General features: G+C 35.1%; 9 protein-coding genes, 2 long non-coding RNA genes and 1 pseudogene across 13 annotated transcripts; 7 read left to right on the forward strand and 5 right to left on the reverse strand.

The window, feature by feature from the left end:
* Nucleotides 1-20,385: 20,385 nt before the first annotated feature.
* On the forward strand, nucleotides 20,386-23,703 carry LOC128208788 (uncharacterized). The gene is made up of 3 exons (XR_008256888.1): nucleotides 20,386-20,455; nucleotides 21,001-21,108; nucleotides 23,663-23,703. It is a non-coding gene; the product is annotated as an uncharacterized LOC128208788 (long non-coding RNA).
* An 18-nt stretch (nucleotides 23,704-23,721) lies between these two features.
* On the forward strand, nucleotides 23,722-30,152 carry LOC128208495 (uncharacterized). The gene is made up of 6 exons (XM_052912058.1): nucleotides 23,722-23,772; nucleotides 24,844-24,900; nucleotides 25,326-25,418; nucleotides 25,779-25,856; nucleotides 29,246-29,289; nucleotides 30,071-30,152. The coding sequence occupies exons 1-6, from the start codon at nucleotides 23,752-23,754 to the stop codon at nucleotides 30,150-30,152; spliced, it is 375 nt and encodes a 124-aa protein (XP_052768018.1). The 5' UTR covers nucleotides 23,722-23,751.
* Nucleotides 30,153-31,556: 1,404 nt separating this feature from the next.
* On the reverse strand, nucleotides 31,557-32,386 carry LOC128208789 (uncharacterized). The gene is made up of 3 exons (XR_008256889.1): nucleotides 32,321-32,386; nucleotides 31,847-31,941; nucleotides 31,557-31,649 (listed from the first exon to the last, which is right to left on the reverse strand). It is a non-coding gene; the product is annotated as an uncharacterized LOC128208789 (long non-coding RNA).
* A 16,932-nt stretch (nucleotides 32,387-49,318) lies between these two features.
* On the forward strand, nucleotides 49,319-53,465 carry LOC128208782 (uncharacterized). Its single transcript, XM_052912381.1, has 2 exons — nucleotides 49,319-49,766; nucleotides 51,015-53,465. The coding sequence occupies exons 1-2, from the start codon at nucleotides 49,429-49,431 to the stop codon at nucleotides 52,348-52,350; spliced, it is 1,674 nt and encodes a 557-aa protein (XP_052768341.1). The 5' UTR covers nucleotides 49,319-49,428; the 3' UTR covers nucleotides 52,351-53,465.
* Nucleotides 53,466-54,949: 1,484 nt separating this feature from the next.
* LOC128209069 (carnitine O-palmitoyltransferase 1, liver isoform-like) lies at nucleotides 54,950-69,888 on the reverse strand. Of its 2 annotated transcripts, XM_052912909.1 has the most exons (10): nucleotides 69,842-69,888; nucleotides 67,889-67,973; nucleotides 67,118-67,227; nucleotides 62,119-62,185; nucleotides 61,802-61,891; nucleotides 61,180-61,250; nucleotides 59,804-60,056; nucleotides 59,237-59,390; nucleotides 58,568-58,718; nucleotides 54,950-58,143 (listed from the first exon to the last, which is right to left on the reverse strand). In XM_052912909.1, exons 1-9 carry the CDS (start codon nucleotides 69,871-69,873, stop codon nucleotides 58,612-58,614), a joined length of 969 nt encoding a protein of 322 aa, XP_052768869.1. In that variant the 5' UTR covers nucleotides 69,874-69,888; the 3' UTR covers nucleotides 54,950-58,143; nucleotides 58,568-58,611. The 2 variants fall into 2 exon arrangements, with proteins under 2 accessions (XP_052768869.1, XP_052768868.1); XM_052912908.1 differs by having other exon boundaries at nucleotides 54,950-58,718.
* On the forward strand, nucleotides 63,559-66,357 carry LOC128209068 (uncharacterized). Of its 2 annotated transcripts, XM_052912906.1 has the most exons (3): nucleotides 63,559-63,640; nucleotides 64,238-64,392; nucleotides 64,626-66,357. In XM_052912906.1, the coding sequence occupies exons 2-3, from the start codon at nucleotides 64,334-64,336 to the stop codon at nucleotides 65,989-65,991; spliced, it is 1,425 nt and encodes a 474-aa protein (XP_052768866.1). In that variant the 5' UTR covers nucleotides 63,559-63,640; nucleotides 64,238-64,333; the 3' UTR covers nucleotides 65,992-66,357. The 2 variants fall into 2 exon arrangements, with proteins under 2 accessions (XP_052768866.1, XP_052768865.1); XM_052912905.1 differs by lacking the exon at nucleotides 63,559-63,640 and having other exon boundaries at nucleotides 63,790-64,392.
* A 3,453-nt stretch (nucleotides 69,889-73,341) lies between the features above and the next one.
* Nucleotides 73,342-77,527, forward strand: LOC128209070 (uncharacterized). Its single transcript, XM_052912910.1, has 2 exons — nucleotides 73,342-73,824; nucleotides 75,073-77,527. The coding sequence occupies exons 1-2, from the start codon at nucleotides 73,490-73,492 to the stop codon at nucleotides 76,406-76,408; spliced, it is 1,671 nt and encodes a 556-aa protein (XP_052768870.1). The 5' UTR covers nucleotides 73,342-73,489; the 3' UTR covers nucleotides 76,409-77,527.
* A 1,482-nt stretch (nucleotides 77,528-79,009) lies between these two features.
* On the reverse strand, nucleotides 79,010-115,482 carry LOC128209071 (carnitine O-palmitoyltransferase 1, liver isoform-like). Its single transcript, XM_052912911.1, has 18 exons — nucleotides 115,037-115,482; nucleotides 111,097-111,209; nucleotides 103,419-103,535; nucleotides 100,289-100,365; nucleotides 99,933-100,023; nucleotides 98,383-98,463; nucleotides 97,093-97,295; nucleotides 95,280-95,341; nucleotides 94,957-95,055; nucleotides 93,605-93,654; nucleotides 91,650-91,734; nucleotides 90,879-90,988; nucleotides 85,713-85,779; nucleotides 85,396-85,485; nucleotides 84,774-84,844; nucleotides 83,395-83,647; nucleotides 82,827-82,980; nucleotides 79,010-82,636 (listed from the first exon to the last, which is right to left on the reverse strand). Exons 1-18 carry the CDS (start codon nucleotides 115,358-115,360, stop codon nucleotides 82,530-82,532), a joined length of 2,154 nt encoding a protein of 717 aa, XP_052768871.1. The 5' UTR covers nucleotides 115,361-115,482; the 3' UTR covers nucleotides 79,010-82,529.
* LOC128209072 (uncharacterized) lies at nucleotides 87,647-90,119 on the forward strand. Its single transcript, XM_052912912.1, has 2 exons — nucleotides 87,647-88,155; nucleotides 88,390-90,119. The coding sequence occupies exons 1-2, from the start codon at nucleotides 88,097-88,099 to the stop codon at nucleotides 89,297-89,299; spliced, it is 969 nt and encodes a 322-aa protein (XP_052768872.1). The 5' UTR covers nucleotides 87,647-88,096; the 3' UTR covers nucleotides 89,300-90,119.
* Nucleotides 115,483-119,612: 4,130 nt separating the features above from the next.
* LOC128208251 (nuclear RNA export factor 1-like) lies at nucleotides 119,613-136,251 on the forward strand. The gene is made up of 22 exons (XM_052911736.1): nucleotides 119,613-119,705; nucleotides 120,629-120,709; nucleotides 121,678-121,846; nucleotides 122,475-122,560; nucleotides 122,803-122,885; nucleotides 123,216-123,299; nucleotides 123,712-123,816; nucleotides 124,602-124,673; nucleotides 125,331-125,489; nucleotides 126,385-126,492; nucleotides 126,711-126,820; nucleotides 128,548-128,584; nucleotides 129,001-129,069; nucleotides 129,613-129,776; nucleotides 130,409-130,473; nucleotides 131,100-131,212; nucleotides 132,424-132,466; nucleotides 132,777-132,849; nucleotides 133,395-133,452; nucleotides 133,707-133,864; nucleotides 134,723-134,783; nucleotides 135,308-136,251. Exons 1-22 carry the CDS (start codon nucleotides 119,654-119,656, stop codon nucleotides 135,344-135,346), a joined length of 1,989 nt encoding a protein of 662 aa, XP_052767696.1. The 5' UTR covers nucleotides 119,613-119,653; the 3' UTR covers nucleotides 135,347-136,251.
* Nucleotides 136,252-136,769: 518 nt separating this feature from the next.
* LOC128208496 (fibrinogen-like protein A) lies at nucleotides 136,770-137,882 on the reverse strand. Its single transcript, XM_052912059.1, has one exon. The coding sequence runs from the start codon at nucleotides 137,880-137,882 to the stop codon at nucleotides 137,265-137,267; it is 618 nt and encodes a 205-aa protein (XP_052768019.1). The 3' UTR covers nucleotides 136,770-137,264.
* Nucleotides 137,883-143,639: 5,757 nt separating this feature from the next.
* The window catches only part of LOC128210015 (techylectin-5A-like), a 1,254-nt pseudogene continuing 714 nt past the window's right edge, over nucleotides 143,640-144,179 (reverse strand).

Genomic DNA, 144,179 nt, shown 5'->3' on the forward strand with positions numbered 1-144,179 from the left:
GTACTTGGCATGTATGTGCATCTTACAGTCACACATTTTTAAGTGTTCATTTATGTAGGTCAAGGTCACAGGTCTATATACAATGTATATAGGTCAACAAATGAACAGGGAGGGGGGTCTAAGTGTATATTTCTTTTTTGTCGATCTAATTACAAAAGGACATAACTTCTTTACAACTGTGAATGAGTCACATCCTTTTGGAATTAGATCGACAATATATAGTGACAATGATAAAGACAATTTACCACTAGATGTTGCAGGATCAGTTTCAACACTAGTCTCGGTCTGAGAGTCAACTGCCACGGTCTCTATGGGATCAGGATCAACAACCGACTTGCTTGTCTCAGTTTCTATAGGATCAGGACCTTCAACTGTCTCGCTAGTCTTCGTCTGAGAATGTACTGCCTCACTAGTCTCAGTCTCGAAGGGAACAAGACCTGAATAAAATCACAGTTATGCATAAAAATCTGCACCTGAATGAGCATAAAAGTGCTGTAATAAAAGACATATGAAAGGTCTGGACCTTACGGTTTCAGAGAAGATTTTTTAAACCTTTCCTATGAAAAACTGACAAGCCCGAGAGCGGGGCCATTTTTGGCCAGGGGGTCATAATTTGAACAATCTTGGTAGAGGACCACTAGTTAATGCTACATACCAAATATGAAAGGTCTTGGCCTTACGGTTTCAGAGAAGAAGATTTTTGAAAGATTTCCCTATGAAAAACTGATAAGCCCCAGGGCGGGGCCATTTTTGGCCCGGGGGTCATTATTTGGGTAGAGGACCATTAGGTGATGCCACATACCAAAATTTAAAGCTCAAGGCATTGTGGTTTTGGAGAAGTTGTTAAATGAAAAATATAGTCATGTTGCAAAATATGGCCTCACAGCAAGGGAAAAAACTCAAGCTAGAAACTTTTAACAATAATTGTGTCCCCCTGTCTACTAATGCTTTTGATGAATTTTGGTTGCAAACGGACGAGTGATTTCAGAGTAGATGTCGTTTGTAAAATGTTGACGGACGCCGGACACCAGAGGCCAGAACCTCGAGCGATCACAGTAGCTCATCCTGAGCTTTGCTCAGGTGAGCTAAAACGCGTGACATGAAAAGTGTGACGGACAGACAGATGGACGGACAGACGGCTGGACAGACGGACTAAGACAGACGCCAGAGAAGTGATCGTTTAGTGTCACCTTCTGCCTACAGCAGGTGACACAAAAACCCTAGAACCATCAGTACTTCTGCCCCAGCTCCTGACACAACAAGGTTTTGTTATTATGGGCTATTACTCAATAATCGTCTTGAAGAGACAATTCAAAACTATAAGTCCCGTGCATGGAGGTCAACTCTCGTCTATTATTTCCCAAGACCATAAACATAATTCTGACAACAAAGCATCACAGAGTTATGGCTCTTGGTCAGATTAAAGCCCTTGTGATTGTAAACAGCTGTGTGAAGTTTCATTGCAGTAGCTTCAAGAACAAAGAAGTTATAGCCAAGGTTAAAGTTTTTCATGCCTACACCAACCATGACAATGACGACAACAACGACAATGCCAACTCCTATATACCCCTTCTCGAACTTGGTTTCTGGGGGTATAAAAATAAGCATCAACTACAGACCATGATCATCTATAACACCACATAAGGTAGTCCTTAGCTGAATGCGTTTCAATTAATGGTACTGACTAGATTAAAGATCACGGTGGCGATGACCTATTGATCGAGTTATTCAAGTTACGGTATTGAGCAGAAATGTTTGAGTGCACAGGCATTCTATATATCAGATAACTGTGACATTGACATTGATTTGGTCCCTAATTAAGTGTTGCCTTGGTGCCCGATAACATAACCTTCAAATTAAAGATAGCTACTGGTAGTATTTGAGATTGGTGACCCAACAATGTATTATACATTTTTTTATATATTCCATGAGAACTCTGAATAATTGTTGGGTCATAAAACAATTGACCCAACAATGTAATATATATATAACTTGCAAAACTCCAAGAATTGTTGGGTCATAATTTTTTAATCCATGGTTGCCCTAAGCTGAATAGTATTAAAGTTATTGAGCGGACAAGAATGGCTAACAGACAAAAAGACAATGTATTATACATTTTTTTATATATTCCATGAGAACTCTGAATAATTGTTGGGTCATAAAAAAATTAACCCAACAATGTAATATATATATAACTTGCAAAACCCTAAGAATTGTTGGGTCATAAATTTTTAATCCATGGTTGCCCTAAGCTGAATAGTATTAAAGTTATTGAGCGGACAAGAATGGCTGACAGACAAACAGACAGAGGGATGGACAAGCGGAAGATGCGCCATAACAAAATACAACCAAAGTTTCTTTGGGCATATAAAAAGAAATGATTAACAAGAGCTGTCACAGTCACATGACACATGCCCCAAAAGGACTGGGTCTAGCATGAAGGCACTTTTTCACAATTGTGCATGCAATAGGGGTTGGGAGTGCCCATTTACGCACTAATGTCAAAGGTGAAGGTTTGTGATTTTTTAAGATTTAACTTACTGACCTACTTTATGACCTGGCCCCACCCTTGATTGAACTTGATCAAGATATTATCAAGAAATAATCCTGAGCTAGTTTCAGGAAGATTGGGTAAAAAATGTGGCCCTTAAAGCCTAAATAGGATTTTTCAAAGATTTGACCTACTGACCTATTTTTTGACCTTGCCCCATCCATGACTGAACTCGATCAAGACATCATCAAGAAAAACATCCTGAGCAAGTTTTTGGCCCGAGGTCTGACCAAAACTGTCACTTTTGTTTTGGCTTAAAGGGATTCAAAAGAGTTCCTATCCAATTTTGTCTACTATATATGATCATTTTCATCAAGTTTTGCAAAAAAATTAATGACCCAACAGTTCTTAGGGTTTTGTAAGTAGTATATATTACATTGTTGTGTCAATTCCATTTGGTTAGCACTGCCTGATACTTCACTAGTCTTGGTCTGAGATTAAACTGTCTCACTAGTCTTGGCCTGTGAGTAAACTGTCTCAATGGTCATGGTCTCTATGGGAACAGGACTTGTATGAAAACAATTTATGACCCAACAGGTATTCATGTATAATATGTTGTTGTGGCTATAATATACAAATATACACGAAACACGGTGCGTGTATATTTGGCGACCCAACAGGGAAATTGCGACCCAATAAATGTGTTTAGGAATACAGGTTGCAATCACGTATTTGACCCTGCAGATACATTTAAAACAAACAATTATGTTGGGTCCTTATATGTTGGGTCTTTGACCCAATATTGAGGTATGCCCCAATAAATACACCGTGGACCCAATAATTCGGGTGTAAATATAAACAGGGCCCCAATATTTTAGAGGTTTTAAAACTATATATATATATATATATATATATATATATATATATATATATATATATATATATATATATATATATATGTAGTCGGTCAATAGCTATGAACAGCTGATGTTTTTCTCTGTTATGTCATACCGACTGAAAATAAAATTTGACTTGATTTGATTTGATTTGAAAGAAGAAATTGCTTGCTAAGGAAGTCATTGGTCATTACGGAAGTAAGTTTATGCTATTATGCAATATTCCGGGTTGCTAAGGTTAAGGTAGTTATTGGTTTTTAAGGAAGTTATTTGTTGCAATGGAAGTTATTGATTGATAGGCAAGTCATTGGTTGCTAAGGACGTCATTGGTGACTACCACTTTCCGTTTTCCTCGGCGGATTTTGGTCATCGCGGACACGACATCCAATTGATCATAATCCTCTTTCCTCGGCGTTTTCACTCATTCACCCACCGAGGCTGATCAGTGGACCGTATAATTACAATCGCCGCGTTACTCGGAGGTAAAACACCGCGAAAAAGAAACTTACTGTACTTTGAAAAATTAATTATCTAATAATTTAATACTGTTTTAACAGAAGCAATGTACTGTTGTCAGCTATGCACAAAACGCGGAGTTCCGTGATTAGGTCAATAAATTGATACGACCACCGGCGCTACCGGCAATAAAACCCTCCAGAGAAAACAATTAACTCGGTGCAACTCGGCGAACTTTAGCGAGGAAAAAGGTTGCGTACTCGGTGGAAATCCGCGATAAATTAAAAACGCCTCCGAGTCACCGAGGAAAGTGGTACATGTAGTTCCGCGTGGAGTATACTGTAGGTAGTAAATGGTTGCTCATGAAGTAATTTGTCGTTTGGATAGTCATTGGTTGCTAAAGAAGATATATTTGTTGCTAAAAAACTTATTGGTTGATAAGAAGTCATTAATTGCTATGATTTTAGGTATTTTTTAAGGTGGCAAAGGAAGTCCTTGGTTGCTTAGGAAGTCATTGTTAACTAAGATAATAAATGGATACACGGGAATTATCTAATGTATTCATTGGTATATATATATATATAGAGTTCACTGGTTAAAGTCAGGCCATTGTTTGCTGTGATTGAAAGTTTTTGCTTAGGTTATTATTTGTAACTTTTCATTGAATGCTAAGAAAGTCACTGATTGCTATGAATGTAAGAAGTTCCTTAGGATGTAATAATTGCTAGGGAAGTCATTGGTTGCTAAAGAAGTTTGTGGTCGCTAAGTAAATAGGTGGATTCCATGGAGGACATTGGTTGCTAATAAATAAAATGTAGGGATGCAAATGAATGGCAAAATTGATATTCGAATATTCGGTAATTTTTTCGAACGAATATTCGAAAATTCGATTACTAAAATACATCTTTAAAAAGTTGTAGTAAACATTTAAAATATTCTCTAAAGTGCCGGGGCAATTGAGCTCTACTTTGTCGTAACCACTACGCGTGGCGGACCCTGAATTTCACCAAATGAGCCTCTGAAATTCTTCATTTCAGAAAGACAAAAAGTAATTCTTTATGAACAAAGTAAAATAAACAAAAACTTTTAATTAATATTTCTCTGCCTTCATATGTGTAAACAACGTACCTAAATGGATTTTTGGTCAATTGGCGTTATGCGCCAATGGAGGGTCTCCGTAGGACGAGCAGCCTCGTTCTGGGGTTGACCTCTACTATATAAACTACGGAAAATCTAAACCAACTCGGGAACTAGTTTATTTCAGAAATTCTAAATTGGTAGAAGCAATTTACCTAAAATAATTGGATTTTTTCTGTCACTTGTCGTTCTCTGTCACTCCCCGTCTTTTAACAATAACTGTAAGAACACGGGGACTTTTTTATAGTACCCGACGATATGTCCCTAAATGACACATGACGCGTGTTTAGTGCATTGTCATCACATTCACACCTGGCATTATGGGCCAATCGCAAATGAAGAATGTGGACGAAAAGAATCGCTTTTATTAAAATGGCTTCTCAAAAGGTAATTGGTTTCCAAGGAGGTCAATTGTTGCTAGTGAAGAAAGTGGTTGCAGAAGAAGTCATTGGTTGCTAAAGGAGTCACTGGTTGCTTAGTAAGTGGTTGTTAAGGAAGTCATTGGTTACCAAGGATGTGAAGAAGGTAGCTGGTTCTTGGGAAGAAAGTCAAGGAAGAAAGGTAAGAAGTCATTGGTTGATAAGGAAATCATTAGTAGCGTAGTGAATAAGTTGTTAATATAAAGGCCAAGGATGTCATTCTTTGCTAAGGAAGTCGTTTGGTGCTTAAATGTAGGCAGTCACTATCTACTACATGAAGCCACAAACCAACAGTCAAGGGTCTTCGACTTGTGGTTTCAGAGAGGATTTTCGAAATATTTATTTATAAATATATATACATCCTGGGACCCCCACCACAGGTACAAAATTTGAACAATATTGGTAAAGGGCCACTTCATGAGACTAATACCAAACATGGGTCTGGGATTTGCGGTTTCAGAGAAAAAGATTTTAGAAAGTCTGGGACCCACGGACCTTGTGGGTTTAGAGAAGAAGTCTTTCAAAATGTTTACACTACAAGGGTATAGAAAACTTAAGATCCCCAGGTGGGCGGCCAGGTTTGGTCCCAGGAGCATTATTTGAACAATTTTGGTGAAGAGCCATTACATAAGCCATGCCATGATAAGGTTACATCCCAAATATTAATGGTCTTGGCAATGCGGTTTCCGAAAAGAATATTTAAAAAAGTAATACTAGATCAGTATAGAGAAACACTGGACAACCCGAAGGATATACTATGAACACTCTTGGTGGAGGGCTTCTTCATGAGACTACATACTAAATATTAGTGATGGGCAATCGGCTTGAATTTTCATATCCGATTAATTGGAGACCCTGATCGGTCGATTATCCGATTAATCGGCTGTAATCGGACAGTATCACAAAAGCATCATTTTCTACTGTATATATCAATAAGGACCTTAGTTTTCATGTGTATTTCATTTTAGAAAACAGGTATTACATCTGCCATATTGAATAATTCTAAAAAATATATAAAAAATAAATATTCCAAGGTTTATGAAGTAAGAGAACATTTCATGGTGAGGTTTACGTAAGTTGACTAATAAATTATTATATAAATAAAAAATAAATATATTATTACATTATTAAATAATATGTAAATTATTGTAAATAAAATAAGACATGGTTGACCATGGGGTTTGGTTGATAATTGCCCCAGTGCAAAGAATTATTGCCAGAGGGTACTTATTGTTTCACTGGGGCAATTTTCTACCTTGTATTTTCCTGTATGATACATATGTTTTGTCATTTTGTCAATGACTTATATAATTCAACAGGTTTTGAAAATTAAATTGAAAAAATGAGACATATCAAATTGGTATTGTGTCAGCAGGTCCCGTAAAATATAAATCAACATTTTAGAAAGTGCTAAGTTATTATATTTTAAACGTTTTGTTGCCAAAAGTGTTTCAATTTTACGTTTAAAAGTGATTTCAAGTGGTAGATCTTTTCCCGCTTATTGGGACGTCATTTGAAAAATATGATTCCGGTTATACTCGGGTCGTTCTATTTACCGAATGGGTAAGAACGGGTTACTGAAAGGTTTTCTTAAATGAAATGAAGTGTTTTTTAACAATTCTTGAATGAAATAATGAACTATTGGTGTAAATTATAAGGAATGAATTGCGGGGTTGATGTCATTATCGGGGATATGAACGCAATTGGGTCGGTCAAAGTACGCGTGGAGTCCTTAGGACTCCACACACATTGACCAACCCAATTGCGTTCATACCCCGATAATGACATCAACCCCGCAATTCATTCCTTAAATGTGAGCACAGCTGGGGTCGATCAAGCCTAGTTTCATAAGAATCTGGGCTTGAATGACCATAAACATTTCGCTGGAATAATTTGCACTTTTCTAGCAGCTGGAGGACCGTAAACCAGGGTAATCGAATATTTTGAGATCGAAGTCCCCATAACCGTCCGCCATCAGCCATCATAAAGCGATTTGAACGCAAAAAAAGACTAAATGAAAGTACTGTTAAAACTCAAAGTAGCGGTTACTTCCCTTAGCTCTAAGTTACTGCGCTATATAAAGTTGGAAATTAACTAGATTCAAGCAAACATTTTTTTTCGATCATTCGATTATTGAACAATGAGGTCGTCGATCGCTGAATTACGAATGTCTGCCGATAAAATCGATTATCGGCGATCATCGGCCCATCACTACTAAATATCAAAGGATTGTAATTTTACATACACGTGCATAGAAAACCTGAGACCCCTGTGACCACTTTTGACGCCACGGAAATAAATGAAACAATATTAGTGAAGTACCACTACATATGAGGCTCCATACCAAATATCAAGGGACCTTATGGTTTCAGATAAGAAGATTTTAAAATGTTGAAGACGGACGACGGACATAGGATGATCACAATAGCTCACCTTGAGCACATCGTGTTCAGATGAGCTAATCATCAACTGACAAGTAATTACATTAATTGTTGAGAAATTTAGGCGTGAGTCTCCATGTCGACTCAAACTGACAACCAACCACTAGATGATATGGGTATGTAGCACTCTTAACATGACAAAGATTGTAGTTGTATGATAACAAAGGTTATATTATAATAAATGCATTTTTTTTTCGATCACGCGCATCAACAATTTGGACTTCCTTGTTGATTTTAAAAATAATTTCATTTTTGGAAAATAGTGTGGGCGGATGACATATAAATTCAGTATAACATGAAGTTTTTAATTACACACTCGGGGCTGAATGAGTCAATGACCTTGATCTTGCCCATTCAGCGAGTGCTCCGTTAAGATTGTGAGTCATTTAAGCATAGTGCACAGACAGAATGTAACCCTGGTTAGAGGTACCCTGGTTCTTTACCGTGCACCATTGTATAGCACTGTCACACGGGATCCCCATTTAACGCCACTCCCGGAAGACGGTTCTCATTTTTTAGTAATGCGACGGGGAATCGAACCTGCGACCCCTGGATTGATAGTCAAGAGTGGTACCACTAGACCACGGATACGCCACTACCCGAGCAAAAAATCAGAAGCGGCCTCTTATTAAAGCGATAACAGACACGCCTGACAACAGGAACCAAGTGACAGCCAAGTGACAGCGGCGGAAATCGCCAATCATAGTCTCTGATGACAGAATTTAAAATACTTGTAATTCTTAGTTAAATTATTTCGCTATTTTTCTAAATAAAAATATAACAACACTAGACGTGGGACACATAAAAGGTACATTCGTGAGTATAATACATGTATTCTTCAGATAAAAATAGTAAGATTTAGTAACAGAAGTAATAAACGTAAATTTACTACAGAGTAGTACTAATTTCGTACCATTACGCGTGTCACCTTTTATTTTATGTTTTTCTATATTTATGCTCACATTATAAAATATTATTTAATTATAATATAAAAGAACAACCAATGAACCATGTGTGTGTGGCCAGATTTTATAGCATAATATATTTGAATATGAAGAGACATAACATATATACTTATGACAATATTTGCATTCGTTTAGATGAATAAAAATATATAGGGCTTTCATTTTTGTGTTTGTTTGTCGATAGTTAATAAAGTTATTCTTTAGGTATCACACACATTATTACAGCACTTGCTGTCATTTTAATATAATTAAACTTCGGCATTCCTCTTTTAAATGTAAACACGACGGATAGATTCCGCATCGATGCCGGATAGAACCCGCAAATGAAGAATGTGGACGAAAATAATCCGCTTTGCATCATCACCGAGAAAGTGGGTGCATTTCAAATTATTGTGAAATTCATCGCCAATGTCATTTATGTTACATGGAGTACATTTTTGGTCATTTCTTTGAATACCTAAGTGTTAAAGAGTATTCAGTTTCATTTCGTATGTAGTGTAAATATTTAAGATATTGAATATAAACAATTTATAATGAATATACTTGTTTTTGCTTATTTTTGCTTAGAATACTTCTATTTTCGCCAAAAAATAGTCTTAAAAATAGCCAGTCTTTAAAAAAGCTAAATAAATATCTTCTTAATATCGACTTAATTAGAAAATGATATATATCATTTTTTACTCCTATCAATTTTTTTTTGTCAATTTGGATTACCAAATATCAGCAACACAATCCGTTGCCTGAAGCCATAAGTTAATTTCAATACACAGGGACCGGAAAATAGGATCCCGGATGAGATCAGATAATTATGGTGAGAGACCGGAAAATAGTTTCGCCCCCTTTATAAACCATGTTATTTTGGCCAGGCCTGGTTTCAATATAAATATTCCCGGCTATTCCGAAAAAGTCCCGGGTCCCTGCAACGGCTGTCAGACTTTTCAACCCCAAGACTTTTCAACCCCTTTGTCATTTGTGAAATTAAAGACTTTTCAACCCCTTTGTCATTTCAACCCCTAAAAGTGCTCAGACTTTTCAACCCCACCTTAAACAAAGACTTTTCAACCCCTAATAAACGAAGACTTTTCAACCCCTAAACTTCTCACCTTTTTAAGAAAATAACTACAACAGTAAACAATTTATTTTAAAATTTCTTTTAAAAATCAAGAATATATTAAGACTAAAAATATAACAAACAAAAAATATGCAATACATACAAAATATACATACTTAAAACACATGATAATACAATAATTCATTAAATATTTACATTGAAATAAGTAAAAAAAATGCTCGACTGTCCATTTAGCTATTTAGTCAATTAGCCATAAATCTATCTTATCTCCCTAGGAAATCCTCACAATATATTATGTGCATGGTACTGCTCCATCAATTAATTGAAACAGCGTTTGTATTTCTTTTAGTTTTTTAAAACACTTTTTTTAAAACATTTTGTTTCATTCATTTTGTATTCATCAATAAAAAAGGCAATAAAATGAGTTGAACTTTAAATATGGTGATAATTAAAGAAGTCCAACTTCAACACAAATTATTTATTTATGAAACAACGTTTCGGCCATTCGGCCTTCATCAGGTTGTATGTATATAATGAACAGGAAATGACGTCAACATCAAATGACGTCAACGTTGATAACGTCAAAATATAGCATACATTTTTGCGCAAAATAATGTCTTATAGGATCTAAAGAGATACAATTATACTGGTAAAATGCAATTTAAATGCATAAACAAACATCAATAAACCAGTATAAACTATGCAACATTAAATAGGTTAAAACAGTTATAAACCAGATTAATTCTGTGATTTTTTTAATTCTGCAAGAAGATTTAAAATAATATTTTTGAATTCATACCATTAGGAATGACTGTGCCAAGAATATGCATCCATTTACTCTCCTTTAATAATCGTTTCCAATTGTTCTCAATTTTATCAATTGGCATAAAAGAAAAATCATTGATACTGTGGTCAGGAGCATTAAAATGTTCAGACACATTTGTATATGAATCTGGAAAATGCTTTATATCAAACTTATGACTGTTCATTCTCTGACTACATTTTTGTTGTGTCTGACCAACATATTGCTTTTTACATTTTTTGCAATTGATAACATATATAACACCTGTAGAAGAACAGGACAATTCATGATTTATCTTAAATTCTTTGCAAAATATGTACTTGAAAATTTGTCATTTTCAAAAATAGTACAACAATGTGAACATCTGGATCTATTACATTTAGTAACGAACCCGTTAGTGACAACATTTGTAAGTTTAGAATTCACAAGTATATCTTGAATATTTTTAGGCCGCTTATATGCAACAATTGGTTTGTAGTTAATGAGATCTTGGACAGCTTTACTTTTTGAATATCTGAGTAGTCCCCAATATTGGTTTATAATTTTACCAATGTTTGGTAATGATGGATTAAAAGTACACACAAAAGGAATAATGTCTTTTTCTGATGATTGAACATTTGGCTGCAAAGCGTCCCCTGCACTGATGGAAAATGTTTTCGAAACAGCTTCATCTATAACAGAAATTGGATAGTTTCGTTCTTCAAAATAGGTTTTTAGTTTATCACATTCCTCATGGAAACGGTCATCACTTGATGTTATTCTTCTATAGCGTTTAGCCTGGCTGTAGGGGATGCCGACCTTGCACTTTTTTGGATGACACGAAGAGTATTCTATGCATTGGTGGCAATTTGTTGATTTTTCAAAAACGCTTGTTTCCAAACAACCCTTTAAGTCTTTTTCGATATGGACATCCAAGAATGAAACACATGTTTTAGAGACATTATTTGTAAATTTAATATTTTTGTGGACTTTGTTGATATCGTGAAGAAAAGCCGTTAATTCATCTTCAGAATGTTCCCATATGAAGAAAATGTCATCAAGAAAACTCAACCATAGTAACGGTTTTTTGGAACAGTTTTTAAGAAAATCTTGTTCAAACTTTCCCATAAACAAAGATGCAAAGCACGGTGCCATTTTCGTGCCCATAGCTGTTCCTAAAATCTGTAGGTAGTTTGCATCGTTGAATTGAAAATTGTTCTTTGTTAATAAAAGTTTGATTAAGTTTGAGATGTCCTCAATATATCCAAGAGAGTTAGACTTGTCTTGTTCAAGGAAGGATCTGCATGCTGCTATACCATCATCATGTGGAATGTTAGTATAAAGAGAGCTGACGTCAAGTGTCACTAAAAATGCATCTTTTTTTAAAACGGATAAAGATCGTAATTTCTTGATGAAGTCTGTAGTGTCCTTTACAAAAGATGGCAAATTTTCCATGTGAGATTTTAAGACGCTGTCAACATATGAAGATATATTTTCTGTTAATGATTCGCATCCCGATACTATAGGTCGGCCCGGGTATCCGAGCGGTAAAGCATTGTTGACATCTTTGTGAATCTTCTTCATAATATTCAAATATCATGATTTAGCAGACAATGTTTAAGAAATACAAAAGTATACATTGAGTTCAAAGATGTTAAAAATGTATTATAAATTGAGTTTCAAATGCTTTCAAATTACATAAGTGTAACATAAGATTTTATTAACTTTTTTTATTTCTCGGTTTAAAAAAAATAAGGACATTCTATTATAAAGTGGTATATATGTAAAAAAAAATGCTATAAGCATTATATTGTCTTTTCATATATGCAATTAAAGAATGCAACGAATGGGCAACATAACACCTTTAATTGAGGTAATAGTAACTTGAAAGTGACAGTTAATTAAGGTTCTAATATCATGGCCATCATTCCAAACTGTGGCCAGCTTGATACATTTTGTGTATAATTTTCGGGATTTAAAATCAAACCAAAAATATATATTATTTATTTATACCCGCAAACTCTGAATTTTAAGATAATACATTATCAAGAATTAAAATCAAACTGTACTGAAATAGCAATATGGTACTACAAAAAAACTTCCACTGTTGACCTTTTTTAAAAGCAATGAAAGTTTTATAAATGTTCAAGTTTTTTTATTGGCATTCTACAGGCACAAAAAGGAGAATGTTGCGTAAATTCTTCTTTGCATTCATTTTCTTTTGCAATTATTCAAATTTGTTATTTAAAGAACACAATTATGGTAATAACATTGTACATAATATATGTGAATTCGCTGAGATATGTAATATCCTCAGAATAATACAACAATTGCATGTTCGGAGTAACCAGGCACCAAAATCTTACTTTACCGTACCATTGTTAATGTTCGGAATATTATTTTGAAAAAACCTAACCATCAAGTGCTTAGTAAATCAAGGCAAAGCCTTTGTAAATTTCATCCAATACTTTGGAGAAAAGTGTAACAAATAAGCCAAACAAATCTCTAATTGTATTTCAATAACAATTGGTTAAGTTTCTTGCAAAAACAATGAAACAGACAACACCTGGCTTACAAAAATAATTGGGGTTGAAAAGTCTTTGATATAGGGGTTGAAAAGTCTTCAATATGGCTATCAAAATATTTCAACTAGGGGTTGAAAAGTCTTTGATTTAGGGGTTGAAAAGTCCAAACAGGTAGGGGTTGAAAAGTCTAAGGGTTGAAAAATCTTCGTTTTGAGAAGGGGTTGAAAAATCTTGGGGTTGAAAAGTCCTGCTCCCCCTGCAACTACAACTGCCCAATCATACAAGATAACTCTATTCCGACTGACAAAAGCGGAAAATAGTATCGTCCCCTTTATAAAGCACTTCATAAGTCCCGACCATGGATATATATATATATTAACAGTCCCGGCTGTGATGGTCCAGGCCCATAGCATTTTATTGGTCCCGACCCGTGAGCAATAGTAATAGGCTGCTAGTCCGAAAAAGTCCCGGGTCCCGGCAAATACAACTGCCCACCATACAAGATAACTCTATTCCGACTGAGAAAAGCGGATTGCACGAGGAAAAAAAACGCTGAAGGTGAAACAGTTAGAATTTTGTAAACTGGTAAAGTATTTGTTTTTACAACATAACTACTTGATGTGTTGATATTTTCGCCCATAATTTGGTAGAAGTAAAGTGTTATAATCTTCACTACCGTAAATCATATATTATGAACTTGAAGTCATTCTTATGCACCAGTCAATTGTAACCACGGCCCCCCCAGGTCCGGGGAATAGCCGGGACTTTGACTTTCGGTCCAGCAAACCCCGGGTAAAATTCCCGCCCTGCGTGGACGAACTGATGGTTAAACCCCGGCCAAATGCCCCCGCACCCCGGAAACTATATAAGGCCCAATCTCCGCTAAATTTGGGGCTATGACAAAACCACCGCGGTCACCCAGTCCTGCAGGGGCACCTGGAAAGTAAAAACACGGCCTTTTTACCCAGCTATCCCTGGTATACCCCCAGACCTGGGGGGGCCGTGGTTACAATTGACTGGTGCATGATACAGTACTAGAATTCACAGATTCAGCATCGCACATTCCCCAATGTTGTTAGTTCTTAACTATAAGAATAACTTCTTGAGTTTTCCATCTAAAGTAAACTCTTCACAATAAATTATAATTTTGTTTTTATCAAAAATCACGAATTAATCATCGTGCCTAAAAGTCCTCTAGTCTAAAATAATAAACGTGTTATACTGGATTCTTAGACTAATCCCTAGCATCTAAACGAGTTTGTGCAAAAACAGGGGTTTTGAATAAAAAATGAAGTTGTATTAAGAGAAGTATTTTATGTTTGAAATAGATAATATAGGTGTAACATGCGACATCAAACAAGGCCAACAGATCCCTTCAGAGAAAAGCAAGCTCTACCTTGAAGGGGACCGCTGGTCTTTATATACAGTTAATTCTCATCCACACAGAGCCCGGGCCTTGCTAATTTGCATATTAACAACCAAGTAAACATACATACTATTAACGTACCTCCCTGTATAACGATATGTTATACTATGAACCCACATCCGCCTACAGCGGACCATTTCAAAGGTTTATATTCATATTTTACAATGTAAGTGCAAATATATTTTGCTCAAAACAAGCATTAAATGCATTAAAACACAGGATTTACCATTCCAATAAAACGAAACTATACTGACACAGACAACAATTACGCAAACCGTAACAACTCGGCCATCTCCGGAGAGCTTCGAGATAGACCTTGTAATTACGATGGTAACAATCATCGAGGTTAGTCGATTGTTGTAAACCTTTGAACCCCAGTCTTGCAGGTACCCTTCATGTTTATATCATTATGTTTTGACGGTAGAAAATGAAAAAAACCCATCAAACTCATAATAATTTGTTGGATATTTATTGTGTACGGAACAGAATAACATTTTCTCCCACCTCAGATAAGTAAATCCATTAATTTAACCATGCTAGAAATTCTTATCTTGCCCACGGGCGAAGATAAAATGCCCATATGGAACTTCTTTTAGTGGTCACCACATTGTAATTACCCCCCTTGTTTAAGACTGTCGTCTGTAGCGCATCATGGAAACCTTGTCTTGTGGCAATATTTAGAACGCTAGTTTATTATTTCTCGCTTCAAATGTCACCAGAAAACAGTTTTCACGCACCTTTCAAGAAATTATGCATCACTCTTCTTAGAACTATTTAAAGACCGATCAGACCATTAACACACTCTGAATCACTGCGCAAATATCTATGACAACCACAAATTATCGCATATCCGTACGCAATTATTTTCACTAAGCACAAAAGAGTTCCAGCAAAAAAATACATTTTAACTAAATTTGGTTTAACTGAGGTGGGAGAAAAAGCATCTACCATAGCCGCTCATGTAAGATAGGTTCATCTTGACCCTCGCGCATGTTGTTTTGCGGAAACGAGGTTTACCGAGTTTCCGCAAAACACCCTACGCTCGGGTCGGAATGAACCTATCTTACACTCTCAGTTAAATTGTATAATTATTTGGATTACTTGACCACAATGACAGCCCTCCCTTCCGGCTACCTAACAGCCCATCCTACCCATATTTGTGTGCAGGGGCGTAGCTTCATGTTTGCTTGTAGGCTGTGCCTTGTACATTTTTTAAAAATCACAAAATTTTAATATTCGAAAAATGCAATAAAAACTGATCACGTTAACTAATCAAACACATTGAACAGCTCAAAAAGTTTAATTTACGTTTACCATAGAACAATCAAGAAATTTCATTAATATTTAGTAGAATGTAAATTTATTGAACCAAACACTTTTATCAGGCTTTATTGCTTAAAAAAGGTTCCCCGTTGTGCTATTGACATGAAATCTAGCTTACAGGGCTAGTACAGAACACATTTTGCAAGCGTTTGTGAAATCCAACGCCCGCATATGTTTTGAAAAAATATGTGAAAAGATAGCGGCCCGGTTTACCTTAAAAGTAGAAGTCAAAGCTTTAAAATCCATAGTGTGTATAGTGGATGCTAAAGCCCGAAAATTAGAGTTTGAACTACGTGATTTTATTATAATCATTGCATATATATATGTGTATATATATATATATATATATATATATATATATATATATATATATATAATTTAGTGTGAGAAATGTGAATAGTCCATTGCTTTTTTCTTCCGTTTGTATATACTGACGGTGTTCAAAGGTCAATGTCACATCGGAAGCATTCTTCACACACTGTGACAGCTCTTGCTTAATCATTTTCTGTTTGTGAAATTGGTTCAGTGTGGTTAAAATTGGTCGGTTTTTAGAAGCCTTGATTTCTAGTACTGGTATGTGTTTTACAATATCAAGACATTAATAGCAATTTCATTTTTTTAACAGTTTTAATTTGTTTGAGTATCAGTTTTACTAATTTTGAAAATAAAATTGCTAATGACTCTTTTCAGAATGCTGCCACCATATCGTTCAAGATTGCAAACTGTGGGTCAACACAAAATCACTATTTGAAGAATAACCTTGGTGAAGTAGAGCTGCAGCTGTGGCCACTTTAACACAGATGAGGGTATGTCATACTTTTAGTCCCCAATCTGCTTTAAACATGAATGTTCTCATTCATGAATTATCCGATGCTGTAAAAATTCGCCTGATATCCGAATGTCACTGTCGTGTCAAGGTCATATTTGGAGGTCATTATATTTATACCCCCGACAAACAAAGTTTGAACGGGGTATATTGGAGTCACCCTGTGGTCGGTCAGTCAGTCGGTCGGTCCGTTGCAATTTACCTTGTCCGGAGCATAACTTAAAAACTACTGGATGGAATTGGATTAAACTTCACACAATGATAGAGCATAATGAGAGAAAGTGCAGTGTTCAATAACCATAACTCTATTTTTGCTTATTACTGAGTTATTGCCCTTGGTTACTTTTGTTTGTCCGGAGTATAACTTGAAAAGTACTGGATGGAATTCATTGGAACTTCATACAATGGTAAAGCACAATGAGAGGAAGTGTAGTATTCAAGAACCATAACTCTACTTTAGCTAATTTCTGAGTTATTGCCCTTTATTTGTTTTTTGCTTTCAATTATTTTTCCAGACATTAACTTGCAAACTTCTTGGTGGAATTTATTTAAACTTAATACAATGGTAAAGCACAATGAGAGGAAGTGCAGTGCACAAGAACCATAACTCTATTTCAGCCAGTTACAGAGTTACTGCCCTTTGTTACTTTTTCTTGTCTGGAGCATAACTTGAAAACTATTGGATGGAATTCAATAAAACTTCATGCAGTGATAGATCATAATGAGAGGGAGTGCAGTGTACAGGAACCGCAATTCTATTTCAGCTAATTGCAGAGTTACTGCCCTTTGTTACTTTTTCTCGTCCGGAGTATGACTTAAGACTAATGGATGGAATTTTATAAAAGTTCATACAGTGATAAATCATAATGAGAGAGAGTGCAGTGTACAGGAACTGCAATTCTATTTCAGCCAATTACAAAGTTACTGCCCTTTGTTACTTTTTCTTGTCCAGAGCATAACTTGAAGACTAATGGATGGAATTTTATAAAAGTTCATACAGTGATAAATCATAATGAGAGAGAGTGCAGTGTACAGGAACCGCAATTATATTATAGCCAATTACATAGTTACTACCCTTTGTTACTTTTTCTTGTCCGGAGCATGACTTGAAAACTATTGGATGGAATTTTATAAAACTTCATACAGTGATAGATCATAATGAGAGGAAGTGCAGTGTACAGGAACCGCAATTCTATTTCAGCTAATTACAGAGTTACTGCCCTTTGTTTCTTTTTCTTGTCCAGAGCATAACTTGAAAACTATTGGATGGAATTTAATAAAACTTCATACAGTGATTGATCATAATGAGAGGGAGTGCCGGGCATAGGAACTGCAATTCTATTTCAGCCAATTACAGAGTTACTGCCCTTTGTTACTTTTTCTTGTCTGGAGCATAACTTGAAAACTATCGGTTGGAATTTAATAAAACTTCATGCAGTGATAGATCATAATGAGAGGGAGTGCAGTGTACAGGAACCGCAATTCTATTTCAGCCAATTAAAGTTACTTGAAAACTACTAGATGGAACAGCATAAAACTTCATACAATGATAAATCATTATGAGAGGCGGCGTTCTGGGGTATTAATCACCTTCAGTGATAGCTCTAGTTGTTTTCAAAACTCTATACATGGTATTATTTCATTGCTGAAGCTTCAAAAATGAGAAAATAGGATAACAGGTCACTGTCAAGGGTCATCCAAACACAACATTGTTATTTGTTTACAGGAATGTGAAATGGTCAAAATTTATTCGTTGAAGTTTGAAAAATAGGACAGTAGGTCAAAAAGGGTTGAATCGAGTTTGACCCATGTAACTTGCATAATCTTGGTAGAGGACAACTATTTGATGCTCGTAACAAATTATGAAATGTCAAGCTGTGTAAGATGAGAAGATTTTTCGAGAAGTCAAAAAGAAACCTCATGGCATAGCGAGTTTTTTTTTAACCCAGAGGCATAATTTGATTTTCACAAGCAAAAGTGTAAGACACATGAACAATGGATAGCGCAACATCCCATAAAACTGCTATAAACTATGAGGATTTGTTAAAACTACAATATGAACAGCCATAAGCAACAATGTCTCTATTTCATCCAACAACAGATGGCTTTCAATATATGCATGAGGGGTAGTTTGTAAGCTTATTAACCAGGTTTTCACATAGTGAAACCTGGTTATTAGAATGACGGACGTCGTTGTTCAGGCAGCTGGCGGGCGGCCGGGCAGTGTCAAACTCACCTATGAAACTGAATAACTTTAGTAAGGGTAGACATATCTGGACCAAACTTTGTCTATAGAAAGAGTTTATGGGTACCTTTCATGGGATTGCGTTTGGGGTCCCTAGGGTCAAGGTTAAGGTCACTGTTACTAAAAATAGAACAACGGTTGAAACTGAATAACTTTAGTTAGGGATGACATATCTTGACTAAACTTGGTCTATAGGAAGAGTTTATGGAGACCTTGCATGGGATTGCGTTTGGGGTCCCTAGGGTCAAGGTCAAGGTCACTAATACTTAAAATAGAAAAACAGTTGGAACTGAATAACTTTAGTAAGGGTTGACATATCTTGACCAAACTTGGTCTATAGGAAGAGTTTGTGGATACTTTCTTGGGATTGTGTTTGGGGTCCCTAGGATCAAGGTCAAGGTCACTGTTACTAAAAATAGAAAAATGGTTGAAACTGAATAACTTTAGTCAGGATCCATATATCTTGACCAAACTAGGTATAAGGGAAGAGTTTATGGATACCTTTCATGGGATTGCATTTTGGGTCCCTAGGGTCAAGGTATAGGTCACTGTTACTAAAATTAGAAAAATAGTTGAAACTGAATTACTTTAGAGAGGGTCCACATATATTGACCAAACTTGGTATAAAGGAAGAGTTTATGGATACCTTTCATGCGATTGCGTTTGGGGTCCCTAGATTCAAGGTCAAGGTCAGTGTTACTAAAAATAGAAAAATGGTTGAAACTGAATAACTTACACGTTAGGGTTGACATATCTTGACCCAACTTGGTATAAAGGAAAAGTTTATGGATACCTTTCAATGGATTGCCTTTGGGGTCCCTACGGTCAAGGTCACTGTTACTAAAAATAGAAAAACAGACACAGGCTAAAGTTCTTCTGTCAATCATTAAAAAGCTGGTTTCATCCATGCAACGTTTATTGTTAATACTTGTACTGGAAACCCTGCCCATTCGGCAAGTGCTCTGTTAAGATTGTTAGTCATTTTAGGTTTTTGGAGCATAGTGCACAGACAAAATGTAACCCTGGTTAGATCTACCTTGGTTCTTAAACGTGCACAAGTGTATAGCCCTGACACAAGGGACACCCATTAAACGCATGCCGGACATAGATTGATCACAATAGCTCACCTTGTGCTAAGTTGACCTAAAAAATATAGATATTATTTGATTTGTGAAAAGCAATCAATATTTAAATCGCTGTTAATACTTGTTGAGGAAAACAAAAACAAATACCTTTATTTAGCTCATTGTAATAAGAGAATGCAAATAATTAGTTTTGGCATGTCATAAATGTGAATTGTAAGAAAAAAATGAAACTTGTAAAATTTGTTTGATGATAATTATGCTAAACTAGGTCAAGTAACAGGCTTCCTTAATATTTAAGCAAATGACTTGAACGAATGGGGAGGAGGTCCAACCCATCCAAACAGGATCACCTGTCCAAACAGGATCGGTAATTATAAAACAAAACAAAAACTCAATTTAGCACGTTCAAAAGCCAGTGAAATGGATTAGAACATTATGAATTGTTCAATATCACCATCTTCTAATGCAGTGTGGCGCCTGCTAAACATATATCTACTCAATTTGTGTACATTGTGTATGATCAATATTTTAATTCCAATTGATAATAATTTGAAAATAAACTCGAGATTGATTACTGTATATTTGTTTGGTAATAATGTGCTGATGTTGCTGCTAATGCTATAGGATAATGTTGCTGTGTACTCTGATAAAGATGATGATGATGATGATGATGATGATCAAACTTGGTGTAGGTCAGAATGAACGACGTAATTAGTGTAAGTATGGATAGGCTACCAGTAAAGTCAGAATATCTTTTGGGGAATTTTAGTACATAAAAAATATTTGTAGTATATGTTTTAAAAAATCCAGACTTTAATAGTAGTCGATGTACCGTTTTTGTACAGTTTATATTATTTTGAGTATCAGTTATACAATTTTTAAAAATAAAAAAGTGATCATACCTTCTTTCAGAATTTCAACAATGTCCTTAGACAATCGCGGACGTGGGTTGTGAAAAAGAATCCAAAATTTTTTTGGAGGGATAAGGAGGCCGTCATAGCCACAGTGACGAAGACAAGGGTATGTCATACTTTTAGTCATATGCTGTAAACATCTGCCTCAGTTACCACAATGTCATGTGTCAAGGTCATATTTGGAAGTCATTATAATTTGGCCATTATGAACATCAATACAATTGTCAATGTCTCAGTCCAAACTTTATCATAAATTGATTGAAAATATGTCCTACATTGGAAGATGTGTTGTTCATGCCACTTTTACCATGAAAATTGTCCCTTTATTATTTTGCTTTAAATCATCTGATAGTGGTTTTGCATGATAACACAAGAAAGTCAATGATTCAGCAGCTTCTTGGTGTATTATATTGATCTACAAGAATAGGAATTATTTTAAAAGCTATGAATAATCTTTCTGGATAATACTATTGTCATCATTGTTGTACTAAAATTCAAATGCATCATGCTTGTAGTAAACACAATTTCACACCCTATTGCATGAAATACATTTTTCTAAAAACATTTGGAAACTAAATTCACTATTCGGTATCAGTGTTGTTCATATTTTGAAAGAAAATATAGCAGTATCAATTAAAACATGCAGGATGATATAAACACAAACATGCACAAATGTAACTTATAATTATGCCCCCCTTCGAAGAAGAGGGGTATATTGCTTTGCACAGGCATGTCGGTATGTCCGTCGGTCCGTCAGTCGGTCCGTCGGTAGACCAAAGCTTGTCCGACTGATAACTCAACCATTCCTGGACGTATGGTCATCAAACTTGACATGAAGGTTGGCCTGACCAGTAGATGACCCCTATTGATTTAAGGGCTCATCGGGTCAAAGGTCAAGGTCACAGTGACCTGTAATGGTAAATCATTTTAAAGCTTGTCCGAGTGATAACTCAACAATGCCTAGACCTTTGGTCATCAAACTTGATATGGAAGTTGGGCCTGACCAGTAAATGACCCCTATTGTTTTTGGGGGTCATCGGGCCAAAGGTCATGTTCACAGTGACCTTTAATGGTAAAAGGTTGTCCGAGTGATAACTTGACAAAGTCAGCATCCATGGCCCTCATACTTGACATGGAGGTTGGGCCTGACCAGTAGATGACCCCTATGGCTTTGGAGGTCATTGGGCCAAAGGTCAAGGTCACAGTGATCTTGAATGGTAAAAGGTTGTTCTAGTGATAACTCGACATAGCCTGCACCCATGGCCCTCATACTTAACATGAAGGTTGGGCCTGTCCAGTAGATGACCCCTATTGATTTAAAGGCACATCGGGTCAAAGGTCAAGGTCAGTGTGACCTTTAATGTTAAATAATTTTAAAGCTTGTCCGAGTGATAACTCAACAATGTCTAGACCTGTAGTCATCAAACTTGATATGGATGTTGGGCCTGACCAATAGATGACCCCTATTGTTTTGGGGTGTCATCGGGCCAAAGGTCATGGTCACAGTGACCTTGAATGGTAAAAGGTTGTCGGAGTGATAACTTGACAATGCCTGCACCCATGGCCCTCATACTTGACATGGAGGTTGGGCCTGACCAGTAGATGACCCCTATTTTTTGGGGGATCATCGGGCCAAAGGTCAAAGTCACAGTGATCTTGAATGGTAAAAGGTTGTCTGTGTGATAACTCAACAATGCCTGCTCCTATGGCACTCATACTTGACATGGAGGTTGGGCCTGACCAGTAGATGACCCCTATTGTTTTGGGGGTCATCGGGCCAAAGGTCAAGGTCACAGTGATCTTGAATGGTAAAAGGTTGTCCGAATGATAACTCAACAATGCCTGCACCCATGGCCCTCAAACATGACTTGGAAGTTGAGCCTGACCAGTACATGACCCCTATTGATTTTAGGGGTCAAAGGTCAAGGTCACATTGACCTTGAAAGTAAACCCGACAATTCCTGGACCTATGGTCATAAAACTTGACATGAAGGGTGGGCCTGACCAGTATATGACCCCTCTTGACTTTTGGGGTCATCGGGCCAAGGTCAAGGTCACAGTAACACTTAACGCAAATAAATCAACAAATTTTCTCCCAGTGATATCTCAACAATGCCTGAACCTATGATCATCAAACTTGACATGGAAGTTGGGCCTGACCAGAAGATGACCCTTTTTGATTTTAGGAGTCATCGAGTCAAAGGTCAAGTTTACAGTGACCTTGAATGCGAAAATGTTTCGAGTGATAACTCGACAATGCCTGCACCCATGGCTCTCAAACTTGACTTGATGTTGCATCTGATCTGTACATGACCCCTTATGATTTTAGTGGTCATCGGGTCAAAGGTCAAGGTCATAGTGACCTTGAACGAACAAATCTTGTCTGTGTGATAACTTGTCAATGCCAGCATCCATGGCCCTCAGACTTGACATTTAGATTTTTTGTGACCAGCTGATGACTCCTAAAAGGTCATGGTCCTAACACACTCTTTCCTCACACTTTGAATGGTTATAATCTTAAAACTGTCTCAACGGCATCCAATGTCAGTGACAAACCAGCTGTCATTTCGGTCCATGCATATTTCATTCAATTGTCCATATAATCCTGACAACATGGCACTCAGGGGGGCATGATGTTTGACAAACATCTCTTGTTACAGATAGAGATGGAACAGGGTAGAACCCTGCAGGGCAACCTGGAGGCCCTGCTTAGGTGACCTCTGATCTAGCAGCAGAGCTCACCAAAAAAATGGAGGTTTTGGAAAAACTTGTGAGTATTAATTATGCCAAATGAAAATTTAAAACATAAATTAAAGCAAGTAATTTGGTATATACCCATATAGCAAATTCGTATGAAGTTGTACTTTGGGGTTGCACCTTGGAATTAGATGTTCAGTTGATAATTGTAAACCAGAAGTTCTATTCAGTGCAGATACATACAACTTTATATAAAAATTAAAGATGGTTAATAGGAAACATACCATTAATAAAAGGGTTGGGCTTAAGTCAAATTACAGAAATGAGGACAACAGGTTGGGCTATTGAACCTTACTGCAACTAAAGCTATGAAAAGTCTGCTTAGCTTGACTAATTGACCAATTAGGAGAGCTGTTCCAATTGCGATGGCGTCAGCATTTGCTTACCATTTTACCATATTGATATAAGATTTTGCATGTACAGGCATGCTGTCATATCATGCAAATGCATCATTTATGTGATTCAAACTTTAGACCTGTTTTCTCATCTATACAACCTCCTTAAATTATTAACTTAGATTACTCTACCTTACATAACCTTTTGGCATAGAATTCTGGTTATAGATTTGCATGATAGCAAACATAGGTTGGTATCTCAGCAACTACTTATGTATTGCATTCTGCATGCCTATTAGTTGTGCCCATTTATTCTTGACTTAAAAATTCTGGTTAAGGTTTTTTTATGTAAGCACATATAAGTCAATATAAGTCAATAAGAAGAACAACTAGTTGATGTAATGCATTGGAGCTTTAATCAAAAACCGTTTGATAACATGCATAGTGCAAACTTTGCCCCTTTATTATTTGACTTAATTCTCTATGCAATCTGTTACAGAGATCCATTTAGATAGTACATGTTTACGGGTCAGTAGAAGAAATGTAATGTTTGCAAGTATAAAATGTGAATAAAAATAAAATATATTATTATTCCTAAACAATAAATATAAGTTGCACATGCTTCATAATTGTATGTGTTTTAAAGCAAGTGCTTTTAAGATCAATATGACTGAGGGCAAGGGACATGGGCAAGTGATGGCATCTATACTGGTATTCATTTTATTACAAGAAAACATGTTGTTATCCAGGAGAAAGGTGCCACTGAAGTTGAAAACAGACTTCAGGAGTATGAGGAGGTAATAAAGGTAATAACCTTTTCAGGTTCAATTCATTGTTCATAGTCATATAAACAATTGTATACAATTAATTCTACCATACCATAAACAATAATTGAAATTTTTAATGAAATCTGAGAATATACACTTTTTCCCCGCAGATAATTAACTCCAGGTTCTACTTTAAAATGCTAAAAAAATAGCATGACTTATGCATATTTAATGTTTCAGCTTCTTAGATATATTTATTTGTCAATTTTCAGTTGATATAACTTTAAACAAAACAATTAAGCATGAAAAATAGTAATAACGTTGGTCAAACAGGTTATTTTAACTATTAGTTTACTATTAGGAACAAAAAACGAAAAGAAAACGCTGAGTAAATGCTTCAGTCATAGCAATATGTCATTAAAACATAATTTATATACACCTTATATATTGTACCTTTCTTCAAGGGACATATTATAACTCACACGTTGTGTTTAAACCTTGTACTGGAAACACTAAAACATGGATACTGGCAAATAATTCGGCCAATATGGAAACTAGTAAGTAAAAATTAATATACTTTTGAAGTATGACATTTCATTTGTTAGTTTGTAAACTTAATGAGATGGCATTGGTAGAAATTTATAAGAATGGCTGATGAGAAATAAGATTGGCCGTGGAATGTCACATGTGATAGTGCTGTAAAGTGATAGGCTTAAAGGCTAATGCATTAAGCATATGCTAATAACATACATGATAATGTTTTAAGAGTACACTCAAATTAATAAAAGATTTACTTCTTAAATTGCAAAAAAAAAAAATTATATTCACTTAAAATTCAATTTATATTGCCATGGTATGTTTCAGCAATCCTATTTGCAATAAGTAATATTTCTTTTTGGCAATTAATCTCATTGTAGACAGTGACAGAGAAACAAATGGCAATGTTGCCATTTGTCAGTAAGGAGGGGCTAAGCAAATACACAACGCCTCTACAGGTATACGCTCTGATTAAATCACCTTTATTAGTCATTCATTAGAGTTCTTGATATGTCAGCTTCAGTTATGCCACCAGAATGTCAAACACTTGTCTAGAAATCATGTTTCTTTTTTAAATAAAGCTTTAGTCATGTATAAGAATCAGTAGTCCATTCATTTTAACAAACGCTATATAAGTCCGATTTTACTATATATCCAATATATATATTCTACACAGTATATTTAATGGGTCTGAATCTATATAATATATTTAATCGATGAATCTACACAATAAAGTCAATGAGAGAATCTACAAAATTAAGTCAATGGGTCTAAGTCTTCACATTATAATCTACATGTATGGTCCTGAGTCTACACAATATAGTCAATTGGTCTGAGTCTACACAATATAGTCAAATGGTCCTAATCTACACACTATAGTCAAAGGTCAAAGACCACACACAGAAGTCAAAGGTCCAAGACCACACACAAAAGCCAATGGGTCCAAGTCTACACAATATTGCCAATGGTCCAAGTCTACACAATATAGGCAACGGTCCAAGTCTACACACTATAGTCAATAGTCCAAGTCTACACAATATAGTCAATAGTCCAAGTCTACACACTATAGTCAATGGTCCAAGTCAACACAATATAGGCAATAGTCCAAGTCTATACAATATAGTCTATGGTCCAAGTCTACACAATATAGGCAATGGTCCAAGTCTACACAATATAGTAGGGATGCAAACGAATGGCAACATTGATATTCGAATATTCGGTAATTCTTTCGAACGAATATTCGAATATTCGATTACAAAGATACATCTTTTAAAAGTTGTAATAAACTTTTATAATATTCTCTAAAGTAATAGCCGGGGCATTTTAGCTCTACTTTGTCGTTACAACTACGCGTGGCGGACCCTGAATTTCACCAAATGAGCCTCTGAAATTCTTCATTTCAGAAAGACAAAAAGTAATACTTAATGAACAAAGAAAAATAAACAAAAACTTTTTAATTAATATTCCTCTGCCTTCATATTTGTAAACAACGTGAACCTAGTTGGATTTCTGGTCAATAATGGCGTTATGCGCCAATGGAAAGTTTCCGTAGGACGAGCAACCTCGTTCTGGGATTGACCTCTACTATATAAACTACGGAAAAACTAAACCAACTTGGGAACTAGTTTATTTCAGAAATTCTTAATTGGTAGAAGCAAAAAATTGGATTTTTTTCTGTCACTTATCGTTTTCTGTCACTCCACGTGTTTTTCTAATAAGCAAGTTATTGCAAAAACACGGGGACTTTTTATAGTACCCGACGACATGTCTCCAAATGACACATGACGCGTGTTTAGTGTATTGTCATCACATTCACACCTCTGGCATTATGGGCCAATCGTTGTTTAAACAAGACAAACGAATCTTTAACACAACAACATAGTTGTAGGCAAAATATTTATTATTCTAATTATTCAACACAAAAAACATCGAATATTCGAATACCGATTTTGACATTCGAATACCAAACGTTTGATCGAATATTCGAATACTCGAATATTCGTTTGCATCCCTACAATATAGTCAATGATCCAAGTCTACACACTATAGTCAATAGTCCAAGTCAACACAATATAGGCAATAGTCCAAGTCTATACAATATAGTCAATAGTCCAAGTCAACACAATATAGTCAATAGTCCAAGTCTACACACTATAGTCAATAGTCCAAGTCTATACAATATAGTCAATAGTCCAAGTCTATACAATATAGTCAATAGTCCAAGTCTATACAATATAGTCAATAGTCCAAGTCTACACACTATAGTCAATGGTCCAAGTCTACACAATATAGTCAATAGTCCAAGTCTATACAATATAGTCAATAGTCCAAGTCTACACAATATAGTCAATAGTCCAAGTCTACACACTATAGTCAATGGTCCAAGTCTACACAATATAGTCAATAGTCCAAGTCTATACAATATAGTCAATAGTCCAAGTCTACACAATATAGTCAATAGTCCAAGTCTACACACTATAGTCAATGGTCCAAGTCTACACAATATAGTCAATAGTCCAAGTCTACACACTATAGTCAATGGTCCAAGTCTACACACTATAGTCAATGGTCCAAGTCTATACAATATAGTCAATAGTCCAAGTCTATACAATATAGTCAATAGTCCAAGTCTATACAATATAGTCAATAGTCCAAGTCTACACAATATAGTCAATAGTCCAAGTCTACACACTATAGTCAATGGTCCAAGTCTACACAATATAGTCAATAGTCCAAGTCTATACAATATAGTCAATAGTCCAAGTCAACACAATATAGTCAATAGTCCAAGTCTACACACTATAGTCAATGGTCCAAGTCTACACACTATAGGCAATGGTCCAAGTCTACACAATATAGGCAACGGTCCAAGTCTACACAATATAGGCAACGGTCCAAGTCTACACACTATAGTCAATAGTCCAAGTCAACACAATATAGGCAATGGTCCAAGTCTACACAATATAGGCAATGGTCCAAGTCTACACAATATAGTCTATGGTCCAAGTCTACACAATATAGTCAATGGTCCAATTCTATATAATTTAGGCAATGGTCCAAGTCTACACACTATAGTCAATGGTCCAAGTCAACACAATATAGGCAATAGTCCAAGTCTATACAATATAGTCTATGGTCCAAGTCTACACAATATAGGCAATGGTCCAAGTCTACACAATATAGTCAATGGTCCAAGTCAACACAATATAGTCTATGGTTCAAGTCTACACAATATAGTCAATGGTCCAAGTCTATACACTATAGTCAATGGTCCAAGTGGGCGTCGTAATCTGTTGAAAATTTTAATGAAATAAATATAACTTCAGCGTAGATTCTTATCTAGTGTCCGCAGAGTTTCGCGGAGTTAACCCCTCCGAGGAACGCCGAGTTCGTTATTCTTCGGTCGACTTATCACCCTCCGAGGGCCTTAAATTCAAACTCCGAGGAACGCGGACAGTCGATAAAATCATTGTGTTGGCCGCGATAGCAAAAATCCGCGGAGGGAAACGGAAAGTGGGTCTAACTCATTGAGTGTACTGTATAGTCAATAGTCCAAGTCTACACAATATAGTCAATAACATAATATCACCATGATTCTTAGCATTTTCCTGTAATACCAACATTTATACTGTTTTCACCGTTGTGAATAATTGGTACCTTCTTAAACAAAATATTTGTATTGCAAGTTTTGCTAGGACCATACCAGCAGTAAACACACCTCTTATTTTGTAAGCATATAGCTAGATCAGAATGATAAGGGTCTTTACTGAAAAAATCTTAAAATTCAGCATCTTATAAATTTAACTTTATAAAACTGTCTATTTTTCTATAAACTTTTTTTCTGCAGATTGACCAAACAGAGAAGCAACAAAGTACAACAATCAAGTGTCTGTAAGTATGTTTTGACTTAAATTGATATTGAATCTGTGTCTTTTTCATAGATATCTACCGTATTCCACTCTGCTAATGACTTATGCACAAGTCAATTGTAACTCGGCCCCCCAAGTCTGGGGAATAGTGAGGACTTTGAATTTCGGTCCAGCCAACCCCGGGTAAAATCCAATTAATTTTTCTGTTATCTTTCAGACCTCTTTTTAATTTAATCAAAAGTTGTTGAAACCAATTAAAGCATTACATTTTCTATAAAGGTGATTTTTACTACGTAACATTGGTTTTTTTTAAGTCAATTGTATAAAAGTTGTTTATATCATATATGCTATCAAATAAAACAACCAAAGACCGAAATTGATGACAAAATTCATTTTTTTTAATTATAACATGAATGGATGGGTTAGTACACACTAGTACATTGATGCCGTATACTCAAGATGTGCAAATTTTATGAATAAACGGGTCCAACAAGCCCCTATATTCAACATCCCGTACATTTACCGTACACTTTGGCTGTATGGGTTTTCAGTACATTCCCGTATATTAAACCATTTTCCGCAGTGTAAACAAACACTGTCACCTCCAAAAGTAAACTAAGCTTTTTTGTTATTATTTGGAAAAAAAATGAAATCATCATGGCAGATTCAAACATGGTCATAAATAGGAAAGCACTGCCTAATTTCCAAAACCAGTTTACAATGACATGTAACGGTAACTACACAGAAGTTTCAAAAGGACAAAAAAGTGATACATTTTTTCAAAATATCTTCATTTGTTTCAGGAGACGACAGCTTAAGACAGCAAAAAGGTCAATCTTCGTATCAAGGTATGACTCGAATGCACTTGATTTGTTGCCTTCTTAATCATATTTATTTAATCATCCAAATAAGTGGACTTTCTGAACATGTTTGAAATTATTTAAACAGCTTAAAAATATTTTATATGTTAAGAATATTGGTCAAATGAGATTTGCAACATTTTAATTTTACCATGATATAATGCATTATTTATTAAAAATACTTAAAACACTTAGCATTAGGTTGCATGATGTTGATTGTGATAGAGTATAGCAATACCCCGACACCCTTATTACACTGCATGGTATATCAGCGTTCGACACTAACGGGAGTCCGGTAGTCCGAGACTCCTACAATTCGGCTCGGACTACCGGATTTTCCGTCTAGGCAGTCCGTCGGACTCCTTCATTTCAAAATCCAATTTTACACAAATCGTATCCGAAGGTTAAAAGTATCCGAAAGCTCGTATCTTTATTTTGCGACTCGTCAAATCGTTATCATTTAGACGCTCTTTAAAGTAGTAACTGACGTCATAGACTGGTATTCATGTATCTTTTAAAGTTTGTAATATGGTAACTAAATTGATAAAACCCGTCAAACGGTGTTTACAAAAAATATTCCTCGTTGATTTTAGATGTAAACAATGTTTATGTCAACGGTAAAATGGGTTTCTCCACCGGCAGCGAAAATAAAAGAACTGAAAAAGAAAAAAAAACAAAGAGTTTGTAATTTATAGAGAAAGGAAATTCAGCAAGCATGGTTAAAACAATTGTCTTGGCTGATGTTTGAACTGACATTTGTATGAGTACCTGACTGTACAGTAGGGAGCTTTGTCACTGTGCGCTCTAACGTGCGATTGAAAGCCATCAAAAATCTTTTAAGGGCCATGATAATATTATAAGCTAAGAAAATGCAAAAAAAGGGAAATATATTTAAGTTAATCACCAGCTGACTGCTTGTTAATTCAGCTGAACAAAGCTACCTGTACGAAATTAACCGCCTGGTTGTGAGCAGGAAACCAGGCGTCAAAATCAGACTAAAACCAGTTGGTTTTAAAAAATTTAAATCTAGCACTCGTATGGATAACCAAGCGTCAAATTTAAAACCAAGCGTCAACCAAGCGGAAAAGAGGCGTCTATATGCGAACATTATGCAAATGAGCTGGTTTTAAATTCCAGCTGGTTTTTAAAAAACCAGGCGTCAAATAAACCAAGCGTCAAAAAACCAGGCGTCAAAAAACCAGGCGTCAAAAAATAACAGGCGTCAAAAAAATAACAGACGTCAAAAATTGGCATTACTTGAACACAACCCGTTTGAGTTAAGAACAATTTATAGTTCGGAAAACAGGACAATAAAACATTGTTTAATATATTTTCTTAATAAAGGCACAGCTGAAAATGTTATTTTTTTACACATTTTTACTATCACTTATTGTTTTAAGAGTTCATATTCTGTGTTTAATATGTTTTCGACAGAATGAACCTTGTTCCGTTATCGCCCCATTTAGTTCTGCTGCTGTTGGTGATTCTGCTTCATTCTTTCTGCACTATCTGGGAACGTAATCTGTTAAAATAAATTAAAATGTATTTATTCAAATGATGATTTCCGGATCTATAGCTATAATTACAAGAGGGATGTAATTGTTAGAAGATAATTCATAGTTTTAATTACCTCATGCCGACATGGATTTATATTTGTAAATCATAAAAAGAATAAAGTTTCAAAGGTGAAACTAAATGAAATAACAGTCAGCAACCCACCATTTTTAGCATGTTCTTTTAAGCTTTCCAACTTTCCCATCAAATCTTGTTGGTCACAGGATCCTCATCTTTGTCCCAGACACAATATTGGTCATCTATGGTAATTAAATAGGATCATTAGGCACACACATACACACCCAAATGATCATCAATAAATAAGTGAAGATCATGCTCAGGCTTAACACTGTATAAAGAAGAGTATATATAAAGTTAAATGCAGCTTATACTTTCATGTAATAGAAATCGTGCATATATCCATATGCTTAAACACATTGTATTTGTAACAATCACCAGGTTTCAAAACATCCCATTGGGACATTGTGTTAATGGAGGTTCAGGGAGCAATATACAGAATGATTAAATGCTGCCAGATAAATAATTGCAAAAACATTATACTTAATAACAAACCATTTTGTATTTATGTTCTTTTTACTGTGTAATAGTATTAAAGATACATGTTGAAACTGTTCTTACCTTTCAAATGATAAGGAAAAAGGTTTATCCACACAAAATATGAGCTCCAGAAACCGCCATATGTTTACATGATTCTTCTCCATACATTTGAATTTCCTACACAGTAGAATGTTTACTTGATGCTGATTGGCTTAGATAAAACCCTTCAGGAAGCTTTATTGCCTGACTTTTGAATGGACTGATAAGCCCAGGCTGTTATATACCTGGACTCATAGAGGGAGAAATTTGGAACTTTTAAGCAGTATAATGCTTACTGTTCTTCTAAATATAAATGTTTATTGCTATGAATTTATTATTTGCTACTTTTAACATAACAAAATAAATCTATAAATTTAGAAACATTACAACACAAAATATATATTATTATTAATAAATATTAATAATGATTTTTTTTTGTATGCGATCATTTATTCAAGCTTCATCATAGTAATTTGTCAAAGATAAGTTCTGAAATTAAGCAGAAACTAAAAATCATTCTCAATTTAAGTCAAATTAAAAAGAGTTTGAAATGCAGAATGTGGTTTTAATGTGAATGTTTACTTTGAAATGAATAATTTTCAAAAGAAATTCTAATGCATAAGCTTATATACAGTAGAGAACAGTATTTTTTCAATGATTTTCCAGTTTCATTTTTTATTCCCTTGTAATTTTATCACATTGGGAAACAATTATTAGACTTTAGTCACCTTGAGTGGCAATTTCTTTCTGTATTCCCGTGGAAAATTATAAAAAAATGAAACTTTAATGTACCATTAAAGATAATTCCATAGTTAAGTTTCTTGGAGGCTTTAATTTTTCCTAAGTTCCTTTTGATGCTTGGTTTGAAATTGACGCCTCAATACTTAGAGGCTGAAAAATTGTTACAGTTCCTTTTGACGCTTGGTTTGTAAATGACGCCTCCTTTACTGAGAAAAATGACGCCTGGTTTGGCAAGAATTTGACGTGTCCTGCTCTTGTCCAGTTGGTTTTACACACGTCGAGGCAAAAACCAGTTGGTTGACGCCTCTTTGACGCCCGTCAACCAGCTGGTTGACGCCTGATCATTTCGTACGGGTATCTTTGACAGGTAGTGCATTCTGTTTATGGATGCTGAACATTTATCAGGAATAAGGACAGTCTTACACAGACTATGTCACCATGTACCAAGCTTATATTGCAAAGTCTGTTAGCATTGCCACAACATATAAGGCATGTCAGTGTCTCATTGCACTGATTGCAGATGAATGTTCCAATTAAACAAAATTCAGTATTTGATAATGCCCCGTTCAATTCCCTTATATCTGATGGCTCCACAGTCGCTTCACAAGAGGCCAAGGTTCTATATGCTAGATCGTCAGTTCATGGCAATTTTTTCAAGTCATATTAGAATCTATAAGATAAATAGTCTCAGTCATGTTCATGTTATTTGAATAAAACAATTAAAAGATAACTTAAATGTGCTCTCAGAATACAAATCTCTAGTTTGCCTTTCAGAAATGAAATACCAAAGGCTCTGTGAAATCATTGAATAAATAATCATCAGTGCTCCAGCCAAATGACAATTTTGATGTGAATTAAATTAGCCTTTATGGGACACTTGCAAGGGCCAGTACTCAACTTTTTATGTAATGTGATGTTACTTCTTTCAATACTTAGAGTTTGTTACCTCAGCTGTTAACTTTAAGTTAGTGTCAAAAGTATGTACATTTATAACTCATTTCTGGACATTGACTGGCAAACAAAAGGGCACAGCAGGGTGTAGTAAAATGGCAACCGGGTACAGTGGGTACTTGAAAAGGGCAGCGGGTGTCCCAACCTGTTATTTAGGGCTAGCTGGAGCATTGAGTCAATAAATTTGAATAAATGTTCTAATTATCCTCGACTCCTTAATTTTATGCCGGACTCCTTGATTTTGGAATTAAGGAGTCCGGTGGACTCCTTCTCTAAAAGTCTTAGTGTCAAACACTGTATATCAGTGTAAAAAATACATTTGTTAAGTTACTTTATTTCAAACTCCTAGTTTTGGTCTACAATTGACCAATGATTTGTATCATTTGGTATGGCATATACGCACATGGTATATGTTATATATATTTCAGTGTCAAGGCCACTGCCAGTGGGGTAAAAAGAAAGAGGGTAAGATAATTTCATGATCAAGGTTACCGGCAATCACACTATTTTTGTCATGGTGTCAATATCATTTTGATACATGATATTTTAGCTTGTAAAATATGCTGAGATGTAAGTGTTTTAGTTTCATAAACTTAAAAAGATCATCCAATAATACACTTGTTCTTTTTTCAAATTTTCACTTTTTTCTTTTTTGCAACGGCCCCAGCCCAAGCCCCAGGCCCAGTAGAAATGGAAGAAACAGTAATTATCATAAACCAATAGCACAATAGCATATTCTGAATCCATATTCATTCAAAAGCCGATCAAATGCAAAAGTTGTTTACTATCATAAAGTTTTAAAGCAGTGTTTGGCCACAACATCATAAAAGCCTTCAAATCATAAATCATTTCAAAGTGGCCTGGAGTTACTGTATTTATCAAAAACCAATCGTACAGTACAGTCAGAAAATAGTTTCATTTAACAACCTGTGAAATGGATCAGAATATGTTAATTACTTTTTCACAATCACATCTTCTTATGCAATGTTAGGCCACAAAATAAAACAACAGGGCCATAATGGCCCAAAATCGCCCACCTGAGTATTAGTGTTTAACCTTTGTAATCAATATAGCTTGATATTATAATTTATATAAACAGATGATCAAAATTTCAAATTTTTAGCTTCCAATATAATAAAGTAGGTCAAAGGTCACCTGGCAATTTCAATATTGATATATGTTTTCAAGCTGTACACATGCTCGAAATTTCAAAACAGAGACTTCAAAAATAAGAAAGGTTAAAATGGTTCAATGGAGGTAATCCAAGACCAGCATTGGTATTTGTTTTAAAAACTGTATTCATGGTCAAAATGTTATTGCTGCACCTTAAAAAAAGAGAGTACTGGTAAAAAAGTAACAGTCAAGGTTATCGGAGGACAATATTGATATTTGTTTTCAAAACTCTACACATGGTCATATATAATTTCATTGCTGTAGCTTCAAAAATGAGAAAGTAACAGGTCACTGTCAAGGTCATTGAACCACATTGTTTTTTGTTTACAGGAATGTGAACATGGTCAAAATTGCTGTAGTTTCAAAAATAAGACAGTAGGTCAAAAAGGGTGGAAATGAATTTGAACCTTGTAATTTGCACAATCTTGTTAGAGGACAACTATATGATACTCTTAACAAAAGGTCAAGCTGTGTCAGATAAGATTTTTCAATCAGTCCAAAGGAAACCTCATGGCATAGCAAGTTTGATTCCAGAGGCATAATTTGATTTTCAAAAGCAATAGAGTAAGACACATGAACAACGGACAGCGCACCATCCAATAAAACTGCTATAAACTATGAGGATTTGATAAAACTACAATATGAACAGACATAAGCAGCAATGTCTCCATTTCCTTCCAACATAAGAAGCCTTGTCCATTCGGGGAGTGCTCCGTTAAGATTGTTAATCATTTAAGGTTTTTGGAGCATAGCGCACAGACAAAATGTAACCCTGGTTAGAGCTACCCTGGTTTTTTAAAGAGCACCAATGCCCCTTACTGAAGGCAATGAGTATATTTAATAATGCAATGGGTAATTGAACCTGTGACCCCTGGATTGATAGTCACGTGTGTTACCACTAGACCACAGATCTGCCGGACATAGTCTGATCACAAAAGCTCACTTCTGCACATTGTGCTTAAGTGATCTAAAAGATAGTGAAACATATATGAATTTGATTTGTGAAAAAAAGTTAATATTTAAATTGCTGTTGATACTTGTTGAGGAAAACAAAAACTAATACCTTTCTTAAGCTCATTGTAATGAGAAAATGCAAATAATTAGTTTTGGCATGTCATAAATGTGAATTATAAGAAATAAATGAAACTTGTAAAATTTGTTAGATGATGATAATGCTAAACTAGGTCAAGTAACATGTTTCCTTTATATTTAAGCCATTGACTGAAACAACATATCAAGAGCACCAAGCAGGATCACCTGTCAGAACAGGATCGGTAATTATAAAACAAAACAAAAACTTAAGCGAATTCAATTTAGCACGTTCAAAAGCCAGTGAAATGGATTAGAACATTTTGAGTTGTTCAATACCACCCTCTTCTAATGCAGTGTTAGTGGCACTTGCTAAACATATATGAACTCAATCTGTGAACAATGTGTATGATCAATATCTTAATACCATTTGATGATAATTTGGAAAAAAACAGCTGAAGATTGATTACAGTATATTTGTTTGGTAATCATATGCTGCTGTTGCTACAAATGCTACAGGATGCTGTTGCTGTGGACTCTGTTAAAGATGATGATGATGATGATGGTGGTGGTAGTGGTGTTGGTAGTGATGGTGGTGGTGGTGGTGATGATGATGATGGTAGTGGTAGTGGTGGTGGTGGTGGTGATGATGATGATGATGATGCTGATGATGATGATAGTGGTGGTGATGATGATGATGGTGGTGGTGGTGGTGATGATGATGATGATGATTTTCGAACTTGCTGTAGGTCATTGTCCTGGTGGTGGTGCTGATACGAATGGCATTCTCATCATATTTGATAATGGGATAATACTCTAGTTCATTTTTCAAATCATGTCAAATCAGATATAACATCGTATTCACAAACGTTTCTTTTTTTCCAAGATCCAGCTCCTGAGGCCCAGGCCCACAGAGACAGGAGCCAGACAGTCGAGGCTGCCGGTATTTATCACTTTATCACATCACTTTACCCCACAGTTGAAACCAATTGGCTTGATACTGGAGGGACGAGCCAAAATACTTTAGGCCGGAAGAATATCTAAACAGGTGGCATCGAAATGTTTGGCCACAATATAGAACAAGCTTGTGAAATGTATATGATCATAACTCGATCTGTGGACAATGATGATGATGATGATGATGATGATGGTTTCACACACCCTCAGTGATGAGGAAATTACTATCATTCACCCTCAGCTTTAAGCAGTGTAAATAAACGATTAAAACCATGATTTAAAGCTGTCAGATGCTGCTGAAGTCAACACTGTTAAATTTAAAAGCACATAATGTAGACATTTTCTTTAATGGTTAGACGTTAAAATCAATATTATTACTGCTACTGTCAAGCTGCATTTAGAAACTTGCAGTTAAATGTTGTTAATAGAATTAAGTTACTTGAGATAAATGCAGATAAAAGGCATATGAGAGACTGTTAATACTGTGTTTTGTTACTGTTTCGCTGCAGACATCACTTGGAGACTCGACGACTTTGAAGTCCACATAGATCCGGATTTGAAGTCCACACAGAACAGGATTTTGAAGTCCACACAGAGCAGGATTTTGAAGTACACATAGAGAAGGATTTTGAAGTTCACACAGAGCAGGATTTTGATCCACACAGAGCCCGAGGTATGCACATAGTATTGGTAAAATATGTACTTTCTGACAACAAATACAAATATAAAATTGAAAGAGTGAAATGTTGTTAATAGAATTATGTAACTTGAGATAAATGCTGATAAAAAGGCATATAAAGAAACTGACAATATTGTGTTTTGTTACTGTTTCGCTGACATCACTTGGAAACTCTTGAGGATTATGTTTTTCTTGATGTGAACACAGTCAGAGGTATGTACATAGTCATGGTAAAAATGGACAATATCCTGACTTGTCCAAACATTAAACGTAAAACATGATCATTGAAATTTATATGTCAACACAAGGTTTTATTTTCTCTTCTTAACTTAATGGTATTTAATTTTGCCGTTCTTTTAATGCTTCGGCATGGGCGTCAATTTGAGGAGTTATATAAATTGCCTACAATAAAATGGTCCTGTCGGATCAATAATTATGCCCCCCTTCGAAGAAGAGGGGTATATTGCTTTGCACATGTCGGTCGGTCCGTCGGTAGACCAAAGCTTGTCCGACTGATAACTCAACAATTCCTGAACGTATGGTCATCATACTTGACATGAAGGTTGGGCCTGACCATTAGATGACCCCTATTGATTTTAGGGCTCATCGGGTCAAAGGTCAAGGTCACAGTGACCTTTAATGGTAAAATAATTTTAAAGCTTGTCCCATTGATAACTCAACAATGCCTACATCTATGGTCATCAAACTTGATATGGAAGTTGGGCCTGACCAGTAGATGACCTCTATTGTTTTTGGGGGTCATTGGGCCAAAGGTCAAGGTCACAGTGATATTGAATGGTAAAAGGTTGTCCAAGTCAAAACTCTACAATGCCTGCACCCATGGCCCTCATACTGGACTTGGAGGTTGGGCCTGACCAGTAGATGACCCCTATTGTTTTAGGGGTCATCGGGCCAAAGGTCAAGGTCATAGTGACCTTGAATGGTAAAAGGTTGTCATGTGATAACTTGACAATGCCTGCACCCATGGCCCTCAAACTTAACTTGGAGGTTGGGCCTGACCAGTAGATGACCCCTATTGTTTTTAGGGGTCATTGGGCCAAAGGTCAAGGTCACAGTGACCTTGAATGATAAAAGGCTGTCTGAGTGATAACTTGACAATGCCTGCACCCATGGCCCTCAAACTTGACATGAAGTTGGGCCTGACCAGTAGATGACTCCTATTGATTTTAGGATGTCAAAGGTCAAGGTCACAGTGACCTTTAAAGCAAACTTGATAATTCCTGAACGTATGGTCATCAAACTTGACATGAAGGTTGGGCCTGACCAGTAGATGACCCCTCTTGACATTGGGGGTCATCGGGCCAAGATCAAGGTCACAGTAACCTTTAACACAAAAAGTTAACAAATCTTCTCCCAGTGATATCTCAACAATGCCTGAACCTATGATCATCAAACTTGACATAGAAGTTGGGCCTGACCAGAAGATGACCCTTATTGAATAGGAGTCATTGGCTTTAACGGTCAAGTTCACAGTGACTTTGAATGCGAAGATGTTTAGAGTGATAACTCGACAATGCCTGAATCCATGGCTCTCAAACTTGACTTGGAGTTGTGTCTGACCTCTAGACGACCCCTTATGATTTTAGGGGTCATCGGGTCAAAGGTCAAGGTCACAGTGACCTTGAGCGGAAAAAGCTTTGTCTGTGTGATAACTTGTCAATGCCTGCACCCATGGCCCTCAAACTTGACATTTAGATTTTTGGTGATCAGCTGATGACTCTTATGGATTTTGAGGTCATAGAGTTTGACTTTGAGGTCATGGTCATAACACACTCTATTCTCACACCATGAATGGTCATAATCTTAAAACTGCCTCAACAGCATCCAATGTCAGTGACAAATCAGCATCATTTGGGTCCTTGCATATTTCATTCAATTGTCCATATAATCCTGACAACATGGCGCTCAGGGGGGGCATAATGTTTGACAAACATCTCTTGTTTTAGGAGACTTTTTCCAGTCATCACTAAGTCAGACTGTGTATAAGAAAGATATTTCAGTCAAGTTTGATAACCTGCCATGTCATGTCCGTCACTCAAGAGTTATGACCCTTGAATTTGCAAAAAACACCACTCTCAAAATTGGTTTTACGTTCAACCACTTATAACCACTTGGTGTCCTAAAATGATGACTGGCATGTTTTGAGATAGTTGGTCCTCTTTTCAAACAATCATTAGATTGTGTATTAAATTTCAAGACTTGAAAACAAATTATTTTTTTCAGTTTTAAATGTTAATCACTTCACTGTCACTTGTGTGACATGTAACAGCAACTAATACAGTTCCTTGAGGTACACTAGTCTCCACAACAACATAGTGATACACTGAACATTGTGAGATACAGTGCCAAGAGCCATTGATGCCATGATTGCCGCCGTCATATAATAATCAAGCAGGCTGTCTTTGTGACAGCTCTTGTAATTATTTGCAACAAGGTACAGGTAACAGTCTGAGGTGCTAGTTTAGAACTAGGAATCTTGTGTCAGAACATTAAGTTCATAAAACCTCTCTGAAACAGTTGTATTGTTAATGATTCAATGTAAAAGTCCTTTTCTTTTTCAGAATGAATGACACGATAAGTGTAAGTATGGATAGACCACCAGTAAAGTCAGAATATCTTTTGTGGATTTTTTTGTTCATAAAAATATTCCTAGTATGTATTTTAGAAAGTCCACACATTAATAGCGATCTATGTACAGCTTTTTGTACAGTTTATACTATTTTGAGTATCAGTTATATGATTTTTAAAAATAAAAAAAGTGCTCATACCTTCTTTCAGAATGCTCACAATATCCTAAAAGAAAACACAAAGTGGGTGAACCAAGATCTCCCAATCAAAGAATTTTATTGGAATGAAAGAGCGGCTCTATAGTGAGCAGTTTAACCCAGACCAGGGTATGAGATATGCTGTAAAAATCACCCTGGCACCCCTTGTCACAATGTCAAGGTCATATTTGGAGGTCATTATATATTGGACATTATGAACATCATTGCAAAAGTAAGTGTCTCAGCCCAAACTTTATTATTAATTGGAAATCATGTCTCTCTATGCTGAAAGGGTTGTCGTTGATGCCATTTTTAGCATGAATTTTGTCCCTTTATTATTTTACTTCAAAGAAAATATGATAGTGGTTTTACATGATAGCACACGTTAGTCAATGATTCAGTAGCTACTTGGTGTATTGCATTGACACGTTAGACAATTAAGTATGATGACACTATCATGCATATAATGCAAGATATACTTTGACATTTCAGTACAACTTGATTGAAGATATTATTCTACAAGAATATGAATGACAGCAATTAATAATATTTCTGAAGAAGAACTTTTGACATCATTGTTGTACTCAATGCAAATGCATCATGATGTCAATATTAAAACACTATTTCACACCCTATTGCATAAAATGTTTTTTGTTGTGTTTTTTTTTTCAAATAACTTTTTGCCCAAATTGATGATTTTATTTGGTCACATACTCAAGCAGTCTTTCACAAAATTTGTCGTAGTTTATGTCCTAATGCAGTAAAACATTTTGTGAACTAAATTGACTATTGAGTGTCATAATTGTTCATATTTTGACAGTAAATATAGCAATATCAATTGAAACATGCAGGATGATATAAACACAAACATGCACAAATGTAACTTGAAATTACAGATGGAGATGCAACAGGGTAGAGTCCTCCAGGGCAATTTAGAGTTGCTGCTTCATGTTACATCAGATTTGGTTACTGAAGAAGCCAAAAAATGGCGGATATAGCAAAACTTGTGAGTATTAATTATGCAAAATGAAAATTTAAAACATAAATTAAAGCAAGAAATTTCGTAAATACCCATACAGCAAGTTCATATGAAGTTGTACCTCAGAATTGCATCTTGGAATTGGATGTTCAGTTTATAATTGTAAACTAAAAGTTCTTTTAAAAGTGGTTAATAGGAAACATACCTTTAAAAAAAGAGTTAAGCTTAAGTCAAATTACAGAAATTTGGAAAACAGGTTGAGCTTTTTCGATGGAAGTATACAATACGTATAGATGCATTGCTCATGTTGCCGTATAGATGCATCTATACATTGCTCATGTGGCCGCATAAAGTGGCCTGAGATATTCAATAAAGTGTACCTGACTTGACTTGACGATAGAAACATAGTTTCAAAGGCTGTTTTCGGGTGGGCTGTCAGAAATTACGACATGTGTGTTGGTGGGAATCATCATTCAATATTGTCCGATTAATTACTTTAGAAGCCTTCATTCGATCATCACCAAATTTGGTCAGAATATCTATGGGAATATCTATGGGCATATTATCTTGGTCAAGCTCATTGACCAGCCATATAGCCCTATTCACACCAGAGTTATCGCTATTTTATTATGGAAATAAACTTTTATTTGTTTTGTCCGTTAAATAACATTAAAGCCTTTGTACAATCATCACCATATTTGGTCACAATGTGTATTGACATAATATCTCGGAAAGTTTCGATAATCCACCATATCGCATTGTATTCACTCACTCGAGAGTTATCACCCTTCAATTATAGAGATGACCTAAAATCAGTTGTGTTCCCTTTGTCCAATCACGAATTTATTTCAGAATATGTATGGGCATAATATCTTGGACAAGTTTGATGACCAGTTTATCAACAAAGTCACTCAAGAGTTATCGCCCTTTAGATATATATATTATCTAGTATTTTTATCACTCGAGAGTAATCACGCTTCAAATATAGAGATGACTTAAAATCATTCGTGTTCCCTTTGTCCAATCACGAATTTATTTCAGAATGTGTATGGGCATAATATCTTGGACAAGTTTGATGACCAGTTTATCAACAGTCACTCAAGAGTTATCGCCCTTTAGATATAGATATTATCTAAAATGTGTCTTGTCCGATCAATATTAAAACTGGAGAAGCCTTTGTCCATCATCACTGAATCAGAATGTGAATAGTCTCTTTGGGGAACAGCACAAATAGCAACGATGAATTTAAGGCAATTTTATTATGATTCATCACTCAGGAAATTAATAACAAAAAGATATTGTTAAAAAGTTTATTTTTAATTCGCAATGATACCAAAATTATTAAATTAATAAAGAATTAAAAAAGTGAGACCTAGGGTCGTGTTTTTCATACCTGCGCCACTGTGCGATATTGCGCGATTTTCAAAGACGACTTTGAATATTAGCATTTATCACATTAGAAATTAAAAATCAAAACATTTTCGAAAATCTCGTTGTTTCTTCTTTACAACGATACTAAAGTTTATTAAGTTGGCAAAGAATTGTATAGGATAGATCACGAGTAGCTGTTTGATATGGAATTTATCAGCGAGCGTAGCGAGTTGATAATTCCATATCAAACGGCTACTCGTGATCTATCCGACTTAGACAACAGAAAGTGTATTGCTTGTTTCTCAGTCCGATACCATACATTTGTATGAGAAAAATGTCAGGAAATCACAGGAAACAAACATTTCTGTATTATTAAGAACGTCCTTGTTACATAAGAAGGTTGACGATTTGCACGAGATTTACCAGTTGAAATATCCGACAGAAAAACAGTTGTGTGTGAGATTTATCAAACACTTTTGCAGGCCTATGATTGGCCGGCTGGAGGTAGCTGTTGTCTAAAAAAAAGGTAGACCCTTTGGTCGTGTTTTTCTAACCTATGCCTCTGTAGAGGCGTTTTATGGCCGGATTTTATACATACCATCGTACAAGTCCGCCATACCGATATACTCGTGTGTGAGTTATCACTTAGTAACAAATAACCTGAAGTCGGTTTTTTTTCAATAATATTATAAGCTTCTGTCCATTTGTCATCAAATTTAATTTCAGAATGTGCAAGGGAACAACTCGGATTTGGTTTCCAGCCACGTCAACCACGCCAATCCAGAGACTCTGACAGTGGTGTGATATTTTTCAGCCCAAATATTCTGGAAATTTGTTAGGAAGGTTGTTTTAATGATTATGTTCACTATGATATTGCTTTATTCATAAATCCATTTAAATAGTTTAAAGATTACTGACAAATCATGAACATTGTGTGATATTCCAAGAAATTAAAGCTGAATATAAGAGTTTCAATACTTTAATTGTCAAAATGGACATGCTTTGTTAACAAATAAAACACAAATGTTAATAGTGTAAAAATAAATGTAAAATTGAGCCCTTGTTTCATTGTGCACTTTATATATGTGAAAGGTACAGGACTCGTTTTAGAATATCCCCGTTCCACAAAGTGAAGACCGTGCTGTATAAATGTTGGTGGTACGGGCATTGTCACGGCCGACCTTCAGTTCGTCCGTACCTCAGTCCATCAGTCGGTCCATTCCGTTTTTTTCCGGTCCATATCTTTCTAGGTCATGGCATAAGTTACCACCATGGCATGACGATGTGTCGCGCACATGACCTGTGTCCCTACCTTTAATGTCAAGGTCAAAGCAACCTTCTGAACTTATGTTAACATGTACGCCGGTCCCTCGCGTTTTTGTTCGGTCCATATCTGTCTCATGGTCCGATTTAAAACATGCATGCGCGCACACACACACGCACGCACACGCACGCACACTTTGAAGTAGTGACCACCATATACCAGAAGTATGTGTTTCGCACAAAACCCGTATCCCTACCTTTTTGTTTTAAGATATTCATAGACTTTTTTACAATTGCCCCTCCTTCTAGGTCATTCATAACCAATGCGGTGATAGTAGCGTGAAATAGAACAGCCATTCTCAATAAGGCAAGAATATCATACTTTTGGATTTAGACAACATTAAAGTGTTTAGTAGTTAACTATTTGAAACATTAATAATTATGGGACTTTTATGGTGGATATTTTAACCTTTTATCAATATATTGAAAACATTATGCGATAAGTTCAATCAACCAATCACACGACAACAAAGCCGTAATAAAGTGACCATTAGCGTCATTAATGCTAACTATTGAAAATTTTGATCTTCAAAGACGACATTTTAGCAAATATTAACAGTTGCTGAAGATTTACTGCTTTCATTATCTTGGTTTTAATACTCCTAATGATTGGCCATTCTTTATTTTGTCATATATAAAAGTGCATTTTACAAAAAGACGAGCGAATCCCTTTGAATTAAGCAACTTTAAATCCATTTTCGTTACAATTATAAAAGCAAAAACAAAGAAAATAACTCATTTTATCCAGAACAAAAAAAACCGGGATTTTCATTCTATAGTGGGATAATTTCAAGTTTCGAAAAATTACATCTTTATTCAAAATATGAGTATAAGTGCCAGTTTTATAGGTTTCAGCTATTTGCAACACTGCTATTTGCCGTAAATCCTTATACTTTTTTAATATGATACTTCTTATGTTAAATATATATTTAATTTCATTGATATATGTCGGTGAAGTAGGGCATGGACCAGTATCCGAACGTCAATTACTCGTATATAAATTTCACGCTGCAGAATAAACATATGACAGAAAAGTAATTACACAGTTTATTCTTTATTTAAAGGGACTAGACACCAGATGGTCCAAAATTCGGCAAGTACAGTATTTCCTTAAAACAAGCATAGTTATCAATACCAGCTAGTATGTGGCCTACAATACTGCATTTATCATGATTTAAAAATAACAACAATATTGTCGGCCCACACGCAGCTTCAGCTGTTATTCGCGATTTAAAATAGCGTGGATTGGTTTCCCCCGTTTAAAAAAGAGATGAATGTTTTTTTTCGGAACACCTTGCAAGTCACGTGATTTTTTCAGACACTAACTTGTCAGTAAGCATTAAAGCCAACTCCTGTCATTTTCAGCAGACGGACAGTGTAAATCTTTCAAAAGTTTCATGCAATCAATTTCATCAATGATGTTAATCTGAGCTCTGTGTTGAGCTTTGTTTAGGAGCATTTTATTCGCCTCCTGGCATTGTTCGTCATTATAGGAAGCCATGAAGTGCGTATATTTGGCATGTTTATGTTACGTGATGAGTGATGATAAATATATTTCACTTTTTCTGGGATTTACAGGGTACTGTAGACAAACCCAGTAGATTTTCGAATTGGAAAAATACACAAAAGATGCGAGAAATAAATGTGTCGTTAGCGCTAAGATACATCAGTAAGTAGGATTCAGTGTATTTTTCATAACGATATCAATTTTATTTACGTTTTTGATAATTTTCATTTTTTCTTACAAGTGTTTCATTAGGTATCTAGTTCCTTTAAAACATATCAAAGAAGCTATGTTGTCTGGGAGACGAACAAGTGCAGGTTCGAAAATATAGTAACCGATCTGTCTTCCAGTCTTTCTCCACGGTTTCCGATCAATAATGTGCATGCTTGAACCCAGGGACCCCAAACTTTGTAGGCAGGGGGTCATCACCAGCTGATGGACTCTATTGATTTTTAGGTCAGTGGGCCAAAGCTCAAGGTCATTATGGCATGAAGCTAAAAGTCTGTTTCAGATCAAAAACAGAATAATGCTTGGGTCAAGGGACCTCAAATTTGAAAGGCCTGTTGGTAATTACCGGTAAATGAGCCCTATAAATTTTAATGTCAGTAAGTTAAATGTCAAGGTCGTTGTGACCTTGAGATTTAAAACCATTTCCGATGAATAACTGTAAACAAGAGGGCCCTATATCACTAACGTGATAAAATGACCAACAAGTCGGTGGTTATAAAGGACTTTGATGCCTAGGAAGTAAGAGGTTGCTGAGAAATTTGATGGTTGATAAGGTTGTTCCTTGTTAAGGCAAATCAAAAGTTTTACAAGGGAAGTTAAGACATTGTCAGCCGGTTGTTTCCAGGGACAATGGATGTGATGGCAAAGGAAGCGTTGATATGGCAATACATGTAGGTAGTTGCTAAAGAAGAAAGTAGTTCATGAGGAAATCATTGGTTTCTAAGGAAGTCATTGGTGGCTAAAGTAGTTGTGGTTGCTAAGGAAGTAAGTGGTTGAAAAAGATGTAATTGGTTGCTATGGATGAAAGTATTTGCTTATGTAATTATTGATTTCTAAGGTGGTCATTGGTTGCTAGAGAAGTTAATAATTCCTACGAAAATCATTGTTTGATATGGATGATAGGATTTGGTAACGAAGTCATTGAATGCTTAGAAAGTCTGTGTTGCTAAGAGAGGTAATGGATGTTTAGGAAGTCATTATATGCTGAGGAAAATTGTTTGTAAGGAAGTCATATGTTGGTATGGATAAACCCGGTTACTAAGAAGTGAAAGGTCGCTAAGGAAGTCATTGTTCCTAAGACAGAAAGTGCTTGCTTAGGAGTGATTGGTTCCTACGGAAGTAAGTTTATGTAATATATCGGATTTCTTAGGTAGTCATTGGTTTTATGGAAGTCATTTGTTGCTAAGGATGTCATTGGTGACAGGTCGTAAATGGTTGCTCAGGAAGTAATTTGTCGCTTGGATAGTCATTGGTTGCTAAGGAATATATATTTGTTGCTAAGAAACTTATTGGTTGCTAAGAAGTCATTGATTGCTATGATTAAAGGTAATTTCTATGGGGGCAAAGGAAGTCATTGTTAACTAAGATGTTAAATGGATACCCGGGAATTTTCTGATGTTAATGCAGTCATTAGTATATAAGGAGGTCATTGGTTAATAAGGAGGTCATTGTTTGCTATGATTGAAAGTTTTTGCTTAGGTTATCATTTGTAACTTTTGATTGGTTGCTAAGAAAGTCACTGGTTGCTACGAATGTAAGAAGTTCCTTAGGACGTAAGTAATTGCTAGGGAAGTCATTGGTTGCTAAAAAAGTTCGTAGTCGCTTAGTTAAAAAGCGGTTGCCAAGGAGGACATTAGTTGCTAATGACTAAAATGGCTTTTAAAGAAGTCATTGGTTTCCAAGGTCATTTGTTGCTAATAAAGAAAGTGGTTGCTGAGGAAGTCATTGGTTGCTATAGAAGTCATTGGTTGCTTAGTAAGTGGCTGTTAAGTCATTGGTTACCACGAAAGTAATTAGATGTTAAGGAGGTATAGCTGGTTCTTGGAAAGAAAGTCAAGGAAGAAAGGTAAGAAGTCATTGGTTGATAAGGAAATCATTGGTAGCTTAGTGAATAAGTTGTTAATAAACTTTGAACTTGAACTTGTTAATATAAAGGCCAAGGATGTCATTCTTTGCTAAGGAAGTCGTTGGTTGCTTAGATGTAGGTAGTCACTCACCACTACACGAGGCCACAGACCAACTATCAAAGGTCTTGGTCTTGTGGTTTCAGAGAGGATTTTCGAAAAGTTTATTTATGAATATATAGCAATCCTGGGACCCCCAGGGCAGGGCCAGCTTCGACCTAAGAGGCATACTTTTAACAATATTTATGAAAAAAAACTACTTCATAAGGCTACATACCAACAATCAAAGATCAGGGCCATGCGGTTTCAGAAAACAATATTTTTAAAAAATTTACCTTAAGAATATAGAAATCATGTGACCCCTGGATGGGGTCAGCTTTGACCACAGGGACAAAATTTGGCCTTGCGGGTTCAGAGAAGACTTTCAAAATGTTTAGTCTACAAGGATATAGCAAACCTGATACCCCGGGCGGGCCAGGTTTGGACCCAGGAGCATTATTTGAACAATTTTGTCGAAGAACCATTACATAAGACATGATAAGACTACATACCAAATATTAAAGATCTTGGCAATGTGGTTTCCGGGAAGAATATTTTTAAAAAAACTAGATAAGTATAGAGAAACACTGGACAACCCCAGGGACATACTATAAACCCTCTTGGTGGAGACATAAATTAAACAATTTTTGGTGAAGTACCACTACATATGAGGCTCCATGCCAAATATCAAGGGACCTTATGGTTTTAGACAAGAAGATTCTAAATTGTTGAAGACGGACGACGGACATCCGTCACAATAACTCACATTGAGCACATCGTGTTCAGATAAGCTAATTATCGAGTGAAAAAATGCTGTACACCTATAGTGAGTAAAAACATGTAACCACATAAGTTGAAATTGTTCTGTACTAAAGCTGTTTCAAAAGCTGTCAAATAGGCTTATACTATATGTAGGATGAGGATGAGGGATGAGGTTATATTCAGTATGTATTTAATTTGAAACAAGTACATGTGTCTTTTTGTGTGAAAGGTCATATCAAGTAACTGATTAGTTGTATGTTGTGTTGGTGGCGATAATAAATGATATAAATACTATTTTGGTTCATTAACTTTTATGATAGTTTCAAACTTGTATCGAATTAAGAGTAGTCAAGATTTATCGAACACTTAAAAGCAAGTATTTTGGCTAAATGAAATAAGATACTTAAGCATGTTGCACTGAAGATTTAATGAGAAATTTAGGCATGAGTCACCATGTCAACTTAAATGACAACCACTAGACGATATGGGCATTTAAAGCAATCATTACATGTCAATGATTGTAGTTGTGTGATAACAAAGGTTATAATACATGCAGTTTTTTGCGATCACGCGCATCAACAATTTGAACTTCCCTGATTTTAAAGATAATTTCATTTTTGGAAAATAAAGTGGGCGGATGTCTGATATAAATTCAGTATAACTTGAGGTTTGTAACAATTAGTACGCATTTGAAACATTGCATTGAAAACACATAGTTCTCAACATGGCATCAAAAGATGCACAACCTTCCACACACTCATTGGAGAGTGCCTCAGAGTTTGAGAATGACTTTGACTGCGATATTTGCCTTGAGGACAATAAGAAAATCGAGGCCAAGTTCTGCTGCGTGGACTGCTCCAAGTGTTACTGTGATAAATGTGTCATTTATCATAATAGAATGCTTAATAAGCATACAGTGCTTGATCGTAGCGATGTGAACAAGTGGGTGAGCCAGGCAAACGCGTTTGCGAGGTGTGGCCTTCACCCGAGAAATGTCGTTGAGATGGTTTGTGAAATTCACGGAGAGCTTTGCTGTAACGTCTGCGTCACTTTCAACCATAAGTATGTGCTTTCCATTTTCTTGATAAAATAATGTTGTATGATTAATTTCTTATTACATATCGCATATATCATACTCGAAGCATGCAGCCCTGCATATTACATATAGGCAGAATTTAATAATTACTAGGGATGCAAACGAATCGCAAAATTGATATTCGAATACTCGGCAATTCTTTCAATCGAATATTCGATTACCCAAATACATCTGTTAGAAGTTGTAGTAAACTAGTAATATTGTTGTTATGCACCAATGGAGAGTCTTTCCGTTAGACGAGCATCCTCATTCTGGGATGGATCACTACTAAATATATATATATGGAAAACCCAAACCAACTCGGGAACTAGTAAATTATAAAGAGAAAACATATGTGAATTTGATTCTTCTGTTTAACATCAATAGAGGAAATATATCCTAAATGGTTATACTATTCAGTTACATTTCAAAGCACGAACAGTGCATCGAGACATTGAAAACAGTTAAAAGCACATACCTGTAACTGCATTATTGAAGCACATGTCAAATATAGTATCACGGCGATTTAAGCAATGTTGCACAGCTTAATTGCAACCAGAGTCCAATACAACACATTAGAGTGAAGGCCGATTCCTTAAATCCTTAATTGGCAAAGGAATTTAAATTTACTGAAAATAACTTTAATTGTTGGTGTCACTTGTTTAATAGCCACTTTTTATACTATACGACGATATGTCCCTAAATGCAGATGGCGCGTGTATAGTGCATTGTCATCATATGCACACATCCAGCATTATGGGCCAATCGTTGTAAGACAAACTAACTTTATATACAACAACAGTGTTGTAGGCAAAAGGTTGTTGTTGTTTTTCATTCTATTTATTCAACATTAATTTTTCGAATATTAGAATACCGACTTTGACATTCGAATACCAAAAGTTTGATCGAATATTCGAATATTCGTTTGCATCCCTAAATTAATTACCATCAAGGTGCTGTGTAACTTATTCGAATTAAATAAGGGTAGCGGTATATAAACATGACATGAGCAGGATTGCTGTGAACATAATGGTGACGTACACGATGTTTATATTTAACATTAATCAGGTGAATTAAGTTTTAAGTAATGTGTAGCAGTGTTCAAATACGGATTCAATGACTCCCTTCATGACAAAAATATTGTAAACATTATAATCATCAGTACAGAAATTTGAGCGTATACATCTCTTTAAATGCAATGCTATGACTAAGTAATGTATTAACTTTACCAACAGGATGTGCCGCAGCTTCCGCCAGGTAAAAGACCTGGCCAAGGGCATACATGAGATGGCTGACTTCAAGCAGCTTCCTGCCAATGTTAGCAAGCTGACATCCAACATAAACCAGGTCATACAGGACATGAAGAAAAAACAACAATCCGTGAAGGAATCTGGAAAGTCCATGCTGAGAGAGATAAATGCTCTGAGGTCAGCACTGAACCAGCTGCTAGATGAGCTGGAGAAAAGAACTGTGATACAGATGAAAAGTGGCCTGGCTGATCTGGATGACACACTGCAGAAGGATGTAGACTCCTGCACACGCATACATGACCAGATCAATGACTTTCTGGACAATATCCGGTCAAATGACAAAGGCAGCGAGCCAAACTCTTACATTTGTTACAGGAAATGCCAAGATAAGATGACAGAAGCCAACAGTCTGCTCCATAAGATGTCCAACAAAGCAGAGATGTCTGTGTCCTTTAATCCTGATAATCGTGCTCAACAACTTTTGTCTGATTTAATGACATTGGGGGAGATTCAGACTATTGACACGCAGAAAGTTTTTACTGTGAAAACCAAGCATACATATTCCGTTCGACAGAAGACAAATGATAAAACCTGTGATATTACTGGTATATCTGAGCTACCAGGAGGAGACATCATTCTGACAGACTCAAGTAACTCTCAAATTAAGCTGTTGAGCAGTCAATTCGATGTGATAGCCAATTTGGAGGTTCCAAAGTATCCACAGGACATATGTCACACCACAGGGGACGAGCTTGCCGTAGCTGTAAACTGTGATGTAGATGAAAGATATGAGGTCCACTTTCTGACAGTGTCAACTGGCAAAATCAAGAAGATCAGGAAGTTCACAGTTGACCACTCGTGTTTCTCCATCAGACAACACCAGGGTCAGCTGTATATAGGCTCCCGCACTGCCCTGTACCTCTACACCACAGTTGGCCAGCTCATCACGACAGTTTATGAAAACACATCAGGATACATCACAGTGAACCGTTTTGCATTGAGCAGAGATGGCAGCAAGATCTACGTTCCAGCCTCAAGCAACCAAAAACTAATCACCATTGACAGAAGAGGCAACATTCTGGCCACTCTGGATGACCCTGATTTTGTCTGGCCATGTGGTGTACATGTGAGTGAGAGTGGACATGTCTTTGTGTGCTCATATGACTCCAACACAGTGTCGCAGGTTGACCTGGAAGGCAGAAAAAAGCTGGCTACTCTTGTCAGGGAGGGCAGACCAGAGTCAATCTGGTACAGCACACATACTAGCAGGCTCATTGTGGCGGGATCGCAAGATGATATTGTGGTGACGGAACTGCAATAGTGTGGTTAAAGTTCCTTGTGTTTATAACAGAAGCTTAAAGAAGTGTGTTGTTTTCTTTACAAGAAATGTAGACCTTCTTGTGTTAAATGTAGACCTTCTTGCTGATGAAACCATCTGATGTAAAGAAGACGATATAAAATTACAAGAGGGTCTCAAAAACCGTCAATATTGAAAATGCGACTAGAAAACGTCATTTTATCCAGAAAAGTAAAGTAATTCACAAAAAAATGTTCCAGAGTCAGTAAACAATCAATAGCACAACTACTTAACAAGCTCATCGGTTACCATCTTTAAAAACCTCTCGTGGACCAACATTTTGTCATCAATTGTTCAGACCTGATATACGGTCCTCTGACTGCTAACTATAAATGGTCGAATGATAGACAATTATATATTAATTAATAGAATTACTCAAGGACATTTAGCTTTACTTAATTGATTGCAGGTCTCAAATAGGAATCCCTCTAGTACTGAAGAAATCTACCCAGAGTAACCATATTCTTAAAAATTATAATTAACAATGTTGATATCCAGACATCACCTCCACTTAGACCAACACAAAACTCTACCAGAGGTCACGAACGCCAATACATCCAATATCAGCAAATATATCATATATATCAGCATAAATTCTACCAAATTTAATTGTTCTCTGGAACCGACTCACACCTGATGCCAGCCCACCATCGATTGGTTCCAGTGTGCCCTCGAAAGACAGGAGAGAATTAAGCCTTAACTGTGTGATGTTTTAGTCGTGTTTATTCATGCTGTATATAAGTATATATATATATATATATATCCCATATATATCCCATTGATGTTATTCGTTGTGATGTCTGTGGACATGTCAAATGAAGCTGTTTAACATGTTATCAGCTCAGTATCAAATCACTGATAACTGAAGGATTTGAGAACCTGAAGGACACTCGGTCTAATTTTTAAACTCAACTGTGGGTAAAAGGGTACATTTACACAGGCTTTATTTATCCTTTTGAACTTAATGTATAGAAAAAAATATTATTTGTTTGCACTATCTGTTTTGTTATGTTTATGTTACAGTTTGTGATATGTTTGGTTGTGAAGTTTTGAAAGATAATAAACATCATTAAAATAAACGACATTGAAATACCTCCAACCAATTTTCTTTTTCAAAGAAGGGGGTGCACATTCTAACTTGCCATACACTTCTAAACCTGTTTCGATTTTATTATAGTATCAAAATACGATTTCCTATGCAACATTTTAATCCCCTGCCGAAAGGCGACGGGGTTAAAATAGTGTGCGTGTCTGCATGTGGTTGGGGGAGGGGGGTCTTGTCCGGAGCATAATTTGACATGCAACAGCTGTATATCATTGGGAATAAGTGCAGTGCACGTAAACCATAATTCTGTGATTAATTTTTCTACTTATTTTTTTCCCGGAGCATAACTAACCCCTGTTTAGTCTTTGAGGTATAGACTTCAAACTCATTTACATATTTATCTCTCACAGAGGAGAATTGCAGCGCACATAAACCATAACTCTGGCTGCAGTATTTTTGAGTACATGCCCTTTGTTAATTTCATACTTATTTCACACAAAACCTTTGAGGTAATAACTTCAAGCTTCATATACATATAGATCTTATCTAGGAGAAGTGCAGTCACCAGAAACCATAACTCTTGCTGCAGTATTTTTTAGTTATTTCCCTTTCTTAATTTTCAAGCTCATTTTTTGTCCAGGGCATAACTTTGAAAAGTCGTTAAGGTATTGACTTCAAACTTCAGATACAGATAGTTTTCATTGAGTGGAAGTGCAGCACACAGAAACTTTAACTGGCTGCAGTATTTTTAAGTTATTGCCCTTGTTGATTTTCATTGTTATCCTTTGACGTAAGGCGCAGATGGCACTGTTATAAATTCGTCCAGGGACTCAAGTGTTTTGTTTTTGTTTCAAAAACCAATGTGAGAATGAGATTACTCTTGACGGTCCAACTTAACTGTATAGATAGCAATTCCTTTACGTGCAGGTAAACAAACAACTCTTATTTACAAAGCGAACTACCCCGGTGATTCACCACCCGTTTATCTAAAGAATTGTTACGGCTGACCTAAAGTTTTGGGGGAATGTACATATGTACTAAATTGAGTTATGGGGAACTTGTCTGGTGCCTTGGTTTGTCTTGTAATGAAGATGCTTAGCTTTAAGAATGACTGTGTTTTGTGTAGGGGGTTTAAGCATTATATATGTAAGAAAAACACACACTTAAATGCATTCTAGAATTATTCTAGAATTATTTTCGTCACGTAAGATAAGAATAGTGGCCTGTACTATAATACAGTACTGTTAAGACTAAACTTGACAGTTTGTGCACTTAATGTGCACTAGAGATGCACTACAAGTGCACTCCATAGTGCACATAAGTAAGGCAAGAGAAAGACAATTTAAAGACAATAAATATAAATGAGATACTCATAAAGAAATAGAAGGACCACAAGAAATAAATGTTTAAAGCGTATATAGGCATCATTGTATGAATGGTAATATTACTATTTATCCCCCTGGTATTAAGGTAAACTAGACCAGCAGATCCCCTCTCATACATAAGTCGAACTTGAGCCATTTCTTGTACATTTATTGTGAAATGAATACATAACAATATAAACTAAGCCATCATGCATATATGACCCAAAATCACATATATACTAAATGATAAATAAAAAGCTCAATCTACAAAAAGCAGCAATACAAAGTATTAAGAAATGCAAGTAAGTTTGCAAACAAGCAGAATTATTCAAACGATGATTTTAATGACAAAGACAGTTCTATATATCGAATATTGGTGTATGAATTTACATCAGGAACACAATTTCAGGAAGTAATCAATGTGATATAAATGTATGATCAAGAAATAAATGTACGTAGATGAAAATAAATACCACAGCCGATATAATTGTTAAGGAAATACATGATCATACAAAAGAACAAAACTATTACATGTACATAAACAGATGCATGTGCTGGTTTTATATGAAAACAAAAACAGAAACAAATCTAAACACAGCATACAATACCAAAATGTTCATGTTGAATCAATATTTTTGCTTTCATGAGTCTTATTGTAAACACTTAGCAGGGGACAGTTGTACATGTATTAGCAGAACGCTCTCAAATTTCGTTGAAAAACAACAATATATGTGATGCTTTATGCAATGAGCAATTTTTATACCAATATCTTTCTTCGTAACAGATATCTATCCATACGTTTAGTCATTCCAACTAGCTTTACAAATGCTTGAAGAAGACCCTATGCTTTTAATCTATAATTTAGATGGATATTTGGAATGTAACAAAGTGTTACAAAAAGACACATTCTGCCTCACACAGCTGTTGTATTATTGCTCATTACATAGTGTAACAGATCACGATCTAACTATGCAATTTGCCCGTTTACGCAGCAATAACATTAGATAGGTTTTACCAATGTCTTTGTTCGCACAAAGCATTGAATCTACTTATACCTTCATCAGTCATAAAATTACATAATGCAAAATAAGACAGATAAGGGGTGGTTTTAAACAGGTCTGTAATAAACACTTATCACAGAAAGTAGATTTACAGCCATTTGAAATGATTTGTATATAAAAGTAATATATTAAAAGAACTTTACATTTGTAAATATATGTTGAGTTTATCACCAATTAAAACAAATATAACAGAAAGAAAACAAAAAACAAATAAGGTTTGTGAATCATTTAAAACAAACTAAATCCATGACTTTGTGTGGCACATAAAAGAATTTATAACAAAAACATATCTGTAACCACTATCAGACATACTGATTGACTGCCAGCTTTTGCCACAACAAGAACCTTCTTAGTCCATGTTGAAAGCGTTGTGCTAAATAATGTAAATTGTTTTACCACATTGAATAAGCTTTGTGAATTCTGCACTCCTTAATACAGGCATTAAAACTAGCTTTTACAAAGGGACTCTCATATTAGCAGTATTTACATGGCTACCTCCATCCTCGGTACATTGAACAACAAACATGCTCATATCTTTAGACCAGTTTGCACAGCCTTGCTTTCTCATAGCTATGGACTACTTTGCACAGCATTGCCTGCTCATACTTATGGACCAGTTTGTACAACATTGACTGCTCATATTTATGGAGCAGTTTGCACAGCCTTGCTTTCTTGTATCTATGGACCAGTTCACACAACATTGTCTGCTCATATTTATTGATCAGTTTGCACAGCAATGCATGCTCATATTTATGGACCAGTTTGCACAGCATTGCCTGCTCATATTTATGGACTAGTTTGCATAGCATTGCCTGCTCATATTTATGGACCAGTTTGCACAATATTGCATGCTTATATTTATGGACCAGTTTGCACAATAAGTGTACATAATGGTGTGAGAGATTCACAGATGAAAATACATCTGCCTCTAAAACTGAAAGCCAGAGCAGACTATAATGACTTTAAAGTAAACAAAGCATTTACAGGGATTCATTTTGCTGCGCTTCCCAAGTCCGTCCTGAGGACTCATTATTCCCAAACATGTACATCCTGGAGATGCACTTTTTTCAGTGATATATATGCATATAGCAAAGCTTTGGACTGTTAGGTGTGTGCTCAGGACCCACGGTTGTGAAATATGGAGTCCTGAGCAGATTTAAAAATGAATCACAGCAGCAAACTACATGTGTACATTAATAATAATTAAAATAACGCATCATTAAAACAACACTAAACAATTTTAAGTCATGCAACAAATCACTTGTCAATAATATTTTCATGAGCCATTTGTGCTTAATATCAGGATAAGAATGTTTGCTGGTCATCAACATATAGTGGTAAATCATCAGTCACAAATGATATCTATTTCACTATACATAATTCAACCATCTTATCAATGATGTTTCAATCAATTTTTCGAATGTTTTGTTCTAGGTTGTAATGAGATATTTTTTTACCAAATAGTTAAGTTGGAAATAAATTAAAAATGCACTCTCCAGACTGAACGTTTTGACTTTTTTTATTTTTTTGTCTTGGAACTAGCCAATGTATGCTAAAATGAATGTAAACCATTCATATAAGACTGTTGACAAAAAATAGTCTCAGATTTTTCTATTTAAGTTAAAAATTGCATTTTTCTTAAACCGTAAATAATGCTTTAAGCCATTAAACATTAGTTTTCGAACTGAAATATGAAAATCTGGGATCTCATTTGTCAGCAGTCTTTTATCACTAGTTTGCAGAAAAATTGCTTTTTCCAAGACAAAAAATAACAAAGTTGTAAAAACGGTAAATCTGTGAGAGTGCAGCTATAAGGTTTATTTCAAAATGCAAGAAATTATATTTCTGACACTCGCTAAGTATACGCGGAAATTCTTGACCTTACAATTTTTTTTCGTATAAACATTGATAACATAACAAGGTTTTTTCAATACAGTTATGGTTTTAGCTAATGAGTAAATGGAGGATGCTGCCCCCTGCCATTTTTGGTGCCCTCAAGGAGACTGACATGTGTACCCTTCTGCCTTCTAGAATTGAATGCTTTAAATAATAAAAATATTTCTTTAATTTAGTTATAAAACAATAAAACATTTTCCATGATACTTAATACAAACAAACTTGATATATCTGGCAGTTGGAAATTAAATTACTTCAATTACTCATATTTCACAAACAATTTTTGTCATGATTACAATATTGAAGTTTTTCACATCCTGATGCAGTGTGCCCTTTTAACCCTTAGCACCCTGTTTCTTTTCTGCAGCAGCCTGCCCTTTTTAAAACGAGGCTAAAACATAACAGTAACAGTACTATTAAAATAATGGTGCTTACATGTTTAAACATTTTAAAGTAGTCTATGGACTTTTACGAGCACTGTAAAAAAAACACCTAAGGTATAAAAAATATAAAACATGTAGGAAGTAAGTCTTCAATGGCAAACATGTAATATATGTATATAAACATCTTGCTGTTAACTCTTTAAAAATAAAGTACAGTTTGATATAAGATAAACACCATTTTAGATTTCAATTGTTTAAAACATACATGTTACTCACAGGGATGATTTCAAATATCACTGGTAAAGATTCACATTATCCTGCAATACATTTTAACGGTCACAATAGCTGTGTAACTTCACTAAAAGTATATTTAATCTGTAAGCTACATGTGTAAATATTACCACATTGCAATGCCTAATTGTTTAAGCTTACAGAATGTCAAAATAAAAAATATTTCCTTCTTCTACAGCTTGGATTTAGTTAAGCAGATCCCGTATTTCATTCATGGAGTCCATGATGGCATCAGTCATTTTGTGCGCTGACGTCTCCTCGGAGTACTTGTTTGCGCTCACATGGAAAAGGACTGAAAGTAAACAGTAGCGTAACATGTGATAGTTTTTCGTGCTTAAGGTAAAGAAACTGATGTAATACACATAGGGCCAAATTTTTAGAACATTGTTTACATTAACAATGTGATTAACTAAATCGATATTAATGTTTAAACTTGATATATAGGATTATGTTAACTCAAAAATATAAAGAACAAGCTGTGTCAAATCACTTTAGAAATACTGCAGATCTCCAGCGGATCCATTAATCTTTCCAGAGCAGTAACAATTGGACAGTTAACAATTTTGTTAACAATGCTGTTAACTTTAACAAAGTTCTCAACAATCAGTCCTACTTATATTAAACTCTATATATTGGACTTATATTAAATTCTATATACTTGGACTTAAAAAGAAATAAACACTTCAAGCAGTTTCGGTAAAAGCACAAAAATAACTTTCTATGTTTTGTTTAAAATTTCGTTTACTGCGTTAAAAATAAGGAATTTTTGGAATGCTGTATTTCAAAAATAAAATAATCTACTGTACTCACTGAGATCTTCTCCAACAATGATATAGGAGACGCCATAGCCATTTGGATTCACTGCAGCAAAGCCGCCGCCTAAACACGACTTCTCCTGCTTCCATATATCCGTGTACTTTGTTGGAGTCTGAGATGTGCTCAATACATCTGGCATGAACATGTACTGAAACACAAAATAACATAAATATATAACACATGAATTTATCTCAATGCCATATTTCATTTTGTTTCTATTTAATTTAACGCCAAATTTATTTCTGAAATTAAGTTCAGTACGAGAGTATCAATATAAAGTTATCGATTACAGTCAAAACTCGCTTTGTTGAAGTCATTGATATCTCGGAGATAACAAACATTGATATAACTGAAATATAAAATGTGTAACTGAAAAAAAAAAAGTTTTACATAACCGGGACATCAAGATTTGACATAGCAATTTTCGACTGTATAATCAGTCATCTGTTATAAAATTAACAACAAATTCTATAGCCGGATGTTACGAACCATAATAATACTCACTAAACGATTTCTTATAGATAAAGCATCATACTTTAGGGCCAAATTAGTATCTTGTACCTTGTTTTTGAACACACTGGGGAGCTCCATCTGAAGTTCTTTACAGCAGGCAAAGAGCCCAAACATGTGACGATCCCACCCGAGCCCTACCACGGCCTCGTTCTTCAGCTTGGTCTGTGCGTTGATGGCCCGTTTCAGTAGCAAGATCTTCTGTTCCCGAGTTGTCCCTTTCATCAGCGACATGGCCTTGCACCAGGCTACTGAAGACTCCGTCACTGGTCGTATTGTTTCAGTACGCCCATCAGCAAACATTCTGCATGAAATATTACATAGTTGATCATGGTTGTTCTCTATATCAAAGGCATATTGTAATCAAGATATACTCTGCTAAATGTTCTGTTAACTTCATGAAATCATTAGATTTTAACAAGTGCACCACGAAGGGAACACCAAATCTGGCAAACTCGCTAATCTGTCGGGGTTTTTCCATGAAAAAAGGGGCAGAACTAGAAAATATTTACAGTCAGGGTTATGGGCCTTATCATACACGTGCATATTGTTTTTTACAACATGTATTCCAAGTTTTATTTGAATATCTTGAAAGTTTTTAAATTATGGCCATGGTTCTAGTTTTTGCAAAATGCCGACGACACCAAGCCTATCACATTACTTTGACCTTTTTTATTTGAATAACAGACAAGCTAATAAACAAGAGCTGCCACAGGGACAACCCACTCAATTATTCTGCCGCTTTTAAGTTAAATGATTGCAAAGTTTTGGTTTAATATGCATGGATCACTGTAAAATTAGATTACATGAAAACCTTTACCAAAATTTCTAAGTTGAATAAAAAAACAGCCATAATTTGCATAACAAGTATATGCAAAAAGAGTTATTAACTTGATGTATTAAGCATGATGGATGGTTAAGAACCCTTGTATAGTATAAAGTTTCAATGCAATATATGAAGTAATTGATGATATTTTGACTTCTGTGTGCTTTATACAAAACCTTAACCAGAATTTATAGGTTTAAAATATATCCAGTAATGAGTTATCTAACCTGGTTATTTAAGTAGGTTTGATGGTTAAGTACCATTGTATAAAGTCTGAATGAAATTTCAAGTAGCTACTAAGATATTAACCTATGTGTACTTACATGTAAAAGTTTAAAAGTAGAACATCTAAGTCAAATGATAAAAGGCCATAATTTGTATTATATATGAAAGACATCTAACTTCATAAATTAAGTAGTTTATGAACAAAGTTTGAATTCAATACATGATGTTTTTTGCTGAGATATTGAGTGCTAACATGCAAAACTTAACCAGTGTGTGACGCTTACTCATATGCTTGGGTGAGTAGGTATAGGTCTCCATATTTTTTTGAATAGTTGAGCTAAAATTGTGGTTATTAAGAAAACCATAAGAAATCTACCTCGTGGATGCAGACTCATATGTTTTCACACATTTTCCATTCAGCTTAAAGTATGCCAGTTGAATCGCCATCTGAAAGTTAAACAAATATATTTCATTTACCTTAACACAATCACCTTTAATTAATACATGATCATTTATGTTCTATTGTTTCCGGAGTAATGGACAACCTGGTTTCACTATGTATGAAAATAATAACAACACTTGTTTGAATTGAAATAAGGGCATTTATTCTAGAATGCCGGAAGTTTAAAGTTATTTTTCCATATCTGGACAGTACATGATCATTTATTTAATACATGGAATGAAAATAATTCAAAGTTTTTGATAAATTAATAAAGAAAATTGTAAAGACCATCCAGGGAATGTGCAAATAAACTCCTCAGCCATAATAATTGGGGCATTTAAACATTCATAATGTTATATTCATGTGACTTTTTTTTGTACCATTGTTCAAATTTACATCTAGAGTTTAACATTTATAACTGCAAGCAATGCAGCTATCAACACCAATACTTTGACAATATGCTGACTTTTTCTAAAAGAGGAGCTGAGTCCTGTCACAAACTTTGAAAGTCATACATGTATTTTCTAGATTCAAAGACACATGTCCAGGAGCTTACCTGTATGTATCCATCAGGACTGAGCCTCTTGGTTTTGATGAAGCCTTTGCCATAATCCGCGAACACACTCTTTGACACAAAACCGTTCGCCTGTGATCAAATCATAACAATGTAAAATATGATGAAACCATCTCTGTCAAATTTAACGAGGTGCATCATTGTACACATAAAGCACAATCTAGATATTGGTACTGTTTTTGCATACATATAAATAATGAAAAATAACAACAAAAAAACAGAACACAAACTAATTTGTTTATATGTATCTCTACAGTGAAACATAAACATGCATTATATTAACAGCATGTATCACATACCAGTTTCTTGAAGTGTTCAAGAGATTCAGTGATTTCATTTTCAACATCGCATAGGTCCCATTCAAGTCTGAAAATATACATAGTCTCTTATTACAGTTCACTCCTAACACTTGGTAGATAAATTTTAATGGGTTGATATAAAACAGTAATAAATTTATGACCAAAGCAAGATTATCCCCACACTTTGGGATTCAGACAAAAAATAATGAAATGAATAGTTGACTATTTCAAACACAAATATGGGATTTTTTACCTCACCATTTTAAGTTTGGGGCCATGGCCTTTCTGAATGGGATAAATGTGTAAATTTGACTAGAATTAAGAATCTAAATTTGCCTTGCAATGAACAACAAGAGCTGTCACAGAGACAGCGCGCTCGACTATTCCGCTGCTTTTCGGTGTATGGATTGAAGATTAGATTAGATTTCAATGCATTACATGATGTGCTGAGATATTTACATATTTGAATAGGAAAATATTTGAGGTGGTACGCAAACTTTAACATAAATTCTAAGTAGAAAACGGGGCATAATTTTGTCAAAATGCTTGATAGAGTTACCTCCTCCTGTGTACAGGTTGGGAGCATGATGGTGAACAAGCGTGCTAAGTTTCAAAGCCAGATGTCAATGGACTTTGAAAATATTTGAGGTGGTACGCAAACTTTAACGTAAATTCTAAGTCGAAAAAGGGGCATAATTTTGTCAAAATGCTTGATAGAGTTACCCCCTCCTGTGTACAGGTTGGGGGCATGATGGTGAACAAGTGTGCAAAGTTTCAAAGCCATATGTCAATGGACTTTGAAATATTTGAGGTGGTACGCAAACTTTAACATAAGTGGTTACACCGACGCTCAGGTGACTAGGATAGCTCTCCTTATTCTTCGAATAGTCGAGCTAAAAATGCTTTAAAAAATGGACAAAAACAAATACAATGTGATAAAGTTTGTTTCTTTGTTTCTATGCCAACTCTTCAATACATATATGGTTTGGGTTTATTATTATCATTATTATTATTTTATTTATTTATTTTTTAGAACATAAAATTGAGAACTTTTTTTTTTTACTTTTGGAAAAAAAATGAATCGGGAATAAGGCTGACTTTGGCCCAAAACTGGTTAGAAAGAACATAGTAAGTTTCTTTTGTAAGATTTGACTGTCCCTGAAACTACCATACCAATAATGAGGGGGCAAAAAAATCTTTACAAATCTAGTTAAGTTTAAAGGCTATGGGGGCATCTTATTACCAATCATACTGTAAAATCAAATTTTCTAATCAATTATTATTGGCTTTAAAGAGAAATATATTGAAACAGGAAGTTCTGCTGATAATTTTACTTTATGCTATGTAGAATTAACAAGTTAAATCTTGAATTCTGTTCCTGAAATTCACTCAGTATTAAGTATGAAATCATGATCTTATTATATTTTGTTGTACGCTCATTGATACAATGATCCAAATCACCCAAGGATGTCTATCTTAACCACTGATTTGTGTCATGAAATTAATAATATATTTCAAGAAGGTATAGACATCTAGTTTCTTTCAGTAATATATATTTATATTCATATCTATACTTCTTTGCTCCAATAGTTCAGATCAATGTTGACGTTTATTTCTTTGTGCATGTAGTTGTATGTTAACAAAGGACGGTAAACTGTTAGCATGAAATTGAAGATCATTTAAGTCAGATTATTCAACAAACCTTGAAGTCGTATATAAAACTGTGTATCATTATATAAAACTGACGGTATCATGTTACCCAAATGTTCTTTCTTGTGATAACAAAAAAGTCATGCAACTTCCTAAATGTGATTGAAGATCTTTCGAATTTTGGAGAACGGAATGGGCGAAAATCTTGATTTATTTTGATATGAATATAGATTATCTAAATACAACTCTGAAGAATTAAACTGGAAATTACAAAGTTTTTAAAATGGAACTGACAGGTGCAAAATCTTTAACACACTCAGTGCTGAATGCCTCCGATGGTTTAATCCATGACTTTGAATGCTCCTTGTGCCTTGAGGACAATGTTAACACCAAGGCCAAGTTCTTCTGCAAAAACTGCTCTAAAGGCTACTGTGTTACATGTGTTATTCATCATAATAAACTGTTTAAGAAGCATGCAGTGCTTGGTCGCAATGATGTGGACAAGTGAGTGGGGCAAGGAAACGCTCTTGAGACGTGTGACCTTCACCCAACAAAAGTCATCGAAATGGTTTGTGAAGATCACATGGAGCTTTGCTGTAGCATCTGTGTCTCCCTTAACCACAGGTATGTGAATAAATTGAATAAAATATTTCTGTTGTGGATAAAATGTCCACTTACACAACAAAATTTTACCCTAGACAAATGGTTTTCGCATTGAATCAAAACCTTTTGACACCAAAAACAAGAAATATTATTTATACATAATATAAAAGTAAACATGTTATATCAACAATAAAGAAATATAATTTTATAGATATATATTTATATTCATTGCATTGTTTGACTGCATCCAATAGGATGTGCCACAGCATTAGCCTGGTAGAAAACCTGGCAAAGGGCATACATGAGCTGGCTGAATTCAAGCAGCTTCCTGCCAATGTTAGCAAGCTGACATCAAGCCTGAACCAGGTCATACAAGACATGAAGAAAAAACAACAATTACTGAAGACATCTGGGAAGTCCACTCTGAAGGAGATCAAAGCCTTGAGGGATACACTAAACCAGCTGCTAGAAGAGCTCGAGAGGAGGACAGTTGAACAGATGGACAGTGTCCTGGCTGACCTTGATGAGATGATTCAGAAGGACATTGACTCCTGCACAAACATTCATGGGCAACTGAAGGCCTTTCTGGATAATGTCCAGTCACAAGACAAAGGAAGTGAGCCCAGCGTCTATATTGGATACAGAAAATGTCAGGACAAGATGGCAGACGCCAAAAAGCAGCTTCATGAGATGGCCATCAAAGCAGAGATGACTGTGTCCTTCCAGCCTGACAACCATGCTGTAGAAATACTGACGGACATGCTAACACTGGGGAATATCCAGGCAGATACTGCAAAAGACGCTAGAAATCAATCTACTCTGAGTAAAGAGCACTTGGACACTCTGAAAGCTTTTACTGTGAAAACCAAGAAGACATATTCAGTTCAGCAGAAGACAGATGATAAATCCTGTGATATAACTGGTATAACTGAACTACCAGGAGGAGACATTATACTAATAGACTTAAGTAACACTAAAGTTAAGCTGCTGAACAGCCAGTTCCAGGTGATAGGCAGCTGTGAGGTTCCAAAGCATCCACAGGACATATGCCATACCACAGGGAATGAGCTTGCTGTAGCTATAAACTGTAATGAAGTCAAACGACATGCGCTCCAGTTCCTGAGAGTGTTTACAGGCAGCCTGATAATGACCGAAAGGTTTTTAGTTGACCATTGCTGTAACTCCATCAGACACCATGAGGGGCAGCTGTATGTGGGCTCTTACACAGCCCTGTACCTCTACACTGAAGCTGGCCAGCTCATCAAAGTGGTATATGAAGACAAATCAGGATACCTTACAGTGAATCATTTTGCTCTAAGTAAAGATTGCAGGAAGATTTATATTCCAGCCTCCAAACGCAATTCATTGGTCACCATTGACAACACAGGCAACATTCTGGACACTCTTAAGGACCCTGGCATTAACTGGCCACAAAGTGTACATGTGAGTGAGGGAGGTCAAGTGTTTGTGTGTTCATCTGGTTCCCACACTGTGGTGCAGGTTACCCATGACGGCGGGCAGAAACTGGCTACACTGGTCAGACAGGGAGATGGAATAAACTGTCCCAAAACAGCCTGGTACAGCACAAACACTGGCAGACTCATTGTGGGCGGAGAATAAGACAATATTCTGGTGGTAGAACTGCAGTAGTGTGATGATTGTTTTTAGTGTATATATTTTATCTTGCAGACATCTGGGTTTTTTTTCTTGTTTCAAAAAATCCAACCCTCCTTGTATTATAATGTATACAGAAATACAATTCCTAACTCCTTGTATTATAACATTACAATTTGTGTAATTGCAGTCCAAAATATAATAATATAATAGTGATTTTTAACAATGAAAACGTTTGCATATTGGTGTTGTTTGTTTAGATGTCTCTGCAGATGTAGATGGTGACTTTACTTGTTTACTTGCTTGGCTAAAATATCACATAATCTTCAAAACTGAAACTTCATCTTATAAATACATATGCATATAAAGACATTAAGTTCTTAAATTATTATTTACTGTTATTTGATCCCTGATAATGGGTGAGTTTTGAGAAAATTCCTGTTTACCATTTCTCAATTGTACAACATATTATTTTGAAGTAAATGTAAAAAAATGATAGAAATTTCTTTAAAATTGGCAAATTTCTTAAATTTCATTTACAATTTCACAAGAAGAAAGTGTTTTTCAAATTCTGTTTACCACATAGTTTTTTATGAATTTAATCTTAAACAAAAGTGTCTGAGCAAACACTTACATTAGAAGGGGCAAGTTTTTACAACTGTGTATTGTCTATCAAGATTCTCATTTGAAAATCTTACTTTAAGCTGCATTCTCACAGATTGACAGTATTGGCATTTGTTTTATTTTGGTTTCAAAAACAGCTGATTTTTAAATCAATGCCTTCCAGCTAGTCATTTAAGTTAAACCACTATAAAACAGCTTGTCATTGTCCGGAAAACTGGCAAAAACTTCATTTTTCTTGAAGCCTTTGTAACGCTTTTGGCCATAAAACGTAATATTGCCTCATTTCAAGACAAACATAAATAAGTTGTCAAAACTGTCATCTATGAGAGTGCAGCTTTTAGAGTTATGGCAAAGGTAAATATATATGCCATGGCAATGCAGACAACTCAAGACTATTTTCTTTAAAGAAACAGACGAGCTGAAATTGTAAACACTGTTCGTGGCTTTTAAACGATGATATATTTTCATGCTTAAATAAAGTAAAATTGCCTGATATATTTGAACTTACTTGGTTGGTGTCTGTAGTTTCTGCACAATGGCCTCAGGGGCTTTGGGGACACTTCCATCTTCATTGTACTGCTCCTTGGCCAAAATGTATTCCCAGATGCGACCTGGCATCTACAAGAAAACACAATACCATGGGATGATACATTAAACTCAAGTGAAGCTAGGCAAACTTTGATGTAACACACCAATCGTAAAGTCAAAGGTTAACCTATGCAATCATTTTTTCCAGCAGTTTTACAATTTCATGCAAAAAATTACCTGATGATATTGTTGTGCATAAACTACGCTCCTGATTAAAAAGTGTAAACAATATAGGTATATTTTAGATTACAAGTCTTGATGTTATTTTGCTTCTGCTTATGGCTGTTGTTACATCAATCTAGGATGAACAATTTGCGCCTTAGTTGACAATTAACCTTTAATGTATTATCCGGTACATACATGAATGTGATGGACCTGAAAGCTGAAGCGCTGAAACCATTTCACCGACTGGTTTGGGGCTGCTTTAAGCCTCAGATGGGGTAAAGCATCATATCAAGAAGCAATATTAGCTTTTTCAAAGCTCTTTTTAGGGCTCTTTTGCCTCAAATTTGAGGCCAACTGGGGTGCCAACACTAACAACAAATAAAGCAACAACCAGAGCAAATGGTCAACTTTTTTAATCAGTTCAAAAAAGAAAACCCAGGGCGGAAAGTCCCTGGAGTCATAGGATCTGTGAAAATTCCCAATTCTTTTGACAAATCACTTCCCTGTACTTAGCTTAGATACTAACCGTAGCATCACTGCATGCGTGTTCAGCATTCACCCCTATTTTGCCATTGGCGTAGGAAATGTACTGGAGGGCTTTGTCAAAGTATCTGTAAAGTAGAACCCCAAGCGTTTAAGCTGCACTCTCACAGATTTACAGTTTTGACATTTTTTTTTATTTTTTGTCTTGGGATGAGCCTAATTTTCATAAATATCTGCAAACCAGTGATAAAAGACAGTTCGCAGTTTTTCATATTTCCGTTCGAAAATTTATGTTTCATGGCTAAAAGCATTACTATAGGTTTAAGAAAAAAGCATAAAACATCAAATTTTGAAATTAAATATGAAAATCTGCAATCTGATTTTTTGTTAGCAGTCTTATATCACTGGTTTCCATGCATTTTCCCAAAATTTGGCTCGTTCCAATAAAAAAAGTTGTCAAATGTTCAGAAATTCTGTGAGAGTGCAGCTTTAAAGCCTTATCCACAATCTATACTTATAATGTGCAAATTAATATCATGAGTATTGTATTCCAATGTTCGTTCAATTACATGGCTAACATGTATATCATTTTGACACCTGCTCTCTCTTTACAGTGTAGGCCTTATTGTAACATAACATCTTTTTTGCTAGTAAAAATCTGGAAGCATAAATTTGCATAACTTTCCATTTCTATATTGATTTTTTATTATGTTTCACAATGCCTATTGCTGTTTCTTAAGCTTTCAGTTTCTATGGATAATGTATCAAAGTATAAAAAGGGTTAGAACATATGTTATGTAACTTGGCAGATAACCATATTTCACATAAAAAGGTAAAAAATCCCACCTGTTTCTATTATGGAACGGTGTCCTTGTTTTTTAAAACAGAAACTTAATACTTAATTAAGATCTGCCAGGTTTTTTAGAAAAAAAAGAATGGTTACAGTTTTTAATGAGTTTGGCTTTTTTTGCTAAGATCTTCCCATTCTTGAGGAAAATAAAATGCATTATGTTTCAGATTCACAAAGGATATGGGTAATAAACTGAAAACAAGTGCATTGTATGCAAGGGCAGGTATTCAGAAATTGTCTCAGCTGAGCGAAGGAAAACAAAATAACTTCTTTTCAACCACAGTGACGGAACTAGCCATGCTATGAGTACAGTCTGTCAGTATGCACGGGTAACTGTTTTAGAATTTGTCAATGCTGAGTGAAAACAAAATACAAAATAACTTCTTTTCAACCACAGTGACGGAACTAGCCATGCTATGTGTATTATCTGTCAACATTCACAGGTCTACCATGTTTATTTTGAATGTGCACATGTAATGAATTGAATATATGAGTTATGGGCAACTTTTTTTGTGGCGTTGTGTGTCTTGTTGCAAGTCTGTATGACATAGGTCTTTGTGCTTTTAAACAAGTTCATAGCTAAGTTTTTGCCTGCTAGGTTGTACTTGTAGTTTCTATTGTATTAGTACCTGAGGTCCATTTTAACAGTGGTTGATAATCACACCAAGTCTATGACCATACCTTGTCTGTGACCTTGTGAAACAGACCAGCTTTATCTGGGCAAAGTTTGTTCACATTTACAATTTACAGATAATTAATGAGGTTTTTTTTTTTCTTTTAACATTTCATTTCATACAACTAAGTGTTTTATCAAGATTTGAAAAAAAATACAGATTTTTGTTTAGATCAGATTACATGCATAGAGGCTCAATATCAATGATAAAAGTGCATATTGTAAACATGATACAAAATTAAAAACTGTCTGATCAGGAAGACACAATTTAGTGCACTGAAACCCTGTAATCTAATATACAACAACAAGTCTGTATAACTTTCCACTTAATATATAGAAAAGTCATGAAAACATTTTACAAAAACATACCTCTGAGTGCAGAATGATAAACGAAGTCAGTTATCTGACAAATATGCAGATATCATATTGAACGAGATTATTTGGCACATATTTATATCATTTATCATGTGTACCTGTTTGTTCCTTGTCCGGTCATGGAGAACATAGCTTCTTCATCCACATCCTAAAACATAAAATATCAGACCATTTAACAAGAGAACCACTGAAAGATACCCTTGTAGCTTCTGCTTGTCTAGTTTTCCCTCGTGATAAAATCAAGAACTTGGTAAATACAGTTTTTACTGCGGCTTTCATGTAGGATCCTCGGAACCTATCAATGTTTTGTCCTAAACAAAATGTGGCAGACACGCCCGTCTTGGGATTAAAACATACCCAAGAACCATTGTACAATATGGCACATTTTGAAAATTGGAGATATTGAACAGGCAACTGTAAATAAAACAGCAAACCTTGCCAGTCCTGTTTTTAAGACACCAAGTTTGGTGGTAATTGGTTGTAAAATATAATAACCGATCTGTCTTCCAGTCTTTCTCCACGGTTTCCGATCAATAATTTGCATGCTTAAACCCAGGGACCTCAAACTTTGTAGGCAGGGCGGTCATCACCAGCTGATGGACTCTATTGATTTTTAGGTCAGTGGGCCAAAGCTCAAGGTCATTATGGCATGAAGCTAAAAGTCTGTTTCCGATCAAAAACAGAATAATGCTTGGGTCAAGTTAAATGTCAAGGTCGTTGTGACCTTGAGATTTTAAACCATTTCCGATTAATAACTGTAAAGAAGAGGGCCAAAGAGCCGTTATAAAATGACCAACAAGTCGGTGGTTATAAAGGACTTCGATGCCTAGGAAATAAGAGGTTACCGAGTAATTTGATGGTTGATAAGGAGGTTGTTCCTTGTAAAGGCAAATCAAAAGTTTTACAAGGGAAGTCGAGACATTGTCAGCCGGTTGTTTCCAGGGACAATGGATGTGATGGCAAAGGAAGCGTTGAAATGGCAATACATGTAGGTAGTTGCTAAAGAAGAAAGTAGTTCATGAGGAAATCATTGGTTTCTAAGGAAGTCATTGGTGGCTAAAGTAGTTGTGGTTGCTAAGGAAGTAAGTGGTTGAAAAAGATGTAATTGGTTGCTATGGATGAAAGTATTTGCTTATGTAATTATTGACTTCTAAGGTGGTCATTGGTTGCTAGAGAAGTTAATAATTCCTACGAATAGGAAGTCATTGAATGCTTAGAAAGTCTGTGTTGCTAAGAGTGGTAATGGATGTTTAGGAAGTCATTATATGCTGAGGAAAATTGTAAGGAAGTCATATGTTGGTATGGATAAACCCGGTTACTAAGAAGTGAAAGGTCGCTAAGGAAGTCATTGTTCCTAGAAAGTGCTTGCTTAGGAAGTGATTGGTTCCTACGGAAGTAAGTTTATGCAATATATCGGATTTCTTAGGTAGTCATTGGTTTTATGGAAGTCATTTGTTGCTAAGGAAGTCATTGATTGATTGGTTAGTCATTGGTTGCTCAGAAAGTCATAGAATGATAAAGACGTCAGACGTTGGTGACAGGTCGTAAATGGTTGCTCAGGAAGTAATTTGTCGCTTGGATAGTCATTGGTTGCTAAGGAATATATATTTGTTGCTAAGAAACTTAATGGTTGCTAAGAAGTCATTAATTGATATGATTAAAGGTAATTTCTATGGGGGCAAAGGAAGTCATTAGTTGCTAAGGAAGTCATTGTTAACTAAGATGTTAAATGGATACCCGGGAATTTTCTGATGTTAATGCAGTCATTAGTATATAAGGAGGTCATTGGTTAATAATTAGGTCATTGTTTGCTATGATTGAAAGTTTTTGCTTAGGTTATCATTAGTAACTTTTGATTGGTTGCTAAGAAAGTCACTGGTTGCTACGAATGAAAGAAGTTTCTTAGGACGTAAGTAATTGCTAGGGAAGTCATTGGTTGCTAAAAAAGTTCGTAGTCGCTTAGTTAAAAAGCGGTTGCCAAGGAGGACATTAGTTGCTAATGACTAAAATGGCTTTTAAAGAAGTCATTGGTTTCCAAGGTCATTTGTTGCTAATAAAGAAAGTGGTTGCTGAGGAAGTCATTGGTTGCTATAGAAGTCATTGGTTGCTTAGTAAGTAAGTGGCTGTTAAGTCATTGGTTACCACGAAAGTAATTAGATGTTAAGGAGGTATAGCTGGTTCTTGGAAAGAGAGTCAAGGAAGAAAGGTAAGAAGTCATTGGTTGATAAGGAAATCATTGGTAGCTTAGTGAATAAGTTGTTAATAAACTTTGAACTTGTTAATATAAAGGCCAAGGATGTCATTCTTTGCTAAGGAAGTCGTTGGTTGCTTAGATATAGGTAGTCACTCACCACTACACGAGGCCACAGACCACCTATCAAAGGTCTTGGTCTTGTGGTTTCAGAGAGGATTTTCGAAAAGTTTACCTAAGAGGCATACTTTTAACAATATTTATGAAAAAACTACTTCATAAGGCTACATACCAACAATCAAAGATCTGGGCCATGCGGTTTCAGAAAAAAATATTTTTAAAATTTTTACCTTAAGAATATAGAAATCATGTGACCCCTGGATGGGGTCAGCTTTGACCACAGGGACAAAATTTGGCCTTGCGGGTTCAGAGAAGACTTTCAAAATGTTTAGTCTACAAGGATATAGCAAACCTGATACCCCGGGCGGGCCAGGTTTGGACCCAGGAGCATTATTTGAACAATTTTGTCGAGGACCATTACATAAGACATGATAAGACTACATACCAAATATTAAAGGTCTTGGCAATGCGGTTTCCGGGAAGAATATTTAAAAAAAAACTAGATAAGTATAGAGAAACACTGGACAACCCCAGGGACATACTATGAACCCTCTTGGTGGAGACATTAATTAAACAATATTGGTGAAGTACCACTACATATGAGGCTCCATGCCAAATATCAAGGGACCTTATGGTTTTAGACAAGAAGATTCTAAATTGTTGAAGACGGACGACGGACATCCGTCACAATGGTGATCACAATAACTCACATTGAGCACATCGTGTTCAGATAAGCTAATTATCGAGTGAAAAAATGCTGTACACCTATAGATGAGTAAAAACTTCACGTAACCACATAAGTTGAAATTGTTCTGTACTAAAGCTGTTTCAAAAGCTGTCAAATAGGCTTATACTACATGTAGGATGAGGATGAGGGATGAGGTTATATTCAGTATGTATTTAATTTGAAACAAGTACATGTGCCTTTTTGTGTGAAAGGTCATATCAAGTAACTGATTAGATGTATGTTGTGTTGGTGGCGATAATAAAATGATATAAATACTATTTTGGTTCATTAACTTTTATGATAGTTTCAAACTTGTATCGAATTAAGACTAGTCAAGATTTATCGAACACTTAAAAGCAAGTATTTTGGCTAAATGAAATAAGATACTTAAGCATGTTGCACTGAAGATTTAATGAGAAATTTAGGCATGAGTCACCATGTCAACTTAAATGACAACCACTAGACGATATGGGCATTTAAAGCAATCATCACATGTCAATGATTGTAGTTGTGTGATAACAAAGGTTATAATACATGCAGTTTTTTGCGATCACGCGCATCAACAATTTGAACTTCCCTGATTTTAAAGATAATTTCATTTTTGGAAAATAAAGTGGGCGGATGTCTGATATAAATTCAGTATAACTTGAGGTTTGTAACAATTAGTACGCATTTGAAACATTGCATTGAAAACACATAGTTCTCAACATGGCATCAAAAGATGCACAACCTTCCTCATTGGAGAGTGCCTCAGAGTTTGAGAATGACTTTGACTGCGATATTTGCCTTTATAAGGACAATAAGAAAATCGAGGCCAAGTTCTGCTGCGTGGACTGCTCCAAGTGTTACTGTGATATTTGTGTCATTTATCATAATGGAATGCTTAATAAGCATACAGTGCTTGATCGTAGCGATGTGAACAAGTGGGTGAGCCAGGCAAACGCGTTTGCGAGGTGTGGCCTTCACCCGAGAAATGTCGTTGAGATGGTTTGTGAAATTCACGGAGAGCTTTGCTGTAACGTCTGCGTCACCTTCAACCATAAGTATGTGCTTTCCATTTTCTTGATAAAATAATGTTGTATGATTAATTTCTTATTACATATCGCATATATCATACTCGAAGCATGCAGCCCTGCATATTACAAATAGGCAGAATTTAATAATTACTAGGGATGCAAACGAATCGCAAAATTGATATTCGAATACTCGGCAATTCTTTCAATCGAATATTCGATTACCCAAATACATCTGTTAGAAGTTGTAGTAAACTAGTAATATTGTTGTTATGCACCAATGGAGAGTCTTTCCGTTAGACGAGCATCCTCATTCTGGGATGGATCACTACTAAATATATATATATGGAAAACCCAAACCAACTCGGGAACTAGTAAATTATAAAGAGAAAACATATGTGAATTTGATTCTTCTGTTTAACATCAATAGAGGAAATATATCCTAAATGGTTATACTATTCAGTTACATTTCAAAGCACGAACAGTGCATCGAGACATTGAAAACAGTTAAAAGCACATACCTGTAACTGCATTATTGAAGCACATGTCAAATATAGTATCACGGCGATTTAAGCAATGTTGCACAGCTTAATTGCAACCAGAGTCCAAAACAACACATTAGAGTGAAGGCCGATTCCTTAAATCCTTAATTGGCAAAGGAATTTAAATTTACTGAAAATAACTTTAATTGTTGGTGTCACTTGTTTAATAGCCACTTTTTATACTATACGACGATATGTCCCTAAATGCAGATGGCGCGTGTATAGTGCATTGTCATCATATGCACACATCCAGCATTATGGGCCAATCGTTGTAAGACAAACTAACTTTATATACAACAACAGTGTTGTAGGCAAAAGGTTGTTGTTGTTTTTCATTCTATTTATTCAACATTAATTTTTCGAATATTAGAATACCGACTTTGACATTCGAATACCAAAAGTTTGATCGAATATTCGAATATTCGTTTGCATCCCTAAATTAATTACCATCAAGGTGCTGTGTAACTTATTCGAATTAAATAAGGGTAGCGGTATATAAACATGACATGAGCAGGATTGCTGTGAACATAATGGTGACGTACACGATGTTTATATTTAACATTAATCAGGTGAATTAAGTTTTAAGTAATGTGTAGCAGTGTTCAAATACGGATTCAATGACTCCCTTCATGACAAAAATATTGTAAACATTATAATCATCAGTACAGAAATTTGAGCGTATACATCTCTTTAAATGCAATGCTATGACTAAGTAATGTATTAACTTTACCAACAGGATGTGCCGCAGCTTACGCCAGGTAAAAGACCTGGCCAAGGGCATACATGAGATGGCTGACTTCAAGCAGCTTCCTGCCAATGTTAGCAAGCTGACATCCAACATAAACCAGGTCATACAGGACATGAAGAAAAAACAACAATCCGTGAAGGAATCTGGAAAGTCCATGCTGAAAGAGATAAATGCTCTGAGGTCAGCACTGAACCAGCTGCTAGATGAGCTGGAGAAAAGAACTGTGATACAGATGAAAAGTGGCCTGGCTGATCTGGATGACACACTGCAGAAGGATGTAGACTCCTGCACACGCATACATGACCAGATCAATGACTTTCTGGACAATATCCGGTCAAATGACAAAGGCAGCGAGCCAAACTCTTACATTTGTTACAGGAAATGCCAAGATAAGATGACAGAAGCCAACAGTCTGCTCCATAAGATGTCCAACAAAGCAGAGATGTCTGTGTCCTTTAATCCTGATAATCGTGCTAAACAACTTTTGTCTGATTTAATGACATTGGGGGAGATTCAGACTATTGAGAGGCAGAAAGTTTTTACTGTGAAAACCAAGCATACATATTCCGTTCGACAGAAGACAAATGATAAAACCTGTGATATTACTGGTATATCTGAACTACCAGGAGGAGACATCATTCTGACAGACTCAAGTAACTCTCAAATTAAGCTGTTGAGCAGTCAATTCGATGTGATAGCCAATTTGGAGGTTCCAAAGTATCCACAGGACATATGTCACACCACAGGGGACGAGCTTGCCGTAGCTGTAAACTGTGATATAGATAAAAGATATGAGGTCCACTTTCTGACAGTGTCGACTGGCAAAATCAAGAAGATCAGGAAGTTCACAGTTGACCACTCGTGTTTCTCCATCAGACAACACCAGGGTCAGCTGTATATAGGCTCCCGCACTGCCCTGTACCTCTACACCACAGTTGGCCAGCTCATCACGACAGTTTATGAAAACACATCAGGATACATCACAGTGAACCGTTTTGCATTGAGCAGAGATGGCAGCAAGATCTACGTTCCAGCCTCAAGCAACCAAAAACTAATCACCATTGACAGAAGAGGCAACATTCTGGCCACTCTGGATGACCCTGATTTTGTCTGGCCATGTGGTGTACATGTGAGTGAGAGTGGACATGTCTTTGTGTGCTCATATGACTCCAACACAGTGTCGCAGGTTGACCTGGAAGGCAGAAAAAAGCTGGCTACTCTTGTCAGGGAGGGCAGACCAGAGTCAATCTGGTACAGCACACATACTAGCAGGCTCATTGTGGCGGGATCGCAAGATGATATTGTGGTGACGGAACTGCAATAGTGTGGTTAAAGTTCCTTGTGTTTATAACAGAAGCTTAAAGAAGTGTGTTGTTTTCTTTACAAGAAATGTAGACCTTCTTGTGTTAAATGTAGACCTTCTTGCTTATGAAACCATCTGATGTAAAGAAGACGATATAAAATTACAAGAGGGTCTCAAAAACCGTCAATATTGAAAATGCGACTAGAAAACGTCATTTTATCCAGAAAAGTAAAGTAATTCACAAAAAAATGTTCCAGAGTCAGTAAACAATCAATAGCACAACTACTTAACAAGCTCATCGGTTACCATCTTTAAAAACCTCTCGTGGACCAACATTTTGTCATCAATTGTTCAGACCTGATATACGGTCCTCTGACTGCTAACTATAAATGGTCGAATGATAGACAATTATATATTAATTAATAGAATTACTCAAGGACATTTAGCTTTACTTAATTGATTGCAGGTCTCAAATAGGAATCCCTCTAGTACTGAAGAAATCTACCCAGAGTAACCATATATTCTTAAAAATTATAATTAACAATGTTGATATCCAGACATCACCTCCACTTAGACCAACACAAAACTCTACCAGAGGTCACGAACGCCAATACATCCAATATCAGCAAATATATCATATATATCAGCATAAATTCTACCAAATTTAATTGTTCTCTGGAACCGACTCACACCTGATGCCAGCCCACCATCGATTGGTTCCAGTGTGCCCTCGAAAGACAGGAGAGAATTAAGCCTTAACTGTGTGATGTTTTAGTCGTGTTTATTCATGCTGTATATAAGTATATATATATATATATATATATCCCATATATATCCCATTGATGTTATTCGTTGTGATGTCTGTGGACATGTCAAATGAAGCTGTTTAACATGTTATCAGCTCAGTATCAAATCACTGATAACTGAAGGATTTGAGAACCTGAAGGACACTCGGTCTAATTTTTAAACTCAACTGTGGGTAAAAGGGTACATTTACACAGGCTTTATTTATCCTTTTGAACTTAATGTATAGAAAAAAATATTATTTGTTTGCACTATCTGTTTTGTTATGTTTATGTTACAGTTTGTGATATGTTTGGTTGTGAAGTTTTGAAAGATAATAAACATCATTAAAATAAACGACATTGAAATACCTCCAACCAATTTTCTTTTTCAAAGAAGGGGGTGCACATTCTAACTTGCCATACACTTCTAAACCTGTTTCGATTTTATTATAGTATCAAAATACGATTTCCTATGCAACATTTTAATCCCCTGCCGAAAGGCGACGGGGTTAAAATAGTGTGCGTGTCTGCATGTGGTTGGGGGAGGGGGGTCTTGTCCGGAGCATAATTTGACATGCAACAGCTGTATATCATTGGGAATAAGTGCAGTGCACGTAAACCATAATTCTGTGATTAATTTTTCTACTTATTTTTTTCCCGGAGCATAACTAACCCCTGTTTAGTCTTTGAGGTATAGACTTCAAACTCATTTACATATTTATCTCTCACAGAGGAGAATTGCAGCGCACATAAACCATAACTTCGGCTGCAGTATTTTTGAGTACATGCCCTTTGTTAATTTCATACTTATTTCACACAAAACCTTTGAGGTAATAACTTCAAGCTTCATATACATATAGATCTTATCTAGGAGAAGTGCAGTCACCAGAAACCATAACTCTTGCTGCAGTATTTTTTAGTTATTTCCCTTTCTTAATTTTCAAGCTCATTTTTTGTCCAGGGCATAACTTTGAAAAGTCGTTAAGGTATTGACTTCAAACTTCAGATACAGATAGTTTTCATTGAGAGGAAGTGCAGCACACAGAAACTTTAACTGGCTGCAGTATTTTTAAGTTATTGCCCTTGTTGATTTTCATTGTTATCCTTTGACGTAAGGCGCAGATGGCACTGTTATAAATTCGTCCAGGGACTCAAGTGTTTTGTTTTTGTTTCAAAAACCAATGTGAGAATGAGATTACTCTTGACGGTCCAACTTAACTGTATAGATAGCAATTCCTTTACGTGCAGGTAAACAAACAACTCTTATTTACAAAGCGAACTACCCCGGTGATTCACCACCCGTTTATCTAAAGAATTGTTACGGCTGACCTAAAGTTTTGGGGGAATGTACATATGTACTAAATTGAGTTATGGGGAACTTGTCTGGTGCCTTGGTTTGTCTTGTAATGAAGATGCTTAGCTTTAAGAATGACTGTGTTTTGTGTAGGGGGTTTAAGCATTATATATGTAAGAAAAACACACACTTAAATGCATTCTAGAATTATTCTAGAATTATTTTCGTCACGTAAGATAAGAATAGTGGCCTGTACTATAATACAGTACTGTTAAGACTAAACTTGACAGTTTGTGCACTTAATGTGCACTAGAGATGCACTACAAGTGCACTCCATAGTGCACATAAGTAAGGCAAGAGAAAGACAATTTAAAGACAATAAATATAAATGAGATACTCATAAAGAAATAGAAGGACCACAAGAAATAAATGTTTAAAGCGTATATAGGCATCATTGTATGAATGGTAATATTACTATTTATCCCCCTGGTATTAAGGTAAACTAGACCAGCAGATCCCCTCTCATACATAAGTCGAACTTGAGCCATTTCTTGTACATTTATTGTGAAATGAATACATAACAATATAAACTAAGCCATCATGCATATATGACCCAAAATCACATATATACTAAATGATAAATAAAAAGCTCAATCTACAAAAAGCAGCAATACAAAGTATTAAGAAATGCAAGTAAGTTTGCAAACAAGCAGAATTATTCAAACGATGATTTTAATGACAAAGACAGTTCTATATATCGAATATTGGTGTATGAATTTACATCAGGAACACAATTTCAGGAAGTAATCAATGTGATATAAATGTATGATCAAGAAATAAATGTACGTAGATGAAAATAAATACCACAGCCGATATAATTGTTATGCAAATACATGATCATACAAAAGAACAAAACTATTACATGTACATAAACAGATGCATGTGCTGGTTTTATATGAAAACAAAAACAGAAACAAATCTAAACACAGCATACAATACCAAAATGTTCATGTTGAATCAATATTTTTGCTTTCATGAGTCTTATTGTAAACACTTAGCAGGGGACAGTTGTACATGTATTATCAGAACGCTCTCAAATTTCGTTGAAAAACAACAATATATGTGATGCTTTATGCAATGAGCAATTTTTATACCAATATCTTTCTTCGTAACAGATATCTATCCATACGTTTAGTCATTCCAACTAGCTTTACAAATGCTTGAAGAAGACCCTATGCTTTTAATCTATAACTTAGATGGATATTTGGAATGTAACAAAGTGTTACAAAAAGACACATTCTGCCTCACACAGCTGTTGTATTATTGCTCGTTACATAGTGTAACAGATCACGATCTAACTATGCAATTTGCCCGTTTACGCAGCAATAACATTAGATAGGTTTTACCAATGTCTTTGTTCGCACAAAGCATTTAATCTACTTATACCTTCATCAGTCATAAAAGTACATAATGCAAAATAAGACAGATAAGGGGTGGTTTTAAACAGGTCTGTAATAAACACTTATCACAGAAAGTAGATTTACAGCCATTTGAAATGATTTGTATATAAAAGTAATATATTAAAAGAACTTTACATTTGTAAATATATGTTGAGTTTATCACCAATTAAAACAAATATAACAGAAAGAAAACAAAAAACAAATAAGGTTTGTGAATCATTTAAAAAAAACTAAATCCATGACTTTGTGTGGCACATAAAAGAATCTATAACAAAAACATATCTGTAACCACTATCAGACATACTGATTGACTGCAAGCTTTTGCCACAACAAGAACCCTCTTAGTCCATGTTGAAAGCGTTGTGCTATACAATGTAAATTGTTAGTAAAATAACAACAATTTTACCATTTTGAATAAGCTTTGTGAACTCTGCACTCCTTAATACAGGCATTAAAACTAGCTTTTACAAAGGGACTCTCATATTAGCAGTATTTACATGGCTACCTCCATCCTCGGTACGTTGAACAACAAACATGCTCATATCTTTAGACCAGTTTGCACAGCCTTGCTTTCTCATAGCTATGGACTACTTTGCACAGCATTGCCTGCTCATACTTATGGACCAGTTTGTACAACATTGACTGCTCATATTTATGGACCAGTTTGCACAGCCTTGGTTTCTTGTATCTATGGACCAGTTCACACAACATTGCTCATTTTTATTGATCAGTTTGCACAGCAATGCATGCTCATATTTATGGACCAGTTTGCACAGCATTGCCTGCTCATATTTATGGACCAGTTTGCACAATATTGCATGCTTATATTTATGGACCAGTTTGCACAATAAGTGTACATAATGGTGTGAGAGATTCACAGATGAAAATACATCTGCCTCTTAAACTGAAAGCCAGAACAGACTATAATGACTTTAAAGTAAAGAAAGCATTTACAGGGATTCATTTTGCTGCACTTCCCAAGTCCGTCCTGAGGACTCATTATTCCCAAACACGTACATCCTGGAGATGCACTTTTTTCAGTGATATATATGCATATAGCAAAGCTTTGGACTGTTAGGTGTGTGCTCAGGACCCACGGTTGTGAAATATGGAGTCCTGAGCAGATTTAAAAATGAATCACAGCAGCAAACTACATGTGTACATTAATAATAATTAAAATAACGCATCATTAAAACAACACTAAACAATTTCAAGTCATGCAACAAATCACTTGTCAACACATATTTTCATGAGCCATTTGTGCTTAATATCAGGATAAGAATGTTTGCTGGTCATCAACATATAGTGGTAAATCATCAGTCACAAATGATATCTATTTCACTATACATAATTCAACCATCTTATCAATGATGTTTCAATCAATTTTTCGAATGTTTTGTTCATTTTGTTGTAATGAGATATTTTTTTACCAAATAGTTAAGTTGGAAATAAATTAAAGCTGCACTCTCACAGACTGAATGTTTTGACAACTTTTGACAACTATGCTTCAAGCCATTAAACATTAGTTTTCGAACTGAAATATGAAAATCTGGGATCTCATTTGTCAGCAGTCTTTTATCACTAGTTTGCAGAAAAATTGCTTTTTCCAAGACAAAAAATAACAAAGCTGTAAAAACGGTAAATCTGTGAGAGTGCAGCTATAAGGTTTATTTCAAATTGCAAGAAATTATATTTCTGACACTCGCTAAGTATCCGCAGAAATTCTTGACCTTACAATTTTTTGTCGTATAAACATTGATAACATAACAAGGTTTTTTCAATACAGTTATGGTTTTAGCTAATGAGTATATGGAGGATGCTGCACCCTGCCATATTTGGTGCCCTCAAGGAGACTGACATGTGCACCCTTCTGCCTTCTAGAATTGAATGCTTTAAATAATAATTTTTTTCTTTAATTTAGTTATAAAACAATAAAACATTTTCAATGATACTTAATACAAACAAACTTAATATATCTGGCAGTTGAAAATTAAACTACTTCAATTACTCATATTTCACAAACAATTTTTGTCATGATTACAATATTGAAGTTTTTCACATCCTGATGCAGTGTGCCCTTTAAACCCTTAGCACCCTGTCCCTTTTTCTGCAGCACCCTGCCCTTTTTAAAACGAGGCTAAAACATAACAGTAACAGTACTATTAAAATAATGGTGCTTACATTTTCAAACATTTAAAAGTAGACTCTGGACTGTTAAGAGCACTGTAAATAACACCTAAGGTATAAAATATATAAAACATTTAGGAAGTAAGTTTTCAATGGCAAACATGAAATATATGTATATGAAAATCTTGCTGTTAACTCTTTAAAAATAAAGTACAGTTTGATGTAAGATAAACACCATTCTAGATTTCAATTGTTTTAAAAATACATGTTACTCACAGGGATGATTTCAAATATCACTGGTAAAGATTCACATTATCCTGCAAAACATTTTAACAGTCTTTATAGCTGTGTAACTTCACTAAAGGTATATTTAATCTGTAAGCTACATGTGTAATCATCACCACATTGCAATGCCTAATTGTTTAAGCTTACAGAATGTCAAAATAAAAAATATTTCCTTCTTCTACAGCTTGGATTTAGTTAAGCAGATCCCGTATTTCATTCATGGAGTCCATGATGGCGTCGGTCATTTTGTGCGCTGACGTCTCCTCGGAGTACTTGTTTGCGCTCACATGGAAAAGGACTGAAAGTAAATAGTAGTGTAACATGTGATAGTTTTTTGTGCTTAAGGTAAAGAAACTGATGATCAAGCAGTTTCGGTAAAAGCACAAAAATAACTTTCTATGTTTTGTTTAAAATTTCGTTTACTGCGTTAAAAATAAGGAATTTTTGGAATGCTGTATTTCAAAAATAAAATAATCTACTGTACTCACTGAGATCTTCTCCAACAATGATATAGGAGACCCCATAGCCATTTGGATTCACTGCAGCAAAGCCCCCACCTAGACACGACTTCTCCTGCTTCCATATATCCGTGTACTTTGTCGGAGTCTGAGATGTGCTCAATACATCTGGCATGAACATGTACTGAAACACAAAATAACATAAATATATAACACATGAATTTATTTCAATGCCATATTTCATTTTGTATCTATTTAATTTAACGCCAAATTTATTTCTGAAATGAAGTTCAGTATGAGAGTATCAATATAAAGTTATCAATTACAGTCAAAACTCGCTTTGTTGAAGTCATTGATATCTCGGAGATAACAAAAATTTCATATAACTGAAATATAAAATGTGTAACTGAAAAAAAAAAAGTTTTACATAACCGGGACATCAAGATTTGACATAGCAATTTTCGACTGTATAATCAGTCATCTGTTATAAAATTAACAACAAATTCTATAGCCGGATGTTACAAACCATAATAATACTCACTAAACGATTTCTTATAGATAAAGCATCATACTTTAGGGTCAAATTAGTATCTTGTACCTTGTTTTTGAACACACTGGGGAGCTCCATCTGAAGTTCTTTACAGCAGGCAAACAGCCCAAACATGTGACGATCCCACCCGAGCCCTACCACGGCCTCGTTCTTCAGCTTGGTCTGTGCGTTGATGGCCCGTTTCAGTAGCAAGATCTTCTGTTCCCGAGTTGTCCCTTTCATCAGCGACATGGCCTTGCACCAGGCTACTGAAGACTCCGTCACTGGTCGTATTGTTTCAGTACGCCCATCAGCAAACATTCTGCATGAAATATTACATAGTTGATCATGGTTGTTCTCTATATCAAAGGCATATTGTAATCAAGATATACTCTGCTAAATGTTCTGTTAACTTCATGAAATCATTAGATTTTAACAAGTGCACCACGAAGGGAACACCAAATCTGGCAAACTCGCTAATCTGTCGGGGGTTTCCGTGAAAAAAGGGGCAGAACTAGAAAATATTTACAGTCAGGGTTATGGGCCTTATCATACACGTGCATATTGTTTTTTACAACATGTATTCCACATTTTATTTGAATATCTTGAAAGTTTTTAAATTATGGCCATGGTTCTAGTTTTTGCAAAATGCTGATGACACCAAGCCTATCATATTACTTTGACCTTTTTTATTTGAATAACAGACAAGCTAATAAACAAGAGCTGCCACAGGGACAACCCACTCAATTATTCTGCCGCTTTTAAGTTAAATGATTGCAAAGTTTTGGTTTAATATGCATGGGTCACTGTAAAATTAGATTACATGAAAACCTTTACCAAAATTTCTAAGTTGAATAAAAAACAGCCATAATTTGCATAACAAGTATATGCAAAAAGAGTTATTTACTTGATGTATTAGCATGATGGATGGTTAAGAACCCTTGTATAGTATAAAGTTTCAATGCAATATATGAAGTAATTGATGATATATTGACTTCTGTGAGCTTTATACAAAACCTTAACCAGAATTTATAGGTTTAAAATATATCCAGTAATGAGTTATCTAACCTGGTCATTTAAGTAGGTTTGATGGTTAAGTACCATTGTATAAAGTCTGAATGAAATTTCAAGTAGCTACTAAGATATTAACCTATGTGTACTTACATGTAAAAGTTTAAAAGTAGAATATCTAAGTCAAATGATAAAAGGCCATAATTTGTATTATATATGAAAGACAGAGTTATCTAACTTCATAAATTAAGTAGGTTATGAACAAAGTTTGAATTCAATACATGATGTTTTTTGCTGAGATATTGAGTGCTAACATGCAAAACTTAACCAGTGTGTGACGCTTACTCATATGCTTGGGTGAGTAGGTATAGGTCTCCATATTTTTTTGAATAGTTGAGCTAAAATTGTGGTTATTAAGAAAACCATAAGAAATCTACCTCGTGGATGCAGACTCATATGTTTTCACACATTTTCCATTCAGCTTAAAGTATGCCAGTTGAATCGCCATCTGAAAGTTAAACGAATATATTTCATTTACCTTAACACAATCACCTTTAATTAATACATGATCATTTATGTTCTATTGTTTCCGGAGTAATGGACAACCTGGTTTCACTATGTATGAAATAATAACAACACTTGTTTGAATTGAAATAAGGGCATTTATTCTAGAATGCCGGAAGTTTAAAGTTATTTTTCCATATCTGGACAATACATGATCATTTATTTAATACATGGAATGAAAATAATTCAAAGTTTTTGATAAATTAATAAAGATAATTGTAAAGACCATCCACGGAATGTGCAAATAAACTCCTCAGCCATAATAATTGGGGCATTTAAACATTCATAATGTTATATTAATGTGACTTTTTTTTTTGTACAATTGTTCAAATTTACATCTAGAGTTTAACATTTATAATTGCAAGCAATTAGCTGTCAACACCAATACTTTGACAATATGCTGACTTTTTCTAAAAGAGGAGCTGAGTTCTGTCACAAACTTTGAGAGTAATACATGTATTTTCTAGATTCAAAGACACATGTCCAGGAGCTTACCTGTATGTATCCATCAGGACTGAGCCTCTTGGTTTTGATGAAGCCTTTGCCATAATCCGCGAACACACTCTTTGACACAAAACCGTTCGCCTGTGATCAAATCATAACAATGTAAAATATGATGAAACCATCTCTGTCAAATTTAACAAGGTGCATCATTGTACACATAAAGCACAATCTAGATATGGGTACTGTTTTTGCATACATATAAATAATGAAAAATAACAACAACAAAACAGAACACAAACTAATTTGTTTACATGTATCTCTACAGTGAAACATAAACATGCAATATATTAACAGCATGTATCACATACCAGTTTCTTGAAGTGTTCAAGAGATTCAGTGATTTCATTTTCAACATCGCATAGGTCCCATTCAAGTCTGAAAATATACATAGTCTCTTATTACAGTTCACTCCTAACACTTGGTAGATAAATTTTAATGGGTTGATATAAAACAGTAATAAATTTATGACCAAAGCAAGATTATCCCCACACTTCGGGATTCAGACAAAAAATAATGAAATGAATAGTTGACTATTTCAAACACAAATATGGGATTTTTTACCTCACCATTTTAAGTTTGGGGCCATGGCCTTTCTGAATGGGATAAATGTGTAAATTTGACTAGAATTAAGAATCTAAATTTGCCTTGCAATGAACAACAAGAGCTGTCACAGAGACAGCGCGCTCGACTATTCCGCTGCTTTTCGGTGTATGGATTGAAGATTAGATTAGATTTCAATGCAATACATGATGTGCTGAGATATTTGCATAATTGAATCGGAAAATATTTGAGGTGGTACGCAAACTTTAACGTAAATTCTAAGTAGAAAAAGGGGCATAATTTTGTCAAAATGCTTGATAGAGTTACCTCCTCCTGTGTACAGGTTGGGAGCATGATGGTGAACAAGCGTGCTAAGTTTCAAAGCCAGATGTCAATGGACTTTGAAAATATTTAAGGTGGTACGCAAACTTTAAAGTAAATTCTAAGTCGAAAAAGGGGCATAATTTTGTCAAAATGCTTGATAGAGTTAACCCCCTCCTGTGTACAGGTTGGGGGCATGATGGTGAACAAGTGTGCAAAGTTTCAAAGCCATATGTCAATGGACTTTGAAAATATTTGAGGTGGTACGCAAACTTTAACGTAAATTCTAAGTAGAAAAAGAGGCATAATTTTGTCAAAATGCTTGATAGAGTTACCTCCTCCTGTGTACAGGTTGGGGACATGATGGTGAGCAAGTGTGCAAAGTTTCAAAGCCATATGTCAATGGACTTTGAAAATATTTAAGGTGGTAAGCAAACTTTAACATAAGTGGTTACGCCGACGCTCGGGTGACTAGGATAGCTCTCCTTATTCTTCGAATAGTCGAGCTAAAAATGCTTTAAAAAATGGACAAAAACAAATACAATGTGATAAAGTTTGTTTCTTTGTTTCTATGCCAACTCTTCAATACATATATGGTTTGGGTTTATTATTATCATTATTATTATTTTATTCATTTATGTTTTAGAACATACAATTGAGAACTTTTTTTTTTACTTTTGGAAAAAAAATGAATCGGGAATAAGGCTGACTTTGGCCCAAAACTGGTTAGAAAGAACATAGTAAGTTTCTTTTGTAAGATTTGACTGTCCCTGAAACTACCATACCAATAATGAGGGGGCAAAAAAATCTTTACAAATCTAGTTAAGTTTAAAGGCTATGGGGGCATCTTATTACCAATCATACTGTAAAATCAAATTTTCTAATCAATTATTATTGGGTTTAAAGAGAAATATATTGAAACAGGAAAGTTCTGCTGATAATTTTACTTATGCTATGTAAATTAACAAGTTAAATCTTGAATTCTGTTCTGAAACTCACTCAGTATTAAGTATGAAATCATGATCTTATTATATTTTGTTGTACGCTCATTGATACAATGATCCAAATCACCCAAGGATGTCTATCTTAACCACTGATTTGTGTGATGAAATTAATAATATATTTCAAGAAGGTATAGACATCTAGTTTCTTTCAGTTAATATATATTTATATTCATATCTATACTTCTTTGCTCCAATAGTTCAGATCAATGTTGACGTTTATTTCTTTGTGCATGTAGTTGTATGTTAACAAAGGACGGTAAACTGTTAGCATGAAATTGAAGATCATTTAAGTCAGATTATTCAACAAACCTTGGAAGTCGTATATAAAACTGTCTGTATCATTATATAAAACTGACAGGTATCATGTTACCCAAATGTTCTTTCTTGTGATCACAAAAAAGTCATGCAACTTCCTAAATGTGATTGAAGATCTTTCGAATTTTGGAGAACGGAATGGGCGAAAATCTTGATTTATTTTGATATGAATATAGATTATCTAAATACAACTCTGAAGAATTAAACTGGAAATTACAAAGTTTTTAAAATGGAACTGACAGGTGCAAAATCTTTAACACACTCAGTGCTGAATGCCTCCGATGGTTTAATCCATGACTTTGAATGCTCCTTGTGCCTTGAGGACAACTGTTAACACCGAGGCCAAGTTCTTCTGCAGAAACTGCTCTAAAGGCTACTGTGTTACATGTGTTATTCATCATAATAAACTGTTTAAGAAGCATGCAGTGCTTGGTCGCAATGATGTGGACAAGTGAGTGGGGCAAGGAAACGCTCTTGAGACGTGTGACCTTCACCCAACAAAAGTCATCGAAATGGTTTGTGAAGATCACATGGAGCTTTGCTGTAGCATCTGTGTCTCCCTTAACCACAGGTATGTGAATAAATTGAATAAAATATTTCTGTTGTGGATAAAATGTCCACTTACACAACAAAATTTTACCCTAGACAAATGGATTTTCGCATTGAATCAAAACCTTTTGACACCAAAAACAAGAAATATTATTTATACATAATATAAAAGTAAACATGTTATATCAACAATAAAGAAATATAATTTTATAGATATATATTTATATTCATTGCATTGTTTGACTGCATCCAATAGGATGTGCCACAGCATTAGCCTGGTAGAAAACCTGGCAAAGGGCATACATGAGCTGGCTGAATTCAAGCAGCTTCCTGCCAATGTTAGCAAGCTGACATCAAGCCTGAACCAGGTCATACAAGACATGAAGAAAAAACAACAATTACTGAAGACATCTGGGAAGTCCACTCTGAAGGAGATCAAAGCCTTGAGGGATACACTAAACCAGCTGCTAGAAGAGCTCGAGAGGAGGACAGTTGAACAGATGGACAGTGTCCTGGCTGACCTTGATGAGATGATTCAGAAGGACATTGACTCCTGCACAAACATTCATGGGCAACTGAAGGCCTTTCTGGATAATGTCCAGTCACAAGACAAAGGAAGTGAGCCCAGCGTCTATATTGGATACAGAAAATGTCAGGACAAGATGGCAGACGCCAAAAAGCAGCTTCATGAGATGGCCATCAAAGCAGAGATGACTGTGTCCTTCCAGCCTGACAACCATGCTGTAGAAATACTGACGGACATGCTAACACTGGGGAATATCCAGGCAGATACTGCAAAAGACGCTAGAAATCAATCTACTCTGAGTAAAGAGCACTTGGACACTCTGAAAGCTTTTACTGTGAAAACCAAGAAGACATATTCAGTTCAGCAGAAGACAGATGATAAATCCTGTGATATAACTGGTATAACTGAACTACCAGGAGGAGACATTATACTAATAGACTTAAGTAACACTAAAGTTAAGCTGCTGAACAGCCAGTTCCAGGTGATAGGCAGCTGTGAGGTTCCAAAGCATCCACAGGACATATGCCATACCACAGGGAATGAGCTTGCTGTAGCTATAAACTGTAATGAAGTCAAACGACATGCGCTCCAGTTCCTGAGAGTGTTTACAGGCAGCCTGATAATGACCGAAAGGTTTTAGTTGACCATTGCTGTAACTCCATCAGACACCATGAGGGGCAGCTGTATGTGGGCTCTTACACAGCCCTGTACCTCTACACTGAAGCTGGCCAGCTCATCAAAGTGGTATATGAAGACAAATCAGGATACCTTACAGTGAATCATTTTGCTCTAAGTAAAGATTGCAGGAAGATTTATATTCCAGCCTCCAAACGCAATTCATTGGTCACCATTGACAACACAGGCAACATTCTGGACACTCTTAAGGACCCTGGCATTAACTGGCCACAAAGTGTACATGTGAGTGAGGGAGGTCAAGTGTTTGTGTGTTCATCTGGTTCCCACACTGTGGTGCAGGTTACCCATGACGGCGGGCAGAAACTGGCTACACTGGTCAGACAGGGAGATGGAATAAACTGTCCAAAAACAGCCTGGTACAGCACAAACACTGGCAGACTCATTGTGGGCGGAGAATAAGACAATATTCTGGTGGTAGAACTGCAGTAGTGTGATGATTGTTTTTAGTGTATATATTTTATCTTGCAGACATCTGGGTTTTTTTCTTGTTTCAAAAAATCCAACCCTCCTTGTATTATAATGTATACAGAAATACAATTCCTAACTCCTTGTATTATAACATTACAATTTGTGTAATTGCAGTCCAAAATATAATAATATAATAGTGATTTTTAACAATGAAAACGTTTGCATATTGGTGTTGTTTGTTTAGATGTCTCTGCAGATGTAGATGGTGACTTTACTTGTTTACTTGCTTGGCTAAAATATCACATAATCTTCAAAACTGAAACTTCATCTTATAAATACATATGCATATAAAGACATTAAGTTCTTAAATTATTATTTACTGTTATTTGATCCCTGATAATGGGTGAGTTTTGAGAAAATTCCTGTTTACCATTTCTCAATTGTACAACATATTATTTTGAAGTAAATGTAAAAAAATGATAGAAATTTCTTTAAAATTGGCAAATTTCTTAAATTTCATTTACAATTTCACAAGAAGAAAGTGTTTTTCAAATTCTGTTTACCACATAGTTTTTTATGAATTTAATCTTAAACAAAAGTGTCTGAGCAAACACTTACATTAGAAGGGGCAAGTTTTTACAACTGTGTATTGTCTATCAAGATTCTCATTTGAAAATCTTACTTTAAGCTGCATTCTCACAGATTGACAGTATTGGCATTTGTTTTATTTTGGTTTCAAAAACAGCTGATTTTTAATCAATGCCTTCCAGCTAGTCATTTAAGTTAAACCACTATAAAACAGCTTGTCATTGTCCGGAAAACTGGCAAAAACTTCATTTTTCTTGAAGCCTTTGTAACGCTTTTGGCCATAAAACGTAATATTGCCTCATTTCAAGACAAACATAAATAAGTTGTCAAAACTGTCATCTATGAGAGTGCAGCTTTTAGAGTTATGGCAAAGGTAAATATATATGCCATGGCAATGCAGACAACTCAAGACTATTTTCTTTAAAGAAACAGACGAGCTGAAATTGTAAACACTGTTCGTGGCTTTTAAACGATGATATATTTTCATGCTTAAATAAAGTAAAATTGCCTGATATATTTGAACTTACTTGGTTGGTGTCTGTAGTTTCTGCACAATGGCCTCAGGGGCTTTGGGGACACTTCCATCTTCATTGTACTGCTCCTTGGCCAAAATGTATTCCCAGATGCGACCTGGCATCTACAAGAAAACACAATACCATGGGATGATACATTAAACTCAAGTGAAGCTAGGCAAACTTTGATGTAACACACCAATCGTAAAGTCAAAGGTTAACCTATGCAATCATTTTTTCCAGCAGTTTTACAATTTCATGCAAAAAATTACCTGATGATATTGTTGTGCATAAACTACGCTCCTGATTAAAAAGTGTAAACAATATAGGTATATTTTAGATTACAAGTCTTGATGTTATTTTGCTTCTGCTTATGGCTGTTGTTACATCAATCTAGGATGAACAATTTGCGCCTTAGTTGACAATTAACCTTTAATGTATTATCCGGTACATACATGAATGTGATGGACCTGAAAGCTGAAGCGCTGAAACCATTTCACCGACTGGTTTGGGGCTGCTTTAAGCCTCAGATGGGGTAAAGCATCATATCAAGAAGCAATATTAGCTTTTTCAAAGCTCTTTTTAGGGCTCTTTTGCCTCAAATTTGAGGCCAACTGGGGTGCCAACACTAACAACAAATAAAGCAACAACCAGAGCAAATGGTCAACTTTTTTAATCAGTTCAAAAAAGAAAACCCAGGGCGGAAAGTCCCTGGAGTCATAGGATCTGTGAAAATTCCCAATTCTTTTGACAAATCACTTCCCTGTACTTAGCTTAGATACTAACCGTAGCATCACTGCATGCGTGTTCAGCATTCACCCCTATTTTGCCATTGGCGTAGGAAATGTACTGGAGGGCTTTGTCAAAGTATCTGTAAAGTAGAACCCCAAGCGTTTAAGCTGCACTCTCACAGATTTACAGTTTTGACATTTTTTTTTATTTTTTGTCTTGGGATGAGCCTAATTTTCATAAATATCTGCAAACCAGTGATAAAAGACAGTTCGCAGTTTTTCATATTTCCGTTCGAAAATTTATGTTTCATGGCTAAAAGCATTACTATAGGTTTAAGAAAAAAGCATAAAACATCAAATTTTGAAATTAAATATGAAAATCTGCAATCTGATTTTTTGTTAGCAGTCTTATATCACTGGTTTCCATGCATTTTCCCAAAATTTGGCTCGTTCCAATAAAAAAAGTTGTCAAATGTTCAGAAATTCTGTGAGAGTGCAGCTTTAAAGCCTTATCCACAATCTATACTTATAATGTGCAAATTAATATCATGAGTATTGTATTCCAATGTTCGTTCAATTACATGGCTAACATGTATATCATTTTGACACCTGCTCTCTCTTTACAGTGTAGGCCTTTATTGTAACATAACATCTTTTTTGCTAGTAAAAATCTGGAAGCATAAATTTGCATAACTTTCCATTTCTATATTGATTTTTTATTATGTTTCACAATGCCTATTGCTGTTTCTTAAGCTTTCAGTTTCTATGGATAATGTATCAAAGTATAAAAAGGGTTAGAACATATGTTATGTAACTTGGCAGATAACCATATTTCACATAAAAAGGTAAAAAATCCCACCTGTTTCTATTATGGAACGGTGTCCTTGTTTTTTAAAACAGAAACTTAATACTTAATTAAGATCTGCCAGGTTTTTTAGAAAAAAAAGAATGGTTACAGTTTTTAATGAGTTTGGCTTTTTTTGCTAAGATCTTCCCATTCTTGAGGAAAATAAAATGCATTATGTTTCAGATTCACAAAGGATATGGGTAATAAACTGAAAACAAGTGCATTGTATGCAAGGGCAGGTATTCAGAAATTGTCTCAGCTGAGCGAAGGAAAACAAAATAACTTCTTTTCAACCACAGTGACGGAACTAGCCATGCTATGAGTACAGTCTGTCAGTATGCACGGGTAACTGTTTTAGAATTTGTCAATGCTGAGTGAAAACAAAATACAAAATAACTTCTTTTCAACCACAGTGACGGAACTAGCCATGCTATGTGTATTATCTGTCAACATTCACAGGTCTACCATGTTTATTTTGAATGTGCACATGTAATGAATTGAATATATGAGTTATGGGCAACTTTTTTTGTGGCGTTGTGTGTCTTGTTGCAAGTCTGTATGACATAGGTCTTTGTGCTTTTAAACAAGTTCATAGCTAAGTTTTTGCCTGCTAGGTTGTACTTGTAGTTTCTATTGTATTAGTACCTGAGGTCCATTTTAACAGTGGTTGATAATCACACCAAGTCTATGACCATACCTTGTCTGTGACCTTGTGAAACAGACCAGCTTTATCTGGGCAAAGTTTGTTCACATTTACAATTTACAGATAATTAATGAGGTGTTTTTTTTTTCTTTTAACATTTCATTTCATACAACTAAGTGTTTTATCAAGATTTGAAAAAAAATACAGATTTTTGTTTAGATCAGATTACATGCATAGAGGCTCAATATCAATGATAAAAGTGCATATTGTAAACATGATACAAAATTAAAAACTGTCTGATCAGGAAGACACAATTTAGTGCACTGAAACCCTGTAATCTAATATACAACAACAAGTCTGTATAACTTTCCACTTAATATATAGAAAAGTCATGAAAACATTTTACAAAAACATACCTCTGAGTGCAGAATGATAAACGAAGTCAGTTATCTGACAAATATGCAGATATCATATTGAACGAGATTATTTGGCACATATTTATATCATTTATCATGTGTACCTGTTTGTTCCTTGTCCGGTCATGGAGAACATAGCTTCTTCATCCACATCCTAAAACATAAAATATCAGACCCATTTAACAAGAGAACCACTGAAAGATACCCTTGTAGCTTCTGCTTGTCTAGTTTTCCCTCGTGATAAAATCAAGAACTTGGTAAATACAGTTTTTACTGCGGCTTTCATGTAGGATCCTCGGAACCTATCAATGTTTTGTCCTAAACAAAATGTGGCAGACACGCCCGTCTTGGGATTAAAACATACCCAAGAACCATTGTACAATATGGCACATTTTGAAAATTGGAGATATTGAACAGGCAACTGTAAATAAAACAGCAAACCTTGCCAGTCCTGTTTTTAAGACACCAAGTTTGGTGGTAATTGGTTGTATGTTAGCCAAATTTAGAGATCTATATTTTAAGGAAACCGAGGGTCATATCTCTGGAGTGACTTGGACAACTTGGCTGATAAATGAATCTGACAAAGATATTCTGCCAATAAACGTATTGTCTACATTTGGCAATGATCATATAAAAGATTTTAAAGTTATTGATCTAACAAGGGCGATTTTTTTCAAGTGACTCGAGCAATATGGCTGGGTAATGATCTTGTCCTAGTTATTATGCCCATACACATTCTGACCAAATTTGGTGATGATTTAACAAAGGCTTCTAAAGTAATTCATCAGACAAAGCAATTTTACTAATTTCTACATCAAAGGTGATAACTCTCAGGTGACTCTTAGAAGGGATATGGCTGGTTAGCAAAGGTGTCCTTAATATTATACCCCCACAGATTCCGACCAAATTTGGTGATGATTGGACAAAGGTTTTTTAAGTTAATCATCGGACAACATATTTGACAACAAACGCTTGTACGCCGAAGGTTACTATAATAAGTTCTGTTCCACAAATGCGGGTAAACAAATTTGTACAGGTTACATTGAAAGACTTTTGAAAGAATAATATTAACAGACCAAATCCCATCCCCCCAAACTTTAACATTAATTTTCAATATGAGGGATTTAGGCCAAAAGCAAGCCTCAGGGGCTTTAATCTCTGTTGAAGCTGATATATATTCACTTCAAGGTACTTCTTACTTTTTTTTATATGCAAATGTCTAGCATAAAATAACTGAACAAATGTATGAAGGTCTAAAATTTAAAGTTCTTGATCCATCCTGAATTTTATCATCCTGCTTTTTAGCCCCAAATCTGAAGCCTTTGTTTGAAAAATATTCAATATTGCATTCAAAATAAAATTGAACTTATTTTCATGAAAAATATTCCAAATTGCTTTAGTAAAAAAAAAAGTCAGATGTATGACACCACTATACAAATATAAAAGTGACCCTGACCTTTGGCCTTTCCTCATCTAGGAAGATTATAGTCAGGCTGCTGTCAATCACTTCAAGGCTTTCCCTGTTCACATCCTTAGCCACCAACTTCTCCCGAGCCTGAATAAAACATTGTAAGTCATTAGTGAGAAAACTTTCGTACACTTGATGAAATTATAGAGAAACCCTTTCACACTTCAAGAAATTATTGTGATTTTTTATTCAAATATATGAGCATGTCATAAAATATTTCACCTTTTAAAGTTAACAATGTTGTTACCTTTAACAAAGTTAAATCGACCCAATGAATATAGTTTCTAACATGTTATGGGAAGACCAATTACCTTCGCCCAGTAGTCCCTGTTCTGAGCAGTAAACACACCAATTGGACAAGTGTCCTTTGAATCTGAAGAAGAAAAGAAAGTTAGAAGAACAATTTCCTAACTGAACAAGATAACTTCTTTGTTGAATCGTAAGCTGTTTTTCCATACAATATAAATACCTAGGATTGCTGTGAAGGATACTTGTTATAAAAGGCTCAATTTTTAAAGTAAATTTTTAAGTGATCAATGAAATACTAGACATCCAAGTATACATTTTCACACAATTTGGACCCAAAATTATAATTATATTTATAGTAACTATTATTGTTTAACTCTTAACAACAAAATACATTTTGTGTTTCTTCCAATCGTATGCTCTTCAAATGATTTAAACCAACCCAGGAGTTTGAACATTGAAGCAACATAAAGCTGTCACATATGTAACAGCGTTACTGTTTGGAAATATAAAAGGAATATTCACAATTTGTGGCATTTTGTGGCTATTTTCAAATTCTTTTGACCCTGACCCAATTCACAAAATGTTAAAAAAACACATTAAGAGCTGGTGGTTAGCATAAAGGTATCCACTTTTTAGCCAAGAGGTTGGATTCTGGTCTTTTTTGCATGGTCACTTCTTATTGGCGTACATGCCATATTTCTTAGAGTCTTCCCAGGGGTTTTTGGTTTTCATATAACGCAGCAAAGTTGAGCGCAATATCTACATTTATGATATATACATGGGTGAAAGTTGGAAATCTTGAGAATCCTGAAAATTTAGCTGCGGGCCGCCTGGGCCCTGTCGGGTCCAGGGCAAAGCCCTAGTAGGGGCCCAGGGGGGCGAAGCCTGGAAGCTCCTGGGAATTAGTGGTTTTGAGTGCTTGTACAGCACCAAATCCCCCATTTCTCACCATTAGTGTCACAATCAGATAGCCATGCCCATCTCCATTTGTTAGTTTGTTTACTTTTTAAGTCCTTAGTGTTTTACACTGGGGGTAGAAACTTCATTTTCAATATTTTTTGCAACGATCTTTTATCACAAGAATATTGTTGTTGTTTTTTGAAAGAATCACCTAACCGCCAAAAGACCAGCTATTTTATAGGACTACAGCGTACAGCGAGCCAATCAGAATTGCCATATTATATCGTTATTCACCGCTACCTAGGCGTTTAAAAAGCGTCTGCAATGTCTTGATGATCGCGAACATTCCCGATTGGGAGCGATTGGCTTTCCTGTTCGGAACTTATTGGGGGAAACGGTCGAACCAAGCTAGTCTATTTACGACTGTAGCCGAACGCGCTCCGGGCTATCTTCGTAAAAACCCGTAAGCGCGCACCTTGCAATGACGAATCGTTACTAAAAATAAATCACAAAACAGATCGAGTCACTGGAATTTACTTTCGTTTTGGTTTCAACAATTTAAAAGTCGAAGTCAGGGTTGAGGTAGGCCTATACCCCCTACCCCCCTCCGAAATCTCAACGGATTTACACGATTTGGAAAAGTGATCCCTGAGGACATCGAAAATCCGGAACTTCCGGAGCAGTCCGGAAAACTTTCACCCATGTATATAAGAATAAATACAGTAACACACTCTCCTCCATGGAATTTCGCACTCATAATATCATGGATGCTTTCCACTGTCAACCTTGAGGTAGTTTAAAAAAAACAGGGGGATATTGCATGTATGAATTGGATACATCTTTCAATACAAAACAGAGGCGAACATCAATTAAACAAAAATATAATGTTAACATTTTACAATACCAGTACTTGAAACATAGATCAAATATTAATTATAGAAGAAGTATTAACTACATGTACAATAAGAATCTTACCATCAGCCATTTCACAGATCCTCTGCAACTGAGCATGAATTTCCGGGACCGAGACCTGAACTTCTTTCCCATCGCTGTCGGTCTTAAAAACGTCCATGGTGAAGTACACTCCCTTTCGGTAAATGACCACATGTTTCTGATCATTGTACGATACAATTTCATCCATGAACGGCTTCGGTCGTCTGACTGTGCAGTAGGTTTTCCTAAAAGAATGATAAACATGTTGACTATTGAGAGGGTAATTGGTCATCATCATTTTAGCATGGAATCAACTAAACATACTAATAATATCTGTCATGTGTTCCCGTTCCAGATAGAAAAATCAGACCCGACGGCACCTGCGTTGATAGGTAACGAGGCTTGCCGAGTTACCAGCTACGCAGCGTGCCCGAGGGTCGGATTTTTCTATCCGGAACGGACACATATGATAGATATTTTTTCTAGCATACCTTAAATTACATTTTTTGTGAAGAAAGTACATAAGAAAGCGCGTTTTTGTACATTTCAGCAAAAAGTGTGTGCAATGATGTTTACTGACATCATGACGCGCAGTAATTTGTATTCACTGCATACGTCAATAAGTTCCTTCGCTATCACGTCTTTTAACGGTTATTTTGTTTTGTTTTTAAGGAATGTTTTTGAAAATTTAATGTTAATGGAACTCATCTATTGAAATCTCATAACTATGGTTACATTAAGTGTTTAATAAAAGAAATTGAAAGTATTACGTCGCAGCGCCTGACTCATCTGGCATGGGGGGGATGCCAAATGGAGTTTTCCAGCACGGCTGAAATCACCGGAAATGCCTATCCGGTGTGCTAGAAAACAGTTTACAGCTTATTTCTAACAGAGCTAATACACATACATACATAATCAACATATGTTTTAAAAAAAATAGCTAAATACAGTCAAAACTCAATATGTCGAAGTCGTAGGGACCTCGGAAAATACTTCAAGATAATGAAGATTCGATATAAGTATTACTTAACCCTTACAAAATAAAAAAATGGACGTAACCAAAACATTGAGGTAACAGAGTTCAACATAACGAGTTTCAACTGTAACATTTTATAATCATAGGGCCATCTTAAAAAAAAGATTGTTTGCAGCTGCATCTCCCAGAATGTTTCGATTGAGTCAATAGTTTTGGAAACAAGAGAATATCATGCTTTTATGGGGTTTTTTTCTTACTCAAGCCATCAAGAGCTGAAAGCAAAAATTGAGCTGGGTAAGTTGGGTGAATACACCACTGCAAACAACTGTTTTTTTAATTAATTTCTTCTTGCTTACTTGTATCCATCCATGGTAATGGGGATCAGGTCCTGCATGTACTGGGGCACCAGAGACTCATCACAGATCTGCACATAGTACCTGCAATATATATCACACCGTTGATACAGATCTGCACATAGTACCTGCAATATATATCACACTGTTGATACAGATCTGCACATAGTACCTGCAATATATATCACACTGTCGATACAGATCTGCACATAGTACCTGCAATATATATCACACTGTAGATACAGATCTGCACATAGTATCTATAGTACCTGCAATATATATCACACTGTTGATACAGATCTGCACATAGTACCTGCAATATATATCACACTGTAGATACAGATCTGCCCGTAGTACCTGCAATATATATCACTGTTGATACAGATCTGCACAAAGTACCTGCAATATATATCACACTGTCGATACAGATCTGCCCGTAGTACCTGCAATATATATCACTGTTGATACAGATCTGCACAAAGTACCTGCAATATATATCACACTGTAGATACAGATCTGCCCGTAGTACCTGCAATATATATCACTGTTGATACAGATCTGCACAAAGTACCTGCAATATATATGTATACAAAAATCTGCACCCGCAGAGATTCAATGTGACACTTAAATCTGTTGAAAATTACCTACTAAAAAATAATTCTTTTATTACAAGTCCATGTGCATTGGTCTGAACATGGTTAGCAAGTGACTAGTAAATCACTTTTTTTTTTCTTAGAGTTATGAATATTCGTTAACTGGGTGGTTCTGTGTCATGGCATTTACGAATAGAATGTTTAAGCCATTTTTGATTGGTTATGTTTCAAATATTGCACATTGTGTTAAATACACAACTATAGTCATGACCAACATTATAATCAAAAGGCTTCTGTAATGACACCAGCTATGACACTAACAATTATGATGGTGATAAATTAAGACTTTAAACAATATAACTTTACTAGTAACATTTTAATTGAAACAATGTGCAGTCTACGCCGCTTACACAGCCCCGCCTTTGGTCATTTACTAGAGTTTGATTGAGTATTTAGATTCTTAAAACACTTCAAAAAAAACTTTCCACAAAACTGCCCCCTGATGAGGCACTGTCTCAAATGTTCAACTTGTCAGCTATGAGCTATAGGCAAGTTATATTCATTAATACTGTTTGCAAATAGATTTAGCATTTGCAAGTTTTGTATTATAAACTAGTTGTGGTGTTTTCACCACACTAATTTGTGATTGCTTGCTGAACAACTTAAAGGGATTAGACACCAGAGGGTCCCAAAAATTGGCAAATACAGTATTTCCTCAAACCAAACCTAGATTTGTCAATACAAGCTAGTATGAGGCCAATAATATGTCACTTTACATGATCAAAAGAATATTTTGTCGCTGTCTCAGCTGAGTGTACCCATTTAAAAATAGCGCATGATGTTTACCAGTTTATAGTGTGTTTATTTCGCATGTGATAGTCATGTGATTAGTACAGATACATATACCAATAGTATTTTTAAATTTACTGGTAGTAACGTAGTAGACAAACGTGTGTTTACCCCACAATATTGTAGATGAGGTTTGCAGTCCTGGCCAGCTGATTGGTAGATGGTAGAGTTCTTCTGTCAAGGGCAAAGCAGTTCACATTTACTGAAAAATACCAAAGCAATGAAAACAGTGATGCAGTGACAGAAAATATTGAATTATATATTAAACTACTTTAAATTTGTTTTTTTATGAGTGTAACCTATCAATGGAAATGATTTTTTTTCCCAGCACATGACCCGAAAAACTTGTCCACTATGTAAGAATAAACTCGTCATCTTTTCCACTTTTTTTGTTGGAAAACATGTGGTACATGTAAGAATGATGATAACAATGATATTATAAAATTTGAGAACTACGTGTTGTTTACCTGCACACGGCTCTCTCCAGCCAAGGTAGGCGTACTGAAGCCAGAACTCTGCAAGCCAATTACGCTTGTTTACTGACCTGCAAGCATAAACATACATGTAACTTATAATTTGCACTCTCAAAGATTGAACGTTTTTACATTTTTTTAATTTTTTGTCTTTAAACGAGCTAATTTATGCATGGAAAACAGTCATGTAAGACTGCTGACAAAAAAATAGATCTCAGATTTTTCAAAAATTGATGTTTTATGCATTTTTCTTAAACCGTTAGTAAAGCTTTTAGCCATTGAACATTAATTTTCAAACGGAAATAAGAAAACATGCGATCTGATCTTTTGTCAGCAGTCTTTAATAAAGAGTGTGCAGATATTTACGCAAAAATTGGCTCAATCCAAGACAAGAAAAAAGTTGTCAAAACGTTTAATCTGTGAGAGTGCAGCTTTAAAGTACGTAAATAATTCAATTATCATAAATGTCCATGTATGGGACACACCCATCGATAGGACGCAAACAAAAACATATGTGAAAAATATCATAGATTAAGGACCCAGTAAAAATTGTCAAATCAGAAAGCAAAGATGTTTCATTATTTGTTTTATAAAATGGTAGCTCATGTTAGATCCTATGTATCAAATATTCCAAAGGATATACCAAAATTATAGGTTTAAAGTGTTTTTCTCAACATTCCAATGCTTAAGCATTTTACATTTTTCCTAAACAGTAAGAAAATCACCATTTTGTTTAAATTTATTTTTATTTTAATTAAAACAAATTGGACCTCAAACATTTTGAATGGAAGAGTTGGTGCATTGTTAAAGAAACGATAATTATCACATTTTTTATATCTTTGATTTGCTATTTTTTATACCATTCTTGTTTATTTCCAGAGAAAATTGAAAATCCAATCTTAAGTCAAAGTGTCGCATTTTTCCAAAGCAGAACAGGCTCTGACCCCATTCCCAATACAGGGAGAGAAAAACACAATAGTAATAAGTTGAGTTAATAAAAAACAACAAAACCTACAGCGGTCAGTTACACTAGACTTTATAAACCCACTTTAACTAATCAACGACATGATTATATTTATTCTGTTCTATATATTCAACTAGATATTATGTGAATGTAAACAAAGTGTGTCTATTCACCTCAATATTTTCTGCGCAGTTATTAAATACATAGCAGTACAATGTCCAGTCTAATCAAGATATTGAATTGGTCTAAAACATCAGAGGTGAATCTCTACATTGAAAACTTTATTGCAGCCTTGCAGACAATTGTCAACTGGTTTGTAAATTTTTTTAGTTTAGTAACAAAAGGTTTATTGATTGGCTCATTTTTTTATCCATTAATTATTAAGAACCAATAAAACTCTATAATCGAGCATTCAGACTTCACAAACTGCGAACTAATTATAACTAAAACTATAAAATTCAATCTCTTAAGTAAAAGATTTACATAAAAACTGACAGATGTTTTTAAATCCACAGTGCATGAAAAAGTTAAAAGAATGGACATTATTGTATTTACAATGGAACAAGCAGCCAAACAATAAACTACTCGCAATTTTACCATGTGACTCCTACATTGTATACTATTATTTTATCTACCACTTGCACAAAACTATTGATCGCCCAAGTGTTAATCCACACTCAAACAGCTTTATGGTGTAGTCACACTCTAGCGTATGATAGAAACGTATGTAATGCGTGTGAAAATTTTAGAAAAATTACTTATACGCACAGTTTTCCAGCGTTTAAACCTGAGCTATCGACGACAGTCCTTTAGAAACGTATTAATAGCGTGTGAACAGCGTTTGTATAACGTATAACCAACGTACAGGTAGCGCATGAGAAATGTTTGCGTACGTGTGTTAGCGTATGTCAACTTAAGTCACCGTCAGTGTAGCGTTTATCACCGTGTGGGTAGCGTATGTAAGCGTATGAGTAACGTATGCATAACGTATGTGAGCTTATGAGTAACGTTTGCATAACGTGTGTGAGCTTTTGAGTAACGTTTGAGCTGAGACTGCATGTGCTGAGATGCAGAAAGACCTGGAGGAGCCTAACTCTGTCCCTTCATCGTCGAGAAAAAGACCTCAGAATTTAGACAATGACATCCTCGAGTCCTTGCAGAAGAGAGTTGCTGAATCTGGCAGCATCCTTAAGATGGGAAGTTCCACTTTTTGAGGAATTTGACAGATATGTCACGCCATCTCTCTGGAGTAATGGGGCAGTTCATCACCTCAGGCAAATACTCATCGATTATGGCTTTTCTAACAACGACTGACATGGTGTTATGCGGGACCCTCCATCCATACTGCATGTTTGCATAAGTGCTTCCAGAGGCAAGATGACGCAACGTCAATGCAAGCTTCAGACCGTGCTTTAGGGAAGGCCTGTACCTAGTATGATGTTTGAACCGACCCTCTGTAGCAGCTCATCATACATCTCAGGGGGCATACGCACATACATCTCAGGGGGCATAAGCAAGATGTTTTTGAACAATCTCTGGTCCTCATTTCTGAGTTCAACCGTGAGCTGGTCATACAGGCCCAACTGACGTCGTCGTCCAATCCATGGTCTCACCTAGTTTACGCTTCTTATTCCTATCCTCCTTCTTCCTTGTCTTCTATATCGTTGAGCATAATAAATTGTTAAATTAATAAGTTGGTAATGGTGTTGGAAAAGAGCTACCTCCATAGTCTCTCTGTCGATCTATAACTGAAGAAGATGAGGAAGTGGAACCCTATATATATTTACAGCTCAACTGACCACTTTCATGCTATCGTATGAGATGCATCCTTGACATATGAGTAACATACCTTAAGCGTCACTCTAGCATATCAAGCTTATGTCTAGCGTATGATGAGCATATGGGTAACGTATATGCTATACGCTCGCATACGCTGAAATTTTTTGAACATGTTGTTCAAAAAAAATATTTTGCCTCTGCGTATAAGAACGCACACTGACGTATGTCAGCGTACTTGGAACGTTAACAACTTATGCCTAACATACCCCTAACGTATATCAGCGTATGAGCAATTTTTATCGTACGCTCACATACGTTAATGCCATACGCTATAGTGTGACTGCACCATTAGCCCAACAGTAATCTATTCTTGAAACTGACCTCTGTTTGAGGTACTGGTGTATCTTTGGCCCCTCCTTCACTCTGAATGTCTCTGTGTCTGTCAGCAGCTGGATGTACTCTTCCTCAGGGACAATTGGCTTCATTGAGGTCAGAAACCTGAAAATATAAATACATACAAAGTAACTATTCACAACAACTATTATACTTCTAAGAAATTCAGTCATCAAACTCAGAACTTTGATTAGATGCTGATTCCAAATATAGTTTTCAGAAATTACTGTTATATTGTTACTTTGGTGATCACTGGATGGATGTCTTTCAAATACCAGAACTCCCATGATGACCGAATTTCAAGCTAGGTCCCCCAGGGACCGCTTAAAAAAGTCATTGAGTATAAAACATAATAATGAGACCCCATATAACTACCAGAGAATGCAAATATGCCATGAAGGTCACAGAACCTCAGCTAGAAATCATAGGGAAAACCCTGCATGATTTTCATGTAAATTCAAATTCTTAAAAAAGCCTGTTTTAAAAGCACTATGTACTCAGGCTCATTTCCCACTGCGGCTTTATACAAGGCTTTAAGCTCAAGCTCCTCCAGGTCTAATGTATGTTCTCATAGCCCTTCAAAAGTAGTGGTTTCTACTGAGGATACAGACATCCTCACAATCAAAATCAAATCAATTGATATGAAATTATTGTGATTGTAAATGGCTGATCGTAAGGTCAAATAAGGGATCCTAAATACAAGTACGGTATGTCATTTTTTTAATGCCTGATGACCTTATGATATATTCGTATGATCAAGAAGGGCGTAAAAAAGGAATATTTAAGATCTAACATCTAAATAAAATATTACAAACATGCTTTTTGTGCCGTGCAAGATGGCAAATTATGACCTTTCATGCCCAAAACTACGTTGAAAATATAACTAAATTCAAACTGCATTAATTTATCTAATTAATCTTATTAATTTTGTTCTTTTATCTTAAATGATTAGTTATCACAGCACGCAATACCCTCTCAAATGATACCAAAACTATATCAGATCACCAAGCATCCAAATTTCAGATTATTGACAATTAATGGCTCAATAAAATGACAAGCTTTATTACACTTCGAATACCTTAATTGGGGATTTTTAAACATTATTTTAGTATAGGATAGAGTTCATTAACTTCTTTGTGGGTTAGTAACCTGGGGGGGGGGGGGGGGGGGCATAGTCTCTCATTTACGAAGAAGTAACTTAATAAATTCCAATCAACAGAAGTGTTATCCACTCCCAAATTGCATCAGCCTTAAAATTAAGCCGTGCAGCTGTCAAACTGACCTGTCAATCACAGCAAGATATTGAAACGTCATTTTAATCAGCATTGACACTGCAATTGCACTTTTGCATAATCACACAGTAGGCATGGCTGTATGGGCAACACTTAATCATGAAAAGTCTTCTTCAGCAATAAGGAACGATTCCTCACAAATAAGAAACTTAACATTTTAAAAATCAAGCGCCCCTGATTGGCTGAAAATGATGGGCAAACACTTCAATGAATAAGGTGTGTTATATAAGTGGGCACCTTACAACTTCTGATGACATTTTTTCTTAAATTGTCTGTAAGTAATTACATGTACTATACAATCATACAATTTAATATTAGTATGAATCATGATATTTGATAAACCACTTCCTTCTTGTTCTCGCAATCGAAAAGAGAACAACAAGTATGTACTTCACAAGAAAACATATCTGACTTGCTCATTAAATGAAAACTTGAAACAAAGTTATTTTTGTTAGTATAATTTATTGTTTATTTAGAGGTCTTGATGTTAATTAAATGCTTAAGCCTACCACAGCTAGGCAAATGTTTAACTTTCATAAAAACCACCTTCAATCAAAGATGTTATCGCCCCAACTACTCGAATATCTACGCATTAGACACTGAAGTAATATGAATACATGTACATGTAGGTATAGATTGTAATTTCAACATATTGTTTTCTTTATTGTTTATTAAGCTAAAATGATTGTTCATTGAAATAAATTTCTTTACTGCAATTAAGATTGTGTTGTTGTTGTTGTTGTTGTAGTTAATGTAAGACACAAGGGCTTTGTCAGCCAAGGTGGCACTGTTGTCATCATGCAAAAGATGTGGGACATTAATTAAAAAAGGTTAAAGACTACTTCCATAACTGACTACAAACTATAATAACTGCCAATACTAATTCAATGATTGTTTTATGAGGCAAAAACTTATCTCTGTATACAAAGCTCTTGTTTTTGGTGATTCATGCATAGCATAAAAAGTCAGTTCCATGGTTAAAATGAATAAGTACCGGTTGCTCATATGTCATAACACATTATAAACCACAAAAACTACCATAAGCCTTATTTTTTAGTCAATACAATTTGACGGTAGATTTTCAAATTTCTTGAAAAGAAGCTCTTCTTCAGATAATTAGCAAACAACCTTGAGATTATAAAAATATTGTGTTCAGCAAAAAGGAGAAGAATGGACAGGAAAAATAATGAAAATTTGAAGCCTTGTGATTCTTTGTGAATTTCTTACGAATAGCTGCAAGTGCTTGGAATTTTCAGCCATTCATTGGGAATGTATACGAATCCCTTTACAAGAATTTTTTTACAAATGGTGTGAGTGTTGCAAACACATTGTGAATGAAGCAATTGGGCAATTAATAGCTCTGGAGACTGTGTCTCTTCATTGCTTGTTCTGCAGCTGCCAGACAGTGCAAATGTTTGCAAAACTCGTAAGGACTAGACCTAACGAAAGCGAGCGCTATAAATACATGTACATTGCGATGATTAAGAATGGCTTCCAAATATTTACAAGTTTGTTGCAAAACATGAAGAATATGCCTTCCTGAGCATGTTGCTAATATAGCAACAATAAACAAATTTAGCGAGTGGTTAAGAATATTTACAAATTTCTTGTGACCATATTCCGATCATAAAATTATTTGGCAAGAGAATAACTCGCAATACAATTGCAAGGAATTTGGGACTGAATGAGAGCAGCATTTCATACAAGCATTTCAAGTACTTTATCAATAAATTCACTGTAATTTATATATAGCATTGAATCATATTTTATGTTTGTGCTCCATAAAGTCACACCTCAAAACCTGATGATGTCAAACTGTGCCTGTTTTAAGTGATTTTGTACACCCTAATTTAATGGATAATGTTTCTACGTGTAGTTTGCTTTTTTCACTTGTGTTTTATTTATTGCCTTAATACTATTTAGTACAGTTTATGAGCTGTTTTTAAGTTAACTGAAGTTTATTGATGAAGTTTATGAGCTGTTTTTAAGTTAACTGAAGTTTATTGATGAAGTTTATGAGCTGTTTTTAAGTTAACTGAAGTTTATTGATGAAGTTTATGAGCTGTTTTTAAGTTAACTGAAGTTTATTGATGAAGTTTATGAGCTGTTTTTAAGTTAACTGAAGTTTATTGATGAAGTTTATGAGCTGTTTTTAAGTTAACTGAAGTTTATTGATGAAGTTTATGAGCTGTTTTTAAGTTAACTGAAGTTTATTGATGAAGTTTATGAGCTGTTTTTAAGTTAACTGAAGTTTATTGATGAAGTTTATGAGCTGTTTTTAAGTTAACTGAAGTTTATTGATGAAGTTTATGAGCTGTTTTTAAGTTAACTGAAGTTTATTGATGAAGTTTATGAGCTGTTTTTAAGTTAACTGAAGTTTATTGATGAAGTTTATGAGCTGTTTTTAAGTTAACTGAAGTTTATTGATGAAGTTTATGAGCTGTTTTTAAGTTAACTGAAGTTTATTGATGAAGTTTATGAGCTGTTTTTAAGTTAACTGAAGTTTATTGATGAAGTTTATGAGCTGTTTTTAAGTTAACTGAAGTTTATTGATGAAGTTTATGAGCTGTTTTTTAAGTTAACTGAAGTTTATTGATGAAGTTTATGAGCTGTTTTTTAAGTTAACTGAAGTTTATTGATGAAGTTTATGAGCTGTTTTTAAGTTAACTGAAGTTTATTGATGAAGTTTATGAGCTGTTTTTAAGTTAACTGAAGTTTATTGATGAAGTGTCAATTACTTTCCATTATGAAATACATATCAATCAAAATAATACAAATAATTCAAAAAATGCATTCAAAGCATCTTTTCCCATAAAAACTGGGACAAGGTTTCTCTTGCTAATATTAGAATATTTCTATTTACCCTGTTGGTTCAATATATATATATATATATATATATATATATATATATATAACATCTGTTTTACTTATGTGTAAGAAAGTCTGCTCAGAGCTATTGAAAACCCTTGGTAACAGCTGCTAACAGCATGGCTTAACATAAGTTTGGAATGATTCATAAATATTAATCTTAAGTGTTTTACTTATACTCCTGTTTCATTTGTTAGACAATGGAGGACAATTATTGGCAAACAAACACCACAATTAAATTATACATTAGAAAAATATTAGAATCTTTTTAATCAAATTTATACAAATTGACATTATACCAAATAGGCCCCAAACTGTTAAACCAATGAACAAATGAGCAAAAAAACTGGACTAAACAAGAGCACTGCCAGACTTTATTTTTTTCTTCAACAAAAAAAAGACAAGTGGAAAATGCACTTTCATCAAATTGACCTAAGGGGAAACAAAATCTGAGTTAAGTTTCATTATATATACCTGGTAGATATATAAAATGTTGCATCTACAAATGACTCCTATTAAATATAGATGTTCCCGTTCGGCAGTAGATCTCAGACAGGAATGTTTCTTGAACAGTCACATTTTACTTTTGTTTTAAAGGAAACATAATTTATATCAGATATCTGGTGAAAAAGAATCAGGTTAATATGTATCTCTCTTTTTTTAATCATATTGAATTCAACAAGAAGATATTTAATCTTCGTTAAGTATGAATGTTTCTAACAAAAAAATACTACAGTTTTGAAAAATAAAAACTGATATCTCAACAAATCAGGTAGGCATCTTGAATTTTTTTTATCAAAAAATGACTGAGATTCATCCTTCTACTGGTAGCCTTTGGATAGATTAAGTTCCGTGTTTAAAGAATTACAAAAAAGGTAGATGACTGGGTTTTACATAATGAATGTTTTCTCATTTAGCAGTTGAAATCAAATAATAATAATCTAAATATCTCTGTCACCTGATTGGATCATAAATTAGTTCAATGTAAAATAGGTTAAGGACCGATGTATCGTTAACTGACTGGTCACATGTTACATAACATTGAGATGAGTGACATTGACCTGAGGGGGTTTTCATACCATAAAGTGGGACAGTTAGATATCAAAAATAGTTTTGAGTGGGCCCATCTGATAAATGTTTGATATAGTTGTTGACCGAAAATCATGAAATAGTTGACAATGAGTAATAATGATATCATATTTCATCACAAGTTTAATTCTGGGGTTACTATCACAGAGCTTTTTCCTGAAATCTTCAATATCTCTTACTTACAATGTAAGAGTAATGATAAACAATAACTGTCAAATATTCAAAGTTAATTATATATTGAATTATATACTGTAGAAATTATAACTGTATTTCATTATATAAACATGTAGCAAAATATAATCTATAGGTAGAGTAATACAGTTCAGGAAATTGCCCATTTTGAGGGAAAAAATAACATATTAACTTATGATGCGGCAGCAGCGTCCTTTTACAACACTTAAGTGTTTTCTCTTCATTTTAAAATTAGATTTATAATGGCATGTTAATTATTATTATAGTATATGTAAATGCATGGACCAGCTTATAACAATAAATTTATCTAATAAGGGGACTATAAATTATTTGCTCTACGTTCATCCCCACTTGTCCCCTCTTTATTCTACTGCCCTTTGAAAGTTATTGACTCAAATAAAACTGTCGAACTAGGGTCTGTATTTGCATATTGGTCTTGTACTGTCGGGAAACGGCATTTATTCATACCTATGTTGTCGATGTATAACATTTACATGTAAAAAAAGAGAAATGTTACGATAGTGTTTGTGGTCTCGAAGCACATGTATATGGTCCCTTATGCAATAAGAACGAACACGAACACATATCAAACGGTTAAACATTCATTTAAGAAAAATAAAAAAAATAGAATGTCACCCCTGCCCCCATTTAAAAAAAATTGTAGATGAAAATTTAGCAATTTACTTATATTTGCCTTATATAAATCTCTTGCTATTTATACAACATTATGATCAAATAAACTTATCTAATGAAAGGCAATAAAATACTTTGTTAATCAATAATTCAACCAGGTTTGCATGAAATACCTTATTCTGTTTTTATGAAACAGTGATAAATGGTTTGCTTCATTCAGTGATTTAGTTGATATGAATCAATAGCTCCAACTAGAAATGGCTCAGTAGGTTTTGAAGATGCACATTGCAGATTTAAGTCGATAAAATCAATTTCATGTCTCACATTGCCTGTTCACTGCAAGCATGTACAATAAAATGTAAACTTTAAAGATGCACTCTTACTCCCAAATAAGATTTGCCATAATTAATAATGTTGTTTTAATATTCCAAAAAGGATGAATAAATTTCAAAAACGGTGATGAAGGATACCGAGTGTAAGAAATTAGCATAAAACATGGTATTTCTACCTGATGAGACTATAGTAAATCACAGTAAATCTTATAGCATTCACAAATCATTTAATATTTTTGCGTTTTCTGCTATTAAATTCGCAGCTACAATCTTGTTATCAGTTGTTAATATTTTCCATAAATGCAGTTTAAGGTTTATCAATCAAAATTTGTGTTTGTTATACATGTATATGTATTGATTGTGAATAAGAATGTCACTTTAATATACTCAAGTCATTTTAGCTTTTTTGACAAATATTTTTATAAAGCACTTTAAGCTTACAACAGGAGACTTTCATAATTTAACAATTTATCATGCCATTTTTTACAGCATCAATTACAAGAGTTTGAATTTCAATTAATATAATTAAACTTGGTTTGCTCATTATCATAGTCTATGTTCCCAGCTGATATGATAGCTAAGCAACCCAATGAGGACACCCACCTGTCCCGCCTGGTTATCAACAACTAAATACATGTATGCATAGCCAGATCAATTGACTTATCAGACCCATGTCACCTTAGTCAAATATGAGTGTGCTTTAAACATAGGGCTAACACGTTTACCACTCAGTCTCAGCACAAACATTGTAATAAGTTTTAAGACAAAAATAAAAGTAACTATCAGCTTTTGTGCAGATATACCTGGAAGGAAAAACATATGTTTCATTAAAAAAGCTATTGCACTTACAAACTGAGTTATAAAATTTATGAACAAGTGCTTCCGCTGTTTAATACCATGTTGTTTAGTTCTGGCTTCCGTAACTTTAATGTTAATATTTATTTTGTTTGATGTTTATTACACATTAAAGAACACGTCCCAAATGGTAATATATAACATGTTCGCTGAAGTTCTTTGGCTACATGTTGTTAAGGATAACGTTCAATAACAAGTGTGCAGTTTCAGTGATTGAATATCATTGTTATCCATCCACACACTAGTTATTGTATGGTTAAGCTCCGCCCATTTGTTACCATTTAGGTATAGAAGTTCATAAAAAAAACAAATAAACACTTTCAAATGTACAAAATTAATAACAATGTTTGTGCTGAGACTGAAATATAAACATTCTCTTCATATGTGAATTTTTCCTGTACATACCTGTCTAGGGTGGCATTGAGTTCTGGTATTGGTAGTCGCGGCAACAGGGGCTCAAAATAGAAGCATGGATACCTGCCGTTTCCTCTCAACAGACCCAGCATCAATGCCCACATCTACAAAACAAAAAAGCACACTAGTATAAGACAGTCTTAGAAGGAATAACTAAACAATAAATAGGCATGATATTGTATATATCAGAAAACTAGAGGCTAGAAGATATATATTTATATTTAGCAGTTTATAATATTGAGAGATGTTTTCTAACCAATACTGCCAATGGGGATATTGGGATTGTGTTTTTTCTATTAGTACTCCCAATTGATTATGGATTTAAAAAATTGATTTTCGCCGAACTCAGACATATATAATAGCTTTTCGACTATATTTGATATCGATTAATCCCTATGTATAAATAATCATATTTTAAGTTTTGATCCAAACAAAACAAATATATGACAGAGTTAAGCATTTAATTATACAAAGGAAGAAGGTTGCCCATGCCTGCCTCATGAGGACAGAAGGTTGCTATCAAGGAAGGACAAAATGCAGCACCCATCTATGATAACTCTTTAGCTAAAATTCTATAACTGGTAGCATGTTTTTGTGCTAAGAGTAGCGTAAATTCAGCAATGACAAAAACTCGGTCCATAGAATTACCGGAATCCCCTTATTACCGGAATCCACCGGAATCCACCGGAATCTACCATAATCTGATTAAATTATACCTAAATGTTGTTTGGGGATGTTTTTAAGCTTTAATATATGTAATGTACTAAGAGGTATACCTTTATAATCATATTTCCATATACAGAAAGTGACAAGGATTCCGGTACTTTGCAGGTCGGATTGCCGATTATAATGATTTGACCAAGCTACCGGAATCCCCTGAGAAATAATAATTAAACTATACTTAAATGTTGTTTGGGGTGTTTTTAATCTTTAATATATGTTATGTACTAAGAGGTATACCTTTATAATCATATTTCCATATACAGAAAGTGACAAGGATTCCGGTACTTTGCAGGTCGGATTGCCGATTATAATGATTTGACCAAGCTACCGGAATCCCCTGAGAAATAATAATTAAACTATACTTAAATGTTGTTTGGGGTGTTTTTAATCTTTAATATATGTTATGTACTAAGAGGTATACCTTTATAATCATATTTCCATATACAGAAAGTGACAAGGATTCCGGTACTTTGCAGGTCGGATTGCCGATTATAATGATTTGACCAAGCTACCGGAATCCCCTGAGAAATAATAATTAAACTATACTTAAATGTTGTTTGGGGTGTTTTTAATCTTTAACCTGAGAAATGATAATTAAACTTTACTGAAATGTTTTTGGTACCAAAATCTAATTTAAACTATACGTAAATGTTGTTTGGGGTATTTTTAAGCTTTAATATATGTAATGTACTAAGAGGTATACCTTTATAATCATATTTCCATATACAGAAAGTGACAAGGGTTCCGGTAGTTTGCAGGTCGGATTGCCGATTATAACGATTTGACCAAGCTACCGGAATCCCCTGAGAAATAATAATTAAACTTTACTGAAATGTTGTTTGGGGTGTTTTTAATCTTTAATATATGTTATGTACTAAGAGGTATACCTTTATAATCATATTTCCATATACAGAAAGTGACAAGGATTCCGGTACTTTGCAGGTCGGATTGCCGATTATAATGATTTGACCAAGCTACCGGAATCCCCTGAGAAATAATAATTAAACTATACTTAAATGTTGTTTGGGGTGTTTTTAATCTTTAACCTGAGAAATGATAATTAAACTTTACTGAAATGTTTTTGGTACCAAAATCTAATTTAAACTATACGTAAATGTTGTTTGGGGTATTTTTAAGCTTTAATATATGTAATGTACTAAGAGGTATACCTTTATAATCATATTTCCATATACAGAAAGTGACAAGGGTTCCGGTAGTTTGCAGGTCGGATTGCCGATTATAACGATTTGACCAAGCTACCGGAATCCCCTGAGAAATAATAATTAAACTTTACTGAAATGTTTTTGGTACCCAAATCTAATTAAACTATACGTAAATGTTGTTTAGGGTATTTTTAAGCTTTAATATATGTGTTGTTCTACGAGGTACACCTTTATAATCATATTTCTATATACAGAAAGTGACAAGGATTCCGGTAGTTTGCAGGTCGGATTGCCGATTATAATGATTTGACCAAGCTACCGGAATCCCCTGTGAGACAGAATGACTAAATTTCAATACTGTTTTCTTTTTCAGATTTAACGTAGAATACAATAGGAGTATTTCAATTACGTTTTTGAAAATGATATTTTGTTGTATATTTGTGTCGTGTTCTATCTATATACCGTATTTCTTTTTTCAATCTGAATGATGTTACTGTAGCTGGAAGGGAAGACCGCTAACACGTGACAATAGAGTACCAATAATACATAGATGGATGTCGGACAGAATCTGTTTCTTGATCCTTTATAATGTTATTCATGTTGAATGGGGAAAACAAATTCACCGATATAAATGAAAATTTATTTCTCGTAAACAATAAGAACAAGTCACATTTAATTCAAAACATAACCACGCGAATGAGGAAAAATAGTTTTTTTAGATTAAAACTCTTACTTCATTCTATATTCAAGCATTAACATACTTGAAATAGTGTTGAAATTCAGTTATTTTAGTAATTCACAGGGGATTCCGGTAGCCTGGTCAAAACATAATCAGCGGTAAACTACCGGAATCCTTGTCACTTTTAGATTAAAACTCTTACTTCATTCTATATTCAAGCATTAACATACTTGAAATAGTGTTGAAATTCAGTTATTTTAGTAATTCACAGGGGATTCCGGTAGCCTGGTCAAAACATAATCAGCGGTAAACTACCGGAATCCTTGTCACTTTTAGATTAAAACTCTTACTTCATTCTATATTCAAGCATTAACATACTTGAAATAGTGTTGAAATTCAGTTATTTTAGTAATTCACAGGGGATTCCGGTAGCCTGGTCAAAACATAATCAGCGGTAAACTACCGGAATCCTTGTCACTTTTAGATTAAAACTCTTACTTCATTCTGTATTCAAGCATTAACATACTTGAAATAGTGTTGAAATTCAGTTATTTTAGTAATTCACAGGGGATTCCGGTAGCCTGGTCAAAACATAATCAGCGGTAAACTACCGGAATCCTTGTCACTTTTAGATTAAAACTCTTACTTCATTCTGTATTCAAGCATTAACATACTTGAAATAGTGTTGAAATTTAGTTATTTTAGTAATTCACAGGGGATTCCGGTAGCCTGGTCAAAACATAATCAGCGGTAAACTACCGGAATCCTTGTCACTTTTAGATTAAAACTCTTACTTCGTTCTATATTCAAGCATTAACATACTTGAAATAGTGTTGAAATTCAGTTATTTTAGTAATTCACAGGGGATTCCGGTAGCCTGGTCAAAACATAATCAGAAATCCTTATCCATATTCCTTAAATACAGACTTATACTCATTATAGTCATTGTATACTGACATGAAAACTACCGGAATCCCCGTACCCTTTCAGATAGTATGTACGTACATACGCTCATAATGATATATAATGGGTAATATAAATAATTAAAACACCTCCAAACACTTATATAAACTAAAAAAATATTAAGTTTTAAATTTAAGTTATTTCTCAGGGGATTCCGGTAGATTCCGGTGGATTTTGGTAGTTAGGGAGATTCCGGTAATTCTATGCACCCACAAAAACTTGTACTGTTGTTGTCAGGGACTTTTGTTTCCATGAATAACCAGCGGCCAATTTTCAGGAAATTTCATAAGACTTCGAGTCAAATAGGATCTTGGATTTCAGTGTACCATTTGAGATGGCTGACAACTATAATGGCTAGATTACTCACTTTAAATATAAGACATGAAGTACCATTAGGCATTACCTTTGTTGTCGTCGATTTTGGGTTAAACATCCAACCCTGGTAGGCAAGGAGCATTTTAAACAAATGCATCCTCATCAGAAGAAACATCTTCGTGGTTCCATAGCCAACTATAAAACCCAGCAGTGCGATGTTCATTTGATACGGGATTCCTGTCAACTCCATCCATTTTACACCAAAATCGACCAGATTTTCTACACCTGTTGAGAAAACTGTAAACAGTAAAGCAGACAAAAATCCTACTGCGGATGCTTCGCTAAAGTTGCGTCGATAAATGTCATATGCCCTATTTCTATAGGGCATCATCGAGCCCATTACTCGAAACATCCTGCGGCCGGCTTAAGAACCTATTTTATCATTAAATGTTTTAGAAAAGATGTGGCTTGTTTTTTCTTGTTGACAAGTGATTTGTTGACGTAAACGCCGATATACCCCGAAGCAATCCAAATTGACGAATATGACTTGGTATCACTAAATACCGTACATGGCCGTACGAGATATGTGCGCGTTTATGACTTTCGCAGTTTTGAGACCTACGAAATTTTGAAGCATGATTCTTCTTCTTGGCTTTGTTGTCTTCTGCTACCTTAAATGAAAGAGAAAAATCCGAATTTAAAATAATGATATTTAAAACATATTTTTTTCACCTTGTGAAACTTACTGTTTTACTTAAAATAAAGGCTCATGAATTCCTTTCATTGTTATGTTCAATAAGTGAAGATGAAACCCATTAACCCAGAACCAAAATTATATCATTATACCTACTATTAATATCAAAATAATGCAATGCATATTTCACAAGAAAACAAAAAACATTTAAATATCTTGGTTTGCCATTTTTTTATAAAACAACATCAGTTCTTTAATTTTATAAATCTATATTATTTCCATGAAAGGTCCAAATGGATTATAATTATTCTCTGTATATTAATTAACATTATACCATCTGTTTAAACTACACTCATCATTCTATGTTTCTTTGTAAATATAGCTTTTATGATAGACTGAAGAAGCTTTATCTGGTCAGCCCCTTGTCTGCATTTAGTCTTTCCCTTGTCTTACTATGGTCTTACCTTTGTCTTACCCTAGTGCACTACGAAGTGCACTGATGGTGAACTGATAGTGAACAAGAAGTTCACTTACTGTCTAGTACAGGACATGTACAAGGATGCCATAGGACAAGAAACTATTATATCTGATATCTCTGAAGGGATCTGTTGCGTCTTTGGCCTCGCAAGCTATAAATGGTGGCAGCGGTAGGATGACGATAATTGCCGGATCGGAGTTGCCTTGCCCATGAGTTTCCCAGGCCAAGACTCGGGTCGAGCCTTCTCGGAGGGGAAAGTAATGTAACGTTGCTCTGTAGGTAGAAGTGCGTTCATAAAACGTCCATGTACTAAGTCTTGATAATATGCAAATTGGCATAACCAGTTCTCCGCATGGAGGTTCAAAGCCTAAGTATATGAAACCAGTTGACCCCTTCAGAGTTGAATATACCTTTCTCTGAAGGGATCTGTTGCGTCTCTGGCCTCGCACGTTACACATATGCACCAGTCAATTGTAACCACCACGACCCCCCCCCCAAGGTACCGGGGATAGCCGGGGAAATGGGCCGTGTTTTTACCTTCCCGGTGGCCCCGCAGTGCCGGGTGAATGCGGTGGTTTTGTATTAGCGCCAAATATAGCGGGGAATGCGCCTTACTTAGGGTCCCTGGGGTGCGGGGATATTTAGCGGGGATTTTACCATCAGTTCGTCCCCGCAGAGTGGGGGTTTTACCCGGGCTTGGCCGGACCGAAAGTCAAATTTCCCGGACCTGGAGGGACCGTGGTAACAATTGACTGGTGCATTAAATAATATCTTTTCCAGTAATTTCGGTATAAAGGAGTAAAATAATTATAATTCTATTTTTTTCTCTTTTTAAATACATTATGGAAAAAAGGTAAAAATAGCAATGGGCGAATCCGAAGTGTGGCAAATTGTAAGGAGTATTAAAACTTAGATAATTTAAATGTTTTCAGATGCGATACTCGGAAAATTATTTCCATTTGGGGCCCAAATATGAGCGAGTCCCTGTTCTGAGGCTGTACATAGCATAAAGCACAATATTTATTTCTTAAAATGCATAATATTTATACTATGATAACCTTATTATTATTGTTTTAACATGTTGTGACGACATACGACTTTAGTGTTATGGTTAAGCAGTGTCAATAACAGGAACAGAACAGAACAGAACAGAAGTTTATTTCGACTTATGCAACAAAGCATCTCGTCAAACAAATATATACAATTATAGAAAATATTTATGCGTGTGATCATCGTTACAAGGTAGCCAATATCAGTAACAATACAAGATAGCTCAAGAAATATGGAGATTGTTCACGTATAACAATATTGATAATAATAGATATAAGAAGCTGTTTATCTGGTTATTTAGATACAGTATGGAAATGCAGATGATTAGTGGTCACGACAGTGATTGTACGGTTACGACTTCAAAAACAATATCATTGATAAATAGGTTTCTTCTATTATTTGCCTGTACCAAAAAATTACACAAATTTACAATAGTTGTTTTGTTATTACTACTAACTAGTTGAGTAAATTTAAACATGCTGGGTTTTACATAAAAATACTTTTTAATAAAAACTGTACGTAGGCCATCGAAACAATTACATTTTATAACAAAATGAAAATAATCCTCAATTTCCTGTGTATGGCATAATAAACATAATCTTTCATTTCTTGGCAGTCTGTTTTGTACCTGCCAGTTTCAATACGTAACCTGTGAGCTGATACACGTGATTGAGTGAGGTATTTTCTATTAGTTTTGTTAAATAGTAAATTAAGATATTCAGCTATACCAAACGTACTGTGCAGATGCAAATTTGTATAGAATATTAAGTTTCGCACTGTTTGCAATATCAGCACGCCACTTTTGTAGAAAACTATCGATTAAACGTTGTTTAAAAACTTGAGCAAAGAGTTTGACAGGACGCGTGGCTATTCCAATTATCTGGGAGTAGTATTGTTCAAGTCAAGTAAATTTTATTCACAAAGTCGGATTGTGTAACAGGACAACATAAGCTCTAAAGAGCCTTTAGGACCAACTTATACATATTAAGCAATTTTCATAATACATAGTTATAATATAAGCACTTAGTTATATTATTAGCACATTATATATATATAATGAATGAATAATAGGATATTGCAAATACAAGCAAACTAGCTGGCAACTTCAACAACAATTCGTGCATAGCACTTCATAGCACTAACATATTCATGACAAAAGTAATACAAGCAACTGAATAAAGCATATTAATAAAGTTGGTGTGTTTACAAGCAAACTACTAGTATCTGGCAACTTCAATTACAGTTCATGCATAGCCCTACGAAGCAGTTAACATACATGTATTCATGACAAGAGATAATACAGGCAGCAGAAAAGCATGTTAATCAAGCAACAACACCACCAGGATAATAAAGATGAAGCAATTAAGTGAGTACAATCTGCCTAGCAACAAAAACACAATTCATGCATAACACAAACAGTTCCTAAGCATGAGTATGCACCCCCTGTGGAAACATCCCCTAATTTATGTCGTGTCACATGCTGGACATGAGCATTTTTCACCATTCCATCTTTTTATATGCGATTTAAACTGATCGAATGATGATATTTGCCTAAAAAGAGTCCGGTAGGAAAGTTCCACAGAGCTGCAGCTCAATACTTTAGGGATTTTTTACCATACATAATTGTACCTTTCTGTTCTTGGTTGGGGTATTTCAACTGTGTTTGTATATCTAAAATTGAAATTGGAATTTTTTATGTTTAATAAGATCATGTAAAAATTCCGGAATCATCTTATTTAGTATTTTGAAGGGTTTTAGTGCAATTGATCGAATGCGCCTGATTTTTGAAGAGGCTAGCGCTAGACCTGATTTGAGTAGTACATTGTAGTTTCTCGTATTTATAGCTACTGTCATAATCTTCATATATGCATCTTAGAGCTCTCTCTTGGATTTGTTCAACTTTCTTAGAATTTCTTTCACCTGTGAAGTGCCATGTTAGTGGACAGTTATTACAATTTGACATAATAAAGGAATGGTATATTGTTAATCTGCCAAAGTCTGTTCAAATATTTACTTATTCTTTTTAGGACATTCAATTGCCTTGATGCTTTTCTACATAAACTAGTGACATGAGATTTGAAGTTTAGTAAAAAAAAACTATCTAAATTTACACCTAGGAGTTTAACTTCGTCTTCACACTCTATGCAGATATCATGGAATTAAACTTAACGTTTTGTTGATTTGTTGACCTGGGCTACTGCCTGGAACTTTTCAGGATTGGCTTTCATTTGATTTTTTGAGAACCAGTCTACTAGGGAAATACTGTCATTTTCGACAGTTTCAACCAAGTCACTTATTGAATTACTGGCTTAAGATAGAGTGATATCGTTATTAGTCCCAGTAATTATATAGATAAAGAAAGGCTTCTAAGCACCTTTTTTTCACCACGGCGTTATCTGTACGATAAAGTACGGTAATTATGTTACTAGACTCACCCCGACACAGAAATTGATGACGTAGTACGCTTAAGGAAATCCAGAAACATGGCCGAGTTCAGGGTGACAACAGATCGAGATGGTTCGCGATCTTTTAACGGTAAATTCTTTCTCTTACATATTTACCACCGACTTAGTGGTTCATGTAGGCGTTATTACTTGGTACATATAACTTTGAAGGGACTTAATAAGCCGTACGATAATAAATTATGTCTCATTACATATATGGATACTGTATATTTTTTGTTTCGTTTTGAAGTACGTGACATGTCGCAATGCATGTGTAACTTACTATAATTTTAAACCGTTTTGAATGATTTGTCCTATTTAGTTCCAATGTTAGTCCAAATAATTGTACGTTTTTTACTATTATTGATATTTTATTATTATTGATATGGCAAATGTACCAAAAGTGCACCCCAAAAGTGGATAGTTGTTCCGATCGGGATTCCGGGTTAAAGCATATTGCGTCCATAAAATATCATAAAAACAAGAAATATTAATAGATAATGTTTTTTATATAAGTTCCCTACACAAAAAAATAAATATCCAACAAATAATTATGAGTTTGATGGGGTTTTCTTTATTTCATTATCTCAAAACATAACGCAAGGCTGTAGTTCACAATTTTACAATAAACGGAGCACTATGGTCATGGCCAAGTTGTTACTATTGTATTAATGAGGTCTATCACGAAGCTTGTCGGAGGTGGCCGAGTAATTACGATTTGGTAGAGTTGTTCCGCTTGGCATAATTGTTTTCTGTGTCAGTCAAGTTTCGTTTTATTGGAAAGGTAGATCGTTTAATGCTTGTTTTGTGCAAAACAGCTTTGTACTTACATGGTAAAGTATGAATATAAACCTTTATTATCCATTTCAAACATAAAATACTTCACTTAATACAATTTCAATATTTTTAAAACCCACCCAGTTTTTGCACAAACCTGTTTAGACGTGAGGGATTGAAAGACTCCTGTATAGCACGTCTATTATTTTAGAATAGTTCCAATGTATGATATTTCAGACCATGATGACAGATGGACCCGCGGAGGTGGATCTGGGAGGTATCGCGGGCGAGGTGGAAACTTTAACAGGAGGCCAAGACGTAAGCGCAGTGCAAGTTAAAATGAATTGTCACAGAAATTGACAGATCATACAGAATAAGGACTTTTTTCTGCTTATTACATGCTTGCATTATCAAAAATGATATGAGTAAACATTCTTTTGACATACAATTATTTAGATTTTGTTGGTTTAATGTGAGTTTTTTATTTGTAGATCAATAATGGTAAACGCTCTTCTATGATCTTGACTATGTAATTATCATTTAGTATCAACCAATACAGCAATAGACAGTTGCTTGATTAAGCCATTATACCCGGTAATTATTTATACACTAATAGTTCCTTTATTTATATATAGCAAAAAGTTTGCTTATAAATATGTTGAGGTATTGATGAAGATTACATTAAAAACTAATATGCATTCTTTAAAATGTATCTAATGATAAAAGTGAGTAATATTTTTAATAATGATAATTTTTTTATTCATGTAACCATGGACCTATAAACCATGGATTGGCAACTCTCATCTGTGTTAATGCGATAATCTCAAACTCACGCGTGCAGCGGGATTTCATTCCGAGATCTTACCGTGTGGTCATTTTCAAGACGTCCGACATCGGCCGAATATATACATGTAGGAAAACATTAATTAAAATTGACTTAAATGCGTGGTACTTTTATTTGAGTTGATAATAGTCCAATGGAATCTGATTAAAATCACAGTTATTAATTATAATTAAATCTATAACGAACAAGGCATTATTAGAAGAGTTGGCGGTAATAACCGAAGATCGCCGTTAATCACCGATCGGAGATTCGGCGGAATTTTTCGATATTTGCCGAGCGCGCGCTAAGGATTGTGGGTAAATTATTATTTCTTATCGTTTCACCTATATGGGGCAGTTGCCAATCCATGCTTTATAGGTCCGTGATGTAACTTAGAGATGGAAAATGATGCTGTTAGATGATATGAGTACAGTACAGTATGTTTCATCCCTTTTTCATACAGGAGGTGGTGGATATGGTTACGGAGGGTCAAGTTATAACCGGGGTCGTGGAGGTTACAGTGGGGGTCGTGGACGTGGAGGGGACAGAGATGGACCAGGGCCGCGAAGCCGGCTGGATGATGATGGAGATGAAACAATGGGCAACAGTGAGACCAAGGACATTGCCAGATAGTATGTAACTATGTATATTAGATAGTGATGATCCGATGATCGATTATAATCAAAAATTGATTTGTTGGACCTGAAATTGGCGACAATCGATTTTATTTGGTCATAATCGATCATCGATTCAACCTGCAAGTTGTTTTTGTTCTTTCCTCTCATTATTTGCGTTTGGTTAATTTTTGCCAATTTTCTCCTTTGAGTTTGTTATTCATTCGGGATTGTACAGTTGTTATGGTTAATAATATGGCGGAAAGCAACAACAACACTAAATAACTTCAAACATAAGCATAACATAAGCATAGTTACGATATTGTCAGAAACTGAATGTACTATGGATAATCGGTTACTTGAGTGGAAATGATTCTCAACACTAATATTAGATATTGTAGGGACAATATTCTTGTTTGAATAATCTTCTCTAAAGTCAGTGCACATGTTCACTCATATTTCATACATTAGTTTATATGAGTACTTCATTATATGTTGTTAATAAATATTATTGAATTCTTTTAAAAGCAATTTATGTTCCATGATCAAGAGCACTGTTTTGCTCATTTGAAAAAAAGGATTCCCTTTGAAACAATAAAATAGTTAGTCCATGCTGTAAGTGTCTAACAAGAAGTTATTTGTTTAGCAATCCATATGGAAGATCATCTAGAGGCAACTTCAGAGGCAATAGCAAATACAGAAGTGACAACAGAAATAGGCCTACACAAATAGGTAACATTAATTGATTCATGTATGTTTCTCTCATTCTGTCGAGATACTGCCTTAACTATAGTTTAAAACATTCTGGCACGATTATTTTTTTCTCATGATTTTTTAAGGACTAATCATGGTTATTTTTCCATCAAAAAGCTCAGGCAGTTTAAATATTTTGCTAGTAAAACCACTGACTCCAAGTTTATAACATTTGAGCATTTTATACAAAGACTTAATATGTTCCTCTCCACTTGATACAGGTGGCGATGCGGGCATATTCAAGAGACTGGGGTTGCCACTAGATAGGAAAACGATGGGTGATTCGGATTGGTACAAAGTCACAGTATGTTTCTACTTCTAAGAATTTTATTTATTTTAGCGGGACAATTGTCTTGTATTATGCCTCTCATTCAAAAGGATAATATTTATTTTGTAATTTTAAAAACAAAATTCAAAAAGGCAAATAAAATTGTGTGGCTAGGGTTACATCTTGTCCAAAGACAGATAGGGTAAGCAGGCTTTTTTCAATTTGACTTTATGTTAGAACTATTTTCAAAACAAATATTAAACAAATATTGTCTTTATTAATTATTCCCAACATTCAATCTTTTTGTTTGATATTTCGAGTATATTAACTTGTCAATATAATAACTTAAATTTTGTCTTTATACAGATTCCTTGGGGAAAGAAAACTGAGAAGGATTTTATTCTCAAGAGCATCAATGATCATATAGATGTGCCGTTTGTTCCAACATATGTAAGTTTCTTGTTTTGTGGCATTAACAATAAACAACTTACACTAGAACTAGGTATACTGTATTTATATGATGTCAAACCTGAGGCAGGTCTTAAATGATACCAGAAAAAAACAATTTCAGAAGAAAAAAGGAAAAATTCTGAAGTGTATCAGGTTTAAGCGTTACATTTCATTTAGCTATTAAATAATTTAAATTAATTTGATTTTGTAAAACAAAATAACCTTAATGCGATTAACCTAAATGCAATTATCTTGATATTCATTGCTTTGAATTAAGGCTTGAAAACTTAAAAGTAGAATGTAACACACCTTATGACGGACACTTAAGGAATGGTGTGCTGAGATTGATTCAGATTGCTTGAGAAGTTTTGTTTTATTTGCGCTGATGCATATATTGATAATTTCTTTGTAGTTTCACTATGAGGATAAGAATGCAGTGTTCTACGTGAATGACAGCCGGGCTGCAGAGGGATTAAAGTCAACTACAAAGAGAGTCACTATGCCAAATGGCTACAAGGTATGCCATATGGTTTTCTTGTTTTGCCTATGAAGTGTGGCAGACACAAATGGATTTTTTTTCTGGCATCATTGTTTTCTGCATTCTCACCACACTTTGGTCTCCAATCTATAATTTTGGATCAATTTGGCGACTAGTCTTCAAACTTGGTATGCACATAGGTCATGGTCAGTAGATGACTGGTTCAAGTCATGGTGACCTTTACTAGAAAAATGATGGGCACCCCTGATAGGCAACACATAATCTGCAGCATTTTAGTTTTTGTTACTACACGATCATAGAATTGATAGTGTGTAAAGTTTGCTTCATATAAATAAAAAGATAAAATATTTCTTCCATTGTTCAGAAAGAGGTTGTTGTTGAAACTCTTATTCAGTTGGGTTTCAGCAATTACGAGCAGATATGAAAGTTTATCATTAAGGATTTTACGAATTTCATGGAATTTGTACTGTATGCTGTTAATATTTAGGTAGCTTAAGAAGAATGATCTTTTACACCTGTATTTAAATTTTATGGATTTTAAGATTGATAATAAATTTGATGAATATTGATTATTGATGATCATAATTGATTATTGGCGACATTAAGCGCCCATCTATGCTTATTCTATTTTATTTGATGTTCACGCCATCAGTACCAAAAAGGTTTATTCTTACTCAAAGAATAGAAGTTGCTGTGAATGTTGCAAAGAATATTCACCGTTATGAAAAATGTATGTCTTACTATAGCAATTGGTATGAAGAAATTAGATTTAAATTTCAATGCTGACAATTTCCTTCTTCCAGATGACAATTTTAGTCAAGCCCAGTCAACCACCTAACATTCCGATGGGAAAAGAAGAGATTGATAAACTGAAGGTAAGTCGTGATAGCAAAAAAACAAGTTGTGTTGAGCTGCAACAATATTCTGGTATTCAAATAAATACAGGTTTACTGATTATACTGAAGATATTGACCTACAATTCACTTTATTTCGTACCAGTATATTTACAATTTTTGAAGATACAAAAATATTTAGAAAATGCCTAAATCTAAACATGGAGGATAATATCATCAATTGTAAAACATTTTTGTCTCATGGTTTATGTAAAAATTATGTGTTTAAATCAAGATTCCTGCTGTCAGCTTGTGTCATATTTGTTTGAAGTTCACAATGCATTGTGGTTTATTGAATTTTATAACACACCAGTGTTACATTATCTTGGCCTCTGAAAAGGACACTAGTTTTGGTTTCTACCCAAGAAACAGAAACAGAATTGATTCATATCACCGAGTATCTGCAAGGTTCGCATGATCTGTCTGACCTGCCAGGCAAGTCTGGTAATATTTGGTAAAAAATGGTAGATAATTTGCCAAACTTAAGTAGTCAAAGAACAAAATCATTCTAGTTAAATAAGAAATTTTTTCTGGTAAAAGATATTTGAGACATCTGAACTGTCATCACAGTTTTAGATCAGTAGGTATGAAGAAAACTAATCTTTAACTTAAGAGTGAATGGCTTCATTCTGTCTTCAGGTGTGTATGAGTAACCGCTACGACCCGGCCACAAAGGCGTTAAACCTGAGTTGTCTCCATACGGACCAAGAGTTGGCACAGAGCAACCTGTTCATGTGCCTTGCCCGACCACAGGTCATGTCCAATGTGGTGAAAGTCATCAAAGAAAACATTCCCGAGGTAAACGGCTCTTTTCTAGCTTCTCTGTTTGTGTTGTTTTTGTCAAAGAGGTTGAATTATATTTATCAGGGATGTGATTTGTCTGCGGATTCGCGGAATTCCGCGGATCTTATGATGGCCCCAGAGACCCCCCCCCCCCCCCCCCCCAAAAAAAAAATAAATAAAAATAAAATAAAAAATACCTAAAAAAATTATTTGGTTGCTTTCAGTTGTTTTATTTAATATTCCAGTTTGCTACAAATTTAAAGTCAGGAGAGCCCTCAAAAGAGCTTCTAAAAAGTCATTTTTTCTTCTACAGCAGTGCGCTTTTGACCCAAAAAGCGCCCATAAACCCATGGCCAAAACAGTTTCAGCCCTCCGGCCCTGCCAGGTCAATCACATCCCTGTTTATGCAAAATCTAGTATAGTCTTAAGGTTTTAGCTATTAAATGAATTATATTATGATACTGCGCCCTGTCCATTTTTGGTAGCACCCTTCTTTCCTAATGGATTCCAGCATGTGCATCCTTCAGTCATCTTTGATTTGAATACCTTTGCTACTTTAAGATTGTTTTATCTTTGAAGAATATCTATGTATTGTCACAGTCCTGGTGTTACTTGTGGTGGCAGAGTCATGCAGAATATTTAACCTTGGCTGTAGCTAAAGAATCGTTATCGATATTCATGTGAAACTTGGATCATATTTTACCAGGCACAATATGCATATTTTTTTCAAGGAGGGCCCATTCCTTAGGCTTGAATGTGTTGTGCTATGCACCTAGATGGACAATGAGCATATCTATAAAGATATGTATTTAAACACTGTGGTATATGTTTCCAGCAGTTAGGTTGGAACATGAAAAAAATCTATGAACTTTTTTGTTCTGTGATGTGACAAACTTTTGTTCTGTTCCAGTTGGTACAGCTAGATGTGAGCAACAACAAGCTCCAGAGTCTGGAGCACCTGGGCGGTCTTGTCCCTAGCACGCCCGACATGAAAGTGCTTAACCTGGCTAACAACAAGGTACGTCAAAGAAAGGGTTGATGTTAGGGAATAGGGAGTTACCATGATTGGTAAGATACAACAAGCAAGAGAATATTGGTAATGGAGTTTGTTATAAATTTATCTTCATTTGGAGAAAACACGATGATATGCATCACTCGCTCGTCATTTATGATGATTAATTTTAAACTATCATTTGTCATTGTTAACTTGTTGTTAATTTCACCCAATGTTTGCAGATAAACATGTTGGAGGAGTTACGTAAAGTACAGAAGTGGAAGATAGACTGGTTGACTCTGGACGGCAATCCTCTCTGTGATAAGTTCAATGATCACACTGCGTATGTCAGGTAATCGGCAAGGAGAAACCAGTCCGGTAAGGTCAGGTTATGTGGAGGGGTTTAAGGTAGAAGGGGAAGGGGCAGGAAGGGTTTGATTCATGATCGTTTGTCATCAACTGAATTGAGCTAAGTAATCAACTGAATTGAGCTTAGTAATGTTCAGAATTGCTATAATCTGCCACAATTTAAAATAGAACAAGAGATAAAATAAATGATTGTGTTTTTGGTTTTGTATTCTCATTCAGTGTAGGTTTAAACTCATGCAAAGTCATGCACTATAAGTCAAAGATAGTATTAGCCTGATAGCCTGAGAACATAAATGACTCTTTAGTTATTTGTTTATAATGAATCTTTAACTAAAGCTAGGAGTCTGATCATCAGTCAAATTTCCTTTTCCTGGATCAGAACAGACTGGTTTTAATATATTTTATAGTAGCAATTGTAACATCTGCCATCAAAGTTTCTGTTCATTTAAAGGAAGAAGAAAAACAGTAGAAAAACCTTATTATAACACCAGATATTGTCACTGTTATAGACTACCTTATTACATTAAGAAAATAATGTATAACCTAACTACAAATAGAAAATAATGAATAATTATATTTAAAGCACTCTCTTCATCTAGGTATGTAAAACACCAGTAGCAGGCATGTTTTGATACAAAATGGCTCCAACTAGCGACCGGGTTGCTGCCCAAAGAAGATAAGTGCAAGTGTGTCACCAATGACGGGTCAAGGCGAGCCAAAAAGGCCGTCGGCCTAAACAGGGGCAGCTTAGCACATTGAGAGCAAAAAACACCAAGCCAGTTACATGGCACCCAACATCAGATTGGGGAAAATAGGTTGATGGCTTGGTGTAGTAGATGTGGTCAGATGCTCCAATGTTACACAGACTGAGGGCAACTCAGTACTGGTTGGCAGCCCAGGAAATGTTTGCTTCTTAGATGTTGTCAGTGTTAAACATTATCTTCTGGCTGTTGAGTCGTAAAAGGGCACAAAGTACTGGTGTATACTAAACCCAGGAAATGTCTGAAAAAAGGTTCTGAAACACATTGGTCACTAGATTGGTAGCCAATTATCATGGCATTTAGTACTGGTACATCCCAGGAAAGATTTAGATCCATCCAATGCCAAAAACATGAAAGCAACTGGGTGTGTTTACAATACAGCAAGATGATATATCTAATTCATTGGATAAACTCATGAATATCGTAGTGTGCTTGTAATTAATATAATAGTTATTGAGAAAAATCCAGTATTTAAAAGTATCATAACTTTGTTTCGACATGAAATAGTGAAGTGCCATGTAAAGTCTGCTGTCTAACAGAATAACAAGAAATATGCCATGAAAAAAAACTTGTGTCTTACTCCGAAAAACACAGTAGCTGTCATTTTGAAAGGATTTTTGTTAATAAAGAAAAATGATGGCAGATAGTATTGAAGATGCAAAAAGGTTCATAAGCATATCTTTGATAATCATCCACAAATACAAACAACTGGTCCATGGAAAAGGAATTGGCAAGATTATAATTGATCTTTAATTGAATTAAGATACTTAAACACAAGATCTATTAACATACTTAAAAACAAGATCTTTATTTATTCTTATTGTCGTATCTAGCTCAAATCTTAATATCAAGATTGTAAAGACTGCTTGATCATTTGTTATCATTTGCTTGTTGACTTTAACCACAACTGCTACTGAGCAGTTTCAGACTTGTTTATTTTATGTTTCAGTGGTGTTAGGCGACTATTTCCTAAAGTTTTAAAATTGGTAAGACTAGATGTTACATTGGTTACAAGATGGAAATGAATCTGTTAAGGAGCTATTACATTCAAGCAGCACTTTACAGCAATTTTGCTCATAGCATTATGTTTGAAATGTAATGCTTTTGAAGACATAAAATAATTATTTTATTAAAGGTTTGCAGCTTATAAACTTTTCCTAATCGTGTTTCATAAATGTTTGTATTAAATGACAACTCTTTTGAAATCCTATATATATATTCTTTGCACAAAATTGAAAGTTTAAAGTTAAATCAGACACAACATTAAAAAAAACAGATTTAATGATGCGAAAAATTACAACAAGCTAGTTTAAATATAAACATCCTACAAGTCGATGTTCTAGACATTTTCATCTGATTTTAACAATAAAAACAGGACAGGTTTGGAATGGTCTAATTACAGGACACAACTGATCTTCCCCCACCCATCACGTTTGACATTGAAGCAAGAACGGACCTGCCCAAGTCTAAGGTGGGTAAAACAAAAGATAGTATATGTCTTTAAGTATATAAAAGTGTGTATAGCTCAAAAATGCCGAAGTCTAAGATGCATACACCAGAGTTAATTTTCGTTGTACAAGTATATATATAGCTATAACTTTGGTGTTTTAATGTGACTTGTCAGTAATGGTTTTTAAGTCAAATATGTAAATTTGATAACTAAGCAGCATATCAATAGTGAAGATAAGACCCTCTGACTTCCCGATCATTAATGCTAACAGATGTTTTAATTTTAAAGTCAAAACAGTAACTGGAGACAGGTTATATTGGTGATCCAGTCTTAGAAATTGGCCTTTTGGACGAACAAGCCACAACCCTTTAACTATTTTGCATGCTATCAAATTTTGTCTACAAGCCCTGCTTTATAAAATCGAGACTTCAAGCAAGCCTGAAAAGCTTTTTACCTGTGCAAGGCTTGTGGGCTTGTGCTAATTTCTATCATTGGTTATTTATTGTAGTTCTATGATCTCCATCAGAGAGTTTTTGATGGATTTTCTGTTTTGTTCTTTTACAGGACAGTTACTTTCCAAATGACACAGTCAAAAATGGTGTAGTGAAGTTCCTAAAAGATTATTTCCTGGTCTACGACTCTGATGATCGAACAGGATTGGCGGGAGCGTACCATGAGACAGCCATGTTTTCACTGTCCACATCTTATAACCCAACTGTTCAAAACAAGTATGTGGAATTTATGTGTTTAATCAAGTTCATGTAATAAATTTTGCTAATTGAATTAAGTCACTTTGAGGAGTCGTGGCCTGTATATTTAGTTTTCCAAATTTTATTATGTTTATTTGCTGATTTTATAGTCCAATAAAAGCAGTAGGATGTTTTTAGGTTATCTTATGGAAAATGTTTGTTTTGAATTGAATTAATCATACAGTGTATTGATTTGATAATGAAATACTCTGTTGATTATTATATTGTACTTGTTGAAAAGTTTATTCGATGACAGGTATTTTTAAATTAGTAAAAACTTACATATGTGTTTCTTGTGAGGGGGCAAATGAATTTAAAGCAACTATGGGTAATACAGAAAACTTTTTTAATGTCAAACCTCATTTAACCCTTTGCATGCTGGGTAAATTGTCGTCTGCTCAAAACTGTCGTCTGGTTTATTCTAAATTTCTTTCAATTTACTTAAAACTTTGGGGATATATTGACTGAGTGGCAAACAGCTTGGAACCTGACCAGGCGCTGAGTTACTCGGCGTCTGGTCTGGTTCCAAGCTGTTTGCAAAGCCTTTAAAATCACCATCAGCAGCCTAAGCGTTAAAGCTGATTTGTATGTGTTGATCATTTATTTTTCAGACAGACGTCATTGTCAACCTATATTGATGAAACAAGGAATTTGCTCAGAGTCTACAAAGATACATGTAAGCCAAATACTTGATCATTGTATATTACAGGAAATTGTTCGTCTTTGTTTTGATACCAAATTGAAATACAATGTTTCTTTCTCAAATTTAAATGATGGTAACTTGGTTTACATTTCTTGATAAAGGGCTAGCTATTTTATTTTGACATTTAACCCACATTAAAAAGTTAATTTAATGTGAAAAGGTTGAAATAAAAACAGGAATCTTATCTTCTAGAATCGCTTTATTTTTCCTCTCTAGGGTTGGTAGTATGTTTAAATGGTTAGGCCAGAATGGTTATAGAAGGTGATTCTTTTCCAATTAAAACTGTGCCTCTGGTATTGAGATAATTTACTTATAGTTTTGGAACGCAGTTAAGGAGGTGGAAGCTTTTTATCACATTTGTTTTTGAAAAAAAGTGTAGTTAATGTCATAGTCTTTTTATCATTGCCACATTCAGCACGGTAATGCAAAAGCTTTGGCCAAAACTTTCTTTAAGATATTCTTATGAAATTTTGTACATATCTTACTGGTGGCCCATAACTCAAACAAACTTTTGTAGCCACTGTAAATCATTGACATACATGTACATATTTTGCTTGTAATATCTGAATTACCTAATATCATTATCTTTTCCGTAACAGCACGGAAATTCAAGACATTAAAGAACGGCAACAAGATTGTGGCTCAGCTCTGCCTGTTACCAAAGACACAACATGATCCAAACTCCTTCGTCGTAGACTGCAACTTCGCAACGGTAACTATATTTTGAAAAAATATTAACTGAATTGCAAGATTGATCATGTATTTGTTAAAACATCTTTTTAGCTTGATTTTCAACACAACTATAACCTGATACAAATCTCACAGAAGTGAATTATATCGGAAGAAAACTGGGGACCGTTCCATTGAAGAGCCTTAGTCACAACCTCAAAAATCTGAAAAAACATTAAAGATGGCAACTACTAGATTTTGTTGATAATCTCAACTTTGTGTTTGAAAATAATCTAATACTGGCTCAAGTTCAATTAAAAAAAAATATTGCAGCGTAAAGATAATATAATAGAAAGATTATAAGTATCTTCCATGGCCGAGAGTGTAAGATTCATTCCGACCCGAGCGTAGGGTGTTTTGCGGAAACGAGGTTTACCGAGTTTTCGCAAAACTTCCTGCGCGAGGGTCAGGATGAAACTATCTTACACGAGCGGCTATGGTAGATGCTTTTTCTCCCACCTCAGTTAAACAAAATTAATTAAAAATGTATTTTTTGCTGGAACTCTTTTGTGCTTAGTGAAAATAATTGCGTATGGATATGCGATAGCACGTGGTTGTCATGGATACGCGCGCAATGATCCAGTTAATGTTAATAGTCAAATCGGTCTTTTTAAATAGTTCTAAGGAAAATGAAGCATTATTTCTTGAATGGTGCTTGAAAACTGTTTTATGGGGACACTTGAAGCGAGAAATAATTAATTAGCGTTCTAAATATTACCATAAGACAAGACTTCCTTGATACTACTGACGACAGTCTTCAACAAGGTAGGTAATTATAATGTGGTGACCGTTAAAAAAGAAGTTCCATACGGGCATTTTATCTTCGCCCGTGGGCAAGATAAGAATATCTAGTCTGGTTAAATTATTGGATCTACTTATCTGAGGTGGGAGAAAATTTCAACTTGCAACTCAAATATTTAATGAAACGGGGTCCATTGTGAGAGACTAAATGCCAGTGTCCGTGGTGATTCGCAAACCCACAGCCTTTTGTGTTTAGTAGCTCTTTTTATTGATGTAAACTTTTCTACATACTTTTTTAAGCATATCTATCATAACCTTATGATCAAGGACAGATTGAGATTTAAGTTGTGTAAGCCATAAAATATATGTTCTTTGTAAATCAAGACGAGCATGAACATGTGTTTTATAGATTAAATTTATAATTCATTGCATTTGATGTCTTTATTTTTACAGGCTCAGATGATCAGTTTCAACATACAGGGAGTTTTTAAAGAAGGTAAGTGAAAACTTACACATACATGTTACATGTAAAAGATAGGTATAAAATCCGATAAAATGTTATCAGTGCCATTCAACTGATTTCAACTATGAGCTTGAATTATGATTTCTAATAAATCACAATGAGAATCTAACTAAACAATTATCAAGGTGAGAAGCTAGTCTGTGAATGTCAAGGCTGTTTGGGCTAATGTCAAGGCCCAATGGCCTAGGTGAGAAGCCAGTAGGCTAACGAATGGGCAACCCAAACAAAATCGATTCAATGCGTTGTCTGTGTTGAAATATATGGATGGCATATTTTTTTCCAGTGGACAAGAAGTCTGACAAGCCGCCGATGAGAGCCTTCAGCAGAACATTTGTAACAGTTGCTAGTGGAAGCGGGTATGTCAGTTTAGCTGGCTTACGTGTTCACAATTACGTTTAATAAATACATATGGGTAGCAAGTCAGAATACTCTTCTGGCTAATATTTTAGTTAAGTTGAGTTCCTTGGTTAAATGAGAATGAAATGGACACACGTTGTCATGCCTTTGTGTCGCTCTTTTACTTATAGTTACCTTAATTGCTATTTTTAGATGTAAAATTGAGAATATTTGAAATAGATTTGCTTGCTGATTACTAATATGGAAAATAAATGACCAAAAGTACATCATGTATAAAGTTATTTCAAATAAAATCGTACATCTTCTAAAAACTTTTTCGTTTGTATTATTTCGGTAAAACTTTTACATTTTCTTATTCTTCAAACAAAACCATATCAAATGATACTTAATTTATTCTGGGTTACTTGTCATTCAAAATTCAAATTCAAAATTGGTGTATTGGATTCGACAATCTCACATTTTTTTCTTGTAAATTATTTGGGAATTATTAATCTTTTCATGGCATCTAGATAAAATATCTGTATGAAACTGCTCTACCTTTCAGCATGGTTATAGTCAATGATGTCTTGACAGTGACCAACGCATCTCCGGACCAAATTCAGGTATCATGCCTAGTCGTCATCATTTTTTCCCCATACTTTAGAGACTCATCAATCATAATGCAAATTGTTTCCTTTTTGCTTCTTTAAAGAAATAAGCATTTTAGATTTAAGATGAAATGGTCATTTCTAAAATTGAAAATGTTTGCATTTTAGTGTACTGAATTAATATTTTTAATAAAATATAGACCCTGTTTTAAAATATTTTTCAAACATCCACTGTCATTCCTACTTTAACAATGTACACTTTTTGTCAGACTGCCTTCAAGAACCCGGCCCCCACCCCCTCCTCTAGCCCCATACCCCAGACATCGCCCACAGAACCATTTGCAGCCGCAGGGCTCACCGAGATACAGACACAGATGGTTGCCAGCTTCATGAATGACTCCAGAATGAACTCTGAGTGGTCGGCAAAGTAGGTTTTTGATTAGCTTATCTGTATTTCAAAAAGAAGTCAAGGTATTGTTATGGCTTAGGTGTTCATTTTAATTTATTTATGTTTTTATAGTGTTGTTGTGCCAATTAAAACAAATATATAATTTTTAAGATATTCGCATGAAACTCGGTACACGTGATGACAATGTGGCAGGTCCCATAACTCTAGGTAAAATGAATATTGAGTTATTCCATTTGGTTAACTGAGAAAAACAGATGAGCATTTACATCCCCTTGCATTGCTCTTGTCTACTTTCGTTTTTTGGGAACATTTTGAATTTCTATTTTTAAATGTTTAGCTTTGTTGTGGTTGATTTTGGTGGACATTCATTTTTTTGTTTGATAAACAAACATTCAACAAACAAATGTATATTAACGATTAAGTTATGAACACAAGTACTATGTAAGAATATGGAAGATAAGGTACATCATTTCTGAATTAAAACTAACAGTTGAGGGCAATAATAAGATGTTTTAAGGAGACGTTTCAGTAATAGTACATTTGTACATGTATTATGATGCTGTATTTTCTTTAAACTTTTTATCTTACAACCATTATGAAACAAGTAATAAACAACATTAGATGAATTACTCTTGCATGAGAGTGTGGTCTTATGCTATGGGTGGGATGAGGGATGTGTTTGGATTGGTGGAAACCTAGTTGTCTTGCTTGGTTACCCGAAACCAAACTCACAAAGGCGGGGAATTGAACCTTGGATGCCTTGGTGGGAAATAAATGCGCGAATCATTGCCCTAACCAGGCAACATCGACTTGTGTGTCTAGGATTAAACTTCAACTGTATGATTGAGCTACAACTGTATATTACTGTGTTTTCAGATGTTTGGTACAGAACAACTGGGAGTACGCGAAAGCTGGTCAGAACTTCCTAGAGCTCCAGGTATAGTAGTATAATACGATTGACTAGTCATCGTTTTATGTTAATCTTTATCTTCAGTTATAAGTAAATCTTTAAAAACGAATTCAGATATGAATAGAAAAACAAACAAGCCTAGTAACAGAGAAGAAAATGCACCCTTGGTTGGTTTTACAAGCTTGTCAAAAAATGAGGCCTTGGCTTGGCTATAACTCTAACTTGAAATGACTTGGAATCTCTATATCTCAAAAGGTGTTCAAGATTTTCACATTACATTCAGTGCACATGTTACCAGTTATAATACACACATGTATATATGAAAGGTGAATGACTCTTGCTTAAGTAAAAGTTGAGTGATGCCCCTTTACTGAAGGAAAAAAACCCAGACCAGCGTTGGCTTTCCCTCCCTGTCACTCTTACATTGTTTATTTAAACTATATATTTTCCACATGAAAGGGATCAAATCAATAGTAAAGTCTAGTTTTCAGATGTCAATAATTGATGATATTTATAAAAAAACAAACAAAAAAAATTCTTTTTTTTTCCAGCAAAAGGGCCTTATACCACCAGAAGCATTCAAAACGTAATCCTGGATGGAATCTATTTGATTGACTTCAAACGTACATGCAGCATACTGGATAGCTCTCTTAGTGACTGTTCATATTCATCAGAGGGGACAGATCTTTGAAGTTTATGAATACAAGATGGAAAAAATAGCTGAATAAATGTCAAATCATCACTGTGCACACACATTTTTAAAACTGACAGCATTACTGTTACATGTGTTTGGTTAGTGAAAGGTGCTGAAATTTCGTGAAATTCCCAAGAGGATCTGTAAAGAGCAGAAGTAGCTGCATTGTCTCCAGTGAGATCAGTATATTGTATCAAAGAGCTGTTGGAAAATCATTATGCTATATTTGATAATCAGCTGGTTTCCAGTGAGAACAGTACATAGTGTCAAAGAGCAGTAGGAAAATCATTTTGCTATATTTGATAATCAACTGGTTTCCAGTGAAAACGGTACAGAGTGTCAAAGAACAGTGGAAAAAAAGCTTTATATTATAATGTCTTTGATGTCGTGATATTACTGTGTTTAATTGGTTAACTAATATCTCATGAATTGCTGACAAATATTGTACTTGTATCAGTTCTGGTCATGTTAAGATGTACTGAAATATGTCTCCTGTTTTATGTAAATATGTCTCCTGTTTTATGTCGATGTCAATGTTTGTTTGTTAAATGTCGAGGGGCATAGATGATGCATGTTTTATTTAACTTTTTTACATGTGTTATGTATGAGAATTTTAATTGTAAATTTAATTGTAAATATTGTAAATATCTCATGATCGAAATAGACAAAATAATGATAGTAGTAATGATGACTTTTATCTCTGTCAATTTGTCAAGTTAGTCAAGTAAGCCAGGAGAAATCATGTGTTTTAATTGATATGTTTTGTTTAAACTGATGAGGTCAACAATAAAACTTGAATTAAAAAAAGAGTTATGTACCTTTGAAATTGAACTTTCTCCAGCCCTTTATGAGAGGTAATGGAGCTTTCCTCTTCCACAGCTTAAGAAGATTTATTCTGATACACGAGATACATGATTAGTATCAAGTTTACCATTGTCTTACTTAAAAGTTACATCACTTTTCGATATGGTCCACTATGTTGACTAGTGCAGACCACATGTGTGCTCCAACATTTCTGATTACGTATGTCCATTTCCCACTCATTGGCACTACAACGGAAGACGTACTGGAGCATAACAAAAGGTTGGGGCTCCAATGAGTGCCATGCTCAACTGTTACAGATCTAATACTACCACAGTGATAATTTATTCTATATGGTCCATTTTAGAAACTTTTAAACAATCCAAACAAAAACAGTGATATACAAATTAGTTATCAGATAATTATGCACGTACAAAGGTTATATTGCAAATTAATGAAACCCATTATGATACAATACCTAGCCTTACATAATATCGGTAGTTTTTCAGAATGGTAGTTTTTCAGAATGCGAATGTAAAAAAGACTCCTTTACAAAACGGTTACAAAACTACGTAAACAATATAAACACATACAATTACATGTATTCCAATTACTTGAAAGCATTTTGTGTCTCCAGAAATATGCCGGTAATGAAATCTTCACTGTGTTTCCAGAGAAGGATTAAGACATCATAGTATGATATAAACGAAAAAAAAAACGACAACAATACTTCACTGGTTCTGCGCATTTTTGCGGAAAATCAGTCTTCTATCTTTTGCGTGTAATGTTTTGTGATAAAACGTAACCGTAGGGCGTTTCAACTGCGTGAATACTAAATTTTACGCCTTATTTTCATATCAGCCCTCACAAGAGAGACGCCATTGCCAATCCAATGTTCCCAGGTTATGCCTTGACCTTGTTCGGTATTCCCAAATGCCCCGTTTAGATTAGCGTCATGGCATCTGTTGTACCACTAGCCACCTTTGTGTCTCTGAGCACAGTTAGCGCTACTGTTATCGATCCTTCGTAGAAAACTTCACCCCGTTATGGTGAGCCATGCCATCATTTGCATTTCCAGAGTAGCCGTCGACAAACAAAGTGTACTCACTTTGTGCATCACCCACCGAAAATACTTCGTAATTGGCGTAGCGCGTGTCTCCAGTGGTAGCCATCAGGTCATTTTTGAGTTCGTACCGGCCTTGTGAAGTGATCATAGAAATGTTTTGGTTTCCCAGCCAGAAGTTGTTTGCTAGGTCACCAAATCCCGTTTGATATTCGTTCCACGTCTTGTAGAAGTCAGTGTCCGAGACACGGCGCTGGATCACCGTCCACCCGCCACCATCAACGTCCATATCGCAGCTCACGTTAAACCCTGTCTGCATTGGACGGTTGGGATATATTGTGAAGATACCCGACTGTTTCCCGGCTCGTTGCAGTTCTGTACAGTCCTTTGGCTTTACGTCAGTTGAATGAGTTGACCCGCACGAGTCGTGTACGTTAAGCACAGCGTTATAGTTAACATTAGCGCCGGAGCTTGTCACCCAAAAGAACAGACCGATTGCTTGTATAAAGCTTCTTGCCCCCATCATGTCTCCAGACAGAATGTGCAACATTCGGAACTCCTCGGCCATTTTTTTCAAAAACAACCTCGGATGTATGCAGGTACATCAGTTGAAGTAGTTCGTAAAATTTTGAATTATATCATTAATTAAATGTAGTGTTTTAGAGTTGTATATATTGATCTAAGTTTAAATTGATTGCCATTGAATTGTATTATTGCAAACATAATAAAGAATCCCAAGAGTTAAATCACAAAGTTTAACTGCTAAATAAAATTACTACGCGATCTACTTGCAGCGGACTTAAACGTACCACTTTTTGAGTATGTAAACCGTCCAAATACATCCGAGGTTGTTTTCGATAAAATGGCCGAGGAGCTCCGAATGAATGTGCAAAATTGTAAACACTCGTCTGTCTAATATTTTTCAAATAATGGGATTCAACAATAGTGGCGTAATTATGCTATTGTTTGAGTGATAAAATTTAGTGCACATTTAACATCAACATGTTTCAACGACCAAGAAAATATTCTGAACATCAAAGATACTTGATGGTTTTGCATGCACGAATTAATCTTTTCATCACCGTACCATTATACTAAAAATAAGACTCCGAGTGAACATAGGCAACAATTCATTCAATCTTAAAAAAGAGAATTTTGTCCGAGCGATTATAAAACTATGTATCATTAAAATATTATTGCATGCCGAGGCAAGGTGTACCTCGATGCGCCAGATTTGGACTGCTTCTTAAATAATTTGAAATGAGCAAGTGATTGAAATGGAAAATATAGCTAGTTCAAAGGTCGTGACCCTGTTTAGTTCTGCCAACAACGCTGTAGGATAGTACGTGCTCGACAAAGTTTTGCAGCACTGTTGTGCCACCACCACACGTAATACATATATCACTCCGTTTAAACTGTTAATTCCTGTGAGATTAATATAAAATGTAGAACAAAACTAATATAAATAGCGAAATATGCAAATATAAAAAAGAAACGTTTGCTTCTTTCTTTAAATAGTATTGTTGATTTAATAATATAAGAAAAAAAAAACATTTGCTTTTATTTATTGCTGACAACCAATTCCCTTTTGAAGGAGCATTATTGTTCTATTGTTTCTAGCGTGAAAACCATGGCGATTTCGCTGTATGGAGGGTTTGCCGCGAAACTGGCGAAGTTACTATTAGCTTCACAAACAAGATAACACGATAATATTTATATACTAAAAACAGCAAAACACACATTCACTTTGCTTTGTATTATAACAATATAAACAGGAAGACAAACAACCACCTGAAAGATCTTAGATAAATGTTGCGTTAATGGTAGACCAAACTTCGAGTTCGAACAAGTATGGCGATTCAAGAGGGTATAACTAGTTCTATATAGGAAGCCGGAACAGTTTCGCATAACTTCACGTTGTTCTTTTTTGTTAGAAATGCAGATTCAAGGACTCTGATTATATTCTATTGTAAACAAAAAAAAATATTTCAAGAAAATCGATCCATATTCTTAACAAAGATGGATTCACTACAGAATGCGTTTGAGTATAATGAAGTCGAGCATTGTTTCATTTCAGTATTCAATCTTTAATGAAAAATGCAAAAATTTTCAACGACTCCTAGCAACGGATTGTTTTAAAGATTTACTCACAAAATATCCAGAAGGCCATGGCCAATGTTGACAGATAGGAAATATGTTTGTTCTTTTTCAATTGAATCCAAAATTTATCGGGTCACCAGGCATCAACTTTTAACATCTTAGTTAATGGAGCTATCAGAGAACTAGGTATTTGTGGGTCGGATCCCTTTCATACTTTGATTAATATACACTATATTTTCGTACACATGTTATTCTGTGAGAGGTTCAGGAAGCTGAACAAGAATGTTACAAGAACATTAGTTTGGGCACAACGTTTTAAATACCGTCAAAACGAAATAGTTAAGATAAATGACTCAATAGAAACTATAGGAACGAACGCAGTAACCAAAATCCTATCTTTAAGATTGGTTACTATGGAAACTACAGGGACGAACACAAGAACCAAAATAATCGAAACCTAACAGAGACTCAACGAGAGACACACAACGCCATAAGACAACAGACACATCTTACATAATTATTAAACTTATGTTGTCAAAACATGGTTACTTTCTTGGAACGGTAAATGAAAGAAATAAGTCCACCGTGGTGAATATTGATTATTAATGCCTATCTTTAGACATACGTGATGTATATATTTCCAGTAACAAGAAATGAGCCAAGTCCAGCACCAACAATTAAGTCCCCGCCCTGTATTTCCCTATCCTCGGCGTCAAATCCTTCACCCGCCGCTGAAAGCCATACATTGCAAACATCTATAATACTAACCTTGTAGACGATTAACTGTTTACTGTGGCTTAAATGGAATTTGGTTGGAAGAAATATCGCAAAATGTCCATGCACGTTATAATCCAATTAATAATTAAATATATTTAATGAACGAAAATTAAATGTTGTACATTTACATCTATTGAATACCGTGGTTTTATTTGCTTCAAAACTCAAGTTATGATAATCGGCATGAGGGGCAGCCAATCGAAAAAGGTGTAAGTGTACCTACCGTTTTAGATTGATGACATTTACAAATAGTTATCGATCAAGGATAAATGTAAAAAGTCTCTTTCGAACATGGATTAAATTTAAGACCGTTGATTAAACAAATGGAAACGGTTACGCGGTGTCAGTTTAGCTAAAAGCGTGAACTTTTATTGAAAGTAACAAACTCACACATGTACCAGTCAATTGTAACCACGCCCCCACAGGTCCGGGAGTATTCCGGGGATAGCGGGGAAAATGGGCCGTGTTTTTACCTTCCAGGTGACCCGCAGTGCCGAGTGAATGCGGTGGTTTTGTTTACGCGCCGAAAAAAGTGTGGAATGGGCCTTACTTTGGATGTCCCCAGGGTGCGGACATAAATAATCAATTTGTAATCCCTTTCAGGCTATTCACTTGGATTGTAAAGTGTCTCTAAAAACTGAATATAAATCAGTTGAATCATGTATGGCCTTTGCAGCATCGATTATTCGAGAGTGTTAATAATTTCCTTTTGCTTTGTGTTTTGTCCAAATAAACAGGAAGATAAACAACCACTATACAGGTCTGAAAGAATGGTGAGACCCCTATTAAACAGGAACAGTTTTTCACTTATGACTTGACCAAATTGTTCGCATTGCTGAAATATCAGGTCGAAATATTTTCTGTTGTAAACCACACATTTGTACAACCATTTATCAATAAGATAAAAATTAAACTAATACAGAACGTGCCCCCTGCCATCTCCAAGTATCATGTCTTTCTTTGAACATACGTATTATCAACAGTATTGACATGGTCACCTGGCCAATTTCTTACCAAGTGACTATCCCCACTCCTTTTCCAACCGCAACTTAGCAAAATATAATCCTGAAAGCTATACAGTGCACACATATAAAACGTTGTCAGCCACGGTACTCAATCCGCATATATTAAAAAAGACGAGCATTGGCATCCACTTTTAGGGCTCCTAATGAATAAGACCGTCGGTATCAATTCGTCTGCGAAGCCTTTTCAAATTTTGAGAGGTCGTCCCATATAATAGGCTAGGTACTAGAGGTATCCTGTCCAGTTTGGTAAGAACAACGAGGATGACCTTGGGCTATTTTGAATGAACCATCTTATATGAGTCACCTGTGCTATTCTTCAAGAGTGGCCAATATGATATGTCCCTTTCCGTCTTCTATCTGGATGTATTCAGCTACCCCCGCCCCCTTGATGTAGTCGGTATTTCCCTTAGATCTGAGCGCTTCACGTGGGCGAAATTCATCATCCTGTCGATTTTTCTTATTTGGTACAACAGTGGTCCGCGGGATTTCTGACGTCCTTGGTCCCTGTTTCAGCAGTATCTGCTGCGGACCGCGTGGCTTGGCGTTCGCCTATACTAGTATGCTGTGTCAGAGTACATATGATGATCGAGGCGGATTCGTCGGATCGTCCCGTCCGAAAACTAGCTCAATTTGAAAAAAATCATCATGGCGGACAATGATCCAACACGTGAGTTGAAACACCATTTAGTTAAAACAGGCAAACGACCTTATGCGGTATCATTGTTTTTAAGAAATCCAGAAATAATGGCAACATACAAAAGCTCCATCATTTTGTTAAAACATGCATTTGTTACTTCAATCAAAACTTTGGAAACAGGTTTGGTATGAACAAAAACGCCCCTAGATTGCATAACTCGTTGATGGATTTTTTTTTATTTTCACTGATTTGCTATTCATATTTTTTATGTCTAAACAGAAAGTTGCCTCACTGTCCGATATGTATAATATTGATGTTTACGATAAATGTTACGCATATTTTATATTTTGAACAATTGTTATAAAATATCATTAACAAAATCCATTTTTAATAAAAGTAAATCAAACATATTTAAGAAGTTATTCTTAAATAACTTGCATTAAACCAAAGTATGTGTTCTCTTTAAATTAAAATGAGGTTTAACTTGAGTATTGAGGGCGTCAGTATATGCTTCGATTCTTTTCTTGCCATATACACAATGTTGATCGCTTGTCTTGGTGTGTTTTTAGGAGGTATTAAAATACAAATAAAATAAAAGTAAACGACACGCAACATTATATGTTAAAACATCGAAAACAACTTAATCATGTTTGCACGTTTAATTTATATAATGGAAATATTTGCATGAGCCAGTTGTCTTTATATAGCAAATATTGATATTAAATACTTGTCATACATCTTAAATCGTAGTAGCGACTTCAGGGAACTCGCATTACCAGTATAATTTAAATACATAATCTTAAATGACCTCTCCCTTTGACACGACGGGCATTTATTGGAGCCATACCATTTGGCTAGACGTTGAAAATGCTCCAACGCGTCTACCGTTGTAATGCCAATGAGTGAGAAATGTACGTAAACGGTGAGTATGGTATCTATTTTTCCCCTGTGAGAGTTAAATAAAACAAAATCGGGGAATGTAATTCCAAACGGATTGACTATGTTTTGTGTTAAATGTAAAAGTTTTAAACATGAGCAGCACAGCAGTAAGAGGTCATAATCATCGTTAACGTCTATTTCCCACTCATTGACATTACAACGGAAGAAGCGTTGGAGCATTTTCATCGCATAACAAAAGGTTGGGGCTCAAATGAGGGCCATGTTCAACTGTTAAAGTTCTAATACTGCCACAATGATAATATATTCTTTATGGTCCATTTTAGAAACTTTTAAACCAATAACAAAAACAGTGATATACAAATTAGTTATCAGATATTTATGCACATACAAACGTTATATTGCAAATAAATGAAACTCTTTAAAGATACAACACATAGCCTTACATTATATCGGTAGTTTGTTAAAATGTGAATATAAAAATGACATACGTAGGTTACAAAACTACGTAAAACAATATAAACACATACACTCAATCTACATGTATTCCCATTACTTGAAAGCATTAGTGTCTCCAGAAATATGCATAGTTTAAGGAATGTTTGGCATGATAATCCCCTGCTGTGCATCTCCTGCTGTTTGCACTGGTGTCACAGTAGGGGCCAATTTCATGTGTATTCGTTTATTGGCTCAGGGCCATTTAGGGTCCATTTTTATAATAAAACATCCCAAAATGCATAGCAGGATACTCTGATTGGAGATCTGATAAGACAATTAGGCAATAAGATTAAGATCATTTAACAGAGGTTGTGTACAAATACACGGTTTTTTTTTTTTTTTTTTTTTTTTTGGGGGGGGGGGGTCACTTATAGAATGCTTAAACTAGGCCTTTAAACACTAATAACTGTTTGCTTATATACTCGTATTACAATTTTATGATTAATTATTATATTCTATTTTTTTTTATAAAAACAAGACGAAAAATTGTATTATTTTACGGTTTCATCAACGTTTGCATCAAAGTGCACGTGTCCTCCGGGGCGCTGTAAATCGACAGGATCATTACAAAAACATATACACGACGGTCAAGTACATGGACGATTATGTGTACCAAGTTTCATGATTTTTTCAGAGGAACGTGGTCATGTTCCTTAACAAATTATATCTTTGCTCAGTTACTCGGATACATTTTTTTCTCACCATAGTTGTGCCAGTCACGTTATCTTAAAATGTAATACTATAGAGTGAACCAGATTTGTGTCTTACGAATAAGATTAATGTTTTAATAGTATAAAATGAACGAAACGACAAACACTTCTCAATTGTTCTTCGCGGTATAATTGTTAGTTCTAATATTTGCATGAAATGCTTTGGGCATTAAACTGCGGGATTTTTATTTATAATTTACGCCTTATTTTCATATCAGCCC

Source organism: Mya arenaria, chromosome 11 (genome assembly GCF_026914265.1).
Source record: "Mya arenaria isolate MELC-2E11 chromosome 11, ASM2691426v1".
Taxonomy (NCBI): domain Eukaryota; kingdom Metazoa; phylum Mollusca; class Bivalvia; order Myida; family Myidae; genus Mya; species Mya arenaria.

What these genes read in the sequence shown, in the direction of transcription:
- LOC128208495 (XM_052912058.1), top strand. Translation starts at nt 23,752, where the DNA reads ATGGAGGTTTTGGAAAAACTT. An exon ending in TTCGGCCAATATGGAAACTA is followed by an intron (nt 25,419 to 25,778) that starts GTAAGTAAAAAT and finishes ATCTCATTGTAG; the next exon opens with ACAGTGACAGAGAAACAAAT. An exon ending in AGTACAACAATCAAGTGTCT is followed by an intron (nt 29,290 to 30,070) that starts GTAAGTATGTTT and finishes CATTTGTTTCAG; the next exon opens with GAGACGACAGCTTAAGACAG.
- LOC128208782 (XM_052912381.1), top strand. Translation starts at nt 49,429, where the DNA reads ATGGCATCAAAAGATGCACAACCTTCCACACACTCATTGGAGAGTGCC. An exon ending in TGCGTCACTTTCAACCATAA is followed by an intron (nt 49,767 to 51,014) that starts GTATGTGCTTTC and finishes CTTTACCAACAG; the next exon opens with GATGTGCCGCAGCTTCCGCC.
- LOC128209068 (XM_052912906.1), top strand. Translation starts at nt 64,334, where the DNA reads ATGGTTTGTGAAGATCACATGGAGCTTTGCTGTAGCATCTGTGTCTCC. An exon ending in TGTGTCTCCCTTAACCACAG is followed by an intron (nt 64,393 to 64,625) that starts GTATGTGAATAA and finishes TGCATCCAATAG; the next exon opens with GATGTGCCACAGCATTAGCC.
- LOC128209069 (XM_052912909.1), bottom strand. Translation starts at nt 69,873, where the DNA reads ATGTTCTCCATGACCGGACAAGGAACAAACAG. An exon ending in TATGAGTCTGCATCCACGAG is followed by an intron (nt 60,057 to 61,179) that starts GTAGATTTCTTA and finishes TATTTCATGCAG; the next exon opens with AATGTTTGCTGATGGGCGTA. An exon ending in CATTGTTGGAGAAGATCTCA is followed by an intron (nt 58,719 to 59,236) that starts GTGAGTACAGTA and finishes GTTTACTTTCAG; the next exon opens with TCCTTTTCCATGTGAGCGCA.
- LOC128209070 (XM_052912910.1), top strand. Translation starts at nt 73,490, where the DNA reads ATGGCATCAAAAGATGCACAACCTTCCTCATTGGAGAGTGCCTCAGAG. An exon ending in TGCGTCACCTTCAACCATAA is followed by an intron (nt 73,825 to 75,072) that starts GTATGTGCTTTC and finishes CTTTACCAACAG; the next exon opens with GATGTGCCGCAGCTTACGCC.
- LOC128209072 (XM_052912912.1), top strand. Translation starts at nt 88,097, where the DNA reads ATGGTTTGTGAAGATCACATGGAGCTTTGCTGTAGCATCTGTGTCTCC. An exon ending in TGTGTCTCCCTTAACCACAG is followed by an intron (nt 88,156 to 88,389) that starts GTATGTGAATAA and finishes TGCATCCAATAG; the next exon opens with GATGTGCCACAGCATTAGCC.
- LOC128209071 (XM_052912911.1), bottom strand. Translation starts at nt 115,360, where the DNA reads ATGTTTCGAGTAATGGGCTCGATGATGCCCTATAGAAATAGGGCATAT. An exon ending in ACCGGACAAGGAACAAACAG is followed by an intron (nt 91,735 to 93,604) that starts GTACACATGATA and finishes TCTACTTTACAG; the next exon opens with ATACTTTGACAAAGCCCTCC. An exon ending in AAACTACAGACACCAACCAA is followed by an intron (nt 85,780 to 90,878) that starts GTAAGTTCAAAT and finishes GTATATTTTCAG; the next exon opens with ACTTGAATGGGACCTATGCG.
- LOC128208251 (XM_052911736.1), top strand. Translation starts at nt 119,654, where the DNA reads ATGGCCGAGTTCAGGGTGACAACAGATCGAGATGGTTCGCGATCTTTT. An exon ending in AAATAGGCCTACACAAATAG is followed by an intron (nt 122,561 to 122,802) that starts GTAACATTAATT and finishes CACTTGATACAG; the next exon opens with GTGGCGATGCGGGCATATTC. An exon ending in TAGACTGCAACTTCGCAACG is followed by an intron (nt 131,213 to 132,423) that starts GTAACTATATTT and finishes TTATTTTTACAG; the next exon opens with GCTCAGATGATCAGTTTCAA.
- LOC128208496 (XM_052912059.1), bottom strand. Translation starts at nt 137,882, where the DNA reads ATGGCCGAGGAGTTCCGAATGTTGCACATTCTGTCTGGAGACATGATG.